The sequence below is a fragment of the Amia ocellicauda genome, chromosome 4, assembly GCF_036373705.1.
Source record: "Amia ocellicauda isolate fAmiCal2 chromosome 4, fAmiCal2.hap1, whole genome shotgun sequence".
Taxonomy (NCBI): Eukaryota; Metazoa; Chordata; class Actinopteri; order Amiiformes; family Amiidae; genus Amia; species Amia ocellicauda.
Window position 1 is genome coordinate 25435683 of NC_089853.1, and position 133099 is coordinate 25568781.

The following is a 133099-nucleotide window of genomic DNA, read 5'->3' on the forward strand; positions in this document are numbered from 1 at the left end:
GGATCAGAGAAAGAGAAAGAGAGGGAGAGGGAGAGAAAGAGCGACTGCAAGTCAAATATGACTATAGATGGGACAGACACCAATGTACGTTGTACTTTTGAACTTATCGTTCTTGGAAAGATTTACGACAGATCCTCCTATAATCGAAAGGTAAGTTTTATTATTATTAATATTATTATTGTTATTTGTATTATTATCATTATAAGTAGTAGCTTTATTATTATTTTCAATTGGTAAATTTTGTATCAGCAAAGTCATGTAAATCAGACCTGTAGGACATCTTTGGCCAAGGAAAAAGGCTAGTTTGATAAATTTCATGCTGCTTGTGTGTGTCCTAATTGCAATTAAAATTGAGCAACTTCGTGTTCCTGTAGTCACGCCTTCACAATTTTTGTTGTATTTGCATTATTTCTGTGGCTATGGACATCATGATTGTTAAACGACTACAGTATATTGGTGTTGCTAACTTTTTGTGGTGATATAATACTGAGATTAAAATTATTTTTTATATGATTTCTGGATTCTCAGGGTGTGTATTTCAAAATAAGTCAGGGTGTATTAGGGGCCGAAGCAGTTGATGTCTCAAGTTTATTGCAGCAAGGCGCTACAATGAGCTCCCTCGCTCAGGGGGGACAATGGACCCCCATTGTGACCCGAGCCCAGAATTTGGATGTAGTTAAATTGCAGGACACGTTCGCTGACTGTGTGACTGTATTGAGAAATAAAGACAGACAGTGAAAGAGGGGAGTTTTTTTTCTTTAGGGGCTGGTGAGAAAATGTTCAGGCTGAAAGTTGGCTTGGCGTCTTTATTTCAGCGGCAATGGAGCAGATATAATTCAATAGGAAACGCGGGGATTTGTAATGAAAAGCTTCTCAGGCACACAGCAAACCCTGGCTCTTGTGAATTAATTATTAGGGCAAATAAACTCAAAGAGACTGCAATTGTTGAAAAGAAGAAAAAAAAAGAAAAACAACAACAACAAAGGGAAAGCGATACATACATACATACATGCATACATACATTAACTCTCTCTCTCTCTCTCTCTCTCTCTATATATATATATATATATATATATATATATATATATATATATACAGACACACACAGACACACACACGAAGCGTTCTCATATTTATATTGTAAGAATTTACTTATTTATACGTCTCAATCGTATTGATTAAACTGTATCTTTAACACGAAAAAGCATAATATTAGTGACGTAGTATATGGACAGCAGACGATAACGTATTAAACAAGTAGATAAATAGCATACCACATTTTACTCTTTTTTTTCTAATACACTAAGTTGAAATAAAAACATTCGAAAACGTGAATTATTTACAATATGAAATACCAATACTCATGTAAAGGATCACACACACACAAATCACTGCTGAATAAATGAGCTTCGCTACGTGGCCTGTATATGAAACATGTGATGTTAAAGGGTTAAGGGGTTTGATAATGAACTTGGCTCGCCTGTCAGTCTGTCTGTCTGGGACTTGATCGATAGCACAGACGGTGAAAAAGTTCCGCCGGCGGGGTCTCTCATGAAAGAGCCCAGGACTCTACTGGGAGCCAATGACTTTCGCCCTGCGTCTCAGCACCTTCCTCAGGTTTAAATAAGACCCACTGGGCAGTCGTCTCCCCACCCCCAGTTTTAGCCATCTCCATCCGCAGTGGACTGTGTTCGGCACCCCGGCGACCTGCCCTTTATCCGACCAGTGTCTAAAGCAAGTTCATTCAATGTATTCTTCAATAACGGTATATTAAATTATATTCTTTAGTTCTCTGTTAATGTGAGTTGGTGTTCTGCATTTTTAACCCAACAGACACACGCACACACAAGAACCGTGTGCAATATAATTGTATAATATGTTGCATATGTGTGTGTGTATATATATATATATATATATATATATATATATATATATATATATATATTGATACTTATCTTTTGATATTTGAATTTAATATTTGAAAATCGTGTTTGTTTTTACAATTGAAACCCAGCAGGCCTTATGTATTTCTGCAGAGACCCAGCAGACAGGCTGTGGTTCAGACAATATTTTCTGGTTAAAATATCCATAGAGATTCTTCAGGTTTGTTGTATTTATTCGCAAATAAAGGCTCGCACATATGCATGCGGATGAGGAGATCGACTGCGAATAATAATAGCATCGTCTTAAAAAACACCAACAGTTAAAATATAAACAAGTATGAGACTCGCAAACACTGTAATTTTTTTTAATGCATTATTATAGTCCTGCCCCATTTTGATAATAAAAGTGTCCCTTTTGTGATAGTAGGATCCATGACCAAAAAAACAAAAAAATCCTGGTATATTTATTTAATTTACTAATTATAAATTTTAATAACGTTTCACCGGCATATTAGATTGAGTGTTGACTTGTTAATTGAGATATCCGCCGAGTGTTAATTAAGGCTTGGGAATGGGTAGGGTACAAGACTGTCATTCCTGTTGGTTTAGCTGGCATACCCCCCCACCACATCCCAACCTCCACCCCACCTAAAGCCGACCCCCCCATCTCTTCTGTACCCTGCCTGTGATTGGTCGCTCAGAGGGCTGCTGCTGTAGTGACGTCACTGCAGGCGAGAGCTGTCAGAAGAGGAAGCTCTTGGAGAGAAACCAGAGGCTCTGAGGATAGCGAGAGAGACGGATGGACAGAGGGAGCAAGACTGAGACTCGGCCAATGGGGGAGGGACAGTTAGAGAGATAGAGAAAGAGTGAGGGGGAGAGAAACGGTGAGAAGGGAGTGGGAGTGAAAGAAAGCTTAGCACATTTATAAATAAGAAAAAAAAAAGAAAAAAAAATCCAGGAACAGCTTTCCCAAGCAGCTTCATCCCCATCTTGGAAATAAAATAACGATGCAACACATGGACCACTAAAGAAAACAGACATTGCAATACTGAGGATTGACGAAAGCATCCGTTGCTGCCGCCGAAGATGCTCCTGCGGTTGATTTGGTGCTATAGTCTCCGGGCGCCCTGAAAATCAATGCTTTTGACTACAGGAGCAGGTTTCCTACCATGTCACTTTACATCTACCCAGCCGGAACCTTTACTATCACGCTGCTTCACTGATGCTACGATCTCGTGTAGGTCCTTTGGGGGGAAAAAAACATGGAAGAATTATTTCCTTATATTCAAAAAGTAAGAACTCTTTATTTAACGCTTTGTGTGGTCTGGTGTTATATGTGCGCTATAGGATGTCATTTATCGATAGCAATGGTTCTTAATAACATTATTATTAATAATACATAATAATAATTATAATAGGTTACTGCATTGTAGTTGTCTTCAAAAGTTGTTAATATCAGCACAGCCCTGTAATTACATTTAAAAGGGTAAAATGTAAATGCATGATTTTCCTCAGCAGTGTTTGAGCATTTACGCATTTCTTGTGCAGAATTCCTTGGTTTTGAGTTTAAAATGCTGCTCTCGATCACAGCTCGGGCGAGTTGACCCCAGAGCCACAGACAAGGCCATGGCCATCGGCAGACTTGCCTTTCTTCCTTCTGGTGGCTCTGTCGGAGTTTCAATTCCACGGTCAAGTCCAAGTATTGAAGAGAATGGGGATGTAAATCACTTCCCAAAACACTTTTAATGGGAGAAGCGAAGCGTACATTCCCACTACGGCACCCATTCTTCTCATGCATGGGATGCTTTTGTTATTGTCAAGAATGATGCTATAGATGGAAATATGTGTAATTGTAAGTAAATTTCTAATTGAAAGATAGTCTTAATACCAAGAAAATCTGCTTTTGGAAATTATACATGTGGGTTTTCTGAATATGAAAAGACAAAGAAACAAACAAAAAAACTACAGCACAACCATACGAACGTTATTATCATTTGGTTGAATGTATGATACATTATTACACACGCTGCTACATACATACACACACCTGTGTGTGTGTGTGTGTGTGTGTGTGTGTGTGTGTGTGTGTGTGTGTGTGTGTGTGTGTGTGTGATTTGCGTATCTGAGTAACTGATGAACACTTCAATATGTGTGTTACTCAGTTCCTTGCAAATGTACTTCCACTTGCACTAACTGAGCGTGTTTGAATCTTTGTTAATTACATTGATAATGACACCTGTTTTTCTCTCTCCCTGTGTGTGAATAATGCCATCCAGATTTTAAAATAACATTAAAACATTGAAATAAATGACAATAGGGAGGCCATGCCGAACACTATGCCTAAGGTAGACGTTACACATAAGTGCGTTTTTAAATTGTATGAGGTGGAGATAATGTGCGACTAAAATTGATATGAACAGTATAGCTAAAATACACATTTTAATTTTACGTCCCTTTCAAGTGCATGTATTTATATTATTGGTTTGCAGTCAGGTTATAAACATCTGCTAAGGAATGGAATACAAACATATGAAAAATAATATTTTGTTCGAATAGCTGTCACAGATATTTATCCATTTGAACGCGGTTTAATCTAATGAAAATTAATTTATACTCGTTTATAAGGTGTGTGACTTTGTTTCACGTGGATAAAGGGCTGCATGTGCTATAAACACTGAACTTACAAATACAGTACCCATGTCTTTGTTTCTTATATGGTTTATTTTTGCTGCCGATTACTTCTTTTAACATGCTTTAGAGCCTGTGTTGTTTTAATTACCTAGTCTGAAGAAACACCCACATGCACCTACAGGGGACCTCGCGGAGGAGGGTGTCACCCATTACAACAATTAAAAGATAAGGGACTCCGGGCCTGTATTAACTTGAGCTTCCTCCAAGATGACTAAAAATAACTTCTCCTAATTAAAAGCGTGACGTCAGACGCGCGGGACGTAAAGTGAGAGAGAAACGTGGGTTCATCAGAAGGTGATTAAATTAAACATTTGCATAAAATCACCTGGTAATTGCTGCTGGGCTTAAAAGGATTTATGCCAACAGCTGTTGATGAAAACATACGATAGCTTATACATTATTTCTATGTATATTTTTTTGTACAGTTTTTTTATTATTTTAACATCATCATCAACAGAAATAGAATATACAAATATGTTTGATTTAAATATTTTAAATGTCCTCTATACCGAGGCTGCAAAGAGAGGACTGTGGTGTGTCGTTGCTAGGAGGACACTGTGGTGATAGTCCTGTGGTCAGATTTTCGTGTAGGGCCCTCGACCACATGCATACAAATTTTGAAATATGATACAATATATAATTCGCATATTCTTAATATGCCACCCCCCACTTCCATACCTCCTTCTGAACTATTCGTAGAGCAAAGCGTCAATGAAGAGAAACACACCAGTCACTGAAAGGCCAAGCTTCACTGAAAAAAACGACATCTATGTAATTTATTCATATTTCACGTAATGTTAATCAAATACACAGAACTAAACCTGGAATGTGAGATGGCTGTAAGTCTTTAAGGCTGTATATCAGTGGGAGGTCTACATCATGTGAACCAAACTGGGTGGGGTTGGGATGGATGCAAACCAGATCAACAACACAATAATAATAATAATAATAATAATAATAATAATAATAATAATAATAATAATAATATAATCTTGACAAATATAGAGGTAAATTCCACGCCCTCACACAAAATGAAAAAAAAAACACTAATGGTTTACTCAGTCTTACTCGTATACACTAACTACACTAACATTTAATACAATAAATAAATACATGGAAAATATCAATATATATTTGTCTAGAAAACTCTAAGAAATTAGATAAAATACTGGGAAGCTATAGTCTTGCAGTGTTGATTTTCTATCCTACAGTAAGATGAATTTTAAGCAACTGTGTATTTGGGTGACAATTCTGTTTTGGAAATTGATAATATTGCATTTTACAATTGTGGCAAAAAGTACATAATGTATACTTAATAATAATAATAATAATAATAATAATAATAATAATAATAATAATAATTATTATTATTATTATTATTATTCATAATAATAATAATAATACAAATGTAGGAATTGTACACTGCCAGATATAATAAAAAAATAAAATACTGATAAGCCTGAAATGAATGAAAAAAACAGTATTAGGGTTACTATTTTGAAATAATAATAATAATAATAATAATAATAATAATAATTATTATTATTATTATTATTATTATTATTATTATTATTATTATAATGCTGAATATTATACTGGGATTTCAGATTTCACGACCTATTATCACTGTGCTATTCTGAAATTTAGACCTGATAAGATTAGTCCTTCAGTCCATTGCCTGTGTTTGAATTCGTTTATAATTCAACTAATAAAGCATTCATCTAGACATAATTTAAATTAGTTATATTTAACCCATAATAACAAGAACAAATACATACATTGTGATTTGCCCCCTTCGTTTTGGTGAGTTTTAAGACTGGTTTAAATACAAGTTTAAGGCTTAATTCCAAACTTTATAAGACATTTGGGTCCAACTCTGATATCCTTCGAGTTTTCCGGGCATATTAAATTGCTATTAAATTCTTGTACATATCGTTCAAAATGTAAAATAAATAGCTTTATTAATTATAATAATATTCAGAAACTGCATTTGTTTTAAGTGGAAAATCGTATAATTGATTCAATACAATGTTTATATGTCCTTGACTGGTTAAATAATGTCAACAAAGTCTTTGACATTTCTCTTTAATAACAACTATGAAACTATGGCGAATAAGTATTACTGGGATATCTAAGCAGGTGTGATTTTAATTTGTCACTTGTTTGTGTAAAACGCATAAGCATTGCAACATAATCAGAATGCAATTATTGTATTTGACTAATTTCAAATTCGTGATGTTGTCGGACAGTATATTGAGCTTTAAAATAGATTTTAAATGGAAGACTTCAGTGTAGGCTACAGTATTTACAGTATTGCCAATGATAATTGTGTCTCGAATACTCAAAACCAAATGATCTGTATGTTTTAAAACTATGATTGTATACACAACAAAAATCCTCCACTGCAACCCCCGCCAAATAGTTTTTTTTTTTTTTCGCTGCAGGTCTAAGCATAATAAAGGCCAAGTTACACAATCCTTCCATATTAAAATAAGCTGCAACACCAAGCACTAAAACGAAGACAGACACACGACTATCTGGCCTTGAGCATTGACGCTCCTACAGAATACCGATTTATCCCATTGGTTCAAAAAGTATTTTGGGAAATTCCACTTGGTTTGGGGCTGGTCATTTTAATACGACAGGACTATATATTAATGTAATTCCAATTGGTTTCAGATAACATTTAGAGGGGTTGTGAAACAAAGTTATCATATTTGATAGAGAATTTCCATGGAAAAGAGTGTATTGACGTCTGACATTTTAAAATGGCACTATAAATAATGTATTACAACGCAGTACGTTTTTGGTGTCGATTAGACAACATTGCTAATATAACCCTGGAAGTACATATTGCATAATAACAAAAACTATTAATACAAAATGATGTATTTAATTAATTATTTACATTATCACATCCATTTGGAATCCGAAAGATTGCATTCTTCCTCAAACTACAGACTTTGCCTACCTGTTGAACACTGTCAGGCTCTCTCTTCCAAAAGATGCAAACAATTACAAAATGGGAAGGTTTATTGATTATGTTATTGTGTTGGGTTCTAAATTGATTTTATTTGTATTATGTGGGGGTATCTGTTCCTCCTGTATTTTCTTCTAAAATGTCTATTTAAAATTGTATGGCATTAAATTGGGAAGGAAATGAGAAGGGAAAAGGCGGGAAAGGAATCCTGATTTGAATGCAGGACTTGTATTGGGTCTTTATGTGGTGATGTCACCAGGCGTGGGCTACTTTGCATGAGAATGGGGCTGGATAGGGTAACTGAGAGGGAGCCCTCTTTTCCCAGCCTCTGATAGACCCTATAGCACATGATCTGCATGCAAACTAGGACCCCCTGTATGCCTTGCTCTCTGGTGCCTAGTCAAGACTGACTCTCCTGCAGAAGGACGGTCCACCTATCAAACTTCAACCATGGAGAGCTACAGAAGCCGTTATGATGGTCTTAAGATACATCCTAACTAGTGGTTTCACGTATTTTCTCGTTTTTGTTTCCTTTTTGGTGGCAGGTGGGATGTTTCTCTGTACGGGGTACCACCTCCATGCCCAGGTTTTTGTTTTAACTCCCGTAAGAACTAAACCGGAGAGGGAGTCGGTTGCTATCTTTGGTTATCTAGCTGTATGAGTGTTATTCAGCCGTCATAAAGCTAGATAACCGAAAGTAGAAATGACTTCCAAACCTGCACTTTCCCTGGGGAGCGAAGAAAAACGATTCGACAAAAGGAGAAGAGAGAAACAAGCAAGGAAGTAGAGGCAAGAAGAGAAGAGCTGCTGAGATCCAAGAAAGTAATGCACCTACTGAAACCAGCTCCTCTAATGCCTCGTCTTCCGAGGTAAGTTGGAAAGGGACCTTGTTTAATTAAACTGAATCAATGTATAATTGTACCCTTATTGTTATGCTCATAATAGCACCGCATTTTAAAATTGTAGGACTATATTATACATAATACTAAATTTTACCAAATTTGAATGAAAAAAAAAAACACTTTAATTATTGTATTGTTTTTTTTTATGGAATAGTTAATTACAATGTAACATTATACTTGTATATATATGTGTGTGTGTGTGTGTGTGTGTGTGTGTGTGTGTGCGCGTGAAAAGTTTGGTATATACGATAAATACCCTTGTTTTTATCTTTGATTACAACAGTAGAAAGGAGTCCCCTCCTTGAAATAAAATTGTTTAAAAAGTTGCATTAAATTATTCTGGGAGGGAAACCTTCAGACACATTAGCATTCTGGAATTTGTGTTTTATAGTGAGGCTTGTCAATAGCGCTGGCCCTTTAGGAGGTCAAGTTCTTGATAATTTGATCACTTTTCATGGGTTTTGGCAGTTTCTTTTGTGCAGAGCCAGGGATCTTTGTGGAAAGTGAAGTGGAGCAGAAATGAAGGGGTGATTTTTGAATAGGGGGGTGGGGTGGGATTCTTCCCGGGCAGACCCTTAACATTTAAGATCGCTCATTGGAAATATCTTCTTTACCAAAGCATCCGAGTTTTGTAAAGTGACAATAAGTGTTTTTAATTGTATTTATGTACTATATATATATATATATATATATATATATATATATATATATATACACACACACACACACACATATACACATTATTTTTAAATCAACTGTTGCTCACCAAATATACAGCATTATAATGACAGAGGTGCAACTCTAGAACTGAGATTATTCTGATCCAGAAATTGCTGTATTGTTTGAACGTATTTGAATGTATAAAGTATACACCTGTACAACCACCTAACATTATTTGAAAATTATAATCTGTATTGAATGGATGTATAAATACATACGTTTGAAGATAGGGACATTGGCAACATGCAGATGCATATAAAACTAAAGTTATCCATGGAATTCCTACAAAAGTGTAGTACTACTAAAACCTGATACTGAAATCAGGTTTGAGCAACAAATCAAACTACCTAAAAGTCTAAAACGAGAATAAAACTTCAGTTCTATTCAGATATTTTTTACTATACACTTTTGTAAAGATATGATACAATAACATACTACACTAAAACGAAATCATACAAAATAATATTTTTATTTTTTATTTTTTTTATTGTAATTTCACATCTAGCACACGAGATTATTTGCATTAATGTGCAGGATTATTCACACTCGAGATTTTATTCTTAGACATTTCTAGGTCCACTCAGAAAGATTGCAAATGTTTAAGAAACACTATCATTTCGGGAACATATCGATCTGAAAATATTATTCTGATGGGACTTTTCCTTTTCCTTTTTTTTTGCGTGGAGTGAACTTGGTTGGGGGTTGGGAAACTTTGATGGGGTCAAAGACAACTTTCCCAGACGTTGATAGACCATAGAATTGTCATTGTCTGCATGTAACCAAGATCGGATAGTGTGGCTGTGTTCAGAGGCCGATGTTTTGTCAGTGTAGTTGGGTGGGATTTGCTAGTGTGTTTTTTGGGTCCCATAATCTCCCCAGACAGACCACATTGGGAGCTGTCCATTCAGCTCTCCCCAAAACATGGTGCTGAATATTAAACAGATCGCCTCCTGGGTCAAGTGCTCGCTCTTTCGCTTCTTTTCAACCCCCTGTCTGCCCAGACTTTGTATTGAAATAGTTCCAAACCCTTTAAAAAACTTCAATTCACTAAAATTCATTCACATTTTAAAATGGCTATTTATGCGAGTCTGTCTTCAATTAGGGTCCGTATTTTAAGAGTGCGGAATGCTACTTTCATTCAATACTTTTCTATTAAGGAGACTTATTTAATGTGGACATATTTGTTTAACAATGTTCTCGGAGATATCTTGTGTAATTAATCATAAATGGTAATTTAAATTATGTTATACAACATGTTATACATAATTACAGATACCTTATCTAATTTAGCTTCATCCACAGGTACATTTATGTAAGAGTCCACATGTGTGGTGGTGTTATTGGGAAGGGTTTCCAAATCTCAAAACACATGGTCCAACGTTTAAAAAAAAAAAAAAAACGCACCGTAAAAGCATGAGCGCACAGATTTAGAGCACAATTTGAAAAAGCGTTACTAATCCAAATTTACAGCAGTAATCCCATGATCTGGTGGGTCCCACACGCAGAACAAGAATTAAACATGTGGATTTTCCAGAAACTGAGCTCGATTGTGACGCATTTTCTCTACCATCTGTGAGGGACAGAGAAGCTTCTATGGGCCCCATAAACAGACGTTTTTTTTTAACTAATTGAAACGGAAAACGTGTAAAAAGCTTTGCTTTCATGCTTTTTTTTCTTTTGGGAGGGGTGGGTATTTGTTTAGGGATAGGATACGTTAGAGGGGGTAGATGGTATTTTTTTAATTGGAATTACAAAGACTTTACCTTTTTAAAAACATTCAACAGGTCCTCTGGAATGGGATACTATATGTACTTGCAGAATTGTGTAAATTCGATTGAAAAACACTTCAGTCTGCTATAGTTCTTGTAGATGTTTAATTTATTCTACCTCCCGAGTAAGCCCTAGAATTGCTCCCATTAAGTATAGCTTAATGTATTGTGTTCTGCTTGTAATAACTAGCCCAGAGGATTCGAGTACCTCAACCTGCCTTTTTCTTGCGTGGTCCTTTAGGATCCCCATGGCTGACACTCAGAAAGCAACTCCAATGGCTAAGCATGGAGGGCCCTAACCGTAGATGCAGGCTCATTCAATCCAAAGCTACTTACAAGCAATAGAGCCCGCAGTAGCGCTCAAAGGATGGCGTGTCCCTCAATGGCTGGAGCGGGGCCCGGGCTAATTGGTTTGCTTCAATGGGGGGTGCTGGATTTGTGAAAAGTCCGAGCAAGGTTTTCCCACGATCAGGTTGAGCTCTCCTACAAAGTGGCTGAAGATGGCTTGAGAGGTGGGCATTAAAAAAGAGCGTTACCATACAGGCTATATGACTGTAAAATGCCATTGAGTGGTTCTTGGCAAATGGCTGCCACGTCAATCTTATAATGATGTGGGCAAGTTAAGTGCAAACCTCAGCAACACTCTAGCAACAGTACATTAATGCCGACATATAAATAATGTATTTGCGCCGATCAGTAAACGGTTGGTATTATTTTTTGTGATTGTGAGGTTTGAAATGCATGTTTCTGATGTTTAAGAAATCGGAATAAAAGATTCTGCAGAATTAGGGGTTTATATAATCTACTCCTCACCTTTCTGCTCAGCTATAAACTGGAAACAGCATAGACCTCTGACTAGGATTTCTACCTACAACATACATGCAATCATCTGTTGTACATGTACATGCGCAATGACTACCTCGCAATATCGTGGATGTTTCCAGTGCACATTCACTGTTACAAGGATAATGCAGATATTTTTGTGGATTAAATACATGAGAAAAAAAGCACGTATTACAGTAATTCCAAATGACCCAACATAGTACAAATCTTGGTATTAAATCACGTGTATCACTGTTAATTAAGTTTCAGTGGTAATACTGCTGGAGTAACTTATGTAGAACAATCTGCCCAAAATAACTGTGAGGTACAGGTAAAGTATCATTGCATTTCAAAAGGGTTTTGAACCCGGATGTAGATAAGAAAATGTGCTTCCACTCTTACCCAAACACTGGCGTCCAAAAATAGACAGGAACAGCAAATTGCGAGATGAGTGGAATGTTATGTATCTTATGATCTGGGCAAATTTTGTAGAGTTTTTTCATGTGTCACATTTATTGCATACCATAACTTAGCGCTTTTGACTTTTCATATAAAAGAGTATTACAATTATTTAAAGTTTGAAAGTTTACTTTCCCTTAATATATATAGAAAAACAAGGGGGATAACCATGGATCTCTCAAGTGTATTAGAAAATGTACTGTAAAAGCACGATACTCCTTTGTGATCTTACCATCATGGAAAAGTGGCATTTAATCAATGACATTGCAGTATTATTTAGACAGTACATAATAGACAAAGTCTGATCTAAAAGTTATACAACACCGTATTCTCTCCTTGAGTACAATGAGGATCACCTTACACATATTGGCTACATTCCCAATGTAGCTCATGACCTGGGATAAACCAAAGCCAAGATGAGCCTTCTAGATTGCACCCAGATAATTTTCACATAACAAACAATAGAATATCATTAACAACTGAAGGCTGCAAGGAAATTGAAGAAATCAGGTCCAGTCCAATATATAAAGAGAAAGCTGAAGGAACCTAGGTTACACTTGAGTGAAGTCCCTTTTTGTTTTTAATATATTGACCAACAACTGAGATTTTAGCAAAGCTTTAAGGAAAGCCTCTGAAAGTCAGGTCTCAGTCTCCTTTAGCTTTTGTTCCAAACCAGTTCCCAGCTACTTCCTTGGTCTGATCAGCTGATTAGGTCAATACATTTCATACTTTACTACAGGTTGTTACCTGTCCAGTAACCTGAATCAAAATAAGCTTTTAAGCCACCAACTATATAAAAAAAGAATGAATACAAAATTGAATAAATGTATATATGTCAAATTGATATAATGACTAGATTAATAAAAACTGAATGCTGCAGCTGGAACAGAACCCAGACACCGCAGTCCTCCAGGCACTGATTTTGAGACCTCTGCTTTAAGCAAACAAACACTTTCTGGACCATACATTTCATGGTCCATAAATGTCACTGAACAGTGTTCCTATCTTAGTGAAGATAGCTTCACAGCCTCCTCCTTAGGCATGGATCAGTGCTGACTCATGTTCCAAGTTGATTGTTTTTTAATTCTCAGTACCCCGTAAAGATTTTGAAAACGTAAGGGCAAGACTGTTGTGTCTATGGAAGGAAACGAGGGCAGGCGAGGGGTTTCGGGCTATGACTCATGAGTATGATGTATACAGTACAGTTCTTTGGTTTTGAAGGAAGCATTTCCAAGCAGCAGGAGTGAGTCCTGTGCCACATGTGAAGTTCTGAAGCGTGTGCTTGGTGAAAAGCTTGTGCTGAAGAACAACATGTAGAGATGAAACTAGAGATGAAACATCCTGCTCCCAGAAGTAACTAGTGTGTTAAAAGCAGCAGCAGGAGTGCTGTAAAACATCCTGCTAAAACTTGACTTCCTTTCAACAGACAAAAGATACAATCAGATGCGACAAACACTGGATGCATGAAGGTTAGAAATGTTTTGAAGGTTAGAAGGTTTTTGAAAATAAATAAATGTCAATCTGTCTCTTTTCCTTCCCCTTTGGAACAAAGTTTAAGTCTGACAAGAGAGCCCACCATTTTGGCATTGCTCCTGCTTTCATCAGCTCTGTATAAGTCCATCTATATTCACTTATTTGTATACTTCTCAATCTGTATTCTTGACTATGTTTTAGCCATTCTAAAGTGTACAGGCTGTACACCATTCACACTGGCCCTGCAAATGAACTCGCCCGATTGTTGGAGCACCCTTGACATGATTGTTTTATTGCAGGTTTTATGATCTTCCTTTAATTGGTGAGGTATGTCTGTTTAGCTGGCTGTATAGCAATAGGGCTGTTGCACATTAGCATCTGAGGGATAGAGGGCCTGTTAACAACCCACCCCCTGTGTCCTTCTCTTGGTTGGGGGTTGTGGGGGCTAGGAGAACACTGCAGATCTCAGTCAGAGGCTCAAACAGACAGAGGTATAATAGGTTAGCTAAGGGATAGTCCACTGATTAAATAATTCTCAGAAGCAAGCCTTTAGAGATTTACTGGAGATCTCATAGACAGATCTGATAAAGGAACATTTCTCCTTCTTTGTGATTTCATCAAACAGCATCCTTGGGGATGCAGTGCTCTGCGTCCCTTTACAAGGTGTTAATCGATTGCTTAGTCTTCTAATCATTGGTGATGGTAGTGGAAAGTTTGTTCGTGTAATTGTCAGATTAATTTAGTATTATATGTAGATAAGTATAAGTATAAAGTATAAGGCAAAAGTGACCTTCTGTGTACATAATGAGAAAAGATCACTAAAATGACTGTTTAAAAATGGGGGGACAGTGTTTGTTTGTTCTACTCAATACTCAGGTATAAAAAAATACCATTAGAGTAGCTTTTGAAGTCTGGCTAAATGTATAAAAGTTGTTTTAGATAGCCGTCATGAATAACATATCGTAAGTACCGGATTGTGCATTGTAAACTTCCTGTGAGTTCTACCAGCAATACAATAATAGTTATGTTATTTTGCTGTTCTAAGCCTTAGTCTGTGACAGGTTATATTGTTCTCCCATGCAACCCGAAATTTGTCCAAATCATACAAATTACAATTTCACTTAGATTAACAGTACGGGGTGTGTATGTGGCAATCTCATGGTAATTCCAGTCTATTCTAGCTGTTCTAATTCAGTGTATTGGGAAACCTGCTCTCCATATGGCAATGGAAACTATCTTCTCACACCTGCAACTTCAGAGACTTCTTGCTTTAATGAAAAAATGTAAGAATAATAAAGTATCAGTGATAGGTGAACCGATAAGCAGATAGATAAATGGAAGTGCAGATAGCCTGGGCAACATGTGAATAAACAAACAGGTGCATGAGATAGTGTTCAACCTCTTAAAATAAAAGCATCTAGAAAACAAATATGTTTAATTTTCTTTACGGAGACACAGTGCAGGAAATTCCTCTCAGCATGCAAAGTGTCTCCAGATTTATCAAAATGGTATGTGAGATACGATAGGAATAGTTGGATAGATAGGAGACGGAGAGATAGGTAGATTGTGAGATAGGCGAAAAAAGGTGCACATATTCAAATGACTAATCCAACCACTGTAGACAGGAGCAAAAGAATGTGTCGGAAAACACTGAAACTAATAAACAAATAAACAGCAACGGACACACAGAAATAGCTGCCTTATGTCATGTCTAAATAAGATATATGAGATATAAATATAAGGTATCTACTGCAAAACATATTTATACACTTGGTTTTCAAATACTTATTAGAACTGATGTAGGTAGAAGATTATGTTGTTTCTGAAAATCAGTTATGGTTAATAGATTTTTATGCTACCTTAAATAAATAAAGCTGACATCTATCACAACCCCAATGTGACAGTTTTCATGCTTTTACCATCAAAAAGAACAGTGAACAATCCAGCATAATTCAGAAGTAATTATACTATGCCTAGGCCTGACTTCAACCAGCTAAGAGCTCATTTTAATCAGGAATGTACCAATGGCAGGCTCTGTAATATCAGGTACAATATTGTTTCTTTCTAAAAAAGGGAGCAGTAAACAGATGCACACAAACAACCCTGTTAAAACATTTACATCCATTCTCAGTGGAAAAATCTATTTGTAACTAATAGGTCTCTATACAGTCTCACTATATTTGAAATATGTGATTAAATGTTATAGTTTGGCCTTTAATATTTTATTTAAACTATAGGCACATTGGATGAATGTATGCATAAAATGAAGTGAATCTATAAGTCAGGTGTAGTAGCTACCTTTTTAGGATGTGTGTGCATCACAGCAAATTGAATGACTTATAGGGGGTACAACAGAAAATATATATCTGTCTATAATTATTTTTATCATCTCTACTGGAGTATGTTCAAAGAAGTGCCTGAGTGTAAATCAGATAAGGTGGAGATGTGTAATCCTCCAGGAGGCTGACTAACAGTGAGCATGCTGCCATATTTCCCTATGGAGATTAGAGCCAGACAACTCCCAGCCTGTCAGCCTACCCGAATTAAAAAAAAAAAACCTTCGGCCTGGCTTCAGAGCTGTGGAGCTGCTGGCGGAGGGGACTTATGACTTGTGTCCCAGTGTCTGGGAGAGTGGGTTGGGGGTGGGGTTGATCTGTACAGTGAATTAATTAGTGGAGTTGTGCCAGGACAAAGCATACATACATTTATTTATGTATATATACAGCTCTGGAAAAAATTAAGAGACCACTTCAAGTTCAGAAATCAATGTTAAGTGGTCTCTTCATTTTTTCCAGAGCTGTACATACAAATAAATACATACACAAAAAAGGCAGAGACCCATGCCCATGGGAATAACACCACCACAAAAAATAAGCCCAGACACGATAAGTAAATCACAATTCTGTCTTGTTTTTTTACTTCTCCTTTTTCAACTAGTTTTGGCATTTTTCTTTATATTCTATTTATGAGTTTTAGCTTCGGCAGAAAATAGTATTTAGAAATAAAAAAGAAAGGAGCAAATGAGAGGAGGGAGATGAAAGAGAGAGGAGATAGAGATACAGAAGAGGCTGAGGGAGGGAGAGAGAGAGAGAGAGAAGGAGCAAAGCACCCTGGCTATCCCCCCACTCTGTGTCTACAGTGGCTGTGAATATCAATGGGAGAGCCTGATGCTGGTGGCCAGTACAAATGGTGCCATTGTGTCTGTCCTGTGTGTCTCGGAGCTGCAGTGGGACTGCCTGCCACTGCCACACAGCGTCATGCACATTAGGACCCCCTGATCACATTTACACCCCCCGATACTGCACATCTACAAGAATGAGCCTCAGAATAAGAATATTGTATTACTCCGAGAGATTAGACATACTATTAGTGGAAGAAATATGTATGTATGTATATAAGCTGTTGACAAACACAATCACATACATGTATAGCACTTCAGTCAGTGGTATGAATCAACATTTTAAACACACACACACACAAATATATATATATATATATATATATATATATATATATATATATATATATTATATCCCACTTTCCACTCAAATATTGAGCCATTTGTTTACAGGATCAGGGAGAATTATATCTGTATTGGGTATTTTTTTAAATAAAATGCTTTTTTAACAAGTCAAAGAAGAAAACATGGCAGATACCTGATTGAAGAAAACAAATTAGATACATTATAAATATTCTGTTGTAGCCTTAGTGTGGGGCCTGCTACCTCTGTTAAATATACTTGAGGCTGACCTTGCAGCAGACGCTGGTTCAGTACCCAGCGGCAGCTTCAGTCTGGGCAGCTGCATCACTTCCCCATGCTTCTAGCGCACAGCCAATCAGCACCCCTCCTTCATGCCGGCCCTGTATACAGCAGCCTTACAATATTTAAACTGAGGGCTAAGAGTATTTGCTGTGCCACCACCTCATTGTGAAATGCGCACTGAAATGTATGGACAGAACCCTAAATCTGGTTACACAGGAGGTCTTCATAAGATAATGACCCCTAGAGATGGCCTGGAGGAAACACTATCTATACTTTAGGTAGCAGTTTCTAAAACTGGATCAACTTCAAAAGCCTATATAAACTATATACAGATCTGTCAAATTGTCATTATCTCCTAACTCAGTCTCATACTGACAAAGAGCGATGTATCATAGGGAGCATTTTGCTTTTTACCCAAAAAGAAACCAATAATAATAATAATAATAATAATAATCTATACATTAAAAAACTTTTAAAAACAACTTATTCAGAAGTCAAACAAGACTTTGAAAATAATATAATAGTTGATTGTAAAGTTCATTATCTGCATGATTGTGTAAGTAAATCTTTTTTTTCTGCTGCTGGAATTTACCAGTTCTTTCATCACTTCAGGGACACTGGAAGAAGTCTGGGGACCTGCAAGTGCTATGAGGATGTGGCTACAAGCCCAGGTAAGCCAACAATCACCGGTTTATAGTCTATAGAATTCCTAAGCTATTACAAATAATTCACATTGATTCTTGGTGTTTATTATTTTTTTAACAAAACTATCCCCCTAAATACATATTCTGGTAACAAGTGGTGGTCAACCACAGACATCAGAAACACATCAGGCGTGTTAGCAACCAGCATGGTCAAAACCACGATTTGAGTCTGGTTGTGTTAAAACCACATGCATCTCAGGCACAAACATACATAATTTAAATGAAAAAGCAATTGGTCTGTGATCACACCCTATGCATAGAATGATGAAGACAAATTCCAAGGAGCTGTTCACCTGGTTGTGCAACAAGAATTATGCAGATCTATATGCTGTATCGGCCACAATCTCACTGCATTCCCTAGCCCTAATGTGTTTTAGTTCTCCAGACATATTTTTGGTCTAAAGGAACCATTTCTTCTCAAACCACAAATGCACAATAGGATACAAGAGACAATTTATCATTGTTATTGGCTTCTCTACCATTACACATTCAAAATTAAAACCCAACCATCTCAGTTTTTATTTCCTGAAGTCGGTCTTAATTATACATCGTGGTGTGCACTTGAAATGTAGGTCTGAGAGGTTTTCTCTGAAGAAAAGTTGAAGAAAGTCATGATTTGTTTGGTATTGTGAAACAGCTAAAAGACATATCCCACCCCCCTCCCACAATGTTGGGCTCTACATAATTTTATTACAAATACTTTTGGCAGGTCAATGCATAAGCCCACACAAACTGTATAGGGAATGACATGCATGCTCGTTTTTTTTTTTTTTAAATGTCTACCTCAGATATGGGAATGAATGATTTGACAGATAGACTTAATTCAAGATGCCCTATGCTCGTCTCTGTGCTGATCTTCCTGCACCAGTTTGCTGCAGCACCCTGCCTTTTTTGGAAACTGGTTTAATATTAAGATGTATGAAAAGTCTCCTGGATCCTCAGCTTTGACTTTCAGTGGCAGCGTGACCCAGATCTGGGCTCGCTCCCTGTTGCAGGCAGGTTGAGAAGCTGTCTCCGGCTTTGTACTTGAATAACAAAAAAGAAGCACAAGATGAAAATGCTGAAACTTCAGCATCTGCCTCAGCAACTTTTCTGTTCAGAACTTGCTCTGTTTACAAAGAACCCATCCATTCTGTCTCCCCTATTCGTCGGATTTAGATTTTTTTTAGTCTTCAGATACATATTCCCCCCGCAGGCTGGGGGACTAGCTTCCTGGTGCGGCCTTTGATATTAGCTTACTATTGTATTTACAGGCTTCCTATACGAAACTCAGTCACAGTTCAGCTGCACTCAGGGTGAAAGAATACAGTAGGATTGTATGGACTGCAGCTGAAGTGTACCAGTCATTAGCTATACATGTGCATGCACACCTACAGGAGTCAATTATATTCAAGTTAGATAAAGTGGGATAGTTTTGTATTTTTATAAACCTAAATCTTATGGTTTCACAGAGGAAAAGAAAGCAACAACATAAGTCACAAAGAGCACCCAGGAGTTTGCCAGAGTTTGGCAGTTTCAAACCAGGAACACATATGCTTTCTTTTATTTCACGTCCACCTTGAGCACAAAGGGAGATGCAGAGTCTAATGCTGACTTAACTAACCTGTTCTTCGGTTCAGCTAGGAAGAAGGAATGAAAGATAGTGACATACCAATAAAACAGACCTGCTAGCAAGGGTGTTGGACATGTTTTTCAGATTATTTGCTGTTGTAAGGTTGCTTGATATACGGAAATAGAAGTGCCATGTTTCTGAGTTTTATTTTTCTATTGAAGAAATATAAAAATATATATTAATGATTGTAATATGTAGTAAAGTACAACTCAAATGCTGGAGACAGGCCTCTTGGGTCTGATGGGCTCCACTCCATTTCTAAGCCCATAGAAGAAAAGGCAGTGAAATGCCTTGATGAACACTAATTATTGAACACCTCAAAACAACAACAGCACAACAGTAGCCCACTCTACACACTTCCTCCCTTGAGAAAATAATACAAAAAACTGTCTGCAGATCTCTTTTATTGACTAAAAACCGATCTTCCAAACAATACGAGCAATCATGTTCATTGCAATTAAAAAGAAGCTAATTCCACAATAAAACAAATGTAAGGCAAAATAATAAAAAAATGCAAGCTAGATAGAGATTGAGAGCTCTTTCAATACCAGCATTTATTTATTTATTTTTAAAATTACAACTCAAAGCTGTTTCCATCTTTCCATTTTGCAGTGTTAGGTTAACCCTGCTCCTTCTGGACCACAATACCATCATATGTATATTTATATATTAAGATCTTCAACATTTTCAGGCTCCTTCATAGGCGTGATATCCTACATTGGTTCATCTGGTCAATTGTAGATTTTCTCACTAAAACAGATCTGGTGGAAATGAATAAGCACGGTGATGCACACTAGAAAGACACACGAGTTGTGGTCTCACACACACTGTACCTTGGCCAGCATCATCTCGCAAGAGCCAATTCTAATGCCCCCACAACTCATTCAGATTTGTATTAAAATATTTACTATGAATAAAGCATGGCACTAGTTGCTTGCAGAGCAGCGACATCGTATAGTATTCCAAGGAATTACATTTATTTTTTTCCCTCCATTTTTTTTTCTAAAGACACCAATTATATTGTAGTTGCCATGGCATCAGCTTGGCAATAATGAAAGGGGTCTGTTTTTAGTGCTTTATTTTCTTCTCGTTTCCCCACAGCGGCTGCCAGCTATTCCCACCATGTCTCGATGGAGGAAGAACATAAAAGGGCACAATCTTTATATAAAAAAATCAAACAAACAAACAAAAAATCCGGTCAATCCCCCAAACCCCCCTTCCCTTACCCCCCCACCCCCAGGAGACTTTAGTGCCATCTGTGCCCCCTGAGAAACAGCGAGACACTTCCAACCGATGCCAACGGGGACAAAGAAGCTGCCAGCCGCTGCCGTCCCCCGCCCTGCCAGATGCCATTTTGTGTTCCGGAGAACTGTGAGAGTGTGTGTGGGTGTGCTGAGGAAGCCATCTTGAAAGGAAATCTTACTGCTGCTCCTAAAATGGCTGTGTTGGCACGAGGTAGGTTGCATCATTGCCTTATAACCGCAGAGGGCTTTCTCCATCTCTCCCCCACTATCTCTGTCTCTCTTAAACTCTTACCTATCTTATCTAGCTAATTACTGGAGAGGGTGCAGAGAAATGTGAAATAAATTAACTGGCACAAGCAGGAGGAAAAGCTGCTGCCATCTCCCCTGTCATCTCTTTCTTCACGCTTTCTCTCCATCCTTCTCTCTCTTTGGAGGGATATGTGCCAGTAACCTTTTTAATTGAATTAACTTATTTCTAAGTTGTAACATGCCCCCCTCCTCCTTACATTTTTGATGACCGCTTTATTTTCTATGCCTGAAACGACAATTTGCGATGAATGTTTTCTCTAACCCACTGCACCCCCCCCCCCTTACCACCCATCATGTCATACAAACACACACACACACACACACACACATTCTGCTTTATGCAAATCCCAGATGACACAAATCAGGTCATTAGAGATTATCTTGTACCGTTGGCAAATCACCATATATTGTCAAATGACTGATTTGTTTTATTCTTAATGCGCGATTTACAAAAAGTGGAAGAGGGTATGTATATATGTGTGTGTACATATATATATATCATCATATTACATATATATGTGTCTATATGTGAATTTATAAGGTATATACAAGGTATTCTGCTGGTTGATCACAGGCTTCATTTATTAAATGTTGATTAAGTCTAGACGATAATGTAAACATCTCTCAATGCACATTTCTCTAGGAACCATTAACCTTTATTTCATCATTTGCATGATCTCCCTCATTCTATGCATCTTTCCACCTGCTATATATTGAATGGTGCATTTAAAACAAAAACAATTACAAATTAAATCTGATTTCTATAAAACAATTTTCCTGCTATAAAGTTAAATAAAACAAAAATACACATTTGTTTCTTCAAAATTGGTTTAAAGCTTTATAAAATATTATATTTTGTTAATTATGAATGATAAATGTTTTTTATACATAGGTAAGAGAAACTAGATAAATAATTAAATACATTAATTTTGATACTGGTTATATGCCATTGACAAGTATTTCATACAAACACATTCTCGTTCAAGGTAAAATGTAATTTAATTTCTGTGGGAAGGACAAACTCCTTCAGCATAAACAAACTTAATTTTAATCTTTAATATTACAATTTTAACACAAAATTACATTTTAAAATCAAAACATTAAATACAAAATAGAGCATACAACAAGCAAGTAAAAATACTGCATATTGCCACTACATGCATATGGTGAAATATTTGAATTAGCAGTTGCAATATTTTTTCAGTTATTTTGATTCCATATTATCTTTTAAGTTTTTGATTTTTCCATTCTTCTTTGTTTAGCCTCTCTTTTCAGAGGATTCATTATGCATTTGTGCACCTGGCGTACAAACCCCTGGATCCATGGTACATATGAACAGCTTATTCACACAGAGGTTCAACAATTTAGTGCTAAAATTAGAGTAATCCACAATATGACCTCTGCACTGGCACTTTAAATGTGGGGTGTCAGAGAGACCTCCAGAATGGATGGGTTCTTTCCAGAACAAAGTACACTGCTGCTAAAAATGCCTGTGTGAAAACAAACTTCAAGAGATTTCATGAGTTCTAACCCCTCAGCTGCGCAGACTGCCTCTCTCCACAAGGTTACTATACTGAAACCACTCCTCTTCACTATCCAATTAGATAATCAACATCTTGTGTTTTTAATAATAATATTAGTATTATTATTTATTATGTTGCTATTGTATTAAAAAAAAAACAGAATAGGAGACTTGACTTTCAAATACTAGTAAGCCAACGAGTGGAAATTGTGGAAAAATTACATTCAGACAGATGCATAGACAGATGGAAATGAATAAATGTTTGTACTCCATTTTGAGCAGATATGATACAATTTACATTAGGAAAAGAAAAAGGAGGATATTGCATTTTATTGTATTACCAATCACTCGCTATTAATGGTGTATAGTACTTGATTGGCATCTATTGTGGCCTACATGACTTATAATTCCGCTGACACCAACAGCATTGGTTGATCAGCTGCACATAACACTGTATTAATTGATATCAGTAAGTTTATGCACCATTCAATTTTCATGGTTATCTGAAAAAGCTTTGATTTATTTAGATTTGTCCCCCTTTTTGTAAGGCTGTCAAGGCAACATTATTATATTACTTATCTACACATGTGATGAACAACTGTGCTTTAAAAAAAAGTTTTCAACAATGTTATATATATCTGTGCAGTGTTAGAAATATGTCTGCTGCCTTTGGAGGCCAGACATTAATATTGTTTTACATCCTCAACTTTAATTTGAACACCACCCTGGACAAGCTTGTTGGCTAAACTGTATTTGTGCCACAAATAATTTGCCACTGTAACACTTCAAGAGGTGTGCATCATGGAAAGGTTGTAAAAGAATTATTAGTGTCTATGATTGCTTTTCAAAGAAACCAAGGAAAAAAATGACAAAGATGTAGACATGAAGCCTAGATTATAATGGACATTATACAATCCTCAAACCATATAGAAACTTATTGAGGGGGAAAAAAACCTTAGTTAATGTAACTGATGCAGCGAATGTGATGAGCACTTAATGAGTACAACCCCTTGGTTCATTGGCATACATTGGTGCCATTGTACTTTTAAAAGACAAAAGCTTTTTTAATTTTAATTGTACACAGATACTTGGATACCAATGAAATAAACAAAACAGACATATGGAAAAATGTAAATAACTACAGACAATGTACAGATTGCAAAAATACAAGATGTGATAGTAATCGAATGGAAAAGGTTCTACAGTTCTTTATTATGTGTAGATTATATTGCAACGAAGCCACGATTGCCATGTTGATATTTAAATAGCCAACGAACAGTGCTCTCTGTGATACATGGGAATGGGATGAACCTCGTCTTTAAATTAACCAGAACATTTGCTAATCGATTTGACATCCACCTTTGAAAAAAAAAAAAAAAAAAAAAATGTCAGAAAAGAAATGGTATACTTACAGCTAGAGCGTTGAACCATTTCAGCCTATTTACGTTTCGGTGCCCAAAAGTAACCGACAAAGAAGGAGGAAAAAGCGAAATCGATGTTTCAAACGGTGTTTTAATTGAAATGCAAGATACCCTTTTTAATTGTGTTTGCTGATTAAACACCCCTTCACCAGGAGAAGCCACTGCACGGTTTGTTTATTATTTAAAACCTGTTAAAGAAGAAGAAGATAATAAAATAAACCCGTTAGTGTATGGTCTTACAGAGATTACACGAGAACATACATAGCAGACAATAAAGCTACTGCTGCTGTTAATGAATAAGCCCAGACAAGCTCCTCTCATTAACATAATTGCATTGAAACGAGGAGAGAGGGCAGAGCCGACAGTTAAAGACACAGCAGCACCTTCTCAGTGCATTTCACCGCACCCATCATTGTGTGTGTGTTTGGGGTGCTGTTGGCACACAATCCTGCTGTATGACATCAAATACACTATAAACTATGGATTGTATATCAATACATTATAGATTATGGTAAGGCTGACCGAAAGACAAAGTAGCATCTTTCTATTAAGACCCTCTTTTCCCCCAATATACTATATTTAGCCTAGATATTTCACTCTGCATTACTTGTAGACGTATAATAATAATAATAATAATAATAATAATAATAATAATAATAATAATAATAATGCCAGATAAAGGACTGAGACCCTAATTATCCTTAGAAGTGATGATGTACTTAAAGTATTTAATGGTTAGAAAAAGCGATTACGTCCTGGTCTTAATATCACACCTTTAAAAACAGTGTGTAGCTCTCCCTGATACGAGTTTGTTTAAAATAATACAAACCTTTGTGAAACATTATAGATAATAATTGTAGAAAATAAACGGACATACTGTAAAGCTTATCTAAGTATAGTGCTCTAGAATACTGAACAGCAAATAGTTCCATAAAAAAACAATTTGTGTGTGTTTATATATGTATATTAAACTATTGGCTCAGTTTAAGTATTCGAAATATAAATCGAACAAGAAGCCTTATTTTATCTGTTACAAAATCAAGCGCATTATTATTATCATTAATCAAAGCATAGTTACGCAGACGTAGTAGTTTCTAACCGATTTAATCTAATTTGATATAAATGCGGACTACATAAATAGAAGTTACAATCAAAACGGCAAATCTAATAAAATAAACATTTAAAAAAAATTGAAGCAGGCTTCTGAATGAGTTAATTGGCATGTTGCCATATGAATTCACACCTGCTTTTCTTTACAAAATGGTGTGACTTCTTATGTATGTTCTCACTTTTATTAATTTTAAGACGAGGGATTTGTATTCTTTGGTCTAAAATCAATAACATATTGAAAACACTTAATTTTAGATTAGATATATAGGTAGATAGAGACAGTCAGAGACTGATGTTTTACTATCCCTTAAATAAGCAGCAGTCTCCCTAATTACATTTTTTTCTCTTCTGAAGGGGAGTGGCTTACAGGGCTGATTTGCATGTTTCCCCAGACCTGTATTATAATACACAGAGGAATCATACAGCTGCATTACAGTCCTTCACACGAGCTGAACACCGGCATGGCTGCTGGGACAAGCTACATTTCTACATTGCAAAATATCAGTGTTCTTCATACACAAACAGACACGCATCAACAATGCACAAGTATACTGTAAAGGAAATCTCTGTAATTTAGATATATTTACCGTGTTATTGTTGTGGTCACAGGACAGGTAAAATACACTTCTGCTAATTACACTTCGAATATTGTGTGTATGTAATGTTTAAGCTAAATGTGTCAAAGTGCAGTGCATATACATAATACTCAAACTACATAACATTTAGATTTAGCATCTGTGTGCGTTTAAAATTTGACAAATATTTTATAGACAGAACATCGAAAGGTCTAATATTAACATTACTGGGAATTAACTCCCAATACATGTTTTTTGTTTTGTTTTACTATTACTTGTATTATTATGATATTATTATTCAGTTGAAGGAAAAAAACATTAGCTTGTACATAAAGCTGAATATAAACTATTGAAACAGATTTTTACCACAGTAGCCTAAGCTATTTAGTACGGACGTAATTATTGACAGTGCAATTTACATTTATGCGCAGAGAATATATCATTTGTAAGACTTTATATTTTAAAATATTCAGTATCAAACATACTTTTGAAACATTTTTCGAAGGGAAAACTGAAAAATGCAACGACATGCAGTACTTATGAACTGAGTGTTTCACATTGTTTCCAACGTGAGAAACAAAGAAACAGATTTTTGGTCCTGTCATTATCTAGCATGTATAGATGAATAGATAAACAGGTAGATAGATCGTATTACAAAAAACGGATAGTGACAGGTCTTTAATATTAAAAATATTAAAAAGAAATCCTCTTGGCACAGTGTAGTAGGCTATCATTCTGAATCTGTGGTGTAAGTCTCTGTCTTTGGATGTGACTGTATGTGGAAAGAACAGCAACCTAGTAAAATAAGAATTCAATAAAACAAGAATATACAATAAATTAATGCATAATCATTGGAGGACTATAAAAAATGAATTACTTATTAATGCACAATGTGGTTTAGATGTGCAGTTAAAATATACAAATTAAATTAGTTACTTATAAAAAGGCCATAATAAGGCTGCTAATAATACCTCTACTACTACTACTACTACTACTACTACTACTACTACTACTACTAGTAGTATAATAATATGAGTTATTAGTATTATTATGAAGAAAAAAAATCCCAAGGAAATTTTGATATGCAAAGCACCATACGATTTCAGCTCTTAACAAATGACATAGTAGCATTATTGTTGGCTTATAACCACAGTTGTGTGGGGAGCATGATTCATATGGACTTTGCCCAGTGTATGTCAGTATTTGGCAAAACATTTGACATCAAATGGAGTGGATGTGTAAAGATCTATACAATGGCAATGACCAGGAGGTGTAATGCTGCATTCACAGACACCACGAGTCCTGTTGAGCTGCATAGTGCTAACTCTACAGTCTGGGCACTCATGGGATGGACATTTAAATTTCCTACAGTATGTTTTGATTTTTTTTTTAATATTGGTATTTCAAGAAGACATAATCTGTTTGGGATTAGCAAAGGTCATACATTCAGAAGAAGAAAATAAACCTTTACATTACAATGTTCAAGGGTCTTTTCATCACCTTGTGACCACCAACAGCCTTGTGACAATATACACAAGATAAAACCTGCATTTATATGCTTGCACAAAGGGGCTAAACAGGCTTCTAGCTACACCCTCCACTTGAGACTATAATAATACAAGTTGGAAAAATATAAAACTGTTAAACCTTCCCATATCTCCACAGTGTAGCTTTATTATTGGTGTTACAGTTAATTCTACTGCAAGTGCCCTTGGAAACTTCACCTTTGGTATGAAACTACTGAATAACTAATAGATATATTTGTGTGGTAGGGGGCTCTTAGGAACAGCATAGTGTGCAGTCCCATGAGAATAAAAGGAGATGTCACTCATAGCTTGAGGAAAATACTTCAGAATCATTCTTGTTAACATTTGAAAAAGCTGTAAAGGAAAAAGGAAAACCTAGAACAGTAGAACAGTAATGTGTGTATCTACAGTACAGTTTACACAGGCTGAGTTATGCTTAACATTTCATTATATACCAGTTAGCTTTCTTCACTTATATATATATATATAAACAGCTGTAAGTGTATTTTGAAAGGTCATTTAAATGGGGTGGTTGCATTAACACAATGAGTGACTAAACGTTGTTTATCCAGATGGATATATAGGCTGAATAGAAAACAGAAACAAAACAGACAACTATGAATCTAACCTTTAAAAAATAAAGTCTGTTTCATAGTAGCAGAAAGTATGGGATCCTGTAATCTTGAGTTGTTGGTAATCACATTCATTTCACTATGTTAACAAGACTGTTCCTGTATAATGCACACCATTTTGCAGTGGAATGTGTAAGATATTACAGTGTGATAAAAGGGAAACCATAAAGCAGACCATACATTACCCTAGCACCACCACCCTTTCTTTCTCTAGTGCTATTAAATCTGTTTGATTGGATTTGCTGACTAATCACTAAAAGCAGGAGGTTTAAAAAACAGACTTAATGATTTAATAAACATTGCCATGCCAATGTGCTAAATCAAGACTCATAAAAAAACACTATGAATCAGATGTAAGAGGATTCCATAACTGTCTGAGATGACACGTTAATTTTGGCTATACTTACACAGCACCTGAAGTCAGTGGCATCTTCTGCATCTCTATAGTCAGACAGAGAACAGGATATGTTTTACATACATCCTCTCCTTCACCAAAACAGCTTGTTAATATAGAGTATCTCAGATTTTGAAATAATTCAATAAACGGACACATCTTGAGCGGCGCCTAAAATTAGAAAAAGAATCTGAGTCTTTGTCTGAGGGATTGTTATGATTTTGCAGCATAAGATTCTGCTTTTAAAGAATCTTCAGACCACATGTAGAATCGAATGAATGACTGAATAATTGGTTTTACATAGTGAACGTTTGCCCCCAGGAATACTGGGAAAAGACGAGACTGGAATTCGTGTGTGAGGCATATGAAAAGGTTTTTGAAGAGCATGTACAAATTAGCTGCTAATCATAAATGTTATTCCTGTCTTCAGAGCCTTAAGATTGGGTAGTTGCTTATTGCAAAGACACCTTATGTGCAACAGACGCAGCTTTCCACTTTCAAGTCTCACACAAGCTGTATCAACTAAACAGCGTTAAATTCCGTAAGACAGCTTTCTTTCCTATTGAACTAAAACCGAAGCACATGTAGTGCACACAAGCCTTGAATCTTAGAAACAAGAGAAATACTAGATTCATTGAACCATCTTCGCACTATCATCAGTTTTAAATTTCGGTTGAGTTTTTTTCAATATTAACATCCTTCTGCGTTCACTTCTATGGACAGAAGCACACATGCAGCCCATACCTCCCCACGGACGCACACACACTCCAACATACACACACTAGCCTTGAGTAAATGTTGCTTTTTGCCCCTGGCATTCGACAGCAGAATGAAACAAAAAACAAAAAGAAACCCGAAATGTGAGCTGCCACTTTAAGAGCGGAGCGTGCAGCTGTAGCCTCCGTGTTAGTAAACAGTTGATAGTGTTCACATTATTATTCTGCTCCCCTTTCTCCCTTCCACAATGGATGCATTGTGAGGGGAGCACTTGACGAGGGTCCACAACCCCTTTCCCACCATTGTCTGGGTTGGTGCTGCTGGAGGGAGGGGGGGGGGGAACTGGGTGGGAAAGACGTCCCAGACCAGACACGACCAGATGCCTAAATTAGCGTCAAAGCCCTGGAAGTGTCCCTGGGACAAGAAGGCTCTTTGTTTTTCTGTGTATGTGTGTGCTTGTGTGCCTGTGTCAATGTTAATTAGTTTGTCCACTTCTCTTTGCATGTCTGATGAGGTTCAATTAATGTGCAGTATACCTTACAATACTGGCTGCTGTACATATGTAAATATGCATGTAAGTGTGTGTGTGTTTATATATATATATATATATATATATATATATATATATATATATATATATATATAATTATACATTTGCTTGCAAGTAATTGATGCACATTGAGCTAGTAACTGTCTAAAGTTGTACAGTAGGTAATTATTGTACTCTTTCAATCAAGAATGAACTAATCTTATCCATAATGAACATGATTATGCTTGCTTCTTGGTAGGTCCTTCAAAAGACCCATGTTTTACAACATTTAAATAAACAGAATGTTTATTAAATTCAGCACCTAACCATTACAGTTTTCACCACTAGTGAACTTTTCTGGCAGTGGTGAACAAAAGATTATAATTTTTTTCATACATAATATGTCAATTACACAATAGCTATAACTTTTTTTAAATGTATGTTACAGTCCTCTGGAAAAGCAACAAAGCACAACTGTATCTTTCAGTTGGCCGCATTGTAACATGCCACTATTCCCAAACTCATTTTTCTTGCATTATCTCTGAATAGCAAGAAGCTGGTATTACACCGGAATCTTCCACAGATACAGATAGAAACACCAGGCCTTTGATGTATAGGGGCAGGATCCTATGGAAGCAGGTGATTTGAAAGCCACGGTGTGCTTTACTCTCTAATGGACAAGATATTCATTCACTGCATTTATACTGTGCCATCAAACTGGCAGTATTGATTATGACAGAAGCTGCCTCAAACATCAGCCTGCCATTTCAGTTGCCTTCATGCTGCCATTCATCTCTCCTCTCCCAGCCATGGGAAAGGCTTCCTAAATGAGTGATTTTAAGTGTCTATGAGGAGGATGCATACATGTATACTTATAGGAATATTTAATCTTTACTGGGAGTGCTGCTGGTTAAAGCTTGGTAATGTTCTGCTTGTTAAAGGGAATACGATGCTGAATCAAAGCTCATGTGAATGTATTATTAATACCTAAAGTTCCTAATGCACTTCACACAAAAAAGAGGACCACAAACGCAATGCCAATCTGAAGCCAAGTCATTAAAGCAAGTACTTTGGCATTCAGATCCTCGAGGATACTGAGGTTGCGATGCTGTGCAGATGGCTTCATTTTCCATTGTTTTAACTCCAGTGCTTGAAACAAAGTATGAGTTGAAAGTGCAGGAGGGTGATCTTTTGTACTAACATCTCCAGGAGAGAGATCCTGCAACTCCAGCTGTACTTATTTATTGATTTATTCCTTAATATAATCAGGGAGGAATACATGCATGGATTCCAAAGAATTAAATTGTATGTCAGTGTCTGGGGAAGAAATGATGACCTTTACATAGTATTTTGAGAGAGAAGAATGTTTTGTGGTAAAGTGTTGTTCTCTGCTCGTTAAGGCTGAGGATGACGAGTGCTGTATACTTGATTTGTTTGGTGCTACAAATATTATTGTTATTTTACAAAGTAGCTTCTTAATATTTAAGAACATTTTTGTTGTTGTTGTTGCATAGTTCATGCAAACACAGTATACCTCCAACATTTTAGTTGTAGTGCATTTCATACTTGCATATCTAGATACTGACTAGCATTCTTAGATTTAAGTCTGTCACTGTAGTGTATATTTTGGGTTCAAGTTCTTTGAGCATCTTTGGACTGAATTTGCATTGGCTAATATTTTTTCTTAGATGATTTTTGAGTGCATAGAGGCAGCCGAATCTTTCAGGAGGTATATCCATTTGGGATCTGCTGTCAGCACAAAAGTGAAATTTAAGATTACCTCTATAGTGACGCATTATGCTTTAGCTAAGAAAGGTTCCAATCATCCCTATGGAAGTTTGTTATTGCAGTCTGTATCTCTGTAAAAAGGCACAGCTTCCAGCACAAGAGAATAGATGCTTAGAAGGCAGACTGATCTTCCTTCTCAGCCAGCCTATGTTACGCATTTATTCTAGCAATGGATTAGGAGAACGCTAAATTTAAAGCAGTGACAAAAATAAATTCTTTGTAGATAAAAAAAGAAAAAAGAAAAGTGAAAAATCTTGGCAGGTGAGTAGACTGTACTCCCTATCCCCCTTCTGCTCGGGCTCAGCAGTTGGGCTGGCAATTAATTAAGCCACCATTACAATATATTATCCCTATAAGAAAAAGAGGACAGCAAGAAAGAAAGACTGGAGAGATGGAGAGAGTTTACGCCAAGGGCAGACAGTATTTCACAACGAAACAAAAGAGAAAGTAGAGAATGGGAATGTTTCCATGCAAGAGGGAAAGAGAGAGAAAACGAGAGAGATTGAGAGATTGAGAGAGAGAGAGAGAGAGAGAGAGAGAGAGAGGCAGGTGACATTTAACAAGACCAGACACCATGTTTAAAATAAAGAAAAAAGCCCTCATTCTCACCACTGCGTATGGAGGAGAGGCAAAACGATCGTTAATGTATTCATGTGCCTACAGTACATAGCAGGCATGCTAATTTATTCATAGGTTATGTGTGTGTGCGCGTGTGTGTGTGTGCATGCTTTTGCGCTCACGTTTGTGCGTTGGGGATTCAAAGGGGGGTTTACTGTCTGAGGTTGTCTGCGTTGCCATGTGGCAGACACTGCATCCAGCATGGTAATAGGAGAGTGGCGAATAGGAGTCTGGAATCTGAGCAGATTTGGAAGGTCTGCTCAAAACGCATTCAATTAAACTCACCAGCTGAATCTCAAATGAAATTTCTCATTTAAATTAGATCTGAATTTTCAAAAATTCGATTGTGAATTGTGATTCTCAGACACCCCCCCCAATTCACCCACCGTTCCTACACACTTACAAATACAAACACAATGACTCTGCCCCCACCTTCCTCGCTATCTTTTGTATCGCTGACAAGGTATTTTATGAGCTGAAGATGCCGGGAATTTCTGTGTGCAGAATCCATCTGGCCACAGAATACACAGAGAGAGAGACACACACAGGCAGTCTCAGACAGGCTGGCCGACAGACAGACAGGCGAGCAGACCCACTCGTACTGTGTGGTTATGTAAGCTTAGATGGGCAAACTGGTGCAGCAGGGAGAGAATGATAAGACTCAGGAAAAAATAAAACAAAGCAGGCTATTGGCTTCCTGCTCACATTGTCATTACATATGAAGGCAACCCTGAAAGCAGCCAGCTGACCCTCTCACCAGCATCAGTACTGTGATTCACCAGCAGTACTAGTAGCAGTCTGTGTATTTGACTATAACTACATACAAATGAAAATAATACATGACAAAAATATAATCAGCCATTTACTGCACCATGTTATTAATTAATTGTTTAAGCCGTGCATATGTCAAAGGAAATGTTGCTAAAACAATAATGTTTCAGTGTTGCTTCTAATAGGAATAATAATAATCTTACATGTCTTTATTTGTATTGAAAGAATTGGTGAAGACTGAGTAGATATATACACATGAGGTGCGCTAATACACCACATAGATTCTTCCTGTAGATGGTTCCCAATTCAATTAGATGCTGAACCCAAGCAATCTTAGTCCTGTATTTCAAAACTAAGGGAGTTTACCTTCAATTAAATCAAGGAGATGGGTGGGTGGGTGGGTGGTGGTGGGTCTATGATACAGGGATTTACAGGGAGTCAGAAGTCTTGCTCCATCAGTGTCAATCAAGTTCACTACTAAACCTAGGAGGAAGCAAGAGAGTGTGTCAGTATTCATCACAATGAATTGACTGCATTGAGCACACCACACTGCTCTATAATTGTCGCATGTTAAAGATTCTAGCTGAGATGAATGCCATCCATGTTTTATCCCTCTTGGGTATATATATATATATATACACACATCTATAAAATCACTATTGATTCATGTAACCAAACCTGGCTGGAATGAACTCTTTGGTGAGGAATTGTAAGAACGTTGCTAATTTTGAATTCCAGAACTACTTGGAGGTGTATCTGTTAGGGTCCATTGCACACCACCATCAGTGGAGGACAAATTGAAAATTGGGAGGTGATGTCAGATCTCAGATTATTTGTTGATAAATTGAGAGGCAGTTAGTGCGATTATTTAAAATCTGGTAGGCCTAACTTCTATATTTTAAAACCAAATAACAAAAAGACTAAGATCGCTATTCTCTTAAATTGAAAACCATGGTTACAGGAGATACACCGAACCCTCTCTGCTAATTTAAGTCGGATTTAAGGGGGCTGTTTACAGTAGGCGGACTCCACGTATTCATTTAACATGTGTGTGATATTACATCTAAATCACCTCTCAGATGAAATACTCCCTTTTAGATCTATAGGGGAAAAAACAGAATTGAGGGGATAAATATTGAATGCGCTTTTCTTTTTTTCTCCAGGGTTTTGCCAGTAAACGCTGCATGTAATAATGTTGGAGTTGGGCCAAGGAGTGTGAAATGATGAATGCGTTTTGGTGTCGTTTAGAGAAGCGCACACAGAGGGTAAAGTTGCGTCTGTCAGACAAAGGAGTCGCTTCATCAAAACGATGCCAGCTCCCCATCTGAATCACGGGCTAGTCAAGCACCAGTGAAGTAACAAAGATAGGGGGGGAAGGAAAAAGGGGGAAAAGGGTTTGTTTAAAGAAGACTGTATTTCTCCAGTTAGGATCTCCCTTCCCCCATGTGGATACCTCAGCTGCAGATCCCTTCTTAATCTGGGGATAAGCGCGATTATCCTGAGAAGGGTTGTTCTCAGCTTTGTAACGGCGACAGGGGAGCTTTCAAATCGCTTTTTGCCGGCCGAGCGGCCCTGCAAAGCCGGGAATCGGAATTCCCTGGCAGAGCCTTGGCTCAGCTCTGCGCTGCCGGGAGGAAAAGCACCGACGAGCGGCACAGTGTGGCCCTCTCCCCCGCTCCCGCCTCCTCCTCCCCTCGACTGGGGACTCAGTCCCTGTGCGGAGGGACTTCTCGAGTTGCTTATCGTGTAATAATGACCTTCATCACCACATGCAGGGTTTGTTTACCCATTATATATATATATATATATATATATATATATATATATATATAAACTTCGCATTTTAACTATAAACAGTTCCCAAAAAATAAAGTATCTATGTGCTCAATCATACGGTCATTAAAATACCAATACAAACTCATCACATTACGTCTTTAGGCAGTACGTTACTACCACGTCACAATAGAAAATGTCAATAGGTATGTTAAAAGATCGATTATAGTTTGCAACCTGGCTATTTAAATATTTCCTTTTTATATAATTAAAGTATTGCAGTTTATGCTTACAAAACATAGTTATCTTATGGCACAATGCGGCTATATGCTTCTGATGTGATGCAATTATGCTACCAGGCGCAATATAATTATTTCCAAACCATGTTTTAGAATGTCTCAGATTTACAGAAATTATTTAAGTATGATTGGAATGAGTGTTTTTGTGTTTTGTGTTTGAACATTAACTTCTTTATGGAATGGGTTAAAAAGTTAATTTCAGGAGCGGGCTCCTTAAAGATCCCATACGATTTATATATGACAGGGCAGGTAGGACCAGAGGGGCTCTTATTTGTTTTTGTCGGTTGTAGATGATGGCATTATAGTGGAACAAATACTTTGACATGTGTCCTGGATGAATTTCAATGTAGGTCACTAGTCTGGTTTGACATAATGCTGGCCTACCCAAGTTAAATCTAATAAAAACCTTTCCAGTATAAGTATCTTAGCAGAAAGAAATGAAGAAGTTCTTCTATCCCCTGGCTTTGAGATTACATCTGCTCACAGCTGTGTGAGGTCACAGGGCATATACAGGCCCTTCCACCCCTGGCAGCCTCAGCATGGGTTAAAGTTGATAGAGAATTAGGTAACAGACAAAATATTTCTCAATTTCTCTCATTTTATTGGGTGATTGGTAATGTAAATTTAGTACATAACCTGCGGGGGGATTTTGAACAATTCTGATGTGATACTACTTTCTCTTGTGAGCACTCCTACAAATCTTATTAAATATTTTCAATGATTAATTTACTTTTATTTTTTCTTGCTCTTTGAGGACTGCTATGCAAAGACCTTTGAGTAATTTGATTGGTAGTCGATTAAGAAGCTCTCTAGCGTGTTACTTCGTAATAAAGCAGCAGAAATTAGGGGAGACCTCTGACATTTTATAAATCCAAAAAGAGGGAAATAATTTAAATACCAATTACTATTTTATGCTGGGCTGTGAAAGTAGGAAGAGAGATCAAGACAATAAAGAGAAGAATTTGGGCTGGGGGGGGCATAGCATTCTCATAGAGAAAGTATGTCAGAGATTATGACTGGGCCTTAAGATAATATTGGCAATGATTTTGCATTTTAGGTATAAGAACAAAAACAACATTAGGTCTACATATTTTTACAAATACTTAATAGACATTAGTCAGCACTGAGACTGGGGTTTCCATCTCTGCATTTATAAACAAGACATATTCTCCAGTTTGAATAGCCCTATTCCTCACAACCAACCTGGCACCGAAGGGCACCTTCAGAAGGATTGGAGGACAAGTATTGTTGGTTTCCTCTCCTCATGACTGTCCCTGACACGTTAAAGGCAGATTAATGAAAATTACTCTTGATACAGAGAGCGCAGTTCTGTTCAGAGCTACCTATACTGGTAACTCTATACATTATGATTCCTCAAGATTAAAACCACAGAATCAGATAAGCCCTCTCTCATTGGGAAATACAAAGAAGGGCTACATTCTTTGCTACATTAATTTAACATAAAAATAGCTTGGATTTTTTATAGACTTTTTTTACCTTTGTTTATCTTTTGTTCTGGCATTTTTATGTAGTTATAACCTTTGGCTAACTTCGACAATTAATATATAATGATCATTGGCGTCATTGGAGATAGGACAAAACTGCTTGCGTGTTGCAAAGAATCAGAAACTTAAAAAAAGATTACACTCTTAATTTTGAACCCCCTAATGTTTTCTCAAGACTCTTTCCTAGCTTTGCCTTTGTTTCTCAATTAACAGCTTGCTCTCAGTGCCTAAATTAATTAACACACGGTACTTAATAGCAGCCAATTATAGAAAATTAGTTATTCCTGGTGTTCTAATTAAGAACAGAACACCTGTAAATGAATTCAACCTTTAACGAAGCTTAATATATTCAAGTTTGTTTCATGATAAGGCAGTTTAAAGTTATATTTAAGTAAGTAGCCCAAAAGTATGCTGATATCAAAGCTTACAGTGATTGAGAGCCATTGGAGTGATTACACTTTCTTTCACTTTCAAACTGACAGCGGACATAGGCAGTATGCTTTGGATTTTACAATTTAATGTATAGTAGGATTGAAAACAGCACATATTTTAAAGATATTTCCCTGCATGTGAGTGACGCATTAGAATCAAGATAGGCAAGAATTAACTTTTCTCTCTTCCAAGTCCCTTTATTGCCAGTTTACATTCATTTTCTCTGAAGTTAGACATTTACTACTTTCCCATTTGCTCTGTGCCTCTTTCTTGCAGTTCGTATTGTACAGTATAACCTCAGTTTATTTTTCATACTTAACCTATCCTAAACTTTTTTGGGGGGGATTATTAGTCTTACCATCCCCTTTTCCTGTTGAGTTCATAAGGTAAAGTTCCATACAGTATTGTATACATCGTATAATTTCTAAAGAAAAAAAAAAAAAAGACTTAAAAACGTCTCACCCTTAATTTGGAAATTTCTTCATCCTTTTTTCACCAACCCCCCACCCTCCCCCTCACGTCTCTCTCTGGCTGGGAGAACCCTCTCTCTCAGTGGTGTTGCTAGGGGAGCGAGGCTGGCTGGCTCAGCAATGCGCTGGTGAAAAGGCCGGCCTGTCAAAGTGTCTGAGAGAAGTCAGGCCGGTCCTGCTGCAGCTGGGCACAAGCACGCAGCACACAGCCCAGACCCTGGGAATGTCAGCTCTCAGGGAACACTTTATATTCATCAGCCCCCCCTTCCCATGCTGTGACTTTAGTAAACAGGTCCCTTCACATCCCAAGTCTCCCTAGACCACCCCTCCCCCCCAGCCTCACGGGCACAGAAAAGTCCACTTTCAGGCAGGAACAATGCGTCTGACGGGCCCTTTTCAGACTCAACCAGGCTCTCTCAGTCTCTCAGTGCTGCTGCACCTTCCCCCCTCCTCCCCGCTCCATCTCTCTGCCCCCCCCCCCCAAGTCTCCATCTCTCAATGCTCACACACATTTCATTTGGATTCTCCGGCTCCTGACAGATCACTGTACAATATTATGGCAAACTTTGAAGGGGGCAGCACACATTATTTTTTGACTAGATTTAGTTCATATGCCAAAAACATGCATTCTGTATTATGCCAAACATATTTCAACATATTAATATCATAAAGAGGTGGGCACATAGACAAAAGGGTAGAAATAGTGATACATAGATAGATAAATAGGAAGATAAAACACAAACACAGATAGATATACAAATAGATTAATTATTTCTGGTTTGGAACAAGGCCAGGTTTCCTGTCCTTGGTAGACCCTGAAGCAGTGTGGTTTTAGTCTTGATACAATGTGAATGGAGTGTAATGGTGCTAAAGAGTTTGGCCAGGGGGGGAGGGAGCTGTCTGTGTGTGTTTTTTCTTGAGGTCTCATTCAAGTTTGAGGTCTGGGGACGATGACAGAAAATAAAAGGCAAACGATTTGCATAAGCTGCATGCTGTCTGAGGGGTTGGTGGGGGGGGGGGGAGAAAAAAGATATCAGACTACATAAAAAAAGAAATAAATCCTGCATTGTGGAGCTGTGGAAAGAGGGAGGGGGGCAGGGGAGAGGGAAGGGGTGAAAATTGACAGAGAAAGGGTCCTGCCAAGTTCCCTGGAGGGATTAAATTGTCCAGAAACTTCTCTCTATATGGTTCTGTGAAATGGGTGATGGTGCGAAGAAACTCTTCTGGAACATGAATACCAAATTGGGGGGAGAAAGAGATCTTTATTAGCTGTAAAAGTAGCAAAAGAAGAAAAAAGTGAAAGACCTGTGTAACAGTATATTGTAAACCTTTTTAAGAAATGTATTTTGGGGTTTACACTGACCTAATGTACAGCATATATAAAAATAATAATCTACACTCACAGTGAACTGTTACACATTAGTAATGGGAGGGGTGGGCATGGGTGTTGTGGAGTATTGTTCCAGGGGAAGACAGTCCGTGTTCATTTTAAAAGAAAATTGCCCTGCAGTTCACAGTCAAACTCAAATCACACCATTTTCAATGTGATTGTAAACATAACAAAACATGTCTGTTTACTGAAAAAAAAGGAAGAATTTGATTGGATTAATTTGAAGAATGATCCTTTGTTAAGTCTGGAAACAGTTTGGAAACAGGGTTTTTAAATTGAGTCTAATCACTTGCTATGGAGCGTGTTTATGCTTCTTCTTGTGTCATCCTTCAGTTCTAATGAAAAATATAAATGAAACACAGACTGGCTGTTTTTTTGTATAAAAATAAAATTTGTAAAATCTAAATTGTATCTGGCCACAAATATATGGTTATTTTGATTTTGTTTCACCCCCTATAAATCTGTCTTTTGCTCAATGACTTTGTACACTGCAAAGATAGCAGGATTACTCCTTCCATATTTCTGTTATTTTTCTTTGTCCAATGCTCAGTTCAAATCATACCATGGATTAAGCAATTGGAGTATTTAAGTTTTAAAGCTACATCCAGCTGGCTACATAAAGTCATTGGCCACCCCAGAGGCATAACCCTAGAGCAGTCTGGTTACACAGGGAATGACTTTATTATCACATTGTGTCTGGGAACAGTAAGCTGCAGTGCGCTCCGGCGGCGCTCCTCCGCCAGTCGCTGTGCAGAGTGTGTGCACGTCAGGCCTGTCTGGGATGTAGCTCTGTACTCTGCGGTGGGAAAACTCTCTAAAGCTATCTGGAATCAAGGGGAGCAGATGGTGGGGGTGTTGTACATCTTAAGAAGGCGTGAGGTGTGTTACAAATTATAGGGGATTTTCAGCTCGGCTTTGGCATGGTTAGGAGTGTTGGGGGGGTGGGGTGGTGAGAGGGGGCTTGGCGGGAAGGGGGGGAGGGGGTGGTTGTGTTCTAGCTCTCATTAAATTCCTCTTTAATTTGAGTCTGCGCCTGCCACAGGAGGCAATGTGCCCTGACCACACTCAGCCAGCCTGGAGTTAAGGCTGATGGACAGGCTTGCAAAGGCATCAGACATTGATGAGCTAAGGGCTTGATGGAGAAATGCTAGTAAAAGAAGGTTCTTATTTAAAAACAGAAAGCTGTGTGCCCGTCTGGTTCCCCTAAATCTTAATTATAGATCCTGCAGCTTAACTTTTGTATCTTTTTAACATTAAGAGTATTGTGTGTGTGTGTGTGTGTATGTGTATGTGTATGTGTGTGTGTGTGTGTGTGTTTAAGGATAGACTGGGAGCCTTTTTTTGAACAATAAGCTTTTATTTCTACACTGTCTCGCCAGGGATTGCAGGCTGTGCAGTGCCTCCAGACCACTGACACCTAGTAGATTCCCGTCTGTTATTTCACCATCCCACAACAGTAGCCATGGATAAACCCTTAAAAGTGGACGGAGGACAGAGGATGCTGGGAAGCAAACTGGGCAAAGGTGCTCATTCTCAGGTCAATTAGTCAATTAGTCAGAATATCAGGGTCTGCGATCTTCATGAGGGCAAGCAGGGCTTTCAAGTATATATAAAAATCTAATATATGTATGTATTTTCTTTTAAATGTAATATCACTAGAACTTCAAATTTCCAGTTAATTTAGATACTAAAAAATATTGCTTATTAATTTTGGACCACAAGGCAAAATCACTTTGCCAAGAGAAAAATGCATTCTATGGGGGAGAAAGAGAGAATAGTTGCAGTTAGTGCTCAGAAGGGTTAATGTAGCACCATCCCTCTCTCGCTCTCTCTCTCACGCGCTCCCTGAGGGTAGAGCTGTGAATGGAGAAAGAGCAAGCACGCCAGAGCAGCGCCCCTTGTCTGCTGGATATACCTGCTAGGCCATTCAACTGTGAAAACGACAGACTACCTTGATGATTTCATTAGCAAAACGGTGCTGCGAGTTAGACGCTGCTAATTTAGGGAATCTGTGAAGATCACAAGGGGAATGTGCCATTAGTATCGCAGTCACAATGTCTGTTCATAAGGGGAAAAGAATAACCAGCAGAATGCCTCTATTGCCAGTAGGTTAAATATACAGTGTTGTAGTTATCAAACATCAACAAAAAAGGAAACCGGAATGGGCAGGAAAATGGTTGATTCTTGTCTTAACCTGGAAATGTCTTACCACTGGAGATGAACTGTGTTTCATTACAGGTTGCTATGGGCTGTAAGTCATTAGTCATCTGATCCCAGTGAGTCTCATATTCTGTTCTGTTTCTTGTCTCCTCAGAGCTGGCTGTGAAGTTGAGATGTGATGTCTGTCTGGGGACTGAGCGACCCTGCTCCTTCTCATGATGACTGCGCAATAACCCAGACAGAGACTGGCACACACCCAAGGCCTCCGCTAGAGCATGTGCCAACTTGCTGGGTATAATTATCTCCAGGCAATGGACCAGTCTGGGTGGACTTTACACAGGATAAGCCTTTGAACTGTGGACACCAAGGCACACAAAAACAAGAGGGATTTACACCGGGAATAGAAGAGACTCCACATTTAAAAAGGAAATGTGTGCATTGCCCGTGATTGGTGCTGTAGTCTCATGTGATCCTGACAGAAAGCAGGCCAGAGACAAATGTATCCGATTCCAGTTTATTCTAGTTAGAAAAAGTTTAAATTGCTGTAAAAAACAGCAATACTGTATTCAGTTATGTTGTTCTTCTGTACCCCTTCCCTCCAACATGGTGAAAACAGCAGCAGTCCAACTTTGTGAGGAAAAGGGGGGACAACTGTCAGAACCTAATATTAAACCTGCATCCCCGGTCTCATTCCCCTAAATAGGGCTGACAATCAGCCCTCCATGCCTGTCACTCTATCACTACAGGGAAGTGTCACAGTCATATTTAAAGCAGCTTCTGATTGACCTCACCAGGAGGTTTAGCTTCTTGGCCATTAAATAGTATGGAATCATTCAGTCTTTAACCCTTTAAACAACAGCCACAGAAACAATCACTAGAGAAGGAAAATTCTGACAGATTCTTGATTTCGGATGCATTTTGTTATAATAATAATAATAATAATAATAATAATAATAATAATAATAATAATAATAATAATAATAATAATAATAATGATAATATTGTATACCCTCTGTCCAACAGGGTTGCATGATAAACAAAACAGTCAAAATAGTGAAGTTCATAATATATATAAATAAACTTAATTTAATGTGGGTATGTGTATATACAAATGTTTCTAATGTACGTAGATAAAATACAAGACTGAATTGCATTTATAATGTATTTATGTATGGGTGTTTGTTTCATAATTGAAATCCACAATTAATATCAGAAACAATTATACAGCACCAGCAAATATACACGGGGACAGAAAACCTATAACTGATAGTGGGAGCTGTAAAGCTGCCAGGCTTGCTCTGACTTGAGAGAAGGGCTTCCTAGTGTATGCCCAAACTCTCTGCAGTTACATGGAAAAAAGTGGAGGGTGCACACTGGAATTAAAATATTTCCTTTTGTCTAATAATAAGTACACAGATCTGTGTGTTTAGGGGATGATTGCACATTTCACTATGTTTTAAAATTGTTGAACTAGTCATACACTTAATTCTCTTCATACAATGCACACCATGTAAACTGTTAAACTGCATCAAATTTCACACAAAATGTTTTGTTTCAAAAAAGGTCATTGTACAATATCTGAAATTCTGATTTTAATAATAAACAATTAATTCAAACTTTTTTTTGTGATTTTTTTATCTGTAACTCCTAACAATTGTTATGATTGTTATTAATGATGTTAATGTATGCAGTCGGCTGTTAGAAATATTACAGGAAATAACATATATAGATTAATTTATGGGGGGGGGGGGATATATTTTTTAATGCGACTGAAAATTGTAGTTTTCTTGGATGGGGATATTTTAACAGAAGTCCTGATTACTAGTCATTCAAACAAATGCAGTGTTGTCGTGGTCATCGTTAACTGTTTTATTCGATTTTAATTACGATTAGGAGGCAGTACTTTACATGTTCTTATTAGACGATTACAATAAAAAAAAGTTTTAAAATCAAAGCATTGCTACTAAAGTAAAGCCGTTTACACTATGCCCTGTATTGTGTTTGTTTTCTATATAGTGCCATGCGATAACCGCTTCAAGAAAAAGGGGGAACAAAACACAGATACAAAGTGAAAAACAGCATCGTTCCCAAACCCCGCAGAATAGAGTAAAGCCCCCTTGCTCTCAGTACCTCGGACAGTTCCCACAGCTGAAGAAATCCACAATGACAGAGGGAAACCCGTTCGGTTAGAAGGTGTTTGTTACAAAAATCTTCACTCAGCACCTCATGAAACTAAAGTTCAAAATCCCCAAATCGTGAACTAGGTGAATCAATGTACGAAAATAGCAACAAGGTATTCAGTATTAAGGAAACTATTTGTGTTCTTCTGTCTTATATAGCGTGTGGTGGCATACATACATGTGAACACTATTTCCGCATCATATCGTGTAATGGATATTCCGCTATTTAAATTACAACAAAACAGTTAAAATTAATCGGTATATGCTTTCAGCGGTTTTATATTAATCAATGCATGCATGAATATAAAAGTAACTTCTTCCTATATTACTTTTCAACCATTAAGTTCAAGATTCTTAACGATTTTCTCTAAGACGGAAATTGTAACTACGAGGTACTTTAATAATATAATGGTGATGCTATTGATAGTATTGTAATAGGCTTAATTTCATTTTGAGTTAATACTATGTCCTTTGATTGTTTCCTCGTCTTGATAAGCTCGTGTGCACATTAAAAGAGTCTTGCATTTAAATGCATAGCGTACAAGTCCCGTTCACTGCACGTCTATTGAATATATTAAAAAACACACATCCTTCGCACCCTCCTTTCAGTCTTAAAGAAGAACCTTTTCGCATGTCTTTGTTTTGCTTCCATTGTTTGTTTATTGTGCAGTGACATCAACATTGAATTAACAGTTCACTAACAAACTAATTAAAATGTATGTGAAAATTTAAAGTTTCTCTCTCCCATTGGGAACATACATTATAAAAATATCTAACAACTTCAAGTACAATAATTCAATAAATTAATAAGGCTGAGCGTGTTCACAAATATAGTAGATGAGCAGTCATAGTTGTGAAGGCTACCCAATAATGGAGCAGCCTCAACAAGGAAATAACAAGGTAGGGTTTTTCCTAAGAAAATCCATCTGCAAATCTATAGACTTATAACCTCCCCTTAGAACTTAATAATCTCCAATTAAATTAACATGGAAACCAGTTTCATACCAGAAAGGTTTTCTTCCATGCCTTTGTGTGAAAGGAGTTCCCACATGTGCTATGAGATAAACCCCTACTTACCACTTAAAAGGGGAGAGGGCTAATCAGCACCCTCCCTCTTGGTTAAACACAAACAAAGCAATGTTTTTTGTTTTAAAAAAGGCCATATGGCTCTGCATTGGCCAGGACAGCTGGCAGGACAGTTCAGGTGTGCAAGCTGACAATTGCTGTTAAAAGCAGGTATGACACGTGCATGTATTGAGATGTACGCAAGACAACAGCTAAAACTTGGGAATACAGAACCATATGGCCACTCTTACATAATTACAAGAAAGGGATCAATTTAGGGATACCCAGATACCTTAGTCATTACAAAAAGATTCCCAACTGACAACCAACATATTATATAAGGGAATATGGTAGATCAACAATCATATATATATATATATATATATATATATATATATATATATATATATATATATATAAACAATCAAACAAACAAACATGTAATATATTCATAATTGAACACTAAATGGGACCAGTACATGTTCACATTTAGGAAAATGCAGTGCGGTGTATTATTTCAATAATGTACTGTACAACGTTCCAATGGAACAGAAAATAAGAAAATGCAACAGTTTTGGAGGATGTCAGTGAATATTTAATAGAAACAGAGAGGTTATGAGATATTGAGTAAAGCTTTGAAACTGAGGGGGGTAGAAGGACTGAGTGAAGGAATAAAAGAACAATGATGGGAAGTCTAGAAAAACAAGGGTTTATGATTGAGACTGAAAAAATGTTGGTGAAGGTAAGGAGGTAAAGAGAGATTAAGTAAGTGAGTCAATAAGTGATTACGAAAAATATTAGCAATGAGTGAAAAAGTTAAATGAGATGGGGAGAGCGAGGCAAGGATTTGGACAGCAGATAAGAGCAATTGAATTACAGTGAGGCACTGCCAGGAGGAACTGACAGGAAGCAGTACAAGCAAAACAATAGTTATTGCTGTGGGTGTTATGCTGAATGAGAGTGTTCTTCATAGAAAGACTGGTGTGATGAATAAAAACATTATGATGTATATATTTATTTTGTATGTGTACAATTAACAGTTCATGCCCCCTCAGACATATATTAAAACTGATATTTGACAACATTTGTGCTTAGTATGAGTAATCCTTAACTATTATTAAAATAGTTGCATCTAAAATACTTGACAAAAAAAGGAAAATAATAAATTACTGTTGAACCACAAAAACTGTAGTTGAAGCTGTAACAATAATTTCACTTGGTGACTAATTCATTTCTTTATTTCCCTGATTCATGTTTTATGTAAAATGCTGGACTGAATAGTTGTATTCTTATTTTTGATCATTGGATTAACTTTAAAGGACTGCAAACACAGACAACAGTGCTGTAGGTTGTAGTCCAGAATGGGTACCTGCTCTTTATATGCACAAAATATACTTTAAAGTTTGCTTCAGTTGTAGACAAGGAATTTCTGTGGCTGGAGAAAAACAAGGACAACCCTAGACAGTAGGAGTACAAAGATGTTTTATTTAAATTTGTTTAGAGTTTAATGGATTTGCATGAAAATGTGTGAGAAAGACTGGCTTCAATGACCTCATCGCCAGCTGCCATTAAGGTTTAATTAACTATTGAATAGCAGCAATAGGGGGAACAGACTTGGGACGTGAATGGAATCCAGCCTGCAACTCAAGTCTGTGAGAAACTGCACAAGAATAACTCTGGCGACTGGAGGCTCGACTGCGGTGGAATTTAAAGGGGAAAATATCATATTTTGAATTCTTAACTTCTTTATAAAAAACAATTAAATAATTCATTTTCACTATTACTTATTGGACGACTAACTGTATAACTTAAAGGTGATGCGTTTTTAATGTTTAATTTTAGTTTTGTATGTGTATGCATAAAATACATCCGAGGCAAGAAGATGGTTTGAATAACGTCTGAATGACGAAAATGAAAACCAGTTATTTAAACACAATGTAAAATTAAATACATAAACAAAAACGTCTAATGCACAGTACATTGTGTGCAAAGCTGAAACTGCACAATACCTTAATGCATGCCTTAATGTGTGTTTTCCTAACGTAGAAACTAAGTTGGTATCATGCTCTTGACTCTTTGTTTAAGGAAAGAAAGGAAAAAAAACACGACCAACTTATATGTGCTCAGAGGCTCTGGGAATGGTATGTTGCTGAGGGCAGCTGGTTCAAGCTTGTTTTCTGAAGAGTGTCTGCAGGTCCAAGTTACTCGGTGTTGTCTGTGGGCTGCACTCGCTCCCGTTACAGCCTCTTTTGTTTCGCATAAACAATTGCTCTTTATTCCCGTCCTGTACTTGGCACCGTTTTGCTGCCTGACTCCAAACTTCACCACACTGGTTCCTCTGCTTAAAGCACTCAAATTGCCCTGTTCTACAACTATATTGTGAATGTGGGGGACCCCTCCACAGTTTGAATCCTCAGTGATCCGGGAACGGTTTTATAACCTAATCGTTACCTTATGACAACATGACCAATTGTTTCATTTTTTATTATTATTCAGAGGGAGAGAGGGAGAGAGAGCGCAAGATGGAAAGATATCGAGGGAGGGAAAGAAAGTTTAAAAGAGAATGGAAGTAGAGGAAATGTTCACGTTTTTGTCAAGATGTTTCCTTGTGAGAGGAGAATATGCTGTCGGCTTATTCACAAGTCCTGCGTTGCTGTTTCGACCGCCTTAAACGAGATCCGTTGGCCACAGTGGACCACACAAAGGTAGGAAAACGATTTAATAGTTAACTCAGATATATTGCATCTCATAAAGTTTGCTGTATCTCCTGTTATACCCGCACTTGAAGAATATTTGAGAAGGCGGTTTTATTTTGGGATGAGCGCTGTTTGGTCCGACTTCTGCATAAATCATAGGTCACTGGCGGCTGCTGTTTGGTCTAGTGTCACACTTTGACCCGAGACAGACCTCCGGGACTTGGTCTATTAGTTGGTGTCACAATGCATCGCCCTACTGACACAATGGACAGTCTCACCCTTTCAACTCAGCCAGTAACCCCACAATATCCGCTGTGTTATCGAACCTATTTGGACTTGTCCTCTTTTTTTAAACAGCGAAAGAGACGACATTGTTCAATCAATTGGTAATCCAGTTAATCGATCGTTATTGCCGCCCAATTTCTTTCTTGACACATGTGTCATGTCAAAGTTCAATTGTACACATTAAGCTATGACAATACAATGATAGAACATATTGACAACGTTATTACAACACAACTTTGGTGGTGTACAGGATGTGTCATAACTTTCAGACCAGTATAGGAATGTTGGTCACGATTTTTTTCCTTTTCTCAGTACGTGTCTTTAGCCCTTGTTAAAAACTTAAACTGAGTGCTTACCATGGATATATTAGTCATCCGATTTTTGTTGTCTTGCATGGAAGAAATAACTGACTTTCCTTTTGCAATGTATATATATATATATTAATTTTATTTGCTGATCATCCAAATTAAATAGGTAATTGATTTATATATAAGGCTATACCACGCCTTACTCTTAATATTGCAAGCTGTGAGTGAATTAATCGGGGAAAACAGTAGCTAGTGCTGTCTCTGTTCATCGCCACAGGAGTAAAAGAGTTTTAGCCCGGTGGAAATTATGATGAAAGTATGGGCTACGCTTATTCTTAAAAAGTAACACAAAATTATATATTATTCGCATTCATTGAATATTGTTCAAACAACCTATTTTTAAGTCAACTTAGTCGAGTTTCAAAATGATTATTAAGTTCAACACATAACAAAAAATGTATTTATAAAGAGCCAAAAACAAACAACGTAAAATTTCCCTGGTCGTTGCTCTTTTGAATATTACTTATCTGTTCTTTACAGTGTATTGGAATTAAGCATTTAAAAACATGAACTTGAAATTACGAAACAAGCAAGAGAGAAGAAGAACATGTCACTCAAGCTGTTGCAGACCACGTGTGCTCAGAAGTGACACTTGTCTTTTTCTTTTGCACGGCTCAATGTTGAAATAGCTGTCCTCTATAGGGGCACACCTTTGGATGGACTGGGGGTAAAAGACCAATAATCGGGCACTGTTTACAGGCATAATCTGATAATCCAGGTAATTAACACCAGGATCCGTCTATTGGCGATTCGATTCAGCACAAATTAAATGCTTGATTTTTTCTTGTGTGTGTTAATTCCCATTCGGGTTGTGTTTACGGTTCACGTAAGCCTTTACACTTACTTATGCATGTCAACTCAGTTACGCTCAGTCCTAAAAAGTGTCGATCATAACCATATTTATATAAGAGACGTATCAATTTTCCTTATAAAATTGTAACCATTGCCACTTTATTCTCAAAATGTTTAATTGAGAACGTATTTACCTATTATTAAATGTAAGGGTCTTTACAGTTTATTATTATTATTATTATTATTATTATTATTATTATTATTATTATTAAAGTTTGCCATGATGTTGGTTTTAATGCTTTTTCTATGACAAATAGTAAAGGGAAGTTTGTTAAGATTAACATAAAAAAGAAAATGAGGGATCACACAATTTCAAGCTAAACAACTACCTTGTTTCTACAAGCAAAATGTTTGCTTAAAGAATTTGCATTCACCCACCATTATTTTTAACACGGCTGACATCTATTAAAATCAGCGCAAGTAAACAGGAACAATGGACCCCCTAGTCAATATCTGTAAAGGACCACTGTCACGAAATCTGTTGAGGTCATGGTGGCCACTGACCCCCGTGTTAGAGGTTAGGCAAATAATAGGGCACTTTAACATGGTATGATCACTCCCCCGACAGAGGCACGAAGGGAAGGACAGTGAGGGCACCGCACTGGGAATAGCGTCCAGGCTGTCAAAACGCATATGTGTTTATTTATTTAGTCTGTTTCGACACATTTAGATACACTGATACACATCGAAAGATACACTTGAAATATACACACTCTCACACACAATAAACTATATATTTTTACAGAATGAAAATGACCTTTCGCAGAATGGTTAAGCAGGTAACAAATCTGCATAAATACAGAAAGACTGACCTATTTCATTAATACTTTAATAGTCTTTTTTTGTTTTCTGATTCCCAGATTAATGAATGGTAACGCAAGTATTGGACTCTCTCTGTGACTCCCTCCCCCTTCCCTTCCCTTGAAATCTCTCTCTCCAGTAACAGCTGTGTTGTTAGGCTTACTATTTTTTTCATCAGGGAGCCATTTTGAATTGCACTAAACATAGCTCTCTGGGACGGCTACAGTGATTGTGCCATAACGTTGCCATTATTTTAAAAGCGTTATTCTAAGTAATCAAAAACGGTTCGCATTCACAAGTGACAGTAAATCTGGTCAGACACCATTCTGAAAATTGATAAACTTGTAATAAATACCTTGCTGACCCCTCATAGGTAACCTAATGAAAACAATGGGCCTGTAAAATATAGATTTACATCTCGATTTCACCTTGGTTGAGAAAGAAGTGTGTGTGTAGGTCTATTACAACAGTACAATAGCAATGCATGTGTATATGTATACACATGCATGTATTATTTTACAATACTTCCAGTTTTACAGAGGTTAAATTTACAATTAGTATTCTACAATGCACAAGTGAACCATGACAAAGCACATTGGAAAACGTTATTCGCTAGGTCCACCTGGAGACATTGTTATAACAATACAAGGGTTTGGACAGTTGAAATTGCAAACGAATGTACCTGTGATTATAACAAATCTATTGCTTTCAATAGCACGCAACTTCCAATAAACACACAATGTCAACTTAAAATCAACGTAAACTATTTTCTTGATTCGAATGGTAAAATAAATAAATTATAATCGTCAATGTGTGTATGCATGCTCGTGAGTTTGTGTGTTAATATATATATATATATATATATATATATATATATATATATATATAGAGTGAGTGTATATATTTAGAAATAATAATACAAAAACACAACAAAATACAAAGCCTACACATTGACAATCCAGTAATATCCACAAAAATCACTATAATCCAGCTCTTCAGTACCGAACCCAGCAGTCTTTTCACATAAAGCTGAGATAAAACAGAGCAAATATTGCATTACAAACGTGATCCGTTTCCATTGATAGAAAACGCAAGAAGATATTCACCATGTCTTTGTTTTACATCACACCTTTTACACAGAAGATTTTTCTCCCAACAACATTTTCAAAAGAAATAGTGAATACTTTGGTAAATTAGTACGCACAGAGATAAACTGTCTAGTGACTATTCCCACTAACCTTAGTCTTAAGCATGAAGCCGAATTAGCGCAAAATAAAAACAAATACATTGGTATTGTTGTATTAACCCGTTAACAGCGTTTAAAAACGAGTAGCATGTTCCACAACCATCATCAACTATATATTCAACACAACTGGACATGCACCTGCAATCTTGTAAAATGGTTTTCTTTGAATGATTTTAGGTGCATGACGCTACTTTTTTTTTAAATCAACTGGACTGACAAATCAATGTACATATATAATTATGAACAATACATAACACGTGACAAAACAATCGTCGACATGGTCTGAGAACAGAGGTTTCGATGCTTGCTTTCCATGTTAACATCAAAAGACAGCTATCGAAACATTTATTTACTTAGTTATTAAATAGCATAGGCCTCGGATACCCGGATAAAATAACCAGCACAATTATAGATGTTACTGTTATTATTATTATTATAGAAAATAAATTAAAGCCTTAAATGTTAGACTGCATCACGTGATTCCCGTGCAACCCAATTTAAATGCACCTCCAGAAAATCATTGTATTAGTCTTTTAAAATCCATTAACACTTAAGAATATTTTAATGAGGTGTCCCCTTTTGGGATGATGTGAAGAGAAGATCACAGAGGTAATTGGCACGGTTCTTTTAACAAAAATCTAACCTAAAGTCAGAAAATAAGGATTTTAAAAAATGTTTAAATTAAACAACCCTGCCCCCCCTCTCTGCAATCAGTCCACGTTCATTAATGTGGATCGGCGTGTAATGCTAACGAGGCGAGGCAGCCTTTCCGGAATGAAATCGCCCCCCTTTCATTAACCCTCTCAATGCCGCACCTGTTGGGGCTGGCCATGCCCCGGGGTGTTTGCGACGCGCACACCTGCCAACAGGCGCAAAGTGGGAGTGGGGTAAGGCGTGTGAAAGGGCCATCCTTGTGGGTTTGAATTCGGTGGCATGTCTTACAAAGTGCTTTTGTCATATTAGCCACTTGTTTTGTGGAGAGGTTGTTGGCTGTAATGTACACCCTGGTCATTGTTTTTCACTGTTATATCGGATTCTCTTTTCATGTAGCTGCTTAACCCACACTGGCATCTTCAAACCCCTCCCCTACACACACTCATACTCTTCAGCGCCTCATAGATTGTTTATGGTTAGTTAAAGAGTTGGGTCATTTTCACTTTATGTTGGCCATGAACCAAAAAAAAAGTATTTAGATACAAATGAGGAAATACCCAATGACTTACACAGGGGATGTACTTGGAGCTATATCTAAGCAGGAGTTAGCTGTAGTTTACATTCACTTTATGACATACCGGCACTAAAGAGAATAGAAAGTGGCCCTGTAGTAGCCGAACACATCTTGGTGTTTAATTATTTGATTTAGGAATGCAACAGATCACATTTGTAATGTACTGTAGAAACAGCAGAAAGTGACTTTTGACATTTAGACGATGAGTAGTTAGCCAATCCACGATTGGCAAACGGTTGATTCGATCAAGGCATGTTTCAATATATTAAGATCAAGATCATTAACAAAACTGATATGCATTATAACTTCACTGTGGTTTTATTGCAGTGATGTCAATAACCAGAAGTATATAATTGACACTTCTCCCATCCCGAATGTAGCGTTTCTGCAGTTAGTTATCTTCACAGTGTGCGTCATTGAAATTAAATAAATAATCAGTGCATCTATGCAAGTAGAAACGCCCAAATGTTATGGATAGATAGATGGAGATACAAAGAGATAGATAGATAGATAAAGTTGATACAAAATTAACCATATTTATGCTTATTTACAGTCAAAATTGTATGGTTTAAAGAGAGACTTTAACTTTTTATACTTCACTCAGTTTACATTAGATGACGAAATATACTATATGTTTGTCATACATTTACTAAAACATTATACAGCTTTTGCAAATTTAAAAATATACTCATGTTTAATCTACAACTACGATTCGCCTTTCTGTCATAGGTAAATTCAATGCAGTTCATTAATACTGCATTTGCTCTCTTTTACAGCAAAGATAAATACATCACAGTACACAATGATAAAAATAAGCCAATAATGCAACTGATTCTAGTTGTAAATACAGTACTATTTAAAAAGCATCAGTAGATTATTTGAAATCTTACATTATATGGAATAACAGAAAATCAATCACTTTTGATCATATGTTGAGTTTTACGTTATTTTAAAAAAACGGGTAAATAGACATAGGTTCAAACACGGAATGTCATATATTCAATTATTATATTAGGTTTTATAATAAGATACTAATGAAAATTAAAGCAATAACCCAGCTGAGAAACAAAGTAAATTCTTCATCCCTAAAGGAAATTCCTACTTTAAAATACATCGGTAACCGAAAAAACTAAAAAGTCTTTACAAGCATTTTAAAGGTAGTGTTAACTTCATAAACTAAATATGACTGAAACAGCTGTTGACGCCCAGTCGCAGTCCCAGATGCTGAATAAGGGACAAGAACAGATATTGGGGGCAAAATGATTTTAAAATGTGATATAACTGACATAATCACTTAATTTATATTTTTAAAACGTAAAGAAATCTGAGACACTCTGCATTTTACATATGTATTTTGAATGGTGTTGATTAAGTAATCCGCATTACTTTGCAGCCATCTTCTTATTTTGCCCCTTTGCAGAATTTACGATGCTGCTGCTTTGAATTGAGTGTCGATAAACAACAATTTGTATTATCAGAATATTGCAAGTTTATATTTATAGATTTTATTAAGTATATTCAAATGATAACATTCTTAATAATAATAATAATAATAATAATAATAATAATAATAATAATAATAATAATAATGTGCTCATTATCTGGGATTTTAATTTCGGTGTTTCTGTTTTTAAGTTTAAGAATCCATTCATTAATTGTATTCATTCATTGCTTATAAAATATATAGTTTTATTTAATCTTTCAATCTCAATAGGTTTCTATGTTTCCATGTAGTATTTTTATTTTTACTTTTTGTGTGTAATTGTATAATATAAATATTACTAAACTGAACTGTCAAGAAATCAATTCAATTGTATTGTGGATAATATAATAGTTTTGTTTGCATATGCTTATAAACATAGATGGACAGCAATGAATTAACATAAAGACAGTTAGACTGAAAATTAATTTGATTTTAAATATTATCATAAACGACTGGACACTGATCAGGGGTGCTGTAGTGTAATTCATTTTAACTAAATACAGACCCAAATGTATTCCTAATGTACAGGTCATAGGGTATTTCCCCATTTGGAAACAAAACAAACAAAACAAAATTCGGTTAATGGCTCACAGACTAAATTAACAAACTCTTCAACTAAAAATATAAAATAATATGGAAACCATGATGAATAACATGGAGGCTTAATATTTTCTGATTTAAGACCTGGTTAATGCTGCTCATAAATACAACAAATACAATACATGTACTTGTCTTCAGCAGCTACAAAGACAGCTAGCCTTGCATTTGAGTCAAAAGGTGCTAATGCCAAATATATAGGTACTATGCGGCAGCAGCCCTCTGATACATTGGAGTCTGCCTGGATTATCTAATGATAATCTTTCTACTTAAATGTTTGCATCATATGACTTATCCATATTTGACCTATTTTACACAGCTGAAGATTCTAAATCTGAACCCATAATTCAAATCTGAACAACCCCACCCCCACTAGCAACCACCATCCCACAAAATCAGATATTGCATAATGGAAGTGTATTTGTACAAAACATTGTATGGCAAACAGTTTAGTTATTTTAGCTAAAAAAAACTCGCTAAACACAGCTTTAGGAACTTAAGACTTGGAATGTATGGTCTTATGTATGTTTTCAATCTAATGTCTGTTTGTATTAAACATTAGAAACTTGCCCCCATACACAAAGAGTTACAAATAACACAGTGTTCAAAACGATTTGTATATATCTTGGATTTAAGATCAAACACAAACCTTTTTATGATATACTACAACCACAGTGGTGATGTATTAAAAAACTGTATACAACATTTAGATATATGTTAGTATATATTAAAAAATAGATATATAGACTGATCCACAGAGTTTTGTCTTCATTTTGGATATCAAGGATCTAGAGACTGCTCACCTGCTTCCCCTGTGTTCATTCACAAGCTACTGATCCTGGATATAAAGTGATCTTGTTATTGGGAAGTATTAAAGACATAATTGATTGACTTATCTGGATGACACCCTAACAGATCATGTGGATAAATACAAAGCTAGTAATCTGAAAACGAACTTACTTATGGGGAACTCCATAATTAACCATTAAGAGCTGTTTCATATAATCCTGTACATGTCAGCTGTACACACAGAATCAAATGATCAATGGACAGACTTTAAAATAACTCAAATTAATTCTGCTTCATAATATGATCAAAAATAACAATGACACAGTGCAGGCCTGTTCAGAAAACAGTTCGTATTATAGGCACCCAATCATCAAAGAAGGCTATTACAAATAAACATATTGCTGTGAAAGATGTATGCAAGTAATATTAGAAGCTTGCTTAGTCTACATATTTTAGGTTATTTTCAGAAACATAAAATGTAATAATATCCAAAAATAATAATCATCATAATCATCATAATAAAAACAGATAGCATGTCTTAACTCCATTATTGTTCCTTTCATCATTAACAGAAACTGTAAACCTTTCATTCCCAAAACTAGAATATGTTAAGTAACAAAAACAACACTGTTGTATTCATGGATTTTAGTATATTATTGTAAATAAACAATCAGACATCAACTGCAAAACATTATGGAACAGACCACATATTTTTTCTGTACAACACAGACATATCTCACATTACAGCATTAACAACAGACAAGGAACGCTACCCCCAAATTTCATTGTATTTATTATACACCGTATTACTGGTCCCAATTCTGGTGTGAGTGGGTATCAGCCCTTCGTCACTGATTGTGAGGGTATGTTCGTACTGTTCTTGAGAGGGAGGAAAGCTGTGCTGGAATGCTGGACGGCCCTAACCTTGTGTCCACCCTTGGTCGCTGAGGGAGCCTTCTGCACTGTGAACTCTGAAGTGTCAGGTCAGACAGACAGGCTGCAAAGGTCATGACCTGACTTGCAGAAGGACCAATGGGCCTTGCAGAGGGAAGTAAAGAGACACGTGCGCTTCTACAGGGCAGATTCCTCCTACCTCTATAGGAGATTAAATATTTGACCACACTCCCAGAACTTAAGAAAGCTATGAAAAGTGTGCACCCTCCCAGTGATTCTGGACCTGACCACATGATAAGGATCAGGGTTCTCAACAGTATATTTATGACAAGGTGCTCAGTATTATGCTATTATTATTATCTTAGTTGCATTAAGTCTAATATTGTTAATATAATTAAAAACGTAAGTATTTAAAAAAGCTATGATTTGCTTTTTTGAAGGAAGTAATTTTTTTCCCCGTGTGTGTACACAGTGCAGAATTATACAGTATAGCTATAGCTTCAAAATCATTTCACACCATGGGAAAATGTAAAAGGTGAATTACACTTTCTGAAACTTGCCATATGAGGCAACATTTTCACTTGAATAGCTACAAAGTATTGAATCATGTAGGGATAACTATTTGCATAAATAATTCATTAGGCACATAGTTAATATTTAAAACAATTTTAGTAATACAGCGTCTCAACGGTTACATAGAACAACAAGTCCCTATTAGGAAAGTGATGCACACAGTGGGACAAGGGGACACGTGCAAGTACAATGCTGTCACAGGCCTCTATGGCCCAACCTTCATATTTTTAACATAGAAAACTTCAATGTTTTCCAAAAACATGCCTCTTGTATTATTTCTACTTAATAATAATAATAATAATAATAATAATAATAATAATAATAATAATAATAATAATAATAATAATATAGCCTGCAGAAAGCATTCCTATTGTCTATAATGCTAGTGGAGTGTTATTCAACACAACCCGGAAACCTGTTGGGAAGAGCGTGTTGATGTCAGGGCGACACAGGCGTCAGTCCCCAGAGGGTAATCTGGAGAGAGCCATGAGACCTGAAGGTCAGAATGGGAGCAAGGGGTCACGGTGGGCCGCCCTCCTATTCCCAAATGACCAAATGTATGAAGTAGATTGAATGAAGTTGACACCGATTATTTCCTTTGAGGATCTCCAGTGGTTTTCTCATTCTGTTCTTGAACTCTACCTATATTTTTTGGCTCGCTACAAACATGCAAAATGGGATTTTCTCTACAGGATTTGCATGAAACATTGTCCTCGACATAGGAATGTAAACTTTTCTAAGCATATATTTTACATCACTGACAAGCGTGCATCCTCAAGGAAACACGTTGTCTCCTCTTGAAGCTTTGAACATGTAATCTGTAGTGGGATATTTTATGAAACACAAATTGACTCAATGATAGCCAGTAAACAGCCATAACAGACAAAAATACAATATTGTAAATCCTTTGAATTGAATTCAGTTTGCTCTATTTTCATTTAAAAAGTAATTGATCAATAGAATAACACTGTGAATAAATATATACACAGACAGACAGATGGATACACAGATAGATGGATAGATACACAGATTTTTTTCTTTTTTAAATTCCTGTCCTTTAAGACGTAATGTAAGAGTTGGTATTTATTTATTTATTTAATAAAAAATAAAAACAACAATCAAAATTACAATTTTTCATTATATAAAATAATATTTTATTATTTTGAATTAGCTGGTCCACATTGTTTGTGTCTGTAGCATAGACTATAATATGGTTCTGGAAATCTCCTAAATGTACAATGGTATTCTATGAACACTAGTCTAACAAAATGTCGTATATATGAATGCATAAATGCATAAAGTAAATGAGGGAGAAAAGGCGTTGTCCAAGTCCCTCCCTGGTATTCACTTGGGTTGCAATCAGCTGCCGTTATTGGTGAGAAGGTGAATCTTAACCAGATCAGGTTTAAAGTGCTAGCAGAACATCGCCCGCGCAGTTTACTGCTGAATGCAGGTGTGCGGTCACGTGGAGGCGGATGGTCATTTGTTTTAATTCATTCATTCTGCACGGATTTTCTGCTTGTCATAAGGAGATAAATAGGCCCTATTGTACAAAGCGTCAGTCAAGATCCACATTCTTGCAAACACTAAGATATTACTGTGCTAGACTGAGGCGGGAGAATAAAGCAATACCCCTTCACTATACACACACATATATATATACACACACACACAACTTAATCTTTTGATTCAATGTGGCTTTTAATCCCATAAGTAAACTTATTGCCTAAAAAAATGTGGTGTGAAATTCTAAAACGTTTAAGCCTACGATTTATATGAGTATTACAAATAAAAGGTCAACAATTTGATTTCAGTATAGTTATTGTAGTTCATATAGTCAGAATACTTTAAGAGCTGAAAGTGAGAGCTGAACATGAGCATTATATATATATATATATACACACCCACACATATACATACACACACACACATACCCACTCATTGAAGTCTGTACAGAAAATTAAATGAACGCCACTCAGTACCAAGGAAAAGTAACCCTGATATCAAAACACAATCGTGTATCTCACAAACTACAAGCAAAAAAAGGAGAGCACAGAAAAACTGAGCCCTTATTTCACAGGCATCATTATGGTAGCTCCTTGAATGAAAAGCAGGCAGACTGCAATTAGCTATAGAGCTGCTCTCCTTGCAAACAGAGGGGCTGGGATTATTGCCGAATCATTTATATCTTCCAAGCCAGTAAGCATTAGGGCCTGTATTATATGTTAGCATAAGAATAGAAACAGGCCCTGTGAACTTCTCCGACCTATTGACCCCTCTCCCCAGAAATGAATAGCACCACTTTCAGGCTCCCCAGCCTCTCCAACAGGCTTGAACCATGCCTAAATTCCTAATCATGGTAATTTAATATATCTTAAGCCCCTGGCTGCTTTAGTTTAGCTCCTCTATAGTTTGTTTTAGGCATTCACTTCTTCTCACCCCATCATTAGAGCTCCTTATTTGGCAAATTTAAGGGGCTGCTATGAGACTACAAGTCCCTTTTCATCACCTAAATAAGCTGTGCTTCTATATAATTAGAACGGTTTTCCCAACTATTGAGTCTTTTCAGACCCACGAAACAAAAAGAAGAAAACTTACTGAGCCTGGCTATTCATGGTCCTGTGCTGTACCATAGCATAGTGTTCCATATATACACACAGATAGGTATCCAGTAAAAGTGAGCATGTTTAAAAGAAAAACACACGATGTTTTAAGAAGCAATACAAACAATTCTGGATAGATGGCCAGTGAAATACAACACAGTTTTACAGCACAACACATAAATCTGCTGTTATAAAAGAGTATTACAATGTATTACTGTGCTTCCTCTATTTCCCTTTCTACACACACAGCAAACAAACACCAACACAGACATACAAACAGGGCAAGGGTGTCTGCTAGTAGACACATAAATAATAATAATACACCCATAATCACATATATATATATGCATGCATGTGAGTAATTGTATATATAGGTATACATGTATGTATAGCACTGCTTGGATTAGTATCTTAAAGTGATCTTTAACAGTGGGTATGTGTATATGCATCTACATATATACGCTTTCAGAGGAATGTAGTTGTCGGGGAGCATGGTGCCTGTTGTAAACTGTAGAAACCCTTTTATCCCTTAGTAACACTTAAAAGAAAATCCTGTCTGTGAAAGAGTTTCTCTGTGATCTAGGGTATGTTTCAAAGGCAGGCCTTTGTAAATATGTATTAAAGCTTCTTTTGTCAATTTTCTTAGTCAAATATTTGTTTTCCAATCATCACTTGCTTCAAAGAGGGTGAGGGAAATCGATTATGCTTACAAATCAGCCACCTGTGAGGTTCACCCAACTCCAGTGACTGACAGCCGGTCCGTCACAAATTACAAATCCACTCAGGGGTAATATAACACCACATCATCTGTGAGTGTGTGGATATTCCTTACTTACTGCATGTAAAATTGTTAATCACACCTCCTATAAAATATATTAAATAAAATGTTTTCAAGTTTCAAAGACACCACTGAGCACAATAGATTTTTTTAGGAATACAGTAAAACAGAACAGGAATAGTTACATAGCCTGCATGTGAAAAGATAAGTACACTTGTTGGGTTAAATAAAAAACAAATATCTAAAATTATCTCTATTCATGGATTAAAATTATGTGTATATTACAACTAATGCTTTGTCCACCGCATATATAAATAAATACATTTCTAGTTCCTTCATTTAAAATCTTAATATATGGTATTAGCACAGTATTTGCAATGCATAATTAAGTGACATTTACTCGAATTACATATATATATATATATATATATATATATATATACTTACATATATACACCAATATAAATGTATAATCGATCGATGTTCAGTTAATAATAATAATAATAATAATAATAATAATAATTTTAAAAATCAGACGCTTTAACAAAACAAGGAAAACTTTTGACATGAGAAAAAAATAGACACTGTTTCTTTAAATGACAGCACAACATTCCGGTTTTAATTAACTGCTAACCACCAAAGAGTCTGTGCACACTGATTAACAAAGAGAAATCCGTATGAATAGGAATTGCCTTCAGATAATACATTGCATCATCTCGGATCGTGTATATGTGAGTATATATGTAAGATATATAAACACACACACATATTCAAATGTGTACGTTATTAATAAACCTATAGATAAATAATTTATGTAAAATACGTGTTAGTAGTTTAAAACCACACCAGTGTGAATTGTAGGACACTGTTGGTTTTATATCAAGTGGTATGAACAATAGCAGATAAAAACAGAGATTTATGAAAAACGATTGTATAACATTAACTCATTAACAGGGACTACATTCAATTGGTTGGAAGATCTGGTATCACTATGCATTGTTAATTATGTGTGGTCAATAGGGTTCATTAAAATTAAGACTTATATTCTGGAGCACAGCTTTGAACTCCTCAAAAGGGGCTGAAGTTACGAAAGAGCAGGGAGGGAAAATAACATAAATGAAAGTGGCTGGGCGAGGATGAATTGTTGTACAAAAAGGAAAGAAAAAGATCAAAAGGTGGTCTAGCCTGTGTGATTTCTGACGAACTGGAAGAATATGAGAACGTAAAATAACATCTGCTTACTTGCTGTACAGGAAACCAAAATCGCAGTTTCATATTTAGGTAGGGCAGAAGAGTTCGGAGTAGAAATGACATTTGGCACTTAAATTGAACTCAAATCTTTATTAACCTGACATACCCCTAACAATGTATCTGTTATACAAGCATGCAATCATCATAATATATATTTTATGTTTTGTATGTTATATTAAGGGTCCGTATTATTATTATTAGTAGTAGTAGCAGTAGCAGTAGTATTTGGGAGGGGGTCCACAGTTGTATTTATTTTGTCAAAACATGGCCATTTTTAATAAGATTAAATACAAAAACGAGGTCTCACACTACACTCTTGACGAAAGCCTCCCGACTACATTTATAAATAAATGCAATTTTTTTTCACAGGACAATCTGGTAACATAAACAAATTGTGTCTATGGCCAGTACACAGTATTTTACAGTAATATGTATGACAGTTTTATGGAAGTGTAACCATTGCTTAAAAATAAAAAAGTAGCAGTTTTTGCATAATAAAGAAAACGGCATGGCAAATCCAGATTTTTATTTTTATTTTTTAATTAATGTAAAGAATACAGTAAAGGCAATGTTAGTATCGGTTATGTCTTGCGACAGTGATCTGGGGGGCTGCGTGTATAAGTGCCTTTCGATATGTTTTACACCAGTATGCATGGTTAGCATCTTTAAATAAGAGTGGTGATTAAAATGTTCATTCTTTCACGGAGGCTGCGCAAGCGGGTGTCCACGTCACCCGCAAGCGAGTGGGTATGATGCCAGTCTCCAGAGGTTAACAGGAGATGTGTATAAAGGGTGAGAACAAATAGCAATACAACTTCCTCTCTCTCAACAATGAAGTCACTGTACACAAAGAAAATGGAACAAGTGTAACTGATTATATCGTCTGCCTTTGACGAGGACTGAGAGCATGCCATTTGCAGGAGACTTCTTGTGGTCTATACTCTTGCAGAACATCAATCACACAAAAAAAGAGCATACAAACAAAATACATAAATAATGTAAGGACTTCATAGTTACAGTGCAATGGCTTTTAAATTAAATGGTCTTAGAAAATTATTCAGTATTATTCAACTCGGCAATGTTAATATTTTTCTCGACAGGGAAACAGAGAGGAGGCTATTCAATTTTACTTATACAAGTAGAGCATTAAACATATATCGTTGACTTGTAACAGCAGCTGGGTACCTGTGAGTAGGCAGTTAACAGAGCAAGTTTACACGTTATACATGATCTTGTAAAAAACAGAACTCACTGATATGTGTAATGCTGCTGACATGTACAGTTTAAATATAAAGTATCGATACGCATGGATTGCCTAAATCGATAATTCTCTAAAACTAGTATCGAGTTACACCTAAGTACACCTAAATTACAAACAAGCTTACATGTATACTATGCCTTTTCAGTCAAGCGCTGTTTTGGCATACCTTTTCCCACAGTTTAACATATTAACTACTATGTGCTGGTGAACAATTTACGTTGTAGAGAACATACACTGTTTGACAGCAGCAACCAGAATCCGGTTCTCATTGAAAACCTAGATTAGGGAGCATTTGCAATGTGAAAACTTATGTGACGATACGTCTCCTTTGGGGAAACTGTATCACCGTATTCACTGTCTTTTCTGTACTGGGTGTAAAACAGACATAAAAAAACAAACTTTTAAATGAAGTGAAACAGGATCAGGTACATATGAAGACTTCGTTGCAATGTTACAGCGTCGCCATCGATCGTTTCCCCAATTGCCCAGCATTAAACACTCATTGTGTGTACGCTTGTTTGTCATGAAGAGAGAGAGAGAGAGAGAGAGAGAGAGAGAGAGAGAGAGAGAGAGAGAGAGAGAGACAGCGAGCAAACAAAAAAGAAAAAAGACAAAACGAGACAGTAAACGGTGAGAGGATTCATGCAAATGCATCTCTTAAAACTGCAGTTTAAGAAATCACAATATAAACAGCCCAAGGCGTTTTCTTTTATTCGCATACATTGCTGTGGGGGAAAAGGGAAAAACCGCAAGGCTTTAACGGCATTTAAGCCTTCACTGCCACGAAAGTCCTATCACTGTGGATGCAAAATGGAGGAATAAGGCTGTTGTGCTGCACAGAAGTGGCTGTGTGCGCTGCCAGTTCAGCAGTGTGATGTGTCGAGATCATCGGTTGTCTGAGAAACGCAAGAGCGGAGACGCAGAGGTGGGCGGGCTGCGAAGCGAAGGGCGAGAGCTAGGCCGATGGGGGGGCAGACCCCGTGTCTACTTATGCATTCCAGAAGTGGAGGGAAAAGGTGACCTCTTTGGGCAGAGGGGTGGATATACAATTCATATATGCATGCTGTTTTGCATGTATGTAGATAAAAACAAAGCGAGCTCAATTTCAAGCCCAGCATTTTCTTCGTGGCGAGCGGCTTGCAGACCTGAATTATTACCGACACGTAGGTTTGCGTGGCTTTGCTAATGCTCCTTACTTCGCCACGAGGGGAAGGATGGCAGCCATGATATCGGGAGCTTTATTCCAGGGGAAGCACAGAGAAGCATGAAAGACAGAGAAACACCAATATGTGGTTTGGGAATCGGTGGAAAAATAGTATCATTACTGATGATGATATTGGTATATTTAGTCATAAAAAAAGAATATCCTTCATTGCATATGAGCAAGGAACAAAATCAATTAAAAAATCTCGCCAAATGTAAGACACAGATAATACTACCACATTCTGCCTTTGCTGTAATTCGGGGGTTGTGAGAATCAGATAGGATTATTCTTTATAGGGTACATGCACTGGCCCGACACGTTGTTCCTCGTATTTAATGGGATGCTACTGGATCTGAAAACCGCTGTTAAGACCAACTGACCAGATGTCTGTTTAAATAAAATCTATCGACATCTGCTGCAGTGGACTCGAAATGTAGATGTCATGTTTTAGAGTTTCACCAGAGCTAGTGTAAGCGCACTTCTTGCAAGGAAAGGCAACAGTGTCTGATAAGCAAGAGCTCCCCTCCGCCTGGCCGACCCATCTCCCTCCAGATGTGTGCAGTGTGCTCCTTGCTGTGCCTCAGCCCCGCACATGAAGGGTGCCGAGGGGTGCCGAGAGGCGCAGTCAGTGCGCGCCGCGCTGCTTGATGTTGAATAATAGATGTTCTAGTAAGAGGTCACGTGTACTGGAGTGTCTCTGCAGGCACTGACTTTTTTTTCCCAAACCACTGACACCTCAGAGGGTTATTTATCATGATTTCAAGTCTAATGAATTGATAAACACAAAATACGTTTTAGTCAGGTACATGCCACATACATATTGGTATAGTAGAAATACAACCATCTACTATGGACACATTTAATGTTTCACTCTATGACCCGCTAAACAGCAACAACAACAATAATAATGATAATTTAATTATAGGAACTAACGTTTACTGTTTTTTTAAATCCAATTTTCCAAATAAGGGTAACAATAGTACTGTTTTCACCAGTTCTAAAGAAAATACCCCCCTCCCAGCCCCTTGTAGGCTACAGTAAAACGACCATGAACACCATGAATTGCATAGAAACATTGGCTATCACGTTAAAAGTCAAATTAATTCGCCTTTTAACTTTGTTAGAACGTGTTATATAAATTAAACAATAATAACATTTGTGTTAGTGTCTCCTGTACGTACTACAGGCAGTGTGATTTCACTTGGATGTGTATCTATGGTGCTGAATGGACAGCGCCTTGTGTTTTATTTCTTAAGTCATTCAGCTATTTAAGATATTGCTCTAATTCATATCATATTCACCGCTACCTGTCAGAAATGTCGTAATTATTTAGCTAGAGATGAATAATATTAAAATTTTAAATTACATTTAAAAATTGTAGGGGAATAAGTGAAAAAACTTTATATATATATATATATATATATATATATATATATATATATATATATATATATGATAAATGAGAAAAACGATATGACTGGACTCAAAACATACTGTGAGTAAGAAACATGATAGGAGTCAATCGATTTTGATAACAAAAACATTCATTTAAAAATAAAATAAAACAATAACCATGTTTTTACATTTCATTATAATATATTTATTGATCTAACAAAAACTCACCAAAACCAAATATGTTTGTGCCGAACTAATATAAATGCAATTTGCTAAAAAATAGTCAGTTATGTTCTATTTATAACTACATACAATGACCACTTGTTTTCCGAAAAGTCTTCAGCTCAACGTAGTAATAATATCGACATAACAGTAATGAAATACCCGACTGCAGAGCAGAGCAACTTGTGCACTTATGCACGTCAGGCCTCTACACTTGGTAGTCACGTCATGATTTCCCGTCATCTTGTAAAGCAACGTGCTTTACATCAATTAGATTTGTAATACTTTATTAAAAGAGTACATGTGGTATCTTTATGTAATTTGATTTTTAAAATACTATTTATGATGCCTTAACAGCTTTCACCACACAGCGTAGCCTCGTTTTAAACTTAATTACATCTGCAACACTGCCAGCCATATTGTTAATGCACTACTGGCAAGCTTCAGGTGCAATCTTTGGCTACTGTCCAGAACAAAAGGTCTACATTTCCTTATGAGGTGAAGTCATATGAAAAGCACAATTATACGTAACGTCCTTACACAGTAGCTCTCATGTAAACTGAACTGGTTTTGGAGTCATGAATTGCGCCAATATGTTCTGAACTATTCCAAATATCGTGCTCATTGGTTAATGTTTGGAATATAAGAATCACCTAATATAATTAAATAAAAGCTGTGACAACATGTAACGAGAGTTGCTACAGTAGGAATGTATGAAGGAAATAATAAATATTAAATACATTAGTCCATAGCAAACGTTGGTCTGAGATCAGAACAAATTAATTTCAATTTAAATTACTATATTAAAACGGAAAGGGACCTTCTGTATGTAGAATCAGAAGACTGAGTGCATTAAACGATTTTAGGATTGTAATACTTTCCATGCCTTTTTCAGGATTCTATACAACTCACTCCATCTAAAGTTGAAACATTTAAAGAGTAGATTCGTGACATTAGATTTTACTATGTATTATTATTATTAATTAAATGATCGATGATATATACAAATGTTAATACATGAAAAATACTATATAATAATATGCAACGCAACGCAACACGGGAAAACGGAAATTTAAGACATTTCAAAGATTAGGATTATGGTATATAATTAACTGATTTAATATTGACCCTGACGCAATGAAAACGGGTTAAAGGTCATTATGATAGGTATTATGTTATACAATGTCCACATATTGTACCCGAAATATATGACTGCAAAGGCAAATATTTGAACATATATTAGATACATAGGTGAAGCTTTATGCACACATAAGCCATATATGTCGCCTATACATATTCACTGCATTGAAGTACAAATTGAATTAAGTAGAAAATCATGGCGACGTAAATTGTCAATAGGTTTCTTACATTTATCATCATTTTTAATTCGAATACTTCCTGCCATGATTTGGACAACGATTTTTAAGTCAATTGAGTAACCGATATGTATTCAGTTGTGGCCAAGAGAATAATTGAAAATAAGATTACATTAAAATGGTAGAAAAGAAATACAGGTAGAAATATATGTTGTGTTGGACATATCTGCATAATCAATAGTCCACCCCCAGTGATGAAATATGTCACTTGTTTTCTGCACTGAATCAAATACAATACAATAATAAACTAATAAAAACATATTTATCTTAAAGACTCTCAAACGGATCGAATTCTATTGGTATAAGTCCATTCTGTGTTCGACAGAAAAAGCGACTAAAAGACATTAGACCAAAACAATTCCTCTGATGTTTAGTAGAAACTTTCGTCATCACGTTTTTAATATATTGAAGCACACTGTAGAACTAAACCCATAGTAATAACATGTGATACAAACCAAAATAAAACGAGATTATAATGATCGGGACTTTAAATACACAGACTACGTAATTAAGGAGTTTAAAAACTACTTAGTTCCACATTGCAAAATACAATTGATTGAGAATACGTTTATTATAAAACACTATACATAATAAAGCTTCTTCGTAAACACAGTATCAAAAAAGATGAATTACGTGAACTCGATTAAAATATTATATAGGCTGTTTTTACTTCAATCGATACAATTTAGTAGCATTTAATTACTTCATTATGAATTTCGTTTGTCTTCAAACGATTCATAAATAATTTAAATATTAAAGGATCCAATCATTTCTATATTTTAAAGGTATAGGGCTAACCGCTCACCGATGGCAGATAAACCAATTGGAACAAATGAAAACATTTTTGAGTTATAATCTTACTTTCAGTACAGGTTAAGGACATTCATATAAATCCAGTGGTAGAAAAGAGAGAGAACACTTTACTGATCACTGTGTTATTTAATTGGCGTGGATTGTTTTAGTGAACACAAATCGTTAAGAAAGTGTTTGATGATTGATCATGTGATGTTTATAATTAGAATAAAATATTAATTAAAATATATAATTAAACAAACAATATACATTGAATAGTGTAAGAAAAATCATATTAAATATGGGTATAATCTAATAATTATATGGATTGTCTGAAAGTTGTAAATAACTCTGCTTCAGAACATACCTCCAAAACATTAAATCTAGAAACATGATTTGGGGATAGGTTATGAAGTATAAGTGGCAGCAGAGACTTCGAATTTAAAATGTACAGTATGCAAAAGATCAAAATTACTAATTACATGCTAGTGAAGACTTAAAATATTACTGTACCGAATCAGATATGAAATTCAGTCACAATATAAAATGCCATATATTGCTGGTAAAGGTATTGCAAACCAAATGTGTACAAATGACCACTGGCCACAGGAGAGAAATACGAAGATGACGTGTAACCTTTCCTGGATAGGTAGCATCCCCGCAAGCTGGACTCAGTCATCCTGACCGTGTGGCTTAAAAAGTCAAAATTTAAATAATATAGTACGACTGGTTCCTAGTTACAGATTTAACCATTTCGATAGTAGCACGGTTGTAGCACTCTATAAAATATAAAACATGTTTAGGATGAAGTACATTTAAAATACATGGCTTAATAAAATAGTATTTTATTTATTTATTTATTTATTTATTTATTTATTTATTTATTTATTTCTTAGCAGACGCCCTTGTCCAGGGCGACTTACAAAATACCATATCAATGTCAAATTGCTTATACCTGAACATTTACGGACTAAACATTAAAAGGAATTATTTAATATTGTTCTAGAACATGAAAACAGAATGGTTGAGTGTACTTTTTACATGATGGAGAAATTAAAAATCAAAATGAAACATCAAGGACGTATTATTTGTACTACTGTTCTAGTAGGCGATAAGGCAACAAGGCACAGAGGACATAACATGTTTAAAATACAATAATAGTTATAATAAGATTACAAAGATGAAAAGATTCATGAAACAGACATGTTTTGTATAGATCTGTAATGGAATTTGCATTCAATTAAAAGTTCAATATTTTTCTTTCATTCCCTGTATGATAATCCATACATTTCCAAGTGAGAATTTGGGGGTTGCACTTGAAAGCGAGAGAAAGGCGTTAGTGGCGCTGTCCACACTAATGGTGCTGAATCAGGCTGTGTGTTAACAGGTACCTTATTCAGAGCCAGCAGTGCATTTACTTTAGACCTGCTCCCACATTGATCTCCTGAACAAAGAGGGGCTTTGTTTAGTCAAGAGTTGGGATACAGAATCCTGCTCGTAACCTGAAGTGTTGTCGAAATGGCAATGGACTTTGTGCTTGAAATGCGCAATGGCTGCTTTATTAATTAATTGGATTACTGACGATCTCCCTTGCACATTGTAAAGAAATGCGCACAATTGCTTGTTCTGGGGATGGATACAACGACAATAAATAACATTCCCAATTTTAATATTACGATGTTTAGTATCGTGCAAGGTAAATAAGAGCTTGAAGTATAATACTAATAATAATTATTAATAATAATAATAAGATTAATTAATAATACTATTTAAAATTGACCGCAGTACTTAATACACTGATATGTATGATATTAAAACCGATCATTTATAATTATGTACACAACTAATATAAAATAAGAATGTAACCTTCATATATTTAACACTGGTGCCATGTTATACTTAACAACAAAGTGCAAACGTGGCATTTTAATAAAATTGAAATGTCATAATGTTTGCTTTTAAATGTTACAATACCTATGTATTATTATTAAAAATAATAACGATAACACAGAAAACTAAAACGTGCAATTGTTAAATGTTTTGAGTCATTATGTTTCCAATTAACTGCTTATACTCATAAAATTAATACAAGTAAAACTTGTTTTTAATATTTGAACACACACACACACACACACACACACACACACACACACACACACACAACACACACACATATAAAGTAATGGAAAGAAAAACGTACTTATTAGATAAAAAAGCTGTAAAGTTGGTTGAATATGCCATGGTGGAGTTAGATTTCGTGTTCAGCTCAGGCATATTACCTTGACACCCGGGGCTATTTAACTATAACAGGAGAGAAGGCTGGATACAGTCTAATGCCAAAATGGAAAAGACATTTGATTTCAATTGTCACCCAGCTTAGAAATATATGTGCTCTTAAAGTATGTTGGGCTGAAGGATGTTTTGTTAAACGTTTATGGCACTAGCACTGTAATGGAATAAGTAAAGCGTGATTCATGGTTTCGTAAGAAAATTAGTTGTAGTGCTCCAGCGCAGACTCAACTTCTGATAATTACATTCTGCGTATTTAAATGATTGTGATAGAACAAAGAAAGTACTCTCCTATCAAGCCACTCAAACCCGTCACCATCACATTGTTTTGCAGAAAGTATCCAGGACTTTCCCGATATCTTAAGTGATGAGCGAATTAAAACATCACGAAAACATTTAAGGACCAAGAGATTTACAGCAGACAGCAGCCAAAAGCTAACGTTTTCAAAAAGTACCAGAAAAGGTTTTTACAATCAATAAATGGGTACAAATAAATACACACTTAAATACATAAACGACCGTTTTGTTTATTTCTGTTATGAATACATGCGTATAGAAGACAAGAGCAATCTGTAAATACATAGTTTAACATCAGACGGATCTCTTCAAATCCTGAAGTGATCCTTAAGCACGTGTTGCGGGGTGTTGTATAGGTGGCATACGCCCCCTTCTACGTCACCCCTATTTTGGAAAGCGAAACAAAACACCTGAACACGAAACCACGCCGCTCTTCCATTTCAATAGACAATCTCTTTTGTTGTAATAATAGCCATAAACGAGACTCAATGTCCACGTCTTCAGTTACAGTTATGTTGTCTATGGCACCTAGTTTCTCTGGGGTGGCACAAGCAACAGTCCCCTTTGACTGGTCGGGCAGCAGCCCCATTGCCCGCGTTGAGGAACGCAGAGGGGCGGGGATGGGGGGAGGAGTGGTGAGGAGGGATACAGGCTCTTGCATTGCAGCGTTTCCTTCATTGCCTTTACAATATAGCAGTTATTCGATCTATTTAGAAATAACGCTATAACGTTAAAATGATGATTATTATTATTATTATTGCAAATATTGATAAAACGTTACATAGCTCACCAGAAAACGCAAAGATTTTTGGAACAGGCCTTAATATATTAAAATGTAACAAATGAACTGTCTTTGATGATGATGGTACTAATACTTATTATATTCTAAAACATAAAGAGAGGAATTTTTTAAGATGATCTGGCACAACATCCTGTATTAGATGGTACAGAATCAATCTAAAAATATCAGTCTGCGTATTTAAATATAGATGAGTTATTCAGGATTCTGTTAAATCTCGCTAACAAGGCCATGTCTTTAGTCTATCTGATAACACTGTGGTATTTAATAAAGCCTGTTTCCGGGTGACAATCTTTTCTGAAGGATTGTGCATGTGCCACAGATCAATAATTATTTCCTGATACCTTTAGTTGAAGGGAAAAAATACTAAAGGGGTTAGGCTGCGTAGGAATCAGGAATGCTTGTTCGTGACAGACAGAGGGTTTTGTTAATGTACTGCAGTGCAGTGTTACTGGCACACTCTTCCTTGCTAATTAAATGTGGCTGCTTTACCGAGGTCATCACCTTGGCAACAATTAGGGTGATGTCAAGTAGAAATGAAAGGGTTCCTGTTGGCTTAATATATATGAATTGGTCAATGATGTGTATTTATACGTCTCTGTGTGAGTATGTGTGTATGTGCATGCTTTCCAAAACCAGCACAATTCATACTTAAAAAAAAAACCAGCAGGTTTAACACAAAAATAAATAAATCTAAATACATAAACAAATAGTCATGAATGATCAACACTTTAAACAGTCATTTATTTTCAGAATAGCTTTGGAACAAGAGCAAATATAGTGGGTGCACATTTTTAGATGCTATGTTGGAGTTTAATCCAGTAGCATGCCAACTTTGGTACCTTAGCTGTCAAAAAGACTGAAGCTGAGCTGCAGAGATATTAATGAGCATCATAACTACAGTCAGTTTACATACAAATTTTAAAAATATTAATTTACCGCATAATTGTATTAAAAGTGTTAATTTAGCACACCTTTTGTAGTGCTGTTTTCACTGATCGATTTGATAGTATTCTGAATATGTGTAAGTGACCTTAAACATCAGAGTGCTGTTAATGGGCTGAATTTGTTTTCGTTATTTAAGTAACACAATCACACAAGACTCAATACAAGGACAAGGTCAAGTCCAGCTTTGCATAATTTATCACTGTCTGTACACTGTACTTCTGTCTGAAGAATACTCTGAGAAATGCAACAAGTGAGGTAAACAAAACTTACAGTAAAAGGTTAATGTTCTGTTTTAAACATTAAATCTATATATTAAAACACGTAGAAGTAGGACATCTATTTAAGTTAGTTATGAATATTTTGGATCGGAGCTTGGTATAAAATAACTATTTTTTAAAAAGCAAATATACACAAAAGGGGGTATTTTTATCCCATATTTGATGCCATATTGTTTTAGATGTATCCGTTGCCGTTTAAGTTGAGGCACATTTTGCTTTAACTTTTAAACACTAAGAATATTTTGTGAATATGTAAAATACTATTCAACTGCTTAATGGTAAAATACTACAGGGCCTGCTCTTAGTAAATACTGCAGGACCTATGTCTTGCTGGGCTAAAGGGAAAGTACCTAGAATCAATAATGGTTTACACATTAGTAATCCCCATTATGAACAGATGACAAAAAAGCAGGTTATTTATATTGAATTATTTATGGTTGATTTATTTGTTCTTTCGTTCTTCATTTTGTTTATTTGTTTGTTTATATTCAATCTGTAAAGTCCTCTGTGGCTACACTGCGAAGGGCGCTATACTAAGTATTAATTGATTGATTGATTGAATTCCTGAAAGACTGCTAAATGTTTGGCAATCGTTAATAATTAAACATGCTAAACAAACTGAAAACTACATGATGTGTGCTAACTATGAATAATGCAGTCAGTTTTTAGTTTTTTATTATTAACTTTATATTGGTTATGGACTGTGTGTTAACCTGTGGAGAGCTGCAGCTCTTCTTTACTCAGAAAACAGTGAGGAATATATCAAATAGTAATCATATAAATACAGTGCTTCTAGACAATAAAAGGTGATTTTCTTTGCGATTTGTTATATAATGTGCAGACTAGCTTTTAGTCTGGTTAAAATGTAGCCAACAATGTTAACTGTTAAAAACTGAACAATTTTTAATAAATTTGGGAGAACTGTAAAACAAGAGAAACACAGTAAACAATAATGAAATTATAAGTGTCTGACCTTAAAAGAGAGGACATCGCTTTAGCAACCATTTTAGATAATTATCAAGGTACCATTAATAACATTATAAGTGAGCTTCAAAGGTTAAAATCTCAGTCAAAAATATACTACAATTTGAACTGAAAACTTGTTTATCATTGAATGATGAAAAGACAAGTTACTCCTTTAAAGATAGCTTGAATGCAGAACATTAATTTCATAACATGAATGCATTCACGGTTTTTGTAGTTTTGTATATGTACACAAGACATCCAAGAAACTGGTACCACTGGTAATCTGAGATTGGCCTGTTTAAAATCAGAATAAGAATGTATATAATACACAACAAAAACTTAATTAAAAATGCACTGAATAAATGTAGCTCAGGAAGGGGCTAAAATGGTAATTGTTTTAAAGTATAATAGTATATTTGTGATAAAAACAAAAACAAAGCTTTCATATGCTGCAATTGATACATCTTATTGTCTTTACACACAAATTATACACATAAACATGCAATGGATATTTTAAGATTCATGTGTGTTTTATTTCCCTTTCAAAATGAATGTGCATTTGTTCTTTTCTCTCTCTCAGTACTATCAAATTGGAAAGAAATCACTCAAAACCAAATCCTTTTCCAAATCACTTTCACGGTTCAACAGAAATGTTTTTTTTATTAATTTTCCCAAACTGTGCACCTTAAAGTCAGGTCCTATGCTGTGCTGCTCATTGGCCACAATAGACAGGAAGAAAATTAAATGAATTGCAGTTGGTAAATGTCACATTTAAACCTCAGAAGGGCCACTCATTTCTTATTCTTTTTTCAGAAATGAATCAGACTGATAATTTGGAGATCTTCCAAAAGGGAGTCTTGCCAGAGCAAACTCCTTGGAGCAAGAGGTCTGTGTATGGGAGGCTTGCCCAGTAGAGCTTTGTGGTTTCCCTGTGTAGCCTTCTCTCCAATCTCAGGGTGAGTAGCATGTACACAGTTTTCCTTGTCCTCCAGAATAACTAACATATGCAGCATCTGGCGTGAACCCAGTGGGAGGAGATTTTGGCTGTAGAATACCTGGAGCTTCCAGAACACACTGCCCTGGATTCTATTTTCTGTCTAAAGTGTGGTCTCAGATCTCAGGCATTGTTTTAAATACATATTGTCAGTACAGGTATACTTTGCCAAAGGAAATGATAGGCTGATAATGATGCTCCCTGGTTAAATATAGTAAATACAAATCCAAGAACAGCTGTACAGGAGAACTGTAATAGGGACTGACTGTCAATGAAAGATATAGCCTATGATGGAAATATAATCCATATTGTCTATCTGAAATTCTGAATCGTTTCTGAATATCTATATCTTTGGTGTACATAGGTTCAGGTATCGTGTGTTTAAAACAATAAGATAGGAGAAAGAAAAACAAATTTGTTCAGGTGTTCTGTGTCAATACCGAGCCACGGACATGCTTGTGGCCAAGGTCAGTTCTATGCATAATACAGATAGTGGGAAGTTTAAGTTTTGTAATGGTGTTGAGTGAAGTGTTCATGCACTTTGATGTGAAGAGATGAAAGCATCAGCAAAAACATACTAGTTTTCTCCTATGTCGCCCAAACAGTTACACAATATCATGGCTTTCAGGGTTTCAGAAAAAAACAAAAACAAGGAACAGATGTATTCGGATGCACTACATTAAGGATCACAAAGGATAATAGATTAAAAGAGTGGTGCACTTAACTGCAGGTCACAGTTACCTAAGCAAGAGGCACTGGTCAAGTCCAACCCAGGAGACCTCATGTGTGGATGGCCCAGATGTAACATCAATTTACACAAAACTAGATACAACTTTTGCCACCATGACTAGACACAGCATAATGGCAGAGAAAAGGTTTCCATATACAGTCACATGGCACAGGATAGAATATGCTACTGTTTGATATAATGCTTTGAGATAAATTTAACTTAATGGATTTTTAACTATAAACTGATAGGCCTAATCATAATAAAACATTCCAAATAGCTACTCTGAACTCTGTCTTCGATTCATGGCATTATGAAAAACATTCTCATTACCTTAGGCATGGGGCCAGATGGATTTAGCTTTTGTTCTAATTCAGACACATGCTTAATATGAATAAAATAAAGTATTTAGCATGTCAAGAGTATGAGCAACTCAGCATCACATATATAAATATTCTGTCTGTCTTGTATTTCCTCTTCATTTCTCTATCAAAACTAGCAGTTACTTGGTCAGTTTTTCTAACACACTACATTTCCACAGCCTGTAGCCCCAGAGCATAGATCAGGAGGTACACAGCTTGACAGCAAAGAGATGTAGCTCTACTAGCTCTACACACACAAACACACTCACACACATTTCAACACCAACCTACTGAAGTTCATCAGGAAAAGAGCTCCAACCTTGAGCATATAAAGTGTAATTGTGGGGCATAGAAGATATAAAGGAAAAGTCACTATGGGAACTGAGAAATGTTGAGCTATTTGACGTCTCCAGAGGAACCTTATAGAACCTTATTACCAAGTAACAGTTGGAACGTGTAGAGCCTAATCTACTTTAACGCAGTGTTTTCATGTGACTCTCACCTGTCCACTAGCTCAAGTCCAAATAATGTTAGCGATTTGTTCTGGAGCTTATTCCAAAGGGCTCCTATCGTGATCCAAGCATTTATTGTCTCCCTGTCGCTAACACTAGTTGAGCACAGATGTCAATTAACTGCTAAAAAGTAGCTCCCACAAATCATTTGGGATTACAGATGACTTAAACGGGCAACAATCATATATAACAGGAACAGTATTAAGTAGCTCTTAAAGAGTTATTGGTGATAATAACTGCAGTATGTTAAGTCTCCTTGTAAGAGGTTACTACTACTAAAAATAATAATAATTAGTAATTAAAGTAAAAAAAGAATGCTGAACATTATAATTGTTGTTATTTTTTTGTACTAGGACAAAATATTGTACTAAAATAATTACATTTAAAATAAAAACTATAACCTTTTCAATGTTAGAGGTACAGTAACTGTCCATCAGTGGCCCCCATTTCCCACGCTCTAGTCCCTACCAACAAATCCGCTTGTTTTCCCACGCTGAGGAATGCGCTCTTGTCTTGGACCACGCCACACTCGGACCTCATGGCAGCGAGTGTCCACTTAATTGGAGTGTTCCAGAATGGTAACAGGGGGTCTATTCATCACATTCTGGGGCGCCCGGACTGAGAATGAGGGCAAGGCAATACGTAGGGAGAGTGGACACATTGTGGTCCTAACAATGGGCACTTGACCGGTAAACTGTGGCCACGTTGTTCAAGCGCCTTTTCCCTTGTCCTCTCAATGATGGGGCGGAGAGAGCGGGAGAAGGCGCGGGCTGCGCACAGGAGCAAAGGGCTGAGGTCAGCCTTCTGCAAGGGTCTATAAAAAAGTAACAAGCAATAGCCTTGGCAACTTAAAAGCAATTAGCACGTTTTTACACCTACTGGGATTTATTCTTCAATGGGCAATCACAAAAGAAAGATAACTTTAGAGGTCTGTCTTACTAGTTAACATGGCATTTTTCTCTCTTTCTTTGTCCACCCCCAATAAATGGAGTAAAAATTAGGAATCATCCATTCGCGGAACAACAGCTGGAGAAACATTGTTTATATCTCCGTCTTCCCTGATCCATTTTATGGAACTGCAATAAAGTGCATGCAGTGTGTCTCTGTTGTAGTTCTGTTTGTTTAAATACAATTGAATAAAGTTACAAATTAGCCTACTTATATGGTATACGGGTATATGGTATTTGTATTTGTATTTAGTCGACAATATTAACTTGGAGAAATAAAACATTACGCTGTATTTGAAAATAAACTTTTAATTTGTGTAACATTAAAATCACGAAATCACTTTGCAGGATCAAAATATATGATGGGCTTTTTGCCACAATTGTGCTTAAGTCATTATGCACCGAGCGACTTCAGTCGCGCAATCTAACGACAAGCTATATTTTAATAGAATTAATTAAAACAACTCTCACTGATGACCTGTTAAAACACTCGACACAAAAACACTTTTCAATGGCTGCCAGCTGCAATGACTTGGGAAATAACACCTACTGGCCCTGTACAGCACTCATAGCATTTCCTGAAATAGCTTGGCTCCCAACCAAGACAATACTAAACGCCATTATTAAGTGAATGCATAAGCTTTGATTGCACGTGTTTTTGAGCAAAAACACAATAACGTTTTATTAGCTTCGCAAACAGAGTAAATCATTGCAATGAGCACAAACGTGAATGTCAGAGATATACTGCACTTGAGAATGAACTATAGGGTCAGCGCTGATGTATCCGTTGTGAGGTTAATTAAAAAAGCACACTGTTACCATGTACCATGTGTACATCAAAGGCTATACTGTTATTTCTGTTTCCTTTGGGTAAGTAAGTGATCTGTATGTTGTGTTGGCTTGCAGAATGATAAGTATTCAGAACATTACATGCTCTTGTAAACCAAGATACTAATAAGGTATCCAGGTATGGGTTTCAGAGTTCAATGTTTCCATTGAATTGATCAAACTAGGCAGACATCGAGACTTATAAACGCCGTATATCTTTCTTCATAATCTTCATAAATATAAGATTTATTCCGTGATGTGGCATATTTTAGATTATTACTATTACTACTACATAAGACAGACATATTTTATGAAATAGGAAAAGTGAGAGAAACGGGACATTTTAATATAATTTGTAATCAAATTAGTTAGCTAGTGCTAACAGCTTTAATCTGGTGACACAGAAAAGCTTTTCTTTTTAAGTATAAATTATGTAAAAATAAAAAAACACATACATGCCACTATTGTCCCGATCATCTAGGTTTAAAATAATAAAGCACTGGGAATTATTCATTGGTACATTTGATGTTAATTAATTAGAATAAATAATGTTTTTCTAATCATTTTCATCATGATAACAGCACAATATGATTAATGTTTTCTTAGAAGCATCTAACGTATTTCTTTATCCAAATCGATTGACTAGGTTAGTGTTTACTTTCATCATGTGGAAAGTACAGGTAATTATTATTATTGAAACTGATCCAGGAAGTTCCACGTGTTTAAATTTTACAATAAGCATGTTCAGTTACTCCATTTAGTCAATTATTGAAATTCTCGTTTACAATACAGCAGGATTACAATATATATTTTTTGAGAGACTTTATGATGATGATGGTTTTAAAAAAAAAAATGGAAAAAATAAACTTTTGGTAACAAGATTTAAGGTTTAACAGTTAATCAGATCTATGAGTAACTGTATGATTTAAATTAACCAAAATAATCTCTCCTTTATAATTACCTAATAAATAAATATCAAAAAGAACTACAGAATCAACATAACAGGAAATATCTATGGATGAGGTATGGATAGATACAGTGCCTATAGAAAGTCTACACCCCATTGAACTTCTTGTCACATTTTGTTGTGTCAGTCCCTCAGAGCTTCATGCATTTAAATTAATATTTTTTCCACTTATCCACACACTATCTACACACTCCACACTGTTGAGGGGAAAAACTTTGTTTTTGTCAAAAAATACGAAATAAAAATACAAAACTGAAATATCATAATTGGTCAAATCTCCGCACCCCTGAGTTAATACTTGGTGGAAGCAACTTTGGGTTGTCATGCTGATAGGCAAATTTCTGTTCCATTTTCAGCTTTCAAGCAGAGGGCAGTAGGTTTTCCTCCAGGATTTTTCTATACTTTGCTCCATTAATGTCCCCTTCTATCCAAACAAGTGCCCCAGTCCCTGAGAAACATCCCCATAACATGATACTGCCACCACCATGCTTCACATTAGGGATAGTGTTCCTTGGGTGATGTGCTGTGTTGGATTTGAGCCAAACATAATACTTTGCATTTAGGTCAAAAAGTTCCATTTTAGTTTAGTCAGACCACAGATCTTTTTGTCACATGGCTACAGAATCTCCTGAGTGTTTTTTTTTTTCATAATTCAAATGGCATTCAAGGTGGGCTGAGTTATCGCACCCTTCTTGCCACCCTACCATACAGGCTAGATTTGTGGAGTGTGTGGGATATTGTTGTCACATGCATACTTTGACCATCCTTGACCAAAGTTGCCACTGGCCTCTTGGTAGCCTCTTTGATCCATCTCCTTCGTGCTTGGTCTTCCAGTTTGGAGGGACAGCCTGATCTAGGGGTCTTGGTGGTACCATACACCTTCTACTTCCTAATACTCTTGTCTTTTTCAACAACTTCATCCCAAAGTTCTATAGAAAGCTTCTTAGTGTTAATTTAGTTAAAGTCTTTGCTTTGAAATGCACTATCCAGCAGAGGGAACCTACTGGAACTGCTGAATTTATCCTGAAATCAAGTGAATCACTGCAATTTAACACAGATGGAGGCCACTTAACTCGGTGTGTGATTGTCAAGGCTATTGGTTACACCTGAGTCAATTTAGGATTGCTATGACAAGGGGACACTAATCCACCAAAGCTATTTCAGTTAAAAATTTTAATGAATTTTCTATAACTTTCTATAATATTTTTTTCACTTAGACATTGTTGGGTAGGATGTGTAGATTAATTATATATTATATATATATATATATATGCATTTTAATTCCAGGCTATGAGGCAACAGAATGTGATAATTGTGAAAGGAGGTGTAGACATTGTAGATAGATAGATAATATATCACTGAAAGTTTCAAATGGCTCCTGATAATGTGGCTTTAGTACCAGTAATTCAAATAATATATTTCTGATATATTACACCTTTTTAGGCAGTGTCCGAATTGTGTCAGAGGTCTTGGGGGGTCCCCAAGGTGCTGGCGAAGTGCAGTCCAGGGGGTGCTGCTAATTTTAATAAATGAAATATCATGGGACCACACCAACTTAAATATTCTATCTTAGGGGGAGAAAACTCCCCCAGCCCCCCTCAATTCAAACCCTGTTTTTAGGTATAAAAACATACTAATCAATACATTAGTTTTACAGTAATTAAAAACTTATAATATAAACATACACACATGCAGACACAAACACATACTTAATCAAAATCATTTTAAAACATTTTGTGCTGGATATGGTTTCTTCAAACAGCAGATTGTGAATTATTACATAATTTGTAATATGGGTAAAAAAGCAAATAGCTAACAGTATAACAGTAGCAATTCTAGTACACTGTGTTATTCTTTATTTGGAAGAGTGGATATTTGGTCCTTTGTTTTTTCTAGTAGGATTTAACTAGCTTTTAGTGAGCATTTACAGAAATCTCCCCATAAAGCACTAATTTAAAATAGGGAATGTGCATTTGGTCTCAGGCCAAAACTCTAGACTTTAAATATACATTTTCACATCAGCTTTCTTTTGTGAGGCATTTACTGCATATTTTTCTTTTATAATAAATAAAATAAAAAGTCAACTGCTCAGTGATCAAGTGGAATAATTGTTTTAAGACTCATAGTAGGGTTTTGCGATTGAGCCTTGGAGACCACAATGATCCAATGTGTCTGAGGTAACATTGTGGTCACTCTGACATGATACATGAGAAGCCTATTGGAAAGTGTGAAAGTGTTCCTAAACATCAAAAACGTCCCACAGCACTTCAGCTCAGACAGTGACCTCACATTCTTGGTTTTATTGTCCTTGCAAATTGAATTAGACACTCAAAAGATGCAGGCCAGTGTGTGTCATCTTTATAGTCAGTCACCTTTACTGCAAGGCTTATCTTCATTCCCAGGATCACCACTGCCGCATCATTACTTTCTGTTCGAACATTGTCCCCTAAATAAGGCTGATACACACTTCAAACTAATTCTCATGCTCTCTGCCCCAAGGTCCTGTCCCCAGCATAAGGCTATACTATACAGAGCGCTCATTTTAATACTCTTCAGGTCTGACGTTGCCTCCGTTTCAGATGTGTTATACACTTCACCCTCATTGCAAGGCTCTCTCCTTGTTCGTGCCCAGTCTGATTTAAAACAGTTATGCACTCCACTCCCATTGTAAGACTAAAGATCTTTTCCCAGCACACTCTCTTGTCAAAGACTACTTTTCATTGCCATCTCATTTGAAGCTCCTCAGTTCTAACTCAGTCTGTAATATCATGTTACTATCCACTCCACTTTCTTCTTAAGGATCTCTCCACTTAGAATATCTTCTTGTAAGAAACCCTATTGACACATTCAAATTAAATCTCACTAAATCTTGTTTAAATATACAAATACTCCTTGTTGGAGACTTATTTTGTGATTGAAAAATAATATTGTTTTTATAATAAGTAGAATTAAATATAAATACCCAATCTTCTTAATGGTCATGCTAATATATTTAAATAACTTTCAGGCTGCCTTTACCAAGTTTTTACCAAAGAACCCTATTTGTGAAGATTTCATAAACGAAAAGGCTGACACACACACACCTAATACATTGATTCCTGTAGACAAAAAAATATGTTCTTTAAAAATCTTCAAAGTTCAACGTGCACTTAACTCAGAATACTTTATGGCTTTATTTACTGAAAGGTGGACGCTGGTTTTCTACGTGGTTGTGTCTGTAATGCTAGTAGCACGATACCTCTGCATTTTCAAAACACTCCTAATGAAAACCAAAATGTCTTTGATATACTCGACTACAAGTACAATACTACGATACTGCAAGTGGATTATGAAACAGCCTGTTGGCAGCAGTATTTCGTACAGCACGTCAATCACACGGAGCCAGAGGCTGCTCCGCACGCGCACTGACTGCGGGACAGTACGCACTGTTTCAGTCTTTCTTCTTTAAAAAGAGAGGAGTCTTTTGACAAGGGCCTCCTTGAAAGCTTCTCGCAAGGCTGTTGCATCCGCGGGACAAGGGCCTCTTCATTTTCATATAAGGGAGAAGTAGAAGGTGCGTGGGATGCAAGTGCAAAAGAAAGACACCTCCCCTTGGGGTTAAATTCAAGTGCTGGGATTATAGATTTGTTGTCGACGTCTCTTTTACTTCCTTCGGAGGCCTTTCACACACTGGGTGAAATTCATGAAGCCATTCATTGCGAAGTGCTATTAGCGATTTTTTTTTTTTTGCCATTTTAGAAAGAAAATTAAACCCATTCAGATTACAAATCTTGGACGTAAAATATAAATGTCGAATTGTGCAAAGACCACTTTTTGCATCCTTTGGTACTAGGTAGTTGGTGAGGTACCAGGTCAGGAAAGCTCAGTATGCGCTGATCATATATATATATATATATATGACGACCTGCGCACCAGGTATGTGATGCCAAAACCAATCCGATTATTACCTTCTTCTGCTTCTTAGATTTTATATGCAATTGTTTTATGCTTTCTGTTTTGCTGACAGATTAATTTCACACACTGTCATACTCTCGCTCAAGGATTAGACCACATTCTGCCTATAATAAACTAAGGAGGTAGATTACTCTTTCTCTCCAGCAAAACCTGAACAGCACCCAGAATGGTGATTTATCAGATGTGCTCATAAACTCCAGAAGAGGTTTGATTCAGTATATAATAGTCAACATATAGAAATGCCCCAGTCAACCCTGTCTTTAATTTGCGTGATGCATGTAACAAATACTAATTCAACAATACAGTATTTATTATATATACAGATGCAAACCTTTTAAAAAGGATTTTCATCTCTACCATAACGCTAACAGCCAATGTAAATTAACTATGTCTTCCCTCCGTTTATTCATATTGCTGACATGTAAAAACATAAACACGAGAAGCTTTACATTAGTCATTCATTCTGGCGAAGACGAAAGCCTCGTCGGTCAAAAATAGATATTAAATAAACATTGTTTTCTAAAAAAAGATATATCCTTAGAATACTTTCATTCAGTAATTCATTGAACCATGCAGCCCGGCCAAGCCGATTATTCTGTTGTTTTTGTAACATTCGGGCATATTATTATTAGTTCATAAGGGCAATATGGGTGGAGCTACTGTCAAATGTATGAATTGGTATTGAACAAGCAAAGTAACATACTAGTACTACTGAAAACGACAACAAGAATATGATAAATAATAATAATAATAATAATAATAATAATAATAATAATAATAATAATAATAATAATAATACACACTTCTCCACTAAAGTGCTCGCTATCCTAATTTGGACTCTGCTGGTTCGCCTTACACAACTGTACAGGACAGGCCCATAATAAGGGCTTCTGAGAGCTCTTCATATTTGTGTACATTCGTTCTACTTCATTGTTCATTTGTTTGGCACCCTAAACACAGCAAAAATGTTAGCACAGTTCTCAGATCTCTGTCTTCAATAAACAGCAAAACTCATCTGGAGTGCACGTTAAAAAGCACTGGACTGAAATCTGCCCATTTTGAAGCTGTAGTTAAATTATTTTATATTAGTGGACAGTAATTTACTCATTTAGGCCCATCTGACACATAACACTTGTGAAATCCCTATACTGTTGCTCATATCTTTAGTTGAAAATATAGTACAGAGCCTCTGTATGTATGCATGTAGAACCAGGTTACATGTGTTCATGTGCGCTCTAACTATCGACTTGAACAAGCATATTTACATACGCAAATTACCATACAGAAATAACTGAGATCTGGCGGGGATATATGCTAAAATCAAAACATATCAATATATCTGATCACAACCCAATTAATACGTATGAATATATTTGATCAATACCTTTGTCCTTTGAGGGTGAGCACGCTTTATGTACATGCATTTCCTTACATAATTCTATACAGACTGACGTCCAAAGATAGAAAGACAAACAGTGAGAGATCTGTAGAGACAACGCATTTGTCTCATCAAGCGACCCATTCGGAGGTATTGCACTCCAGAGATGGAGGCGCTTCCTCAGTGCGACATCTAGCGGCCAGTGCAGCCACTAGCACCGTGTAGGCCGCCATCCTGACAGGCCTGGCAATATCGAAACAAATCGCAGCCTTTCATGTGCTTTATTATTATTTTTAACCATTCAGTAAGCATATATTTAATCGTCGTAGACTTTACATATAAACAATAATGTGTGCCTGACTATAAAAAAATCCATTGTCTTTTGCAATGTCTGTGTATGTATATTATATATCTTCAATGAACACTGCAGTGACAATTTATATTTTCATTGCTTCCAATAGCCTATGCATAGATTTTATTTTTTCTGTCCAGTCGGTGGGATTGTGTGAACACTTACTTCACTTCCAGTTCAAGGGATGCCCGAGCTAAGTGCATTAATGTGTATACCGCAGTGAAGTGCTTAGCAGAGATGCAAAGTGGCACACACAGAGTTAATGAAGCCTGCACCAAAGATGGCCGAGCTTTAGGAAGGTGTTTTCTGTGAGATCTGATGCAATGCTTGTGGACACAGAGTACAAACACTGCAGCCCTTGTCATGGGAAAGACCTACCACGCTCAAGAGTGTAATAACCTCACAATACGCCAGTGACAGCAGTCAGACTAACCTCTGGCAAATATTTGGCCTGGTGCACGCTGTCTGGAGTTAGTTAACAGTGGAGCCCTTTGGTTAATTTAGTTTTGTGTCTGTATGCATTGGAGGTTTTTTATTTATAACCGGAGTGAATGTAGCTGAAGTCACACAGTAGAGGCTTTGTCTTGCTGTCTGTCACAGTCATACAGCATTCCAGCGTGGCTTTTCAGAGCCCAGTATCCCGTACTGCACTGTCACAGAATGTTAATGCGGCCGGCCTGTTGTGTTGCAGAGTGCACCCGGAGACGAGAGGCAGCCAGCACTGGAGCTGTCCTTTATCAGAGCGCAGGAACACATGATTTGTTGACTGCCTTTTTTTTGTTTGTTTTGTTTTTGTTTAGAAGGGGGGAAGAAAGAAAGAAAGAAAGAAAAGATAAAAGGGATTTTTCTGAATTTTAATTCCTGTGAGAAAACGATGCACTAGTTGGCCCGATGTGGGAAGCAACCCAGGACTGTTAGTTGTGCCACCCAGGTGCCATGCCAGCTGAGCTTCTAGGTCATCTGGCTTTGCTGCATCGTGCCAATCAAGCCCCCAGCCCCCTTCGGCACAAAAAGGCCTTTTTCTCCATCATAGGATGCGTTAAGAACTTTATGGACTGGAATCCACTATTTACATATTATGGGACCAGATCTATTTAAGATTCTTCAATAATCTGCATTACATTTCTATATCAAGACAAAAATTCATTTAAAATGCATTTTCTCATATAAATCAGTCTTTTTTTTTATTACATTAATTTGTACTGCTTTTCTTATAGTGACATTTCCATTTCCATCGGTCAGCATTTGGTGAAATAAGGTGAATACAAAGATATTGATAAATAAGTCCTATTGTACTGGGAAGCATTGTTTTTAAAGTATTGAAGGTGCTCAACTGAGTTTAGTTGAGTAAACCAAAGTGGAAAATGTTGCTATGCAACAACCATTTTTTCATTATCCTTCTGGAGTGTTTAAGTTTCTCATATGCATTGTTAATAGTTCTTTAGGAACTGTTTTCTGTTCTGCTTGTTTATTTAAAGCTTTATTAACTTCCGTCTTTCTCTCGGAAGTAATTATTTTTTTCTCTGCTACTTATCCAGTAATTACTTAATACTATCCATCACTCATACAGGCACAAATCAGGAATGGCAGCATTTAAATAAATGCACTTTAGGAAAAGTACAAATAATGCCAAAATTAAAGTATCAAGAGTCAAATAAGAATCAAATGCAGCACAAGTTTTTTGTATGTATTCATTCAATTTTCTTAAGTTGATGACCTCTTGTCAGTTGTGCACTTGCATGTGTATGTATGTATAATATGTGTAGTATGTAAAGGATAGAGGAAGATTTACACAACATGCAGTTACACCTGCTACCAAGTATATCTGAGTATATACATATTGTAATCTATGTATCTGCCTAATTCTACTAAAATGCAAAATCCATTTTGAAAAAACAACAGCAAGTGAAGCTGAATAACATGGTTACAATTATTTAATAACTCCATTATATCAAGAAATTCTGAGAACATTAACTCACCATCTAAACATCTTATAATTATGTACTTAGCTTTAGGTAGGTCAAAGTTTTGATTTAATCCGGCCCCTAGCATTAAAGAAAATAAAAAGGTATCTCATACTGCCATATATATATATATATATATATATATATATATACACTCACCTAAAGGATTATTAGGAACACCATACTAATACTGTGTTTGACCCCCTTTCGCCTTCAGAAATGCCTTAATTCTACGTGGCATTGATTCAACAAGGTGCTGAAAGCATTCTTTAGAAATGTTGGCCCATATTGATAGGATAGCATTTTGCAGTTGATGGAGATTTGTGGGATGCACATCCAGGGCACGAAGCTCCCGTTCCACCACATCCCAAAGATGCTCTATTGGGTTGAGATCTGGTGACTGTGGGGGCCAGTTTAGTACAGTGAACTCATTGTCATGTTCAAGAAACCAATTTGAAATGATTCGACCTTTGTGACATGGTGCATTATCCTGCTGGAAGTAGCCATCAGAGGATGGGTAAATGGTGGTCATAAAGGGATGGACATGGTCAGAAACAATGCTCAGGTAGGCCGTGGCATTTAAATGATGCCCAATTGGCACTAAGGGGCCTAAAGTGTGCCAAGAAAACATCCCCCACACCATTACACCACCACCACCAGCCTGCACAGTGGTAACAAGGCATGATGGATCCATGTTCTCATTCTGTTTACGCCAAATTCTGACTCTACCATCTGAATGTCTCAACAGAAATCGAGACTCATCAGACCAGGCAATATTTTTCCAGTCTTCAACTGTCCAATTTTGGTGAGCTTGTGCAAATTGTAGCCTCTTTTTCCTATTTGTAGTGGAGATGAGTGGTACCCGGTGGGGTCTTCTGCTGTTGTAGCCCATCCGCCTCAAGGTTGTACGTGTTGTGGCTTCACAAATGCTTTGCTGCATACCTCGGTTGTAACGAGTGCTTATTTCAGTCAAAGTTGCTCTTCTATCAGCTTGAATCAGTCGGCCCATTCTCCTCTGACCTCTAGCATCAACAAGGCATTTTCGCCCACAGGACTGCCGCATACTGGATGTTTTTCCCTTTTCACACCATTCTTTGTAAACCCTAGAAATGGTTGTGCATGAAAATCCCAGTAACTGAGCAGATTGTGAAATACTCAGACCGGCCCGTCTGGCACCAACAACCATGCCACGCTCAAAATTCCTTAAATCACCTTTCTTTCCCATTCAGACATTCAGTTTGGAGTTCAGGAGATTGTCTTGACCAGGACCACACCCCTAAATGCATTGAAGCAACTGCCATGTGATTAGTTGATTAGATAATTGCATTAATGAGAAATTGAACAGGTGTTCCTAATAATCCTTTAGGTGAGTGTATATATATATAGCTAACAGGGGGATAACGGGGGGAATAAATTAGATATAACCAGTAGAATATAGGTATTGAAAGCCATTGTTTTCTCCTTTGTTTAAGATAAACAATATCTTAAAGGAGCTACAAATAGTTAGTACCTAAAACAACACTTCATTGTTAAGTATATAATATAGATATATAGTATATAGAATGTATACGTTGTTTTTTAAATACAAGTATAAATTAATAAGAATTTTAACATACTTCCATTAAAGCAGAGTATTCTGTAATAATCCCATGTATACAATATCACTACTAAAGGTAAAATCTATTGAGAAGTCAAACAGAAGTCTCCTAACAAATTCACTATCATACACTACCTATGCTGCACACACTTGTGCTAATATAATTAATTGAGTGTATTTTCATTAAATACAAAAATTATCTTAGGGAATAAAGCATGAAGGCTTTTCCTAAAAATCATAAATATAACAGATATATCTGAGGAATGCTGAATTGTGCATGGAATCAATTTTCTATGATGGAAAACCATTACTCCTTCCTTTCAGCAAGACATAGTGTTTCATGTCACCCTGCAAGCTTGCCAATTTCTGCCTTTGGTCTTCAAAAGAAAATATTATTAATAATAATAATAATAATAATAAGAAGAAGAAGAAGAAGAAGAAGAAGAAGAAGAAGAAGAAGAAGAAGAAGAATATGTGCAAATCAAAGAAAGGATAACGGGGGGAATAAATGTGATGTAACCAGTAGAATATAGGTATTGAAAGCCATTGTTTTCTCCTTTGTTTAAGATAAACAATATCTTAAAGGGGCTACGAATAGTTAGTAGCTAAAACAACACTTCATTGTTAAAAAAACTTGACAGTTTAACTACACAGAGTTAAAGTCCATTTCTGACCTAATTATTTAAATAAGGCTTATCATTCAAGCACAGGAAAAATGGGAAACAGATATTAACTTCAAATCCCTTTTGCTGGCCTTGCACTTAGACAGGTGTCCATTTATCTGAAACTTGGTTTCTGTACTACACTGGGGAATGTATAGATTGGGGGGAATGTATTAAAGGACTTTAACTAGGTACTCTGGGTACTTCTTTGTTGAATTAAATAGCAATATTTTAAAAAGCACATATTCTGAAAATGTCTAATTTCTATACGATACAGTGCTTTTGCTAGTGGCCATTCAGGCAAAGCTGAAAGATCCTGACTCAAACCATCTCTACAAGAGAAAGCTACTGAGGCAGAGCATGTAAGGGTTTGGGTCTGAAATGTAGTGATTATGTTAACAGCCTGTCCTGGATCTTTGTAGCCTGATTTCACCAGAATCAGTGCCACCATTTAAAATGCAGTCAGAGGGTTTTAAAAATGTGAGAAATGCCCTTTTTCTACCAGCACCTCACCTCTCCATTAATGAAACTGGGACTTTGGACTGACATAAAATTACTTAAATGTCTTGAATGTGTAACATGAAAAACAAAGAGATGGATGCAACAATAGTTTAATCTGCTGAACATTTCAAACCTGGTTTAAAACTAATATAGTATGAGATTTTTGTACATACACCATATTCTGCTGATTTAGCATTATACCCTTTGGTCTTCACAATAATTCTCCAGACATTTCACTGCTTAATATTCACACAATTCACTTACACATTAATATAAAATTATTCAGTGTAATCCAGACATGCAAAAAGGTCAAATAAATGCAATTCCCCTATTTGTAAAAACAAAACAAAATCCTCCCAACACACCAATGTAACCAAATCTTTTGATTCCTCGTGGTGTCTTGTGAATCTCTTCTGTAATGCTATGAAATTAAACACAAAAGTTTTGTGTTTTTCATATCAAAATGTTAGTACTCTAGTTAATGCTAAATGATTTCCCACAAAGCTAAGGTGTACTGAGTTTCTGCCTAAAAGTGCTTTTGGATACATCACTGGAAGGTTAATTGCTAAAAATTACTGAACATTTTGAGCATATGTCTTCCACATTCCTTGCACAGATGAAACAGAACTGAATTCTTCACAATATGGTGAGGAATGCACACGGCCAATTTCAGACAACTTCTTTTGAGATGTAGTATCAGGAACACATGTAGAGTCTTTGGCCTTTAATGGAAACCAGACTTTAGTGAAATAACTTTCTTGGCAGCTTCGAGGGAACCATCACACTGACAGACAATTCTCAACCTCAGGATAACACTATTAAAACACTCCATTGAAACTTAATTGTACATATGCATGATGTGAGTTTTCACCATAGGAAAAATGTGCCTTTTCAGTATATATGCTTTTGGTACTGTAGGCACCATCCAAACTAAATTATTTACATTAAAAAATAAGAAACAGTAGAACAATGTAGACAAAGGTGTGAACATAAAACATTCTGTAATAATGCAATTCACTTTAATATAAATAACTGAAAAGGCTTGTCTGTCTTAACAGGATTACTCTCATGTTGAAGGCTAAATGGACCCTGCAGCTAGCTTTGGTAACAACTCACCTGTGGGAGGGAAGGGAGCAGGACACTGATCCTCAAAACTGACCGTGAAGGCCATCCACAAGAGTTCTGTGTCAAACTGTCTTTTCCAGGCATCCTGAAGAGAATGTGACCAAACACGAAGATGTAAGCATTTGTCATTTAGTAAATTACAGTCATTGAAGTTTAGTCAAGGGTTTTAATCTTGACAGACACAATTTAGTCATAATTACAAATTGAAATTAATTTCAACATTAAGTACAAAGGGTGGCTGGACAGTGTAAGATAATTGAAATAGTCCTTAAAAAAAAAGACAAAGACAGTTACTTACTTGCAAATCAACACAATAACTACTGAACAAAACATTTACATTTTTCCAGTAATTTCCAACCCCCTAAATGTCTATCTACACATACATAGGATGATTCTACATTTAGATTTTTTAAATGTCAAATGTCTTTGGCCAGTGCACTATTTGGTGCCCTAATAAATCAAATCACATTATGATTTTCATACAAGTGTATGATGAAAATCATATACTGAAGAGAATTGAAAATGATTTTGTATATATATGTTCATTCTATTTTGTTGGAATGTGTGCTGTACCTGGAATGTAAGCATGTAACAGGAACTATTCACAAATTGAAGTTCTTAAAAAAAAAAAAAAAAAAAAAACATATATATATAAATGTAAGTGGGTGTCATTTACAACTTATGGAAATGCAAGTAAGAATTACATAAACTTAAAATTATATTTTAATATTTGTACCATACAAAACACATTGTGTTATGATCCTTCTATTGTTAAAGGACTTCAATCAGACACAAGATCAAAGAAGCAGTCTGGTCAGTAATTATTGTGGTCTACAGAGTTGCAGTAGTGGAATCTTAATTATTGAAACCCTGTCCATATGTGTATATATATATATATATATATATATATATATATATATATATATATATATATATTCATGGGAATAACTTTAGCTTTTATTTTATTATTCTGTTAGGACAATCACATAAGTTATGAGACTTATAAACAGAAAAGTCAACAAATCATTATTTAAATATTTAAATGAGAAGGCTGTATAACAAACATACAATAGTATGGATGATGATGTTAATTCTCATTTGTGTTTTTGCCAAATAAATACATGTTGCTAATGTAAAGTTCCTTTAAAGCTCCTTTTTTATTTCTGCAAAGGTTGTAATGTATTAGAGGCCAAATGTAATACATATCCAGGTGTTTTCAGTATTTTCTTTACCTGGCTAGTGTTTACAGATTAAAGCAGTTATGATTTTTAAAGTGCTGAATAAGTCTTGGTTTCCATTTCCAATTCATGATGAGTTCAGAAGGGATACTATTCTCAATGCAATTGGTGGTTGATTTATATTTTATTTGATTGGATTCAGTGATGGAAAAAAAAGTTGTCCTTTGTTGAACAACAGATGTGTCTTATGTACACACATGGAACCATCCTATAGAAATGCTAGAAATAATGTAATATGTTTTTTTCATACATCACTAAATCAAATAGCCTATATAGCCTATTGGACGCATTATAATAACTATTATATCTAGACCTACACACACACACTTACTAACCTGTAAATGCACTGAAGAATGTAAATACTATATTATGAATGACTACATCATGTCACACTCCACATGCCATCAAATATTTTAAGCTTATTTTTTATGGTGCATTTTAGTGCTCAAAATACTATTTGATATCCATAATAATAATTTGCATTTTTCGGTAGGTCCTTCCATTTGTATTGTATTTCAGTAAAGTACGAATACATTTGAAACACTTTCTTAAAACTGTTGTAAATAGTATATTCTCTACAATTATTACTTCTGCGAAATCTTCCACAGAAATGCGACTGAAGTAAATAAATACAAATAGTTGCTGACACCTCTGGCGTATTTTGTTACGCGTTTTAAATAATACAATAACGTACCTTAATATTTACGTTCTTTACATTCACAACAACAGGACACGTTGGGAGCTGTCTTGCAGGTCAAGGCCCATATGCTTGTTTACAGTATTTATGTGAGATGCCAACTAAATACAAAACCAAAACTGACAGACATGTTTTATAGGCTATACTCAAATTAATATCCAAGTTCTGTCCTATGTCGTATTTTAGAATTTATGGGGAACATTTTAATTTTAACCAACCCATGTGATGTTGCAGGTACCGATACCAATTTGAATGCTCGTCTATCTAAGGTACCCTTTCTCCAGAAATGTATGACTAGTAAAGAATACGCATAGATATATTTAACTTACATCACTAAGGCTACACAAACTGAGGATAGCCAACAGTAAATTATTTTAACATAATTATAAAAGCCATAAAAACAACAGCATCCTGTTTCATGAAGAACTATACACGAAAGAGCGCTAAGAACTATGGGAGTAAAACAATTGAATGGAAACATCTAGAAAATCTTGTATTGTAAAATGATTTGTTTTAGTACCACCCTGAGTTACTTTAAATGTAATAATATATAAAATAGCAAGCATTATATTGGTATACGAAGCATGTTACAACAATGTAATATTTGTAACAACAATGATTATGTATTGTTTTATTGAATGCTTTTAAAAGGTAAATGTTACTGTGCTGACAATATGTAACTCGTGTTTTCCCCTCTATTGCTTAACGCGATTACAGTTAAAAGCATCATTATCCCGTCTGCCCTGCTAACACAATGGTGCTGATGATGTTGTACAACGTTGAGTCAACGTTGTGTGTTAGCTGGGTAGTCAAGATTTAACTAGACTGTGTTAAAATTATTATTAGTTTTATTATATTGAAACGGGTGTGCGTTGCTGTATCTTGATTGTTGGAAAGCAATTTGCAATAAACATTTATTAAACACAAGTCTTTGTTTGTCACTTTTGTATGACGTCTTTTGGACTCCTTTCAACGTGTGTTTTTTTTTTTATGTATTTTTAACCGGTCTGTTTGGTTGTACTTCTGTCACACACAAGGTCTTATGTTTCAAGAAATATAATTTGTGGCTGAGCGGAGAACTGAGTTGGTGCTTCATGGTAAGGTGTAGACAAAGAAAGAAGATGGAATAACACATATAGTAACACAGTTATAGTAGTTTACCAATGCTCTTTCTTTCATAACAATAATGAGGTGAGCTTTGCCCTCTTTTGAATGAAACATAACCATAATCCAATTGTTGTAGTAGTACTAATACTACAATATTCTACTCGGAACCTCAGTCTTCTCTAATTGAAAACTGATATTCCCAAGATAGAGACTGTTTTGTGTATTAAAATGTGGTGCAGTAAACAACAAATTAAAGAGGTAACAGTATTTATTTTTAGTTTTTAAAGAATTACATTTTTCCACATGATGTTTGCTGGATTTTGGCAGCATCGATGTTCTCCTCACCCTCATCACCCAGATCGACTGTTCCCTCTGGTTGAAAATGACTGGCTCACATGTACAGAGTAATGTCCCTTGATGTCATTCTGTTGATTGATCGATACCAGTCACATTTGGTGCCAAAGCTGTGAGCACTCTAAATGTCTTCAAATGTTTTTAATACCTTTAACTACTAATACACAGGACACATACCAGCAGAGAGTTAGTGTGTCTTATGAGATTTATTTCCTTATGGTAACAAAGTGAAATGTACAAGACCTATGACATAAAAATCTAGGCATACCAAATAATTGGTAGTTATTTTTCATTCCATCAGATTTGGTCATACAATACCATGTGGAAATGTTTTAAGAGCTACTGTACAAGATGAATGAAGAGCAGATATTTGTAGTGAGGGAATACATGTTTTCCATAGGTTTCACTGCAACAACTTTCTGTCATATATGTCTTTTGAGTGACAGTAGCCTGATGGTCTGTAGACTGCTCACAAATGAATGTGTCAGGTTGAAAGGTGGCCTAGTAAAAAAGCAAGGGGATTTAAGCAAAGTTGATGGCCGAAGAAGAATGCTGCCCTATGTGATCAAGGAAGGTGTTATTGGAGCCCAGCGTAGCACACAGACACACACAAGCACACTTGCTTTAATAGGCTGCTCTCTCTCTCTCTCTCTCTCTCTCTCTCTCTCTCTCTCTCTCTCTCTCTCTCTCTCTCTCTCTCTCTCTCTCTATCCCTCTCACATGCAGGCAGTGAGGCTGCACTCACTGTATTCAGCTGCAGGCCTGAAAGTGTATTGTTCAGACTGGTACCGTGTAACGGACACAGCTGAGACAAATCCTGCAGAAAAAGTGTTGTGCTTTTTTGTTTTTGTTTTCCATCTTCATTCACTGCCTTGTATTTTACTGTTCTTGTGGTGGTCATTTGCATCAGATTTATTTAACTGCCTGCACTTCTGTTTTGAAAAATAAATGCATTCAAATAGCATGACTCTCCCTTTACTGCAACAATAAATGTGTGGCATCTTATTTTCTTGATTAGTCAAGTGATGCGTTGAAGGGAGTGTGTTCTCCTTATTGAGTGAGCAAATGGGAAAGAACCCAAAGTACAGTTGAATGCTTTGTGCTGGAGACCATGTTAGAACTTACTGCTTTAAAGATGAATTTGTGGGAGAGCGCCAGTAACTTTGGGTGCTGGCCTGGCTCATTGAACGGCTACCGCTTAAAGTGAATTCTCTTATCAACATTATCAAATGATGTTGCCACTGATTTTTGTGTTTACCAATACATGGCTGGTGCCTAGAACAAGCTCTCTCTCATAGCCATGTGAAGAGCCTGAATGCAAAAGCACAATGCCTCAGAATGCAGCTTGATTCATTCCTCTTAAGGACCTTGTCATTGTGTTGCTCTCTTACAAAAGGTGGATTCTTTCTGAGAATGGCTGCCTCAGAGCGGAGGGTCATGGGTACAGGAACAAAGCCAGCACATGTCTGCGTATGTGTATGTGTGACAGTTTGTAAGGGGGGGGTGGGGGGCTGAGAGGAAATCAGTAATCAAAAATTAAAAGTGAATGCTGTACACATCGACTAATTGGTGCAGCAATGTGTAAGGGAAGAGCCCCAGCCCAATCCCCCATAGAGCAGCCCCACAGCCCTCCAGCCAAAGCCTTTCTGCTCATTTGCTCATTAGCAGCTGCGAAGTGCAGGCAGAATCGCTGCTGATTGGCCCAGGCCCAGCTGTTGCTTTGCATAGAGACCCTCAACTGTCCGCTTGACTTAAGAGCAACCTGTGTGTGCAGGAGCAAATCTAGCCTGAATGATCACAGTTAAAGATGTAGGATGAGCCCAAGTCTAAATTAATTAACCCTTTGTTCTGTCAAGGGCTAAATCCCTGAAGCAGTAAGATGTTTTACCAAACTGTTTTTTCTTGAGTGGACATCTATGTACATTAAAAAAAGAAGGGGAAAAAAGAAAAAGAAAGCATGGCCATTACAATATTAAGTTCCTTTTGGATGTGTGTAGCTGCATCTTTCAACAAGCTTTTACACCTTTATTATCAGAAATGCTTTTTGTTTTCACAATGCGCTGAATGTGTTCCTTAACAGCACACAACAGAATATGAAACACAACTGATTCTGAAAGGGACTTGTGATACAGGGCAACATTTCAACTTACAGCTGATTTAACGGACCTTGATGAGCACTTGGAATACCCTACCTCAAATAACATTGTGCAGCCCAAGACTAGCTAATCAGAGTCTGTGAAACCATCCCTTAAAGTATTTTTTTCTGCATAACTCAAAATATTGTAGTTTGTTTCATTAAGCCTTGGCCAAGACCTTGTGATCTTCTCCACGGCTTATAATGGCAACATTGTAGAAGCAAATAAAGGAAAGTGTGAATTATTTCAACCTTAAATATAGCGTCACTAGCCCTGCTAATACACAGATACTATGGCATTGTTGTGTGAATTATCTAATGTGTCTGTTTAAATAAAAACACAGAGGGAAGGTTGTGGCAATCTCCAAATATTCAGAATTTCTATTATGTATGTATGATTTAAATATGCATGCACACTGTTAACTATGGCCCATTAAACACTAAAACACTTTATGACAGTTAAGTGGCATTACAGGCCTAACCTCCAGAGATTACAGTGGCTACAGGAGAAAAAAAAATAGTGTAAATCACTGCATAAATTACTACTCTACAAAGGAGGGAATCTAGTTGTTCTAGAATGATCATGTCACGCATACAATTCCATGATATTAACTGTAGGGTGAGTAACAATGGCTAGTGTTGGATTCCCGACACTGTGGTCAGAGTAATATTTGTACAGGGGAGATTCAGCCTTCTCCCCACTGTCACCGTATCCCGAAGCGCCCGCTGTGTCATGTAATGCAAAAGTGGAGAATATGTTTCACTTCACACAAAAGGTGTTTTATTTCTTTTTTTTTCTGGTCCCTCGGTCGTCTCTAGCAAGGCGTCAGCAGGCATCAGCGTCTCACACTGTGCCAGTCTGCTGAGGCTGGCATCACCAACCACTATGGGCGGCTTCAGACAAGCAGGGCCTGTAGGTATATGTGACAGGAGTGCGGAGCGTGCCAGGCGAGGTGACATTCTCATTAACAAGGGGATAGCAGGGCGTTCAGCTCTCGGTGACTGCTTCTCTATCCATTCACCTTCTCTGCTTTAGACAGATTATTCTCTTCTATGTAATTTCACATGAGGAAAGGCTTTAGCTGAAGGGAGTGATATTGTTTTGGAGTAAAAATCATGTTTTTGTTTATTAAAAATTAAGCACACACCGACTCTTCATTAAAGTGTATAATTTATGTTGAGGCCCTCACAGTGTCTCCCATTTGCAGGACATGTTAATAATTTAACTCCGCATTAACTCATGTGTTTTAGTCCCCAATGCCATTATCACCTATAACACGGAAATTAGCTTTCCTCTGAAGACGTACATGGCTCACACTGTGGTTAAAATTGTCTTGTGTTCAAAACATTAAAGATATTGCAGCATATTAAAGAGGAACTGGAAACCATTTGTTTTGATATCAGCTGCAAAAAATATTAACTACATGCCTTTATTTGTATTGGGGGTTCTTTTCACATCATAAACACCTATATGTGTAATGTTGGTGCACAACCGGATACTTTGCCCAGAGAGTAGTGTTCATCCCTACATCCACATATCCTGCAGAAAGCAAATAAAAGCAATGCAATCAAAATTCAAAGAAATAACATGTGTAAGTATGACTTTTTAATGTCTGCATAATTATATAATGTTTTCTACTGTTGCATTTGATTTCTGTAGAGAAAAAAATTAATGCTGAAAAAAGCAATTCTACTACAAGGGTGATACACTTTTTTTTCAAGGTTATCTGCATATTCTGTTCATGCGACAATATATATAATGATAATTATTCATGTTTTCCAGACCTGAAATCCCATCAGATATGACCAGGAAAGGCCGCAAAGAAATTCCAGTGAATCTGTGTACAGAACGATTTTGAGAAAGGTGTCATAATTAAATCTGTTTTTTCAGTATTAAGCACAGTGTTTATGCATACATCAATTTATTGGTAGGCTGGTAATGTTTCCTCTGTGGCAGTTCTGAAGGGGCACTATAAGGTAATGTTTGCCCTTTGAGGATGGCTGTTAAAAAGGTGAAACAACTCCAGAACCTGGGATATAATCTCATATAGTCACACAACTGAATTACACCCACAAGGACAAAAATTCAGTACATTTTGTTCTAGACTGAATTGTGTTCGGGGGATTCATTAAATCAATCAACAGAGCTGCAAGAAAGAACATGGAAGAAGGTCGCATAATTAAACTGAAATGTGTAACTGATATTTGGAAACTGTATTCTCTTTATGTAGCAATAAATGGATGGTGTACCATTACAGCTGATTTGCTCTGCACATTCTGTGTTAAGCCAGTGAATATGTATATGTTCCCATTGCATCTGTATGGCTGCTCTCTGTACTGACTGTGCCAACCTCCCTGTTCAGTATGTGCTATGGCACCATCTTGTGGTATCTCAGTGTTTTCATTTCTATTGTTTCAAACCTTCACTATGTAAATGTACACTGTAAACATACAGTCTTTTATATATTCCAGCATTCTTTCCAATTTCCCAATCTTATGCCTAGAAATAATACATCTGTCAGCAACATAAAAAAGTGATGTAGGTATGAGTATTCTTTATTTTATTTTTTATAATAAATAATGCTAATTAATGTAAAAACCTAATGAATTCTGAGTTGTATTTTTTCAGTCAGTTTACAAACAAAAGAAATGATATATGTCTTAAACATAATTGTGTTTTATTGTATAAAAGAATCAATTAAAAATAGTTATACAGTCTGTTCTTCAATTAAAAAATAAATACATATTCAAGGTAATTAAAAACTCTGAAAGAATACAAAATATCATGGGAAAATCAGAAAGTAAATAAACCGACAAACAGCCCCAGCAGCTGTCGTGTGGAAGGTTACAATGGGTGTACTGTCACATTCTTCCCCAGACTCCCACCCTCCCTGACAAGAAAAATACCCCTGTTTCATCAGCTGTTCTTTTTTGCAATTTGCAATTAACGCTGTTCTTTGTCTCAACTGATTAGAAGGTCCTGCACAAAGCCTTGACAATTATGCCCTGTTGAGCTATCTGCAATATTGGTCTCGCAACTAGAAAAAAGTGGCAACAAGATGCTCAGAAGCTTGGCTCTCCTTCACCATCAGGGCAATGTTTGCCCTGACCATTAAACAAAACAACACAAGTACAAGATGTGTTTTCTGTTGCTCCCAGCCACCGCCCACACCCCCCCCTCCCCCCGCCCCCACCCTGGTCTAGCATTTGAAATTCTCAATTAATACTCTGTGTTGGATGTAATCATGGACCAATGGTGGTTATTATTTTACTAGACTTTGAAGCTACAAGCACCCAAAAACACATTTAATCTGAAAGCATATTTTTTGGGGACTCCCATATACTTCATTGTTCTATGGTTTTAGTGTTACATTGATGGGACTTGACTGACACAAGTACATCACCAGCGTTCAGTCAGTTTAGACATCACTAAATTCGAAAGTGGGAAAAGCATAACTGATTGTTATGGACTATGATCAATCAATCAAGCCTCACAAGGACAGTTATGGCTTTTGTACAATCTCCTTCAAGGTGGAAACAATGTAATTATATTTGCCTATTCAATACTATTCAATACTAGGTCTCTGTCTGAAGATGCCAAGAAAGAACCAGTAACTGCAATAATACATCACAGAGCTTTGCACATGACAGAATGACAGAGCCTTGACAAAGATATTATATAGTGCACAACAAAGTGGACACAAACACATCTGCTCCAGTTACCTAGGTCTTGTATGTATGTATAGCACCTGATGCCCATGTACATTGAGAAGAATGTTTGTTATACACCAGACACAGAACAGTTGTGAAAAACCCGGACATTGCATTATGAATGTGACAGGGATGTAATGGCTTTTGATAAGTATGTGTTGGCTGTATTTCTGTAGATTAATGGCTGTTGTTGTTGAATGGTGTTTGATTTGATTGTGGAAAGTGTTGGGGTTTTGTGGACAGTTACTCTCCTCAGCCTCCCAGGATGGGGAGACCCCCCTAAGCCCTGTCTAAAGATCCTAAAAATGAACCGAAGAGATGCTTCTGCCTAGGGTACAGTGTCCCTCAGAGGCCAAAACAGGCAGTGGCCAGATGTCACCTTTTGTAAGCCCTTGACATGATGTGACAGCTCAGCAATAACACACTAAATCCAGTATTTTGGTCGATTTCCCTGCCGTCCTCATTTACAATGGTTCAGTGGAGATTTCTTTATTTCAGTACAAACAATAGTGCCTTTCTCTTTCCTCTTTTCTCCATCTCTCTCTCTCTCTCTCTCTCCCCTCACACACGCACACACACACATACACACGCACACACACTAACAGGAGCTCGCACACCCCCGGTCGCACACATTTTGATGGTAATTGATGACATCACTGTTAAGACAGAGAAAGCGGGGTGCGTTTGTTTGCAAAGGGGATCGTGGGAACCCAGAGGCTCTCAAGGGTGGTGAGTCAGGGGCTCTAACAATGTTCTCTCTGTCGTCGTCCCCTCTCACCCCCATTCCTGTCCCCCCCGCCCCCCGCCACCAAGCCTCACTGTACTGTTCTGCAGTGTGTGTCGGCCGCCCTCTCTCTGTCTGTCTCAGCAACATCTTCCTTCCTGCACTGCAGCCACTACAATACAAGCCCAGCAGCTCCCCATACTGAAGTCAAGGTGTCTAGAACTCTATATTTAGCAAAGCAGCTTCCCAGCGTTAGTGTGTGTAAATTGTGCTTTCACAATAACAGACGCTGTTCTGATTCTGCTGTGCTTTTTCAAAAATCGTCCAACCAAAGTATATATATATATCCTGGACATTGAATTTAGACTGCTGGTGTACACATGAGATTTCTCTCTGTGTCACTGGAATGTAATGGGCTACAGCAGGAAGAGGATTAATCAACCGCACTGTGTCGAAAAAAGACCACTCACAGGAGATGAAGGTCAGATTAATACACGTTCACTCTGAGCAATTTCAGAAACGAAAGAAAATCTCCTACATATACAACCAACTCATTTTAGCAGCACAACAGCTTCCCTTGGGAGCTCAGCCAGGAGTGATCTCCCTCTCTCTCTGTTTTAATCTTTTTTAGAAGTTTTCACCAAGATGAACTTCAGGTGAGATTTCTGTCTGCTGCTAGAAGCCTGTCACAGCATGATGTTTCCAACTTCCTCCCACACTGTCAGACTCACAGAAATGTCAGTGTAAAATTCTTGGTCGAAAGCAACTAAATATAGTCAGTCGTGTCACAGTGCAAGTATCCTGTTAAAAACAAAAAAAACTAAACAAAGCAGCCTTAAACTGTACTTGTAAATAAACTGAACAAAGCAGAGTTAAGGTAAAGCATAAGTACTAACAATATGTGTAAACAAGTGTATTCACAGTACTATAAATTATATATATATCTGTACTGTGAGAAGATAAACATGGGATTTTTTTTCTTTTGTACCAATTAAAAAAGAGGACTTTTTTTAAGATGCTTGCTTGTTGGGAATTTAAAACATTTCAGATTATTTAGAATGTAATCACATTCCATAAAGCCCAGTGTAACTCAGAATATTTAAACATTCTAGAAGTCAAGAAGGGTATTCTCAAAATCAGCTATTCACTGTAATATTGTTTTAAGAGTGTAAAGGCCAGATCAGGAGAATAGAGTAGTAATGTGAACAAGAGGAATAGGTTTGTGCTTAATCTTAATTAATATGGCTTCGGCAGATGTCACTGAGAGAGAGAGACCATAAGCATTATATGAGAAGAAAAGACACACAAACGAGGCATGTATTATCCCATGAAAGGCAAAGAGGGGACTTTGATTGTCACGCGTGAGATTGCCGATTGAAGGCCAGGAGGGAAAAAAATATCAGCAAGAATCTGCACTTCTCACATTGGCTGAGCTGGCGGAGTCAAATATAATACCCAGCATGCATCTGCAGAGCTGATATAATCACCCCCCTCACAGCTGGTTAATTGCGTTTCCCTCTCCAGCACTCTGTTATTAACCATAATTGCACCTTTTTTCATGTGCTTTGTCACTTACCTGATCTGAAATTTACACTGTCAGAGATTGCAGGGGGTGGAGGTTTCTCTGAGATATTGGGAACCTGGGGGGATGGGGGAGGGAGACTGGTGGTGATGGGGGAACTAGAGCAAAGCATGCAGTAAAGCCAGGAAGTATAATCCAAACTCAGTGAGCCTACAGGGATGCTAGCTGCTTCAGTTTTCAGGGGAGAAGACTTGCAAAGCAAAGTCTAAAAACTGGCCCGGCACTGTGCCTAATAAAGCAGTTACGCATTCAGTGATTGCTCTTACAGGACTGCCTTTTTTACATTAGGGATTTATACCACATACACAATAAAATGAAGAGAAAGCCTTGTTTGCATTTCTGCTCTAGTTCATCTCCTTTATTTGTAGGTTTCATGTAAATATAGTTTGTTTCAAGTGGATTTCGTAAACCATCTCTGGCCATGCATTTATTTAATTATATTGTTTTTAGCCGCTATGTTCTGACTGAATTAACTCCTTAAATCCAATGGTCCAGAATGTGTTTTAAGCCCAGATGGGGCTTATTCTGACTAACCAGCAAGATAGTGTATGTCTCACCTGCAAGGGATCATTTTAACAGCACTGTAATGAGTGGCGTGGATTTCTTTTTTTTTGCTTTATTTTTGTAGCCATGCCCAACTATGACTATACTTCCCCTTGGGACAAGCTGACAGAACAGCAGTGAAAAATAAGTAGGTTTTTTTCTTCCCCAAAGCAGGAAAGAATTCCTACCCCCTCTGTACAGGGAACAATGGCTACAGATTGGACCAGCTGTTGAACAATGAAATACTCCAGGAAGGCAGATTATTGAGCTAAGTGACACTGATTAGATCAGTTTCCTGGCATTCACACGCTCCGTGTAAAGGGTTCACACCTGAGATAATACAGCCCAACCTGCACTGTGCCAAGTTAACCCCTCTGTCCTCCAGGCAACACAGCCTCTGCTCCTCTGCACATGCTCAATTTATGGGCCTTGTTTCATCCAACCTTTTTTGGACTTGACTGCAAGTGGACAAAACTGAAAGAGATTCCCAACAAAAATAATTTGGGATCCCAATTTCACAGTTAATTTTATAGTAAGTAATTGTAGGCAGTTGATATTACGTAAATGTGATTTTGAAATAATTCAATCTTCTTTAGTTAACTATATAGTGAGGTTGGGATCCTAAGGAACAATTAGAATAATTTATAATGATTGGAGGCTAGGAGAAGTATCGCAATATACGATTTCCATTGGTTTTAGCAGTAGTAGTATTTAGTGGTAGAACTAATTGTAATTGTAGATGGATACATTTATATGCTAAGAGAGCATTAAAAGGAGAAATTAGAAACATTTTGTTTATGCCTTGTTAATTTTATTGCGTGCAATACTTGGTTTTATTAAAATTTTAATAAAGAGTAAACCTTTTAATTTACAAAAGTTATAATAGCAATGTTATGGAAAATAAACTCTCAGTTTGGGGTGTTCTTATTTCCTAATTTCTTTGCTTTTAATCTCCCACTAATAGGAGCTACTTTCAAGTAAGCCAGTGATTTGATTATGTATATTCAATTACTTACATGTGAAAATACAAATCCACACAATCTTATATTACCTATTCACAATGGAGAAGACAGACATAAAGAATTCTGTTCATTGTCGGAGGAATTCTCAATCTTACATTTCAGGTCAATGCTGTTTTTTGTGTGCAATGCATTTGCTGCAGTCCAGACTACAATACAAGTTGCCTGTGGTCGCCTTTAACTTTGGGGTCTGTGGTCTGTCTGGGACTCACTTGTAACAGAGGCATGAGTCTGGACTCAGATCTCCCCATGTCAGATAAAGGAGTTAAATGTACAGCAGGCCCCCAGTATGGGAAACAGCCCTGTTCAGACAGCCCTACTCAAGGGTGAGCAATGTGAATAAAGTGTCTTCTCAATCTGTCAATGCCTGTCAAAGACATGCTTGGAATTTGGAAGTTTGATTCCAGACTGGACGGGAGACATTTGCATTGAGGGGCTGCCCTAAGGGATTCCTATACTCCAGAAGGGTGGTGCCCCTCCTGTTCTCAGACTGGCTTTATGCAAACTCAGACGCACCTATTCTCCCACACCCCTCACTTTGCATAGATCTGCATGTGGGTATATGAATATGCATGAAGTGTGTGGGCCAGATTAAGTTTTATTGTGGTCCAAGACTGCCACACACAATCAAGACACAAAGGACTGCAGCTGTACTGTCTTACCACCCTGCCAGCCCATGAGGGACAGCCTGATTAACCGTAGAAAGGCCTCTCCCAGCGTCCTGACCTAGACACATGGGAATGTGTATGTCTCGCCGTCTGTACGTGTGTCTCTGTGGGTATGCCTGAGTGAGGGTGAATGTATGGCTACACACGTTTCTGTTTTGCTTTGTTATTGTGTGTAAATATGTGCTTCAAAGAGCGGGTTTCTTCACTAATATTTATGAGAGAAGTCAGTCTGATTTACCTGGGGATCAGGCTTGAAATATATTTCAACCATTCAATGGGTCATTCTGTAATCCTCTGAATTTACATAAAGGCACCAGACCATAAATTTGTTATCGTAAAGCTCAAAAACATTTTAATACATTCAGGATATATACAATATTATGTCTTATAAAACAGACTAACAGAAAATGCAGAGCAATAATTATTACTTCCCCTTGTGTAACTATTTAACGACAATGAAGCGCACTGCAGTGCATTTTTAGTACACACACACACACACACATATATGTATATACAATAAAATATATTATATGTTTATATTTACATCCTTGCTATTTATATATTAGTGTCACACATGAATTATTTTAATGCCACAGCAGTAGAACTCGTTATTAATGCATAATTAGCTGCATGCAAATGAGGCTGTGCAAAAGGAACGGAAGAAATAAATAAAACCCCTTTAAAGCAGAGTGTAAAGAATAAAAGAAAGGAAAGAGGAGTTTCTCACAGTGCTACAGAAGCCTTCGTTAGCGATGTGAAATTAGCAGGGGTTCGAAGGACAAAGGCGGATAATGGATGGCAGTGAGAGGCCTAGGCGGTGACTGTGAACTGAACTGGGTTCCTTCCCCTGGCTGCGAAGGAATGTGTGACTCTCCTTTCAGGCCCAGGAAAAGTCAGTGCTGCCCGCGTACAGCCAGACCCCGTCAAAGGAACCTATCAGCGTGCCTCCCAGCATGGCGGGCCTCCCCCAGGGGGAACACAGGCAGCCGAGAGGACCCGCCAAAGCACCGCCAAGAGATGTGTCAATCACCAGTGCCTGGTAAAAAGAGATGTCTCGTCTGGGACAACTAGCCTGCCAGACTGGGCCGCTGCGTGCACTCTCTAACACTCTGCCGTGCCTAGCAACCGTAGTCTAGTGATAGAGAAGCTTCATCCCTAGCAACTGGAGCCTAGCGATGGAAAGGCTTTGCACCTTAGCAACAGGGCCGACGATTGCGAAAGGGCCTTGTCTGAGGCCTAGTAAAAAGCCTTTTTTTTTCTTGTCTGAGATTCATCTCATGGCCCTGAAAGGTGGTACCTCCCCCTTTCAAACACTTGTCAAAGGAAGTAAAGAAAGACCCAGATACTTGGTGGATAAGATCATGACTAATCTGTTGTTCTTCGCAGCTGAGATCTGACAGGGGCTCTAAAACAACTTTACTGAGCTGCAGGCTGCCAGCCCTGAATACCGATGAGCTGCTTGTCAGACAATTGGGTCTCTTTTACATTTCTGTAGGGGAAAACCTTATCCTTTAACGTGACTAAAAAGGAGGATAGTGTAGTGGGGGGGGGGCATTCATTTTAAAAATGACTGAAATTCCATTACTGAAAACATTTATCTATATCTATATCTATCTATATGTCTATAAATAAAAATGGTTATCCTGAGCCAACTGGTTTTATTGTAAATCAATGCTATTTGCTTGTTTAGGCTATTTAAAGAAAATGTAAATGTTCCTTATACAATTTCCCACAGCATCTCAGGGTTTTACCACTACCTCAATCATTTTAAATGCCACAATGTAGGTTGATTTCTTTAAGAGATATTTGATATACAAGTTTCTTCAACGTGCATATTAGAAGTATATACATGGATATCAATTCATTAGCCTAACATTGCAATATAATTTTTCTTTATTCTGAACTGTTATTCTGGATTGCATTGGTTTACAGAAAGACCTAACACTATACATCATTGTATTACACCAGATAGAAACCTATGCAATTTTTAACCCAAACTAACCTTAGTTAATCTCAATCCATGAGTTTTCATTCACATAAAAACAATCCTAACAAGTCCAACTCTAGTCTGAATACCAAATAACACAAATAAGAGTCAGAGAGGATAATTGATAATACAGCAATGCACGGAACTGTTGATGAGCCAGAAACAGCATAAATCTAAATCACAATTCAGTAGACATTTCGATTACTCCACCTTGGCTGACCTGGGCAGTGACAAGCAGATTCATCACTAATTATTGGAGTGTTCTCTGTAATTCTGGAGGGTTGAAATTCCTCACAGTAGCTGAACCTTCCAAACTGTTCCTCTGAAATTAAAACATTTGTTTAGCTCACAAGCATCACTTCACTTCATACCCTAGTTTTCCCTTTTTCACAGTAAAAAGTAAAGATATTTATGCATATATGTATTGTTGGGGTACTAACAATGTAAGACATTTACATGAGCAAGTATAGGTATCTGGTCTGCTTATTCCAAAGCTACCCTCTAGTGGCTAAGTGATGTATTGCACAGTGCTTTTGTCAGGTGCATTTTTCTTTGTCATTGTCCTCTTAGGCTCCAAAATGTGGCTCCATGACAGTTGTGAACAATTTATGAATCACATTACTTATATATTAATACATATACAAAGACACACACAAACACACTTACACACACACACATACTAACACACTCACATATATATATATATATATATATATATATACAGTGAGTGAAAAAAGTATTTGATCCCCTGCTGATTTTGTACGTTTGCCCACAGACAAAGAAATGATCAATCTATAATTTTAATGGTAGGTGTATTTTAACAGTGAGAGAAGGAATAACAACAGAAAAATCTAGAAAAACACATTTCAAAAAAGTTATACATTGATTTGCATGTTAATGAGGGAAATAAGTATTTGATCCCCTATCAATCAGCAAGATTTCTGGCTCCCAGGTGTCTTTTATACAGGTAACGAGCTGAGATTAGGAGCACTCTCTTAAAGGGCGTGCTCCTAATCTCAGCTCGTTACCTGTATAAAAGACACCTGTCCACAGAAGCAATCAATCAATCAGATTCCAAACTCTCCACCATGGCCAAGACCAAAGAGCTGTCCAAGGATGTCAGGGACAAGATTGTAGACCTACACAAGGCTGGAATGGGCTACAAGACCATCGCCAAGCAGCTGGGTGAGAAGGTGACAACAGTTGGGGTGATTATTCACAAATGGAAGAAACGCAAAATAACTGTCAGTCTCCCTCGGTCTGGGGCTCCATGCAAGATCTCACCTCGTGGAGTTTCAATGATCATGAGAACGGTGAGGAATCAGCCCAGAACTACACGGGAGGATCTTGATAATGATCTCAAGGCAGCTGGGACCATAGTCACCAAGAAAACAATTGGTAACACACTACGCCGTGAAGGACTGAAATCCTGCAGCGCCCGCAAGGTCCCCCTGCTCAAGAAAGCACATGTACAGGCCCGTCTGAAGTTTGCCAATGAACATCTGAATGATTCAGAGGAGAACTGGGTGAAAGTGTTGTGGTCAGATGAGACCAAAATCAAGCTCTTTGGCATCAACTCAACTCACCGTGTTTGGAGGAGGAGGAATGACCCCAAGAACACCATCCCCACCGTCAAACATGGAGGTGGAAACATTATGCTTTGGGGGTGTTTTTCTGCTAAGGGGACAGGACAACTGCACCGCATCAAAGGGACGATGGACGGGCCATGTACCGTCAAATCTTGGGTGAGAACCTCCTTCCCTCAGCCAGGGCATTGAAAATGGGTCGTGGATGGGTATTCCATCATGAAAATGACCCAAAACACACAGCCAAGGCAACAAGTCGAAGGGGTCAAATACTTATTTCCCTCATTAACATGCAAATCAATTTATAACTTTTTTGAAATGCTATTCTGTTATTCTGTCTCTCACTGTTAAAATACACCTACCATTAAAATTATAGACTGATCATTTCTTTGTCAGTGGGCAAACGTACAAAATCAGCAGGGGATCAAATACTTTTTTCCCTCACTGTATATATACATAAATATTTATATAAAGCAGTTTTCTGCTGATGGCAAAAAAGATGGCCGTGTCAGATCCATATAAATCATAACAAAGCCACTAAATCGAGCATCGAGAACAATAACATCTAAATTTCAGCCTCCTGTCTTGCATCCATGTAAAATCCCTGAGAGGCTGTTATCAGACTGTCATTTACAGAGTGTGACTGGAGGCCTGCTGCAATTTCTGAGCTCATGGAAAATTAGATGTAAATCTTGTAGGCCGCCCCTGGTTAACGGAGTCTTAATCAAGGAACAAACAAACAAAATAAAGTAACTTAAAAGGCAGAGATGGTTGGAGTGTTAATGACCCAGGGAAGGAGAAGCCAAACCTGGGCTGGCACCGAGGCCTGGGAGAGCGATCAAAAAGAAATTCACAAGTGAGAGTGCCTCTGAGGGGGAAGACATGCTGTGGGCGCCACTGATAATGAAGCAGATTGTTAGTCCCCGGAATTAACGGTTCAGCTTTAAATATATTAAATGGATCCAGATGGCAGGATAAAGGAACTCCGAGGCGCACTCTTTACTTTTGTTGTCCCTTTCTGTGTTTTACGCTCATTGTTTTGGTTTGCTGTTGGTAATTGTTGTTGTTGTTGTTGTTCATTTTATTTCCCCTGTACAAAAGGACTAGGCAGGCAGCAGGTCTTTTTTTACCCAGGCAGTGAAGGAAAAGGATTTAAACGCTGGTGCCTGTGACAGAAGGATTGATTAAAGGGGCCTGTCAATCAGTTTATTCCAATCAATTAACCCCCATTAACGCCAAACCCTGGCTCTCAGGGCCCCGATAATCAGGTGGATCCTCCTCATCATTAGCTTCAATTCCAGTCTACCAGTTCTTTTACGGTAGAGCTGTGATTGGGACATTCAAAGGCACTGTACTGTGAGGGGACAGGGTAGGGGGGTGGGGAGCATTTCAAAGAACCTTGGGGAAACGGCGCACATTTTCTAAACTGAACAGATTGCCTCACTATGCACGAGAGTGAGATCAGTTCTCATCCCGGTCTTTTTGTATTGATTCTCCCTAATTGTCTCCTCCCTCTAATGAAGAGATTAGTACACCGTAGGGGCCTGATGGTTAGAGGACTCACCTTTTTCCCCAGGGACTCTGAATCCATCCCCAGACAAGACACCTGCGAACAGTGAGGGACTATGGGAGGTTGCTCTTCTTTTAGATACCTCATCCTGCAAAGAAAACAAGAGAATAACCAAAGCATACCACACCGTGCCAAAAGAATACCTCTTACCTGAACCCCTCAGGGGAAAGAACAAGGGCTATCCCCTAAAGTAAGAAAACAAAGGAACAACAAGAAGACCACGTAGAAGAAGAAAAGAAAGGAGAGTAGTGCTGACATGCCTCTTTCGAGTTCTGAGGTCAGATGCGTCATACTTCCCGTCAAAGCACGCTGACAGGTGGGGGGTTTTGTGAGAATAATCATATTTCTCAGCCCTTGTGAAGCGTGGTGAATGGCAAGGAATGTTTTGGTACCTGGAGTGAGAGGTGACAATGCTGCAGAAGAAGAACTGCAGTTATTTGGACAGTTTAAGGCAGGTGATCTCCAGGTGAAAGGAGCAACTAGCATTTCCTGTGGCAACACCATTTTCCCACACTGGAGCGCCACTAATTTGGTGGGTGTCTATAGGAGGCGGTGACAACTATAATCAGGTTCAAGTGCTTGGTAAGATCCTTGAGGTTGCAGTAAGGTTGCAGTTGGAGACATCATGACTGGCTAAAGCAGAAAATGGCCTTTTGTTAGCCTGATTGCATGAGGTCAGAAAGAATATACATTTTCAAAACATAAAGTATAAAAAAATACAGAAAATATGCAGAAGATGACTGCAGTAGTCCCCTGGGTCAGACGAAAAAGGAATCAACTTGCATCATGCTGCAGGGCCTCCAATAATAGCAGGGTGTGGTCTTCACCTCCACCAGCTGGTCATTTCAATTGTTACGTTTTATTCTATGCTTGTGCTGTACATCACCAAACATTTTCTGCACCCTACCATGCTTCTCAGTCCCTTGGCATGCCTACACACTGTCTTCCCACTGCCTGCAGCTCAGACAGTCAGACGAGGTCTATCTAAGGGGAAGTCACATTGGGATTTTTAGCACGTCCCCCACACCCTCACCCTCAGCGCTGTCAATCAAGCCAAGTGACTGACTGGGAAGGCAAGTAATCAGCTCTCCAATTAGCTGCCACTATGAGGTGGCCCTTTTTCTCCCACACTCTCCCTTTCTGGCAGTTTCAGGCAGGTGGATCTTCTAATTGGATGAATCTTTCAGCTTGAACCTCTTGCTCTCCTCTTTCATTTCTGCCACTGTCCCTTTCACACTGGTGCTGCTGCCATCGCTCTCCCCAAAAAAAAGACAAAAAAAAGAGAGAAATGAATGGAGCCAGTTTGGTGTTTCTGCTCCTCAAGGGGCTGCCACGCCATTGTCTCCAGGGTCGCGCCCCCTAAGACCAAACCCTTTGACCCAGGCTGATGGATTCATGTCGCTTGACAAAGAGCTTGATTGAGTTTTAACAAGGGCCAAAGTCCATCTTTTAAGTGGCTGATGAATATACATGAAGGGAGAGTGCTGATGAAGAGGGGTGAGAGAAAGACCAACACAGAAGTGATAGGAAGTAAATAGTAATCCCTCCTAACAAGGAGACCTATGGAACGGTATTAGCATTACAAGGGTAGATCAGAGTGGAGGGAGGGGGGGGGGTCTGTTGTTCCAGGCAGGAGTGAAGTAGCACCCCTCACCGAAGGGGAGCGTCTTGCTTAATTGGAACACTTGTCCCAGCTACCACTCCCTTCATTGGGGTGTGGGGGGGGACACAAAATCACAAAAAAGACATCACAAAGACTCATTTAGAAGGGAAAGCTGGAAAGGAGAGGCTTTCTCACAGTTAGACATTAAGAAAGATGAGACCCTTTCTCCCCTCCGCTCCAAGAGAAAGCATCATGTCCTTCGGTAAGACAGTGGAGTCCAGGTTTTACCAGCCACCATATCATCCTCAGCAGTGGGCTTCTCCTGCTTCCCAGCCTTCCTGCAATGCCAACAGTATAGCTCATCTGCTAGGAAACAGTGCTTTACTGTGGTCCTTTCCACTGCAATGTTTACAAAATATCCTTCTTTCACATAGTGTCCAGGGCTTCATGTCACTGTGACCTGGGGCGTCAGGGAATGCTGCTTACTGTCACGTCAACAACACCTCTAGCGTGCTGTAAACTCTGTAAACATGACTTTGTGACCTAGTATAACCAGTGTCACACAAAGGTGGTCAAAATCATACAGACACAGATAGATTTTAAACTGGCTGAGACCTGACATCAGTATTGCAGAATGCGTTGGAGTTGGGAGGGTGTTTGTAGTACACGACTGCATCAAATCTCCACTGTCCGACACAGATTTGATTATTCACCTTGACAATGTGATGCACGCCAGTAGCACTTAACACAAGTTCCTATATATTTCATTCTCTCACTTCTGTTAACAACGGGAGAATTCCCAATCCCCCCAGATCCTTTGCTCGCAGCTCCCTTCCCTGAATGCTCCTACTGACACTGGCCTGGCCCTGCAGCACACCCCTCACAGCGCCCTGACTGTCCAGCGAGGCTGCGCCAATCAGCTCCCAAAAGTGATATAATTACTGGGGGTCGGGAGGGTGAAAAATTGGGAATAAAAGACATCCATCACCTTCTCCACCCCCCCTCCCCCTTTCTCTCCACCATACAGCGTCAACAACAGCCCAATTTGTCCAAGAGGCCCTGTGCCCACGCCCTCCCGTGGAGTTATTTAGTGTCTCTCCTGCACTTCAATGGCAGGTACTGATTAGAGAGGCTGCAATCCCTCCCCCCCAAAACATCCCCCCCTTATCCCCAGCAATCCTTAATCTGATTACAGGCTTTATATAGCTCTTCAAACAGGGACAGCCCTGGGGGACAAAGGCAGGCCAAGTGGTTTCACACACAATCTCTCAGGGCTATGTGATCCGAGTGAGGACCCCTCTCTCCTCACTTCCACTAGCACAGTCCTTTTCAGGCCTGGGCTATAGCTGGGGCCTGCCCACCTGCCTGCCTGGCTGCATGGCTCAAAGAGAGGGGATTAGCCACTACATCTCTGTTACAGTGTGGCTCGCTCCTTCTCAGACAGCCCCTTAGTGTGGTTGTTTGATTAACCATAAGAAAGGATTTGACCCCAGCCCTTGGTCTTTATCTCTCTCTCTCTCTCTCTCTCTCTCTCTCTCTCTCTCTCTCTCTGTCACACAGTACACAGTCCACTACCTACATACCCCCCCCCATGGGAAAATCGTATGAAGTCTGTAAAATCACTGCCACGCCTACCACCCCATTCCCCCCCACAGCCCAGCTAATATGTTCCTTGTAATCCCCTAAGCCTGAGTTCACTGCCCCTCTATTCTCCACTTCTGCCCTCTCTTTCTTGATTTCCGTGTTTGACTTTCCTCTCATGAGATTCCCAGTTCTCCATAAAGCCGCGGCAGGGTTTCGCAGCTAAGCCGATGGATACGTGCCGTACAGTACAGCCCTTCTCCCCGATGAACAAACAAAAGGGTATGTTTCCAACCTCGGCAACAACAGCTCAAAACTACACAACAAATCCACAGGTTGCCAAAGACACTTCACTACTGACTTGCAGACCGCAGACAGCTTGGGATATACACCATGCAAAACAAACTGACAACAAACCAACCCCCAAAGCTACACACAAAAGTGCCTTAATAACACAAGACATTTAAAAGCATCACCATTTAAAGTCTTATCTCCGTGGATTCCTGAAACAACATCCTGCAATGAATACATATATTAGACTGGTTTACCCAGCCATTGTTTTAAAATTGAAGGTACACAGAAAACTACAGGGTCCAGAGCCTCCATAGTGAATGTGTGGTGTAGGTCCATGAAATTCCATGGCAATTGATAGAGAACGTGATCTGTCAGCCAATACATATGTTTTCTCCTCCAGGGCTCATTTCCATAAGAATAACAGTGACGGGGGTGACAAAGGTGATCTATTGAAGGGGCAGAGAGGAGATTGAGGGGGAAGAGCAACTGACCTTCTGTATGCTGTACAGTCCCTGTCCTCCCACCTCTAGTGTCCAGTCAGTTCACACCTCCTCTCTATCTGTCTGCTTTACTTACTTTCAATTAAAGAAGGCTTGAGGGTCAAATTGCTTAAGCAGCAAATGTTCATCTTACCAACATATACATTAAATATGCAGATCTCAGTGACATACACAGATATCTGAGACTTAAACATATATATAGATATATATATACACCGATCAGCCATAACATTATGACCACTGACAGGTGAAGTGAATAACACTGATAATCTCGTTATCATGGCACCTGTCAGTGGGTGGGATTTATTAGGCAGCAAGTGAAGCGTAAGGATCTGAGCGACTTTGACAAGGGTCAAATTGTGATGGCTAGACGACTGGGTCAGAGCATCTCCAAAACTGCAGCTCTTGTGAGGTGTTCCCGGTCTGCAGTGGTCAGTACCTATCAAAAGTGGTCCAAGGAAGGAAAAGTGGTGAACCGGCGACAGGGTCATGGGCAGCCAAGGCTCACTGATGCACATGGGGAGCGAAGGCTGGCCCATGTGGTCCGATCCAACAGACGAACTACTGTAGCTCAAACTGCTGAAAAAGTGAATGCTGGTTCTGATAGAAAGGTGTCAGAACACACGGTGCATTGCAGTTTGTTGCATATGGGGCTGTGTAGCCGCAGACCAGTCAGGGTGCCCATACTGACCCCTGTCCACTCCCGAAAGCACCTACAATGGGCACGTGAGCATCAGAACTGGACCACGGAGCAATGGAAGAAGGTGGCCTTGTCTGATGAATCACGAGTTCAAGGTTTTGACTTGGCCTCCAAATTCCCCAGATCTCAATCCAATCGAGCATCTGTGGGATGTGCTGGACAAACAAGTCCGATCCATGGAGGCCCCACCTCGCAACTTACAGGGCTTAAAGGCTCTGCTGCTAACGTCTTGGAGCCAGATACCACAGCACACCTTCAGAGGTCTAGTGGAGTCCATGCCTCGATGGGTCAGGGCTGTTTTGACGGCAAAAGGGGGACATACACAATATTAGGCAGGTGGTCATAATGTTATGGCTGATCGGTGTATATATATATATATATATATATATATATATATATATATTTTTTTTTTTTTTTTTCACATACAACTATCACATTTCAGGATATGCACCTACAAAGAGTTTAACAATAATTTAAATTAATAATCGAATCTATTCTTCTATCTATCCATCCAGCTGCTTTGTGAAGATACCTTTGCCCACCTGTTGCGAAGAACCTATAGACAGATGGGTAATTACAACTAGCAGGTAGAGACCCAGATGATGGTCAGCCCTTCCTGAAAGACAGCAGCTGCGAGAGCACGGAGAGCATTGTTTGCCTGTCATTTGGACTGGATCTGTCATATAGAGCTTAAGAAAGGTAACACCAGAAAATGCCCAAAAGAGCGTTAGGACAGGGACACCCAAAACCTCTCAAAGAAAAGATTATTACACCTACTTCCTTTCGAGGTTTCAGTCAGGTAGTAATAGAGATGGTGAGGGATTGTGTGTTCAGAGCAGCCCAGGAAAAGAAAAGAAAAGAAAAAACAGCACACAGCAGACAAACCCAGACGCAGCCGGAGCCCAAATTGCTCCACCTGTAGCAGTGAGAATTAAGCATTTCATGGTTTCCCCTCTGACCCACAGCATGTCAGCCTAACAAGCTAAATAAACACCAATAAAATATGGGAGCACCTCCCTTCACAGTGTTGTCCCATAGCAGCACAAGTTGGTGACCTTGTTAAACCACTGAGACCCATTTGACCTCCGACCTCGGCCCCCTTCAGACCACAGTGTCTGGGGAAACGGCCGGGCGAGAGCACAAAGCCCTCAATGGTGTTTTTCTGACAGGACACAATGCCTCGCACAATTCATTATTCCACCGGGAATATTCCCAGCCCGGCCAGCGTAAAGGGAGATGGGGATGGGAGGGGGGGGGGGGGGGCGGAATTTGATTTCCAATTAAAGAGACAGAATAGATAAAGAGTTCTATGGGTTTTAAATTGGTTTAAAGTAAAAGTTCAGTTCGCCAGTGCTTTTGGGTGCTGGAGGGTTTCCATTTGATTGTTAATCCCTCACCTGTGTGTTTTATGTGCTTCCCCAAAACTACAGCAGAAAACAGGAAGAATCTGGTGAGAATATGCTCAGCTCAGCCAGTTGTGGGTTTGGGCTGTGTTGGAGATTTTAGATACAGAGGACTAGTGGACTCTGTGACAAAGATAAAAAGTACATTGCCTTCTCATTGGAGTCAAAGCATTCATGTATAGAGGTCACAGGGGTAAGAATAAATAAATACATGAATAAATAATAAAGAGTGTGAGCGCAAACCGGGCTGCAGTGTGGTGGGAATGGGGTGGACATTTGGGGTGAAGATGAAGATATTGGGCCAGGAAGTGCAGGCAGGCAGAGGTAGGCATTTTGTGCTGCATAATTATCACATCAGAATTAGCAAAGGAGGTAAAATATTAATTGGATTCAAGCAACGATGCACGTATGGGAGCTCCGTGGTCAGGGGTGAGAAGCGATGGACATTTCTGCAGTAATTTTTGTAAACAAAAAGCTGAAATAAGCCAAATAAGCTATGGATAAAGAAACATTGAAATGTGTCTTTTATTTTTTTTAAATATACCTGATGTTTACAAGGAGAGACAGGTTTTACATTCAAATGTAAGATTTAATACTAAATACTATATATATATATATATATATATATATATATATATATACACACAATTTGATAAATCCAAAGAAGCAGTTCTAATCTCCAGGAGGAACACATCTATACCCTTGGAGGGAATGTAAGCAAACAAACAGATGCAGGTCTGAAATTACATGTCATGGATAAGAGAAGAAAAGGACACAATTTATGTTATTGTGGCATTACTTTATTTATTAAACAGACTGTAAGCTAAGTATTTACATTGTATGATAAAATAAAGTGTTAATATATTGAACAAATTGCCAAAAAATAATAATACATAACTGATCAGCAGTAGAGATCAGTTACAACCAAGTTAATGAAATTCAATTCATATAGTTCAGACCGCAATGAATTTATGAATGTACAATTCAACTTCCAATCTAAAGTGTTGCAAACCATTACTGATACAGGCCTAAATGTATTCTCAGGAGAAAAAATCATTATTGAACATCAACATTTTATCATAAAGAGCAAAAGGGTTTATGACCGGTGCATTCATTATCATAGAAAAATATTAAACAGAGATTCACACAGCTTTCACAATCGGCTAAGCTTTAACACAGTGTTAACGATTTCTAATATTTTAGAAAAATTATGTTTGTAGTATATACTTTCATCTCTGCTCTGTAGTTTAGTCCAGAAGTGCAAAGATCTCTTTTGTGATGCATTTGCAGCATAAATACAATGTCTCCCTGCTTTGTACCATAATGCACCACGCTGTAAATGGACGGAGGTCATTATGCAAGCAGTTAATTATCCATCAATGTAGTGTTTCTTTAAACGGGGGAGGGAGTACAATTTCATCACACTAATGTGAAAGCAATCACTTCATATTTTTTTCCAACACCAACCAAATTATTTACAATATATATATAAAAATAAAAACAATTACTGAAATCTGAATAACAAAATCAATTACCTTATAAGATGTACACATTCCTGTACTCACTTCCATGTTGGGTGCAGGAAAAATAACACAAAGAGGATTTGTTTTATTTTGTAGAAGAGGGAATCTACAAAGGCTTAACAATCAAGAAAATAGAAGTGTTGAAAGAGTTCACGTAGAGACAAACTGAACATAGTTTATTATTCTTTAACTAGACATGCATGGTGATTATAAAGCAAAGAACAGAAGGCATTTCAAAGCTTTTTCATTGAGTGCATTTGTATTTTTTCTATTTATTCCCCCCCCTCGATTAAATAAAAGCAAAGTTTTGTTTGAAAGCATACGTTAAATTTCAAAAACAATCTTATTATATTCCATTCCTATGTTAATTGCAGTGCACAATTTCAACTTCAATCCTTCATGTTAACACTAGTTAGCAAAAGCTTAAAAAAAATCTTCAATAAAGTGCTCTTTCACAGTTATGCTGCGGTGCATCTTGTTCCGGGACTGGAGATGCACCTTAAGTTGCACCTGATGTTGCTGCAGATCCCAGAGGTGACCATCAAATTTATACACCAATTAAAACTGTCACATAAAGATTGTCTGTACACAGGAGTTCACACACCGGGGCTTCTTCCAACTGCACCTGTTCTGCAAGGCTTTGCAAACGATCTGCACAGGACGCTTGATGTCAGCAAAAAGGGGCTTCAGTTAGGTTTATGATTTGAAAAGAGGATGTGGAGTAGACAATACTGGCTCTGGTCCCAGGACAGTTTTTAACAGAGTCCTGTTTTATAGGTTCTTACTCATAGCACTGAGTAGCCGTGGGGAGAGGAGGATGTGGTGATGGCTGTCCAGCGATGAGCCAGGTGACGGGACAGTGGCTGTGGGCTACTCAGTTGCTGCTCTGTTCCACTGTGAAGTTCGAATCAGACCTGACACACAATAGAGATGTAGCTTAGTATTCCATTATTGATTTCCAAATGAAATGGCATTCTGTTAATTCTGCAGACAATCTGGTATATATACTTTACTGCAGAGAGCTCTAAAATTGTATTGAAAATATCACATTATTATTAGCTCCCTGTTAGGAAAAACACAACTGGGCTAACTTTGCAGTGGATTGCTAATGAATCTCATTATCGGCATTAATAATGGCATTATTTATGTGGGTGTCTTGTTTGGCCTCTGTGGTCTGTGTGAACATTCACAGTCTTTCTTTGGATTAAGAATGCTCACCATACTATACAACACTCTCCCTCTAATTTGATGTGCTGAAAAGATAATCTGTATATAATAGAAATTCTCTCAGATTTTTTTTTTAATTCTCTCATAATAAATGCATGCATATATATTTATACTATGTATTTATACACACCACACACACATTCAAATAAACATATATGCATATTTATATACGCCATTAATCCGAATAGGCCTCTGAATGGAGAATATAATGATTTGTCTTTGCATTGCTCTTCCAATGGCGTATCGGCAGTCTTTTGTCTCACGTCAATTGATTTATACAAAAGCGGCTTCAAGTGAAAATGTGCAGATTTCATTCCATCTGGATATTTTACGTTTTATTCTGGCCTCTGCCGTTTCTCCCATGTTTTACAATAAACAGCATCAAAACAATGCAGCACCCTCTACGTCTGCTTAAACCAATTCACCGCCTGTTCGCAGTACATATGTATACCCTACGAGGGCAGTAACCACAGGTAGTCCTCAGACCACTTGAAATTAGAGAAACATGTTTACACTGGACAGTGGTCAGACAATAAAGACACATTTTAAAATTACATTTGAAGGACAGGAACACGCAGCTCTCTATATGCGTCTCCTTCCTCTGGTGAACACTGTGGTACTGCTACAGAATCAAAATGTTGGCGGTAGAAGTGAGATTTTTCAGCGCTTCCAATCTCTCTGAATCGCATGTTGTTCTGCTTCAGTTTTTAATGGAAATTGTGCATTAGACAGATGGGGATAGAGCTGGGTCAACTGAAGGTAAGGAGATCATATATAAAAATATATTTCTAAATCCAATTTGATAACATTGCTTAAATCAGAGAGAATAATCTGATGAAATGCCATGGTGAGCACACTTTGCTTTTCATTATCTAATTGGAACGAAAGCATTAAAAAAGAGCAAAAAAAACAAACACGCTCAAAAAATAAAATAAAATGCGCACATGCACAATTAAAATGGTGGCTCTAGAATAGCCAAATGGTGCCTTCATGTGGTGTAATATGGAAGTACAAGTAGGATAATGGGAATTTTACCTAAAATGGGGTGTGACTCACAGGTCAAAACACTTCTAAATTTACTATACCTAGTCATAAGACTCAATTATGAACATACCGATAACCAAAATTGTGTTTCTCCGGTTATTATGCACAGGCGAATACTATTTAAAGCAAGACCAAATACAGTGGTACTGGTGTAAACTATTGCGTTCTTATATTCACCTTCATAAATCTCTTCCATTTGGAATTATAATGAAGTAACAGAGAAAAACACTACCTCCTACAAGGGTCTCATGCTTAGGTCTCCAGAACTAAATCCGGTTTGACCAAACAGTGTCACTGCCCCCATCTGATGAAAGGATAAAGTTCAGGACCAGAATAAACAGGCAAGTCTTTCGGGGACCAGTGCATGCTTGCGGCCACAGCCTCCTCATTGTTGCCACAATGTCGTCTGTTTATTTTCACAGACAAAACAACACACCCTTTACTTGTAACCCTGTAAGTGTTGTGACTCGTTTGTCCACTGAATATCTGAATGATTACAATCCAACAAGTGGCAACTTGACTTTCTGGAAAAACCTACTGGCTTCAGAACATCCATGCACATTACACATGAATGGGAGGAGCAGTGTGTCGCCGTGTAAAAGGTCACGCATCTCTCCATCTAGATATCTATCTACCTGCCTATCTACCTACATACAAGACGAACACTCACTGTTCAGTGTATTTGTTGGCCATGTGGTGGTTGTATCCCATAACGGGCGGAATGCTCTCCTCGTCTTCGGGCACCTGTCAGACAGAAAGTGGGTCATTAATGTCCTGTTGGACCTCAACTGGAACTGCACTAGTCCAGATGCACTGGCATGACCACACACAGACACAACAGCAGGGATGGCAATAAGACTCCCATTGCAAGCAGTCTGATCCATTTCAAGTTTAGTCAAAGTAACAGGCATGAAATAGTCTGCCCTAAATGTTTATACAAGACCCCTCAGCTCATAGAAACCAGAAATGGATCAAACTAGAGTGGAATGGGATTTCCACTTCCATATTTCTAACAGGGATAACAACCAACTGAAATATTATGATGCATACAGTAATGTCCTTTAAAAGGTCATTTAAAATCTGACTTATTTCAGTTTCCTTCCATTTATTATTTATTTTTGTAGGTGGGCAATTATTTTCATGCGGGCCATTTTACTTTAAGGCTGAATTTGACCTTCATGGGATAGATACAGTGCTGTAAGACCGTCCATGAACTCCAATGTGGCAATAGCATTACAGCAACAAGATCCTGACAAATAGTGGTAGTGCATACACCATGAAGGGCAGGCTTGTGAATGGCAGTGCTGCCGGCATAAATGTGGGTGATGGGGCAGGCACTTGCCCTGTGAATGTGCTGAATTTCCCTCATTACTCTGTAGTGACTTATTTCCCCCCCATAACATCTGCATAGGAAACACTATCCAGAACAGCCCAGAGCAGGATCTGATTCCTGTGTCTCTAAAACCAGAACATTATTATTATTATTACTATTATTTATTTATTTATTTATAGATGCCCTTACACAGAACAATTGTTCCCGTGAATCAGTTCCTCCAGGTGTGACTATGCCCCCATTAATTTCTCTCAATTTTTCATCCTTTATTCCTACTCTGTCTCTATATCATGCCCTGCTATTTATTTACTATTTCTTCATTCATATATTTTCACTGTCTGACGCATCCTGGCTCCAGGCTGCTGCATCTTGCTTGTTTTTGCTCAATGACAAACAACACTCATTTATAACCACTTCAGCTCACAGACTAGTCTTTAATTGATGATTTCTACAATTTTTCATGCATATTACATATATCAAAGTGAACAATTCGTCTTTATTTTGATTCTCTGAATAGTACGAATAAGCATGGTCTAATCTGTAGAACAATGAAAAGTGGCATTCCAGCTCCACCCAGTGGTGAACATTAATGGCATCTGTCATTTTTGAGCAACCTCAATGCATAGTTTGAATTCCCTGATATTTGAGTTAATTCAACTTTGAATGTATCTTGTGTGACATACCTCCCAGTAAACCTCATCATCAAAGCAGTTCTCGTCTGCAGGATCACCCCAGATTGGCAACTTCAAGATGAAACCTGTGGGCATCAGAGAGGAGTCAGGCACACTGCTCTTCATTCACAGCCATTCTACTCTTTTGCCAAAAGATGGCGCCCCAAGACCTTGAATCTTGCAGATGTATCTGTAAGCACTCTGGTCACAGGAGCAGCTGAGGGGACTGGAGGACTCAGATGCGGGAAAAGGCAGGTAAAAAAAAAGCATGGGCTGGATACCGTTTAACAGGTGTAGGGTCAATTAATTGGGCAGACAGTATTACAAAGGGAATCCAAAAAGCATGGTTTCAAAAAACAGGCAAGGGTCAGTAAATACTGAAGGTCAAATACCAAACAATAAACAGGCTCAGAAATGTTGCAAACTGCATGATAATGGTGTGGGTGGAAGAGTTGATTGGCAGGGAAATGGGAGACAGGTGAAAGTAATGATTTAATGATGGGGACAAAGGTAAGGGAAACAGAAGGGAAAACTGGGACTGGGGCGGCATGTAGCGATGGACATGGGGATGACACTTGTGGGCATGACAGTATCTGGCTTATATAAAGACACTTGCAGTTTAAAATCTACAAACGTTTATGAAACCAGGGTTCATTTTTGTAATTGAAAGAGATAATGTTCATCAGACCAAACAATAAAAAAAAAAACTTTCTCAGATCATTATAAATGTGTGCCAGTCTGAAGACCTCCACACAACGTATCAATCATTATGTTTTCCTGTATCTTTATAAAGTGACATAGATGAAGATGAAGATAGGAATGAACGTCAAACATAAAAACGTTTACAAATGAGAGGAGGCCATTCACCCCATCCTGGTTGTTTGGTGTCTTGAAAGGGATAATGTTCATCAGACCAAAAAAGACAAAAAAGCCATCACTTACCAACCACAGTTCCTCCAACTAACCCGAAGGCGAGTGCCACAGCCAGCCCAGCTGCCTGGTATCCACCCTGTATGGTAGGAGGCCGGTTCGCAAAGGCCCCGTTAAAGTTGAAAGTGTTTGCCAGCCTGGAGATAAAAAAAGGCAGTTTTACTCCAACTTGCGTGAATCCGGCAGTAGTGGCAGGGTTGAACATGGGGTGGCTGGCAGGGTTCTCTGAATCAACGTACCCTTCCGCGCTGTAGACAGACTCAGTGGCAGCAGCAGCAGTAATAGCACCCACAACTCCTCCTATAAAGCCTGGCATGGCATGCAAGTTGTGTATGCCACAGGTGTCCTGAATATGGAGCTTAGACTCCAGGAAAGGCTGTGGAGGACAAGAAGAGTAGTCACATAGTGGATAAGGAGCACCTCTGACCTTCAAATGCACATCACACTGGGTAGATGCCAGCCAGACTGGACCCAGACTCACTGTTATATAGATGTAGCCCAGCGTGGAGATGATACCACAGAAGAAACCCACGATCAGGCAGCCATAGGGCATCAGCATGAACTCAGCTGCAGTTCCCACGGCAACACCCCCGGCCAGTGTGGAATTCTGGATGTGCACCTGGAAGACCACACAGGCCGGGTCAGAGAGAAAAGACAGACAGAGATGGCTCTACATTCCCATAGAAGATAGGTTTGCATATATGTAATCCTAGCAATCCCACTATCCTGCATACACAGATGAAGGGTGCAGGATGCAGGTACCAACAGGCACAATTTAACTCCTGTACTGACAAACCTATGATGCAAGCCTTTCAAAATACATTTTCTGCAATGGGACAGACACAGGAAAGTTCTGAGCTTCAGTAAGACTGTAACACTAGACCTAGACAAATGAAGGAATGGAGAGCAGTACCATGTCCAATTTGCCCTTCTTTTGTGTCAGACTGGAGATGGCCACTGTGGTGAGGACGCTTGCTGTCAGTGTCAAGTAAGTGTTGAGGGCGGCCCTGTGCTGCCCATCACCATGGGCTGAGGTGGCAGAGTTGAAACTGGGCCAGAACATCCAAAGGAAAAGTGTTCCTAAGGGAGACAGAAGGGCAGTCAGCACTGGACTCAGAACATGTCAAGACTCCTTTAATAACTTCCAAAATGCTTAGTGTGAAAGGGTCATTCAGCCGCTTTACTCTGTGATTCTCAAACTCAGACTATCAGGAGTGCTGAGGCTAAGTATACCAGAAGCAGAAAAGTATACCAAGCACCATTTTTACTGCAGCTTTGCCCTTATATTTCATAATTAACTTCCAACATAATCATTGTGTGACATAATCTACAACACTACATCTAATCAACTTCAATCAACTTCAATCAACTTCATATTTCAATTGTAATGTTGTGGATTTTGTATTGATTAATGTAATATCATATTTGAGTTAGCAGTAACGCTGGCAGTTGTCTTATCATTAAAGTACTATAAGCAATATGAAAAGCATTTATTTTCAATTAAAGATACTGTATGAAGTAAAGAAAAGAAAATATTGACTTTTCCAGACTTACCAACCATGGCAAAAACATCCGAGTGATAGACAGAGCCTTGCAGGTGTTTACTTTGATTTAGATTCGGTCGATAGAGAATTCGGGAGATGGTCAGACCATAATAAGCACCGAATGTGTGGATAATCATGGAGCCTCCCGCATCCCGAGCCTGTAACAACACACAAACAAGCACATGCATAAGCTTTACATTTAGGGGTCCATTAAAAACCTTTCATGGATTTACCTACAGATCCTGGCCCTAGATGCTAATGCCATTGCGCAAACATACTATAAGCAACTCTTTTGATTTCCTATAAAGAGAGATTCCATCTAGATACTACAGGATTGCGATTCTGCTTGGTATAGGTAGACAGGTGTCAGTGTCGTGACTCACATGAAGGAGATTTGAGATGATGTACTCCTCCACAGCATACAGAGTTACTCCAAACAGTGTCATCACCATCAGCTGGACAGGACTGACTTTCCCCAGCACAGCTCCATAGGCAATCAGACAGGAAGCCACACAGAAATCCGCATTGATCATGCTAAGGGTATAGACAAGAACATTTTTAGACAGTTCTTTCAGAGCGGAATTTAAAACATGATAAATAAAGAGCACAGGATGAATGTCAAAAAGTATCCAATGAAAAACAATATTAACACAGGGACAATAGATGATAGTGAGTCTGCTCCTAGCTTAAACGTTCAGAGCCAACATCATCATTTAGTTCAGGTATATGGAATCTTGGTTCTTCCCATTTCCTCTTTATATTCTAATATGTTTTAGGATACATTTCATTAGAGGTTTTACAAATATACATGTAATATTTTACTGATGCATCTATTGTGCTGTAAAACTACATATGTTGACCAGATTTTAAGTGACTGCATTGATCTTTACCTAACCAACTTTAAGAGTTACACCGCTTGCAAAAACTATGATCTATTATGAAACCCTGGGCTACAGCTCTGAGCACTCTACTCACTTCTCTACTCCAATCTTGATCTTTCCATCCGTGTAGTCGAGAGACTGGAACCAGCCTTGCATCAGAAGGGCCCACTGGATACCAAAGGCAGCAATCAGGAAGTTGAAGCCGACTGCACTGAAGCTGTACTTCCTCAGAAAAGTCATGAGGAAACCAAAGCCCACGAATATCATCACGTGGACATCCTGGAAACCTGGAAACAGAAGGGGAAGGGCAGACAGGAAAAAGGGTCAAGCTAATGCAATGTCAGGGAGATGTACAGTATGAGTTAACCATGAAATGCTATGTGAGAAGATGATAGATGACGAGAACAGTTTTTAGAAGTCAAGAAAAGTATAGAAAGGAATCATGCTGATCCATTTGAGAGGTTAACGAAGGCTCTTTTTACAAACCAGTAATACAGACATTATTTTTCCATACAATAACCACTGTATGTCCAGCTATGTTACAGAATATACCTTACATATACAGATAGAGAAAATATGTAATGCACCAAGTGAATTTCACAATGCAGTGTGGAATCAGACTGAAAAAAAACATTACTGAAAAAACAGAAAAACAACTCCAACAGGTCGGCGTATTACTGCTTGGATGTTGCTCTTAGTAGCACCGAATGATTAATTAGTTTAATTGTGCATAACTGGTGCCAACTGTTTTAGAAAATGGGTTTCTATCAGCAGGGCACATGGGCAGAGTTGCACAGCTCGAGCTTAGTCTGCAAGAATGTCACTTTTAATTCATAACTGGTTCAATAAGCACCAAGTGGCACTTCTAAAATGGGAAGTACCTAATCCTCATCAATATGCGATATGGATCAAGTTTAATTTTCTGTTACCTAGGTTTTGAAGTGCTTTTGAAAAACCATGTGTGTGTTTTTGCAGGGTAACTTTAATTAAGTTGGTTGATCTGCCATCTTCTACCCATCCTAACACTTGGAAACATGCAATTCCAATTAATTAATTAATTAATTAATTGGACTACAATGTTTTTATTTATTTTATTAAATTCTGCATATTAATTGTGTTGTCTTTGGCCATCAACAAATCACAAAATGTTAATTATTGCCCTCGAAATAAATCACAGAGCAGCAACTAAAGTTATTCAAACCAGGTACTGGATTCACCTGCAAATTATCCTCAAACATATTACAAGTATATAGTCAACTTCCTTCTGGTCTGTTTTGTTTGTATTGTAAGGCTCAAGAGTACAATGGAAAACATTTAAAAGCAGATTACTATAGGCTAGATTTAACAGGCAGGAAATCACTGACTGGTTAGTAATGCAGACAGAACTGATATTGCTCAATCAAAGGATGCAATTTGCAGTTCTACGAAATTGTCTTCATTTCAACGTGTTTATTACCTACAGTCAAATTGCACACTGAGATAGATAGAACCGTATATATTGTATTGGATTATCCAACATTACAGAGAGTAATAGCAGTGTTTTTTATTTTATTTTTAATAGACCAGGTACTCCTTGTGGAGATATTAAATTAACTTGGTTAAATAAAGGTTTACTAATAAAAGTTGATTAAATATGTTTTAATATAACATTTCGACTAAAATGTATGACTAATATAATGACAGCATAAAACAGAGAACAAATTAGCAGCGAGGAGGACCATAAACACGAAGTGCATGACCAATAATTTAAATTGAATCGATTTTAAATTAATTCAAAATTAAAATGTATTTCTCTTATTTTCTCATCGTTAATGTATAACTTAGAAATCTGAAGATGGTTTGAGAGCAGAGCAATCAAGATCAATCAATCACCTTTGAACTGGCATTAAAGCGAGGTGGCCTTGGAGCAGCTATAGGTCTGATCCAGATTGTCCTTAATCTCGATTGAACATTTTAAGTGTCTTTTTTTTTTTATAGTGCTTTATACCAGTGTTTATTGAATACATATTCATTGAATATGTTCTGACTATAAATATTGACTGAATTTAATTTAGTTACCCTAAGTGTAAAAGAGGCGTGTAAATTATGGTGTGTGAGTAACGCACATGGTAATATTTCCATTGTTTGCTATATGATAATATTCCGCGAATTGTGCGATTGTCGCGTATTAGAAGTTTTTCCAGCAGCACAGCTCTCGCGTAATTCGAGGGATTACTGTAAAACATTAGCAACGACTAACTAAAAGTATTAAAAAAGTAAATGTCATTAACAGAAAAAAAATCTAAATATTATCAATTGTTATTTTTCAGTTAATTAAATGGAAAATACACTTACATTTTGGAATAGATTTGCATATATTTCCATGCATGTGTGTATAGCCTATGTATTCACATATATATATATATATATATATATATATATTCACATATATATATATATATATATATATATATATATATATATATATATAGCCTATATTCCATTAGACTAAATGCAAGTAAAATATGTCGATAAACAATCCTGTTTCCACATTTTTATCTTCTCAAAAACTTTTTACGATTTGTATTGTTATATTATTTATAAATCAGTCATTATATATCTATATGGTGCAAATATGTACATAATAAGTAACTTACTTGGGTATCTGTAGTAAAAGTCGTTTTCTATGTCACTGGTGATATTCTCCTCTTTCTTGGTTACCAACCAGTGGGCATCGGACTCCTTGTCATAACGCATGAACACACCGAAGAGGATGATCATAACGATCTGCCAGACGAAACACACCGCCGGCAGGCTAATCCTTACATTGGTGTTCTTGGGTCGGTTAAAGAAGCCGGACATGGCCTCCATACAAGCTCCCATTTTAGGCTCTGGTGTGGTGGGATCGCTATCGCAGAGCTTGTTAACCAGCCGATGTTCAGTGTTAAATGCGTTATTTTTCATCAATTTTATAACCCTTTCATAGAGGTGTGTCTTTGTATAGATGAAGCTGTTTGGCTATTCCAGACACACCTCCTGATCACCGACAGAACAGGTCTAACAGCAAAAGCATTTCCATCCTTCCATGCATCCATCCATCCATCCATCCATTAATACACACACACACACACACACACACACACACACACACACACACACACACACTCACCTAAAGGATTATTAGGAACACCTGTTCAATTTCTCATTAATGCAATTATCTAACCAACCAATCACATGGCAGTTGCTTCAATGCATTTAGGGGTGTGGTCCTGGTCCTCCATTAATCTCCTGAACTCCAAACTGAATGTCTGAATGGGAAAGAAAGGTGATTTAAGCAATTTTGAGCGTGGCATGGTTGTTGGTGCCAGGCGGGCCGGTCTGAGTATTTCACAATCTGCTCAGTTACTGGGATTTTCACGCACAACCATTTCTAGGGTTTACAAAGAATGGTGTGAAAAGGGAAAAACATCCAGTATGCGGCAGTCCTGTGGGCGAAAATGCCTTGTTGATGCTAGAGGTCAGAGGAGAATGGGCCGACTGATTCAAGCTGATAGAAGAGCAACTTTGACTGAAATAACCACTCGTTACAACCGAGGTATGCAGCAAAGCATTTGTGAAGCCACAACACGTACAACCTTGAGGTGGATGGGCTACAACAGCAGAAGACCCCACCGGGTACCACTCATCTCCACTACAAATAGGAAAAAGAGGCTACAATTTGCACAAGCTCACCAAAATTGGACAGTTGAAGACTGGAAAAATATTGCCTGGTCTGATGAGTCTCGATTTCTGTTGAGACATTCAGATGGTAGAGTCAGAATTTGGCGTAAACAGAATGAGAACATGGATCCATCATGCCTTGTTACCACTGTGCAGGCTGGTGGTGGTGGTGTAATGGTGTGGGGGATGTTTTCTTTGCACACTTTAGGCCCCTTAGTGCCAATTGGGCATCGTTTAAATGCCACGGCCTACATGAGCATTGTTCCTGACCATGTCCATCCCTTTATGACCACCATGTACCCATCCTCTGATGGCTACTTCCAGCAGGATAATGCACTATGTCACAAAGGTCGAATCATTTCAAATTGGTTTCTTGAACATGACAATGAGTTCACTGTACTAAACTGGCCCCCACAGTCACCAGATCTCAACCCAATAGAGCATCTTTGGGATGTGGTGGAACGGGAGCTTCGTGCCCTGGATGTGCATCCCACAAATCTCCATCAACTGCAAGATGCTATCCTATCAATATGGGCCAACATTTCTAAAGAATGCTTTCAGCACCTTGTTGAATCAATGCCACGTAGAATTAAGGCAGTTCTGAAGGCGAAAGGGGGTCAAACACAGTATTAGTATGGTGTTCCTAATAATCCTTTAGGTGAGTGTATATATATATATATATATATATATATATATATATATGGTAGAACATCAACTCATGTTCTCTACTTTATTAATTCTACACTTTATGATGATGAATGAAATAGCTATATGTCTGTATTGTCTGTCCGGGTAGTTCTTAGTCCACTCAAAGTAAAGCCCAAGGAATAGATATTAAACCAGGTTTGCGTTTTAAAGGTAAATTAATTAAAAATATATAGAATATATTATAACGAAAATCAAAGTAGTCTTTAATAGAATATTCCCAATGCCATTTATACTGGCTTAGAGACGTTTGAAAGATACATGACTCAGAAGAAAACGTTTTGAAGATTAATTAAACTAATTTGACATTAATCGCATGATATAAACATGCAAATATTACCGAACCCAATAATAAATACAAACAATTAAGGAATCATGCTACATGGATCGATGTAAATTATGGAAACCAACTACAGCCAGAAAACTCGTCTAAACAACATGTACCATAAATAGCTGCCCAAAGGTTGTGAATGCTGGCTTTGTGCCGGTAGTAAAACGTTAACAAGGAAAGCACTCCCCAATTTAGTCCCCAACACTGGGGATATATCAGTTTCACTTTAAGAGTCATTTCACTTCATGTTATGCTGTCCACAGTGCTGGGTTTTGGTGCCTTTGAGTCAAAATAGTTCAATTTTATCTTTACACTCCCAAGCAGAAATCATTTCTGAAGAGGAGTATATTTCTATAAATAAATAACCCAAATAATAATAATAATAAAAACATCCACATCACATCACAATATTTTCCAAATCTGTTCATTACTGTGTTGGTGTCTTAATGCTTCGAATCCTGGCCTTCTGTGGATAAACATTATTCTTTGGCCAATTTGGTATGAGAACCTGGATAGATTTTCTTCCAGGGGGACTTTTGTGCATCAAATCAAGGCATTGTATAAAAATCAAGGCTTCCCACTACACTGAAGCACATTTGTCACTGTTAATACTGGTCACACTAAAATACTGTCCACCCGTCTTAGGTAAGGGTCAGGTAAGGGTTAGGGAAAGGGTTACAGACTGAAGTTGGGGCTTCATATTTGATTCCTGTGGCATTCATACACACATTCTGTAAGATAAATATTTTCTGTCTGATTATTTCCCTCAGGTTCAGATATGCACTACTAAATATGCTGTCATATTAACAAAAAGCAACTACAGCTAATAAAGGCTTTTACCCAAATGCTAATCAAAGTCTACCTACACCTGCACTTCACAGAGGACCCATTTTAACTGCCACTGATTTAATGTACAGTGGTTTGCTATTAGCAGGTGAGCGCAACCTTTGATTTAATCGCGCTACCAGACATGGATACAAAGAGCTGTATCTCCCCAACCACAAATCACCTTTCTCATGAAGAAGACCAATTCATTCACAGCGTGTTTTACTTGTGAATCACAGGAATAATTTGTGAAAATCAATAACATACAGCATACGTGGACTATCTAGCACGCGTAAATTGGCTGTATCTCCTCGGGCATAGATAGCGTATAAAGCTGCAACATGCTTACCCGGCACACCTAACATGTATTGATACTCACGACCATTGTAGTGCCACACAACCTTTTTTTATTTAAAGGAGATCAGTTGTGAATTGTTTCACAAATGACTCGAGGTTCACGAGTAAAACAGAGGTTGTGAAATAATTCACAATGGGTCCTCTTCATGTGAAAGTTGGTTTGCAAACGCTAGCTGACATTTCTAGGCGATGTGCGGTGATATTGGTTTTCACAAATGACTCCTATGACAAGTGAACCCGTGTTGTGACAGAACTGAGTCGGTCTTCGAGTGAAGTGACGTGACGCCGCTGGCTGTGCTGGGACCTGCAGCGCTTTTCATTCGCGTCTGGCCAGCTTTACCGTGCGTGTGAAGTACTTTTACATTATTTAATTTACAGTAAAGAATACATATGAAAATCTATTTTGTCTTAACTTTCTTAACTTTTTTTACAAAAGAAAACGGACTGAGCAATCCTGTTTGACATCTCTGTTACGCAACTAACGTCCAAACTACGACTGCGCCGCGGTCGAACAGTCGGACACACCTGTATGACGTCACATGTCGAAAATGAGGTCGGCAATGCGCCAGTGCACATGGGTTCTGTCGATTTCACTCTGTCCACTTCAATTATAGCACTGATCTCTGTGCTTTGAAAACAAAGCTTTTGACTACTGTGTGCTTAAGTCTGATAGCAAATCTTCATCGCAAAATACTACATATACCATAATAAGTACAGATACAAGAATTCTACAGAAGATAACCTGTGGTATTTCAGTTTTCGCAATACAATGTATCCAAGAGATACGTTTCAAACGAGATTCAGCTCTCTTACAAGACTGGTAATTAAGACGAGAAAGACAAAACAGCGTGAAACAAATATGAAAACGTTGAGAGAAAAGCTTTAATTATATTATAAGAAACGTATTACAAAAGCTCTGCTCAGAAATAGTATTAAAATACTCGATTTGTCGAGTTTTAGATTAATCACTTAACCTCTGTCACAGAAACATGTAGTAATAAAGTGCTACCAAAAATGTCACGAGCAATAGTGGCATACAAAGCAACAAGCATAGAGGATTTAGACATTAAAAGATAATTCCCATATAATCATTCTACTGTAGGGAAGCGTCAGAATTTTACAATATGCATTACAGTGCATGTTATGTTCTGCAGCTCTTATTTCCATTTTGCATTGTGTATTTCTGTGTAATTATAGCCTGGCATATTGTGTCAGCCAAACCACATTTCAATGTGCCCTAGTCAAGCAGGGCAGCAGAGCTCTGGCCTATAGGGACTGTCTTTATGACTGTTTGTATTTGTTTGTCAAAGCACTTCAATGCTTCATTTAACAAAGTTCTGCCAAGTCAGGGAGCAATTCCCCTGAGCCCCCCATCTCAACACAGGCCAGTGGGCTGCCTCTGCTCTCAGTCTCCTGTGCCCAGACTGTAAATTACATTTTCAGTCAGTGTGAGCTCCTGATCTTGCCTCATACTTATTGAGACGGTGATATGTGAGAAGCTACTGTGATGGTCTAGCTGGTTTGGTTGCAAGTGCACAGTAAAATGTGCAATGGCATTATAAGTGACATTCAAACTCGTTTTCATATTTTTACTCCAACAATGAGGTATTGCAAAACATAACCATTTACTGGGTGGGTGCTAAGGCTGCTGGTCTGTTTATATGAATCTGTTAATGAGGTGTATCAGTAACTATAATTGTTCAGCTTGAATCCCCGTGAAGGAGTCAGGCTGGAATGATTGAGATTACTGGATTGAGTCAGGCAGCAAAGGTCACTCAGAGGACTGCCTGTGGGGGAAATGGGGGAATGCCACGCTTTCATGGTGTTTTGGCACACCACATATTTTATTTCTCGGAGAAGACAATCGTGATTTTCAAGACAGAAAGACAGGCATGAAAGCCAACTGTCACACTCCGATGAAGATCATCTTCCTTGTTGTGTCTTCATGTGGAAAGTTACACTAGAATTCCATGCAATCTAATTTATACTAGAGCATTTAAACATTTAAAAGGACGGTTACAAAAAGAACATTGAGAGAAAAGTTTTTTCATGTTTGTATTTATTTTAGATGTTTGTGAAAATTCTCGATTGATAGAAACCCTCTGTGCTTGAATCATTCAACACTTGACAGAGTATATCTTTGAAATATGTACTGTATTTTGAAGATTTTGTTAAGTATTTCCCTGAAACATAACAGATATTGTGATCTAGTAATTATGACAACCAGAGCGTGCTGCTGCTGGACAAATAATGCCACATGTAAGACCTCTTAGTGACTCTCAGCACATGATAGTTTTCTTATAGAACACATATGAGATATTTTAAAAGGCTACTGTGCTGTTACACTGTTATTTCATTGTATTGTTTTTCATTTTATGAGGTCTATGTATTACTATTTGCACCTGAAAATATGGAAAACATTCAAAGGACAAAACAAGCAGAGAGAATTGTCCAGAACTACATGCTCTTAAGTGATATAATTTGATTATTGGTTTTATATTTCCAGCTAATAACATCCTTGAGGTAAGGCCAAAGGAGAGAGCAGCTTTCCTTGGACAATGCACTAGGCCATAAGAGTTTATCAGTTCTCTGATCTGATCTTGAAGTAAACTGCACAGGTACAATGCTGTTGATCTACAATTTCCTGTGAAAACTGCCTTGATCTTATCTTATGTCGCTCTGCTTGTGGTTTAGATACATGTTTTTAATCCATGCCAGTAAAAAATAAATATTTACATAACAATAACGAAGTGGGTGTGTAGACGTCATGGTGATGTTCTTTTCAAGGAACACCAATAAGGTTTTATTTTAATGCTGTGTTTCTATTTCAGGAAGGAATATATAACATTGCCATGAAACATTTTGTTAAATTTTTTGTGGGGAGGTGGGGTCTAAGTTAGGTATTGAAAAAAATAATAATCCCACATGACATTCCCACGAGACATCAACGTTAACTTATTTGTGTTTGAAAACAACAACAACAAAACATTATGTTACCAATGGAATGCTTTATATTTGCACAGTTTGTATCTTAAACCAAACTGCACCATGAGAAAAATAAACACTAAATGTTCCAAAGATAAAAGGCACAAACAATGCAAAATCAAAAGCATGTTTAAAGGTAATACAAATTACAAATATTTGAACAAAGTTTTCAATTAAAACATATTTTACAGGTTGTTCATGAAGTGAAAAGGAGTCACCGCATTTCTTGTCAAAACATAAAAGATAAGTTATGAATTTCAATTGAGATGGGCTATCTCACATTCTCATCTCACACAAGCCTGTAAAGTTCAGAGGCAATATATTCAGGAGAGACACCTTACATTCTTTCCGGGCTCTAACAATGACACCAACAACTTAGCAATTATCTGAATTTCCCCACTTATTTCCAATCCTTTTACAATAAACTGACTTAATACAATGTTGGTACTTTAATGTTTACAATTTACCTATTTAAATATTTGATCAAGTTCTACATAATGTATAATGTTATTACTGTTTATGCATATGCAGTTTGACATACTATTTATTTTGTATTAACATGGACAGAAAAACATTCAACTAACCTTGCCTTTGTCCTCTGTAAGTAAGAAATAATTTGATATCAAACTGTATTCTGTTTTGGTTTTCAAAGGAAAAAAATAAATCTATATTGGGTTAAGTGTTTTGCTGAGAA

General features: G+C 37.5%; 1 protein-coding gene and 2 long non-coding RNA genes across 5 annotated transcripts; 2 read left to right on the forward strand and 1 right to left on the reverse strand.

Moving 5' to 3' along the window:
• The first annotated feature begins 2675 nt into the window (after positions 1–2675).
• On the forward strand, positions 2676–42583 carry LOC136748132 (uncharacterized). 2 transcript variants are annotated; one of them, XR_010816562.1, is made up of 5 exons: positions 2676–3175; positions 8100–8423; positions 18058–18133; positions 20880–21233; positions 41118–42583. It is a non-coding gene; the product is annotated as an uncharacterized LOC136748132 (long non-coding RNA). The 2 variants fall into 2 exon arrangements; XR_010816561.1 differs by having other exon boundaries at positions 18075–18133.
• Positions 42584–46521: 3938 nt separating this feature from the next.
• Positions 46522–92204, forward strand: LOC136748133 (uncharacterized). 2 transcript variants are annotated; one of them, XR_010816564.1, is made up of 3 exons: positions 46522–46913; positions 73293–73435; positions 89283–92204. It is a non-coding gene; the product is annotated as an uncharacterized LOC136748133 (long non-coding RNA). The 2 variants fall into 2 exon arrangements; XR_010816563.1 differs by lacking the exon at positions 46522–46913 and adding an exon at positions 60058–60132.
• Positions 92205–116028: 23824 nt separating this feature from the next.
• Positions 116029–126440, reverse strand: LOC136748134 (ammonium transporter Rh type C 1). Its single transcript, XM_066701627.1, has 11 exons — positions 126140–126440; positions 123598–123790; positions 123006–123156; positions 122633–122780; positions 121992–122158; positions 121560–121697; positions 121318–121454; positions 121091–121215; positions 120161–120234; positions 118815–118888; positions 116029–116787 (listed from the first exon to the last, which is right to left on the reverse strand). Exons 1-11 carry the CDS (start codon positions 126363–126365, stop codon positions 116748–116750), a joined length of 1473 nt encoding a protein of 490 aa, XP_066557724.1. The 5' UTR covers positions 126366–126440; the 3' UTR covers positions 116029–116747.
• Between the last annotated feature and the right edge of the window lie 6659 nt (positions 126441–133099).

What these genes read in the sequence shown, in the direction of transcription:
- LOC136748134 (XM_066701627.1), bottom strand. Translation starts at nt 126,365, where the DNA reads ATGGGAGCTTGTATGGAGGCCATGTCCGGCTTCTTTAACCGACCCAAG. An exon ending in TCATCTCAAATCTCCTTCAT is followed by an intron (nt 122,781 to 123,005) that starts GTGAGTCACGAC and finishes GTGTTGTTACAG; the next exon opens with GCTCGGGATGCGGGAGGCTC. An exon ending in AGTTGGAGGAACTGTGGTTG is followed by an intron (nt 120,235 to 121,090) that starts GTAAGTGATGGC and finishes TGATGCCCACAG; the next exon opens with GTTTCATCTTGAAGTTGCCA.